This window comes from Chionomys nivalis, chromosome 7 (assembly GCF_950005125.1).
Source record: "Chionomys nivalis chromosome 7, mChiNiv1.1, whole genome shotgun sequence".
NCBI classification, from domain to species: Eukaryota; Metazoa; Chordata; class Mammalia; order Rodentia; family Cricetidae; genus Chionomys; species Chionomys nivalis.
Window position 1 is genome coordinate 77901997 of NC_080092.1, and position 106155 is coordinate 78008151.

Sequence of the window (106155 nt, forward strand, 5' to 3'; positions counted from 1 at the left end):
CTCCTTCCATGACCTTGAAAGAGTGCGAAAGCTTTCCAGTCTGTTTCTTCCCATTATAATACCCATGGGGGTGGGTGGGGGTGGATGGGGGTGGGGGGGTAGGGGGAGTGGGGTGGGGACTGCTCTGACAAGCAGAAGAGACATCAGGCCCACATTCGCTTACCTTATCCACTGGAGCGCCTGTCCTGTGCTGAGTGTCACTGAGGCACTGTGTCAGGCTAATATGATTGTTTGGTTTTGCTTATTTACTGATGCTTGGGATCAAGCCCAAGAGTCTCATAGACTAGGGAAGTCTCTACCACTGAACCACACCCCAGTCTAAATGGTTTCTTTTCAGGGGGAGGGGGAGTTTGAGACAGACTTTCTCTGTGTTGCCATGGCTGTCCTGGAACTCGCTCTATAGATCTAGCTGGCCTCCAAATGGCCTTGAACTCAGAGACCAGCCTCCTTCTGCCTCTTGAGTGTCTAACCTGTTCCTAAAAAGAATTTGTATTGGTTAATGTAAATAAAAAATTAGAAGGGAAGAGGAAAATAAGCTTAGGGCCTTATCTAGTTTACAAAGAGGACATTCTAGGTACTCAGCCCACTCTCCTCCACCCCCAAAGAGAGAGAAAGAGAGAGAGAGAGAGGGAAGGGGAGAGGGAGAAGGAGAGAGAGATTCCAGATATAGAAGCTCACTATTGTCTCTGTGTTGCCTAGGTTAGCCTCGAACTTACTGTCCTCATGCTTCAGCCTTCTAAGTGATTGGATTACGGGTGTGTTGTGTGTGTGTGTTGTGTGTATGTGTGTGTATGTGTGTGTGTGTGTGTGTGTATATATATATATATATATATATATATATATATATATATATGTGAATCAGTGGTGACTAAATGTCCAGATCCGAGAGTCACCTTGAGAGTCACCCGTGCTGAGAAGGAGGTGTCTTTCATAACCCTGGATTAGCAGGTGTCTGAGAGAAAGATGTAGGCAGTCAGCCAAGCAGAACTCTTCCTTCTGGAAGAAGTGGCCAAAAGCACTAGAAAAATCCCTTCTCCACCCTGGGCTAATGGATGAGTGTGGTCAGCCATTAACAAATAATACAAATGACAGTAAGTGCTTGACGAGGGTGCATGGTTTCAAACACCAAGGGTGTTGATCTTCCCAGAAGCCTGATGTGGCGGGCGCTGTCATCCCAGCGTTTCCTCTCAAATGATGTTGACAGCGAGACAGAGATACTGAGGCACCAGAAGTGGGCTCAGGCCCTGTAGTTTCCGAGGCCAAGTGCTCACTGTCCCACCCCCTTGCTCTGGTGCCAGCAGTTACTATTCCCACATACTCTGGGGTCCTGGGCAGGTCACTTTGTCAGGGTTCAGTGTCCCTTGGGTGGAACTACAAGGCTGAGGGACTGGATAGGAAAACCATCCAAATAGCTGGAAAATAACAGGTGTCGCTGTCCTGAGGAGAGTTCATTCATGGAAGGCCAGAGCCTAGCCACACGGAGTCACCCAACGGCGAGAAGGTCAGAGCCTACCACACGGGGTCACCCAATGGCGAAAAGGCCAGAGCCTAGCCAGATAGGGTCATCCAATGGCGAGAAGGCCAGAGCCTAGCCAGACAGGGTCACCCAGCAGTGGGAACCCAAGACTCTTGGAGCTGAGTGGATTCCCCTTCCTGGCTGGGAAGTTAAGCTTCTGTGAAAGAAGGGCCCGCAGAGCCCTTGACTGAGGGAGGGTTGACAGTGAGAGCTTGAGAAGACTCACTCTTTACCACCGAGCCAGCTCTTCAGCCTCCAGAGTGAAGTTTATTCATTTAAGTTGTAGGATCTCAGGTGATGTCTGAGGAAGGCAATGAGGCCTTACCTGAGCCCATTTGTATTCAGACCCAAGACTATTGCTCACCTGAAGTGTTTCTATGTCCAGGGGACATTAATCCCATCAGCAACTTTTGCAGCTTCTCAGTTGGTGAGAAGCTTCAGATCCCAGGGTCAGGTGTTCCTCCCTTTCCTCAGAGCCCCATGATTTCTATATCTTCCTACCCTGCCTCAGGCAAGGGCTGTTGTCTGTAGGCTTCGCCATTGCCCAGAGCTGTTCATTTTGATCCCTCTGGGGCTGGAGGAGGCTGCATGCAACAGGGGAACTTTTCAGACCCTGGCAGGCTTTGGGGAGGAGACCTGAGGGACAGAGGAAGGGTTCAGCAGCTGTGAGCCCTGGGGAAGAAACAGGTCCTGGGGGAAGGCTCTTGGACCTTGAGAAGGGGCTTTCAAATATTCCCTGAGAGAATGGAGTCAAGGGCAAGGCTGGGGGACAGCAGTCTATCTCTGTGAGTGAATCCAAAATGGTAATTAGGCCTAGTGATGTATCTCATTGGGAAAAAACACTCCCTGTTCCCCCGCACACACACATCCTGCTCCCAGGACCTCAGAAAAACAGAAATAAAAATTGAATCTACTGGAACAGACCTAGGGCAGGCTGTTGAGGGAAACCAAATCTGTTGTTGGTTTGAAGATTTTTCTGCCTTTTCTCAGTCTAATTGGGCAGGATGACTCTTGCCTCTTCTGGACACTCCATCAAACCACAGGGTGTTTACAACCATCCAGACCCAAGGACCCGGGGATGACTGATTACATGTATTTATTTTGTGTGTGCCCTCGCTGCAGTGTATGTGTGGAGGCCAGAGATCAATTTGTGAGGATCGGTTTTCTCCTTGCGCCATACGGGTCCCAGGGATCAAACTCAGGTTGTCAGGTTTGGTGGCAAGAGCTTACCTGCACCGAGTCATCTCACAGCCAGGCCTGCTGTCAGAGGCCTCATTTTCGGGGCTTTCAGTTTTGTGGAGAACAGTGGGTATCATCTAGCTGTCCTTTGGGACCTGATATGAAAAATGTTCTGTGAATATCAGAAAAAGAAAACAGCCTCTACTCTCCAAAGAATTCCTCTTTGGTCTTAACAGCTCAAGCAGGGACCCTCTTTCCAGAAGCAGAGCAGCAGACTGAAAAGATGGTTCAGTGGTTAGGCGTGCCGTCTGTTCCCAGCACCCACATGGCAGCTCACGACTTTCTGTAACTCTTGTGGTCTCAGCAGGCACCAGGCATGCACCTGGTGCACAGACTTACATGACGGGCAGGCTTAATACCATACACATAAAGGAAGTCTTAAAGCATTATCGTCATCTTTACTGTCATTGCCATCTTCATCACTGTTGTCATCATTATCTTCATCATCATCATTGCCATCTTTATCACTGTCATCTTCATCATCATTGTCATCATCATCATCGCTGTCATTGTCATCTTCATCATCACTGTCATTGTCATCTTCATCATCACTGTCATCGTCATCATTATCTTCATCATCATCATCATTGCCATCTTCATCACTATCATCGTCATCATTATCTTCATCATCATCATTGCCATCTTTATCACTGTCATCTTCATCATCATTGTCATCGTCATCATTATCTTCATCATCATCATCATTGCCATCTTCATCACTATCATCGTCATCATTATCTTCATCATCATTGCCATCTTCATCACTATCATTGTCATCATTATCTTCATCATCATCATTGCCATCTTTATCACTGTCATCTTCATCATCATTGTCATCGTCATCATTATCTTCATCATCATCATCATTGCCATCTTTATCACTGTCATCTTCATCATCATTGTCATCGTCATCATCATCATCATCACTGTCATTGTCATCTTCATCATTGTCATCATTATCTTCATCATCATCATTGCCATCTTCATCACTGTCGTTATCTTCATCATCATTGTCATCATCATCATTGTCATCATTATCTTCATTATCATCATTGCCACCTTCATCACTGTCATCATCATCGCCATCATCATTGTCATCATCATAGTTATTGCCATTATCATCATTGGTGGCGGCGGCGGCAGCAGTCATGGCTTACTCATCCAGGGTGCTTTCTTCCTGTGGTCCTGTTGCTAAAGCAACAGGATGGAGATGAAGATGGAGATGAAGGAGGCAGCAGCAGCAAGAACATCCGCATAACCTTGGGGTTGTGTAAATGAATGGAAGATGCACATACGGCTTCAGGAGCCAAGGACTGGAAGTCGTGACTGTGCACCTAAGAGAGGGTCTCCGTGGGCCGGGGAGGGGTGTTCTGTCAGAATCTAGAATCTGTTTCTCTGTCACACTGTGACCGTGTGGAGTTGTACTGGTGTGAGGTACACAGAGGATAATCTCCAGTGGGACTTTGAAGGCCTGGGTTTGGGGCTTGTCTTACTAGCTGTGTGAGACCTAGGATGGGTCACTCGGTCCACGACACACATGATGAATAGATAAGTAAGTCATTATCTGAGCCTCAGTTTCTTTGTCTGAAAAATGGGGAAAACAAAGCCTCTCCCATAAGTAGAACTGCTTCCCATGAATCCCTAAGGCTGCTCAAATGCGTGTTCTGACTCAGTGTGTCTGGAGCAGGTGGGCCTGAGTGCTGTGTTTCCACACTGACTCACTCACGCTGCTCACACCGCTGGACCTGTGTGGACCAGCAGGGCTCCTGACTACAGCCCTAACGTCCTTCAGCCAGTGGAGTGGGAGAGTCCCAGGGATAGTATGTCTCCGGTGCCTGGGATCAAAGAGTCTCCTGGGAAGCAGGAGGTTCAGGACTAGAGCCAGGAGAGTCTTGGACCAACTGGAACAATGTGGTCATCCTGTCAGGATGATAAACAAGAAAAGGATGCTTTAGTTCAAATTGCTGTATGAACTGCAAACAACTAGGTAAGGGCGAGCACTACGGCCTCTCCTTGGACCAACTCTACCAGCCCCTCCCACTTCACAGAGGTGGAAACAAGCCCAGAGAAGTTCAGTGATTTGGCTCATGTCACACAGCTCCTCAGGCACTGCTGGGGCTCAGCTCCCACCTTCTGACTCCTTGCAGCTCCTCACCTGCTCCTCACCAACAGCCTCCACTGCTTTTCCCAGCATGCTCCCCTTCATTTGGCGAGCAGGGTATGTTTATTTATAAATTGGCTTGTTTAGAGCCTGAAATCTGGCGTCAGTGGTTTTGGCTGTGAGGAGTTTGAAGATTTTTCTGTTCGTTTGGTCTGATAACTCATGTTTGTGAGGCGGAAAACAGGACTGAGAACATGAGGCTGCTGGAGCTGTGTGAACGTGAGGCATCCAGAAATGTGACGGTGTCAACTCACTCAGGCTTATTCTTCCCTCTAGATAGTGATAAAAAATGCATGAAGTTGGCTTTCAAGGACTTATAAACTCAACAAAAGTCCACCACTGGGGTTGTTCCTGGATGAGGCTGTGGGTGCGGGGCTCCTGCTGGGCCAGTGCCTGGAGCCTTTTCCTCCATAGTCAGGTTTAGGTAAGAGAGGGGCAAGCATTGGACCAAGGGGTGTGGACTCTACATCCTTAATATCATGCTCTGCACGAAGCCAAGGTTGTAAAAGACGTTTAATTTTTTTTAAAGATTTATTTATTAATTATGTATACAGTATTCTCAGTATTCTGTTTGCATGTATGCCTGCAAGCTAGAAGAGGGCACCAGATCTTATTACAGATGGTTGTGAGCCACCATGTGGTTGCTGGGAGTTGAACTTAGGACCTTTGGAAGAGCAAGCGGTGCTCTTAACCACTGAGCCATCTCTCCAGCCCCCAAGACGTTTAATTTTTTATCTTGGTTTTTCGAGATAGGGTTTCTCTGCTTCGCCTTGGAACCTGTCCTAGAACTCACTCTGTAGATAAGGCTGGCCTTGAACTCCCAGAGACCCGCCTGCCTCTGCCTCCCTAGTGTTGAGATTAAAGGCTTGCACCACTGCCTGGTCCTTTTTATTCTTAACACCGCGAATTCATACAAGAAATACAAATACAGTGTTTGTAGGGCAGCCAGAGTCCCCTAAAACCCAGATCCTTCTAGATATATTGAAATTCCAGTAACTTTTTGGAAGAAGACAGACTGTTTTAATTGGTGACATTGATTCTTCTGCTGTGGGTTCTCATGGCCAGGGAGTCCGGGCACAGCCCCTAAGTACTACTTCATGCCAGCCCAAGCCTGTCCCCACGACCAGGAAGACTCAGTCCTGCTCAGAGCCAGCCTGGGTCAGCTCAAGTTGCGAATACTCTGCTTCTGGAAGTGTGTCTGGCTAGCAGCTTTTGCCACCATCCCAATATATTGCGCTAACTGCTGAGTGTAGCTCTGACCTTGTCCAACATATTGTTATTGCTATTTGCTTTATGGAGATAGGAATTATGTAGCCCAGGCTGGCTTCAAACTTGACATGCAGCCAAAGATGACTTCAAATACCTGATCCTGTCACTATCACTATCACTGTCAGACTCCCAAGCATTTGTTCAGTGTTTTTGGCAGTGTGTGTGCATGTGTGTGTGTGTGTGTGTGAGAGAGAGAGAGAGAGAGAGAGAGAGAGAGAGAGAGAGAGATACATGACACAGTGAACCTGATAAAATGTACCAGTTTTAGCTGGGCAATGGTGGGGCTTATCTTTAATCCTAGCACCCAGGAGGCAGAGACAGGCAGATCTCTGTGAGTTCAAGGCCAGCCCACAGAGTGGACCAAAGGACACTTTGAACCTCAGCCTCCGGGTTTGTGGTAGTTTGAATGTAATTGGTCCCATTAGCTCAGAGAGTGACACTATTGGGGTTGTGTGCCTTTGTTGGAATAGCTATGGCCTTGTTGGAGGAAGTGTGTCACTGTGGAGGAGAGCTTTGAGATCTTATGTACGCTCAAGACACTCCCAGTATCTCAGACCACTTCCTGTTGCCCGTGGGAGCCAGATGTAGCCCCTTTTCCATGATCAGTTCCTTCTCCAGCTCCACGTCTGCCTGAGTACTGTCATATCCCACCCAGATGACAACGGACTAAACCTCGGAAACTGTAGGCCACCCAGTTAAATGTTTTCCTTTATAAAGGTTGCCATGGTTATGACGTCTCTTCACAGCTACAGAAACCATAACTAAGACAGGATTGAAAAGTGAGCTCCAGAGTCCCAGGGTCTGCTGGGCTAGGTGGGGTTCATGGCTGGAGAGTGATTTCTTGCTAACCGTGGAAAGTCAGTCTGTGGTACCGAGTGGGGGTCTCCTGGGTGTTGGGGTTCATATGCCTTGTGTTCTAGAATCAGAAACCCCAGGAGACAAACCTACAAATCTAGGAGTGGCTGAATGGAGGAGGCAGCGATGCCCTCTTGTACCCAACCCTTGCATTCTTCCCATATTCCCATTTTTTTGGGGGGGCTATTCCTCCTGTAAAATCGTATTTATTGTTGTATGTGTGTGCACATGCATGTTCGATGGTGCGTGTGTAGAGGTCAGAGGACAACTTGTGGGAGTCAGTTCTCTCTTTCCACTCCACAGGTCTTAGGGATCCAACTCAGGTCTTCAGGTTTGACAGCAAATGCCTTTACCCACTGAGCCATCTTGCTGGCTCTTTGGCTGGTTAAAGGATACAAAACACAGACATCCTAGGACCTGCTGGGCTCTTTGAACAGCCGGGAAAACTCCCCGGTCCAGTTTCACAGATTGAAGCTCCCTACTGTGTGATGGACTTTTGTAGAGCCCCCACCCGCTTTCCCTAGGGTACTCAGAGCCACCATGTGGAGAGGGCACTGGCAGCCACCTGAAGTGCCATGGGGTGGGAAGCCTGGTGCACTATACAGGAGGCACAGCTTAGCCTTGCTGGACTCAGCCAGACATGGAGGGGAGGCCTAAGACCTGAATCCATTTGTATACTCACGCTCCATATCCAGCCCACCAACTTGCTCTAACTCTGGGATCACATTCCCCAGAAGCAGAAATGCTTCTCTGAACAAGGAAGAGGCTTATGCAGTCGAGGACCATAGCTCTGGTGGGGTGTTCGGCTGTTTTGAGGAACGCAAGGCTCTTCAGCTCTTTTTGGTGTAAACAAACAGGTCTTCCTGTTTTTAAATGTCTCTAAGTCCCTTCAAAAGTAACACCTCAGGGCCAGCCAGGCTGGCTTGGCCCAGGCTAACACATCATAACTTTGTTTCCCTACCTGCACTGGAGAGAAGCAAGGTGTCCCTGCCTCCGTCCTGTTTCCCTATTTCAGGAACCCAGAATGGTTACCCAGGTTCAAAGTTGAAGAAGTGCGACAGAATTTGGATGGGGGCAGAGGGGGCTGTGTCCCCCCCCCCCCAACACTAAGTTTACATCATGAGTTTTCCCACTAGCCGACCGTTCTGGTTGGTTTTTATCTTTTTCAACTTGACACAAGCTAGAGTTATTGGGAAAAGAAAGAAACCTCAGCTGAGAAAATGCCTCTATTGCCTCTCGTAGGCAGGTCTACAGGGCATTTTCCTGATTAACGGTTGATGTGGGAGGGCCCAGCTAACTATGCATGGTGCCGCCTCTGGACTGGTGGTTCTGGGTGGCATAATAAAATATGCTGGTTGGGCGATGGCGCACGCCCTTAATCCCAGCACTTGGGAGGCAGAGGCAGTCAGATCTCTGTGAGTCTGAGGCCAGACGGGTCTACAGAGCGAGCTCCAGGACAGGCAGGACTGTTACACAGAGAAACCCTGTGGAGAGGGTCGGGGGAGCAAGGCACAGGAATCAAGCCATTATGTAGCATTCCCCATGATTTCTATACCAGTTCCTGACTCCAGGCTTCTGCCCTGATTACCTTTCATTAGGGTCTGTGAGCCTTTCCAAGTTGCTTTTGGTCATGGTGTTTAATCACAGCAACAGAAACCGAAGTACAGCACCATCTCAGACCCAATGGTGTTTTGCTGGTTGGTCACTGGCAAAGACAGCCACAGGGCGGGTGCCCAGGTCACATGTTTGGCTGTCTCCTGACGGATGCAAGGCGCTCCACTCTGCTTCACTGTCCCTTTCTCAAGCCCCTCCCACAGCCCCTGTCCCCACAGCCTTCTCTCCTTTGGTTTATGAAGCAGAGCGGGCACCAACATATTTCCGGTTCTGTTTGTCACTGGTGTCCTCTCATGGGTCAATTGTGGAGTGGCTCGACTTTTCTGGACCGGATGTATCCAGGTATCTGCAGACAACCTTCCCTCCTCCCACTGACCCACCTGGAGCTCAGACTTTTTTTCCGGGAGCTTCCTTACATGCACAGAAACTGTGACAGAGTGGAGGCTGTGACATATTTATTGGCTGATGGTAGTTATTTGGAGGGAGGGTGAGCGCTGAATTTTCATCGTCCTTTGGAAGCAGATGTGCCCATCACAGGGACAGAAGTACCTTAAAACCAGGCTAAGTAGGAAGGCATCAACTCCATGCCCCCAAAGCTCTTTGCAGAGCTGGAGAGCTGGAGGCCAATTTCCAGGTCAAGGTCCCTCCCTCCCACGCCAGGTTTCTCTGCCCCACCTTCATGGCAACTGTGCTTCAACAGGCTCCAACTGGAGCTCCCTGCTGAGGCAGGGGTGTCTCAAGGAAACCTCTAGCCCCCTGTTTGTTTTTTAATGGCTATAAACCCTCCCTACCCAGGTCAGTCAAGGAGAAATACGAGCCAGGTAAGTTGCTTCTCCCTTTGAAGAAAACTACTGGCGTTGACAACAGGCCAGACCAGCAAGTAAAGCGGGCACCAGGCACATGGTGGAGTAAGCACCCCACTCATTACTGGCAGCCATGCAAGACCGGCTTGCAAGGTGAAGGCTGAGGAACAGGGCAGGGTGCAGCCTGGGCTGCAGGCTGCATGTTCTGATGTCGGCCCTGGGTCTCTGCAGAAAGGATGAAGCAAAGGACCACGGCCAGAAAACAAGAGTTCCACAAGGTTTTTTTTTCTCGCTTCTCATTTGGTTTGTCTCAAGGGATAAGAGCTCTCAGATGGAGGGCACCCCTTCTTCAGGTTTCCAGAGCCACAGGGTTTAGAGTCAAGGGCACTGACTCCATAGCTAGGAAGACCACCCTTGAGTCTACTGACCCTAGAATACAGTAGCCCCAGCAGGGGCTTCAGTGGCCAGGCTGTCTCCAGTGAGGAGGGGCTCTGCTAATAGCTGCAGCGCAGATCATCGAGAGACCCCAAAAAGGAGGCTTCTCCCACCGGAACAGGGAACTCTGAGGTTAATGTTCCTTTGCGTTGCTGTATCCCTTTCTTCTGGGGTGTGAGGACCAAACTATAGTTTGGGCACCATAAGTCGTTGTCTTCCTGGCCCATGGCCAGCTCAGAGGAGGCCAGGAAAAATCACTTCTCTTTGCTGTGACTTGCTTTCATGCCATCCCCAGGTCTCTGGCCTGATGTGCTCAGCACTGCTCAGCCTCCATGAAGCCCTCCTTCTCGTGACCCGACGGCTCGACCTCTGTGTAGGTGGAGTGGCTGGGGTGGTTGCGGAACTTCATGGCTGGCCAGTGGTAAGGTCTCCGCTGAAGAGACACAGAAGCAAAGTCAGCAAATACCACCTCTTCATCGGACTCCCCTCCCCTGAGGGCAAGGTTTCCTCTTTTTTTCTCTTTCTTTCTTTCTTTCTTTCTTTCTTTCTTTCTTTCTTTCTTTCTTTCTTTCTTTCTTTCTTTCTTTCTTTTTTTGAATTTTTGAGACAGGGTTTCTCTGTAGTTTTTGGTACCTGTCCTGGAACTAGCTCTTGTAGACCAGGCTGGTCTTGAACTCTCAGAGATCTGCCTGCCTCTGTCTCCTCCCGAGTACTGGGACTAAAGGTGTGCACCACCACTGCCTGGCAAGGTTTCCTCTTACAAGGGTTTTGAAGAAATGGGGGCTCAGGAATAGGGGCTCACTGTGTAGAGACACCTGGTAGTTAGGGCCACTCTCTCAGCAAGATTCCTCTTAAGTAAACCCACAGCCACTAGAAACCCAATATAGTCCTGGCTGGTCCAGAACTCTCTATGCTTGAACTTGCAGCAATCCTCCTGCTTATACCTCCCAAGTGTTGGGATTATAAGCATGCAACACCTTGCCCGACATTTTGAGAAGCAGGTTTGGAAGGAACACATTTTATCCATCATTGTGTGGTTTGAAAAACTGAGCTAGAAGCTTCAACAGCAGACTGGAGACACGAGACTGTAGGAAGGGATGCAGATGTCCAAATGATCTAGGAGACTCTGAAAATGCCAAGAGGGCCTGCTAGATAGCACGGGTCCTGCATCAGAGTCCATGGGAAACCAAAATGCATAGGCCCTCCCTTGACCCCACCCTTCCAAGTCCTTGTGGCCTAGGAATCACTGGTCCTTGGTGATACCCAGCTAGGCTATAAATTCAGAACGGGAAAGATGCTGTTTCATTTTAAAAGGCTGAGGGAACCTCCTGGGGAATGAGGTCAGTGGGCTTGCAACCCAAGTAGACCCTGGTGTATCAGATGTACCCCTCTGGAACCTTCTCAAATGGTCCTTCTTAATCAGGGTTCTGGGGACATTCACTCTGATATACGATATAAGATGGTTCACTGAGGGGAGCCATCTGCTTGTGACCTCCTAGAGGACAGGGCCAGGGTCACATTCATCTTCACGTCCTCAGACATCATTGTGGGGGGTGTGCATGGGTCTCCAGGAATGTCTTCACCAGTCGGATGGGAGCCAGACATCCTTACTTCCTATGATCTACTTCTGTCCCCTCTGGGTTCTGGACCATCAAACCTGCAGCATCCCCAGCTAAAGCTGCCTAAGAGCACAGCCCTCATGAGCTGGCTTGTCGGCTATCACCTATGAAGCCCACAGAAGTAGGAAAATATGGTAGCTCCTTCATGACTCTGAATACGTTCAAAACCTCAAATTTGGGTACGACAAGCCGCAGATCATTAGGGACAGCCCCCAGCCACTAATAGGACACCTATGGCATTTCTGACTGCCCTCCTCTAGGGGCTTTCCTAACTTCACAAGTGGGAAAGGAGGGAGACCATGCCCTGGGAAGGGAGACCTCCGATGCTGGGTCCCAGGATGATGGGAGCACCAGCCACCGAAGATGGGATGGAGTGGAGGAAAGTTCCTCAGGGAGGTGAGGAATGGCATGGCATGGGATGGGATGGGACAGGACAGGATGGGTTCCGAATGGTGAGGGAAATCCAGATGTGGAAGCTCGCCCGAAGCAGACGCGGGTAAATTCCACACTAACCTCGATGAAGAAGAGCGCAGCATTGGAGTTAGGGTGGCCACTGATGTAAATCCCAGCCAGGATGATGGCCGCTACTAGGAGCACAGCCAGCACGATGCCTACAATGGTGCCCAGGTGCACAGGAGGGCCCTTGGTCTTCGGGGACAAGTTGTCTTGAAGTCCTGTGGAGATAACAAAAAGAAGCTAGGCCTCAAAGCCTTGGGTTCTGACAGGGTCCCCAAGATGAACACCCCGAACACCCACACTTTCAAACCCACAAAGAGGTACGGTGAGAGTTGGTGGAATGAACAACACGAATGTTCTGGCACCTTTGAGGCATTTTCTAGAATCATTTAGAAGCTTCTCTTAAGTTTTAAAGAGGCCACATCAGTCAGCACTTCTGAGGAACTCACAAAGGGCACGTGATAGTTAGAAGACGGCTCGGTGGGTGAAGGCGCTTGCCTCTGAGCCTTGTAACTTGAGTTCGAGCCCTGGGAACCCCATGGTGGAAAGGAGAGAGCTGTGAATTGTTCCCTGATCTCCAGAGGGAGGGTAGCAGGTGTTCACAGACTACGCACATGAAATAAATGTAATTTTAAAAAATTGGAATCTTAGCTCTGAGTGTGGTCTCAAAGGCCCATAATCTCAGAAGTTCGGAGAAGACAAGAGGGTGAAGAGTTCAAGATCGCATCCTCACCTACGTGGTGAAGTCTGAACTCAGCCTGAGTTTGGTGGCGCACGCCTTTAATTCCGGCACTTGGGAGGCAGAGGCAGATGGATCTCTGTGAGTTCAAGGTCTACAGAATGAGTTCCAGGACAGTCAGGACTATTCAGTAAGAACCCTATCTAAATAATAGTAATAATAATAATAGTAACAACAACAATAATGAGTAAAGAGAGATAGGGAATCTAGACTGGCTTCAAACCTATAAGCTATCACTTATTATCTGTGTGACTTTGGGCACATTAGCCTCTGTGAGCCTGTTATCACCTTTGTAGGACAAGGACAATAGCTGTCTAGCTGGGGTTACTGTGCCATGCATAAAATGACAGAACTCATGCCAAGCCCTGAGAACCTCGCCCAGCATCTCGGAAGTCCTGAACTAGTATTAATTGCTTTGATAGCAAGCAACCATAGTTATCTTGTTTCTGTCTGTTGCCAGGTTAAGACCTGTGGGGTGGTAGGATTACTATCTAGCTCTTCAGAACCACTTCACAGTGGGGTCCACTGTGAAGAGGGGGTCCTATTTTGGCTGAAGTCAGTGGGATGAGGCAGACCCTCCTCAGGAACCTACAAACCACTGTTAGAGAATATCCCAGGCATTTGAAATACATCCAAAGGGTCATCCAAATTCACCCTTTCTTTTATGTCTAAGGTAACAGAAACAGAGATGTCACGCCATATGCCCAAGGACACACAGACAGTGTCGGCTGTGGGAAGGCGGGTTCCCTAACGTTACCTGGGGTGGGTATTTCTGCCTTCCCTACCTAGTGTGGAGGAATGAGCTAAAAGACAGAGGTGAATATCAGCAATAGAAACGCCCAATCCTTCTCACGTGGCTCTCGGGTGGGAAGGGGAACTGGAGTGTGAGGCCTTCGACAGGGCGTTGACTGCATCAGGATTCTTGCTCACCCCATTTGTGCCGGGCACTGTGTACACAGAAGAAACCCAGGACAGAGACCATCCGGGCCACTCTAGTGATGCCGTGAAGTGGAAACTTTGAGGGGACACACCCAGGCTAGCCTCTGCTGACTTGGTGGTTGGCCACTGGCCTTTAGCTTGCTGTGATACTCTGATCTGGGTTGTGGTGGATGAGCACGTAGCACAAGCTGGAAGAGTCTGGCCCGGTTCCTTCCCCCTCACACACACCCAGCCTCTCAAACTTATGGAGGGGAACAATGGTGTCATCTCCACTGAGAGGTATGCCAGACTGCGCCTAGGAAAAGGAGGCTCTCCTGCTGGACTCCCAAGGACACCCCCAGCCTGGAGCTAGAAAGGCATTCCCATGTCCATCCTTGTTGGGCCACAGCAAGATGGGGGGCTTTACATGACCAGAGAACATCTCTCTGAGGCTGGTGGTAGCCCCCCTCTGGGACCTCTACAGATAGGCATGGACAACAGCTGTGTGCTCTTTGCCTGGGGAAAAATCTGGATGTTGTGGAAACTGCTCGCCCCATATAGCTGAGGCCCACAGGGCAGCAGGTCCCCCTGTCACAAGTCCCCTTGCCAAGTGGCACCAGATCAGCCATTTCCTCAAATTCTTTTCAGGGCAACAGACACAGGAGGCTCCTGGCTGAGACAAGAGGGGTCTAGAGTAGACGTGTTCCATTGACCCAGGGGTCTGTGGCAGCAGACCCGCCAACCTCCTGTTCAGCCAGAGGCCTGAGACCCTCGTGGTTTGCTCTTCTCCCTTCCCCACTGCTGTGACTCCTCAGGGTGGACCCCCAGCCATTCATCTGGTGAAGAGGGACAGGCAATTCTATACTCACCGTCTCCTCCTGCGTAGGGATTCAGCTTGGTGTCATCTTCAAAGAGGACAGAAGGAGCAAGATTAGTGGATCATTCAGACTTTGTCACCCCAGGTCTAGATGGAACTTTCAGAAGGTGTCCTTTCCAAACTTTCTGTTTAGACAGGGGAGATGTCCTGCCCAAAACTATAAAGCAATGTAAGGGATGATTGGGACAAGCCAGCTTTTCCTATCTGTGTCATTCATTCAACAAAAATGAGTGTTTACTATGGGCTGGGCACGCTGCGGATAGGGTTAGGGAGACTGTAGATAATGGATGGACATGGTCCCCACCTGCACGGGGTAGGAAGCAGAGGGCCAATTAAACACACACAATACCAGGCTGTAGCTCAGTCACTGAGCACATGCCAAGAATGGGACATGTGGGAAGCTCCGGATTTAGGCTCTAACACGAGCTCATGCACACACACACACACACACACAAAAAAAAAAAAAAAAAAAAACCAAAAAAAAAAAAAACAAACCAAAAACTCCCAAAACTATAAATAAATAAACTTCACATGATGAAGCTATCTCTGCAGGCCTCACCCAGATCATGGGAATCAACAGAGTTTCCCAGAGGGAGGAAGTGAGTTGTAAGCTGGGAAGTAAGGAAGACAGGACAGCCCCCAGTCAAAGAATTTGCCAGCTGTGTATACAGGTGGGTGGAGAGATGAACAGGGCCATGCAGCTGGCTGGAATGCTGTATGGAAATCTTGCCTGGCCTTCTAAGGGGCAGCCGGATGCTGTGGAAGGCTTGTAGTGGTCCCCCGGTTTGCTCGCAGACTCCTGGGACTGCAGTAATTTCAGCTCCCTCTCTATTGCTCAAGGTGTACACCAGCGGCTTTCTCAGTCTCTTCCGCGGTCAACCTTCTTCCTGGGGTTTTGCCACATGAGGCAAAGGGAGCCAGAAGTTCTGTGTCTGAGAGTCCCATAGCACTGCAGGCTGTGGCTCTAACCACTTCAGCTTGAAACCGTCTTAATGGCACCACAATTTATAGCTTTTCATCCATCTTCCTGCTGGACCTCCACCGTCCAGGCTGCTGGAGACTCTTAGTGGGTACCGTGTTTGCTCACTGGCGTTTGAGGCCCTAGTAGTCTCTTAAATGTCACAGCTGCACACTGGAGCGGAAGCTGCTGAAAGTGGCTGGAGTGATGCTCAAGGCCCTTCAGGGCCCCGGTCCTTCCCAGGCTGAGCTGTTGAGCCATTGTGGCTTCTGCCTCCATGTCTGTCATCCCCAAACCTCCCCTGACTGCCCCCCACTGTATCATCACAGAAAACCCTGCAGAGCTGACCTGGGAGTCCCATCCTCTGCCAAAAACGTTGGTATTTGGTACATTGTCGAGTTTTTAGATTAATTTTGATCTTTATAAACACCGCATTGAACTATTTATCTCAAATATTATTTTTGGGCATTTAGGAGCCTCCTTTAAGCCCTCACCCAAGCCGAATGCCCTGCCGGCCTCTCACTAGTCCAGGTACTGCCGCTTCTCAGGAGACAGTTTATGTTCTCTGTGCCTCACTGTCCTTGACACCTGCTTGTCTGCAGCACTGGGATCCCCAAGTGCTTCCACATCTACTCTGTCTGCTCTCTCGGGGTTCTGAAGTATCAAAATATAGATAATGGAAGAAAACTATAAGAAAAAAATTAAGTTGGGGGCTGGAGAGATGGCTCAGAAGTTAAGGGTACTTGCTGTCCTTCCAGAGGACCTGAGTTCAGCTCCCAGTTCCAGAAGATCTGACATCTTCTTTTGGCCTCTGTGGGTGCTGCATGCTGCATGTATGTGGTATGCAGCCATACATACTGGGAAAACACACACACACAAAGGTTTTTTTCTGAGATAGGGTTTCTCTGTGTAACAGTCCTGGCTGTCCGGGAACTCACACTGTAGACCAGATTGGCCTTGAAATCACAGAGATCCTCCTGCCTCTGCCTCCCAAGTGCTAGGATTGAAGGTGTGAGCCACCAACATTAGGCTTAAAATTTTTTTTAATTTTTTTTTTTTAAAAAACTTTTTGGTTTTATGGGAGAAAGGAAATAAGCTGAAGGGGTAGAACAAGAAATAAAATCTGTAGAATATGCCTACTTCTGTAGATTTTACTTTGAAATCCTAACAATTATTTTTCAATTTTTAAATGATTATAAAATATAAATATAAAAAGCTGATCCCTTGGGTCAGTGAGATGGCTCGAAGTAGAGGCACTTGGTGCACAAGTCCAGTGACCCGAGTTTGATTCCCTGAGCCTATGTGAAGGTGGAAGAAGGGAAATCCTCTGATCTCCACACATGCACCATGGCGTGTGCTCCTGCCCATATCACGCACACATACTAATTCAGTCTTTAAATGTTGACAGGGCTGGAGAGATGGCCCAGTGATCAAGAGCACAGGCTACTCTTGCAGAGGACCTGAGTCTGAGTCCCAGCACCAATGCCAGACAGATCACAACTTCCTGGAATTCTAACCCAATAGATAGCCCTGGCCTCCTAGGGCATCCCTGTACATATGAACACACATAATTAAAAATAATAAAAATAGTAATTTTTAAGTAAAAAATTAAAGGGTTAATTCCTACAAATTGAAAATAAAGTCACAGATTTATAAATACACTTCCAGCACTTCAATACAGTTATTTAAATGCAACTTGGAACTGATTTTTTAATTGCAAGTTGAAAACAGTTGGTTAACAAAAACTGACCAAAGACTTGGGCATGGTGGTGCATGTCAATAACTCTAGCACTTGAGGGGAGGCTAGATCATCCCAAATTCAAGACCAGCAAGGGCAACATAGTATAGCAAGACCTTATCTCAAGAAACAAAACACAGGAAAAAATTAAAACAAACAAAAAAAAAACTGATCAAAGTAGCCTTAACTATCATTGGACAAATTAGCTTGACTGAGAATATAGACCAATCAATTACTTGAAGAATGTAATGTTAAGTTTGTTTCTTTTGTTTGTTTGTTTGTTTTATGTGTATGGGTGTTTTGCCTGCATGTGTCTGTGTACCACTGCATGTCTGGTTACCATGGAGGTCAGAAGAGGACACTTGATGATGCCTTGGGAAACTGGAGTTTCAGATGGTTGTGAGCCGTGTGTGGGTGCTGGGAATTGAACCTAGGTCTCTGGAGAGCAGCTAATGCTCTTCACCACTGGGCCATCTCTCTGGCCCCAAGAATGGATGGTAGAAGACTCCAGTGTTGCTCACCCCACAATGCCTACGGTAGCCCTCCCTCTCCCACAGACACAAGTGCTCTGCTGAGACACTGGGAGCCTCTGGCTAACAGACTTCGCGTGCCAGTGTTTCTCACCTGGAGAAGAGAGTTCACATCGAAGGAGGCATTGCTGGCCACACACCCTGCCCTGCCCCTTCCCTGACTGCAGGCTTGTGCAGTGGGACCACTCCCATCCTCAGGGAAGGCGTCAGGAGACTTCAGGTTCGGCCATGTGGGCCCTGACTCCTCTCTTCAGAGCTCCCACCATGCTGTTGTCTGTCTGTCCACGGCATCAATAGCTCTTCTAATAAACTCCGTACCCCCAGCCATCATCTCGGCATCTCTTCGAGACCTTTCGCTACAGCCCAGCCCACACCCATCCTGGTGGACACGAGTGCCCCAGTCTGACCTACAGAGCCACTGACGGTGGCCACGCTGTCCCAGGAAGCCATCTTGCCAGGCTCTGTGAAGTCTGAGGTGGCTCTCCAGTCAGTGGAAGGAGGATGCAGCAGCTATTAAACTGATAAGCACAGATACCACAGTTGTTCTTAGGCACAAGGCCAAGATGCAGGTGGCCACCTGATGGACGGACAGGATTGTCCAGTGACTGGAACCATAATCCCAATTAAACTCTTTCTTGTATAAGTTGCCTTGGTCCCAGTGTTTGATCACAGCAATAGAAAAGTAACTAATACACCCTGTCTCAGTAAAATAAGTAAAAGAGGAGGGCTGGGTGTGTAGAATAGTGACGGAGTGTTTGCTTGGGAGCGTGCAAGGCCCTGGGCTTGATCTCAATACCAGAAGAAGGGAAAAGAAATGAAGGTTATAGAAAAATAAAGTCAGACAATCATCCCTCACCACTGACTGCATGGACAGAGATATTGTTCTATAGTTTAAGTAGCCTCACGGGCTCTGCAAGGTTCCTATTAAGATGGGGTGCTCTAATACCCATTTCCCCTCTCTGAGGGGATCTCTATCTCATGGTCCACGGTCGGTCTTCCCAGCAGTCAGAGCTTCTCCTCAATTGACTCCCACTTCTCACCAGCAAGACAGCTATGCTGTCTGAGCCTCAGTGCGCCATCAGCGAAAGACCAGGGCAGACCCTGTCCTGTGACACGGTCCCTGTCAGGAACGGGCAGGCTCTTCCGGGGTGTCTCTGTGCCCCAGGACTTGTGTCTTACCTTCTGTGGTGAGGCTGTCGATGAAGAGGGAGGAAGAGGTGGTGCGGTCACCATCGAAGGGGCCGAAGGAGCTGTCGGGGGAGGCTGAGTAGTGGCCTTCATCCTCAAAGTCCTCGCACGTCCTGTCCTCTGCCTGCAAGAGACCCAGTGCTGCTTCCGGACACAGCCAGTCCTGAATGCATCCAAACCTGACACTTAACTCAGCTACTTGGGCGGTGCAGCGGGGGGGTGGGCTGGGAGCGGGAGTGGGGGTGGGGGGCTGAGTCCAGGAGTTCAAGGCCAGTCTGGTCATCAGAGAATAACTAAGATGGAATCTTCCACTTTAATGTGACTTATCTTACAGGGTAATTTATCTGCCAGCGCCTCAAACCATTCTCTGAGGAGGGATGAGATGCCAATCTTTTTCTCTGTGTCACAGTCCTGGCTGTTCTGGAACTCACTCTGTAGACCAGGCTGGCCTCAAACTCACGGAGACACCTTCCTTTGCCCCCCAAGTGCTGGTATTAAAGGTGTGTACCACCACCACTTGGCAAGAGGTCAATCTTTTTATTTTTTATTTTTTATTTTTTTTTTATTTTTGAGAAAGGGTTTCTCCGTAGCTTTTGGTTCCTGTCCTGGAACTAGCTCTTGTAGACCAGGCTGACCTCGAACTCACAGAGATTCACCTGCCTCTGCCTCCTGAGTGCTGGGATTAAAGGTGTGCGCCACCACCGCCCGGCTAAGAGGTCAATCTTAAATAAATAGATAAAATCTTAACAGTCCCTGGCTGGGTGCCAACACTCAGAGGCAGAGGCAAGGGGATCTCTGTGAGTTTGGGGGCATCTTGGTCTAAACGGTGAGTTCCAGCACAACCAGGACTACATAGACTTTGTCTCAAAAAAAAAAAAAAACAAAATAAATAAACAAATGATAATATTTTAATAGTCACTAATAGCCAATGTCAGATGTGGCTGGCTTCTCCATCCCCATTTATCAATTTAGGGTATGTTATCTATTTAGAGTGTGTGACCGCCACAGCAAGCACATGGAAGTCAGAGAACAAACCGCAGGAGTCTGCTCTTGCCATCTATCATGTGGGTTCCAGGAATTGAACTCAGGTTCTGAGCCTTGGCAGCAGACACCTTTCCTCACTAACCTATTTTGCAGCCCCAATTATTTTTTTTCCTAAATCAGAGAAAGATGAGAACATGGCACAGAAGCCTGAGGTCTCATGTTTAAACTTTGAGCCTGGTACCTATAGTGGTGAAGGTCAGGCCAACTCTTTAAACTTTTCTGTGCCTCAGTTTCCCCTCTCGTCAGTGAGGGCCTTGGTCCCCAGGTTTTTGGGTCATGTTAAATAAGAGCAAGCACAGAGTAATGAAGTGTGCCTGGCTTAGAGCAGGAAGCCGCGTGAGTTCGAGGCTAGCCCAGATCACAAAGGGAGGCCTATCTGAGAGGGCGCGGGAGAGGGGTGGTGCCCATATGACATCACCTGTTCATGCCCATGTGAGGTTTTTCTAGAGTCTAGAGCAGTGGGTCTCAACCCGTGGGTCGCGTCCCCTTAGCAAACCTCTATCTCCAAAAATATTTACAGTTCATTAACAGTAGTAAAATTACAGCTATGAAGAGCAACGAAATAATTTGATGACTGGGGTCACCACAGCACGAGGAACTGTATTAAAGGGTCGCAGCATGAGGAAGGTTGAGAACCACTGGTCTAGAAGGACCTGGAACCTGGATGGGAATCCAAGTAGGAGGCTCCTAGAACAACCCCCTCACTCCCAGAATGACTGCCTCCCTCAAAATCAGAAGGGGTAGTGGCCCCAGAAGAGTCGGTTGTGGCCAAGGCGAGACCCAACACCCCTTCCTCTGCAGTAAGAGCTGCCTGCTCACGGCCACATCACTAGCTCGACTAGACTCGAGGACTCAAGGAGCCCTGGAAAATCCTCCAAAGTGGCTCAGAGCAGAACAGAAAGCCTATCTGGGGTGAAGGGGAGGATGAGGCCGTCACAAACCAAAGCCAGCTTGAGAAGCGTTATCAGGGGCAGAGTCCTCTGGCAGCGTCCCTTCTCCCAGTGGGGACTAGAGCGGATCACACATGCGTCTCACCTCCTGGGCACAGCCGTAGGCCAACCACTCCTGGCGGTAGCGGTCAAAGCCGCTGGAACATCTATAGGGGAAGCAAATACGGAGATGTGAGGGGTTCGGAAGGGAATCCCTCCCCTCTCGTTTACCCCTCTATTTATTAACAGTCCTGCAAGGGTAGTAAGGGGAGGGGTTCAGCTCCAGGCTGGCTGGCTAGGCTCCAGAAGGCCACTGCACAGGTGCCCTGGGCAGGAGATGATTATGAGATTTGCATGTCTTCTACTTCTTTTCATTGTGAGATTTTTATGAGATTTTCATTATGAGATTATGATATTTTTCATTATGAGATTTTCATGTCCTCTACTTCTTCCTTCTGCCCCAGCTCCCCAGATCAAGGCTTTCTCTGCCCAGCAGTGTCTGTGTGTGCAGGACCCTAGACGCTCTCAGGGTCCTTTCCATTCTGTACTGAGAATCTGGGATGTCCATGCCTGTGCTTTCCGTTGGAGAAAACCTTGTTCATCGGGTCTCTCCATCACCACTGAGGCGGCAGAGGCTGGAGGGAGGGTGGCATCAGATCATGTAATATAGCCAACTCCCTCTGTGTGATCACAAGACAGCAATAAGAACGGTGTCAGAGACTGACATGGGTCTCTGGAGAGGACAGGAGACACCAAGGATTTTCCTAGGGAGAGGGTGGGGCACACGCAAGAACCCGAGCTCATTCTTCGCAGCACCCTACTTGAATTTCCATTCTTCGTTATTGGTGCCAGAAGAAGCCACTAAGCCTAACACGACCCAAGCATATCGCCATGGAAGAATAACATCCTAAACCACGAGCGCGGAGAAAGAATTCTCAGCGAGTTAATCCAGTCCAGCAGCCGCCATGTGCCCACACCCCAGGGAGATCAAGGCGATGTTTCCAGAGGGCCATCCAGTGAGGCCTCCAGAGGCTAAGCTGGCCCAGCCACCATCCTCTCACTCTTTAGGGGATGGAGGACAAAGAGCAGTCTGCAGGCTGGAACTCAGGCTTCTTTGATGATGCTGAAGATTCTTTTAAGACTAAGTTGAGCCCAGTGGTGGCAGTGGTACACACCTTTAACCCCAGCTCTCTGGAGGCAGAGGCAGGAAGACCTCTGAGTTCAAGGCCAGTCTGGTCTATAGAGTGAGTTGCAGGACAGTCAGGGCTACACAGAGAAACCTAGTCTCAGAAAACAAAACAAAACCAAAACCAAAATACAAAAGACTGAATCTTCATGCTGGTTGTGGTAGTGTATGCCAAAGAAGCAGCTCAAGGCCAGCCTGGTCTACATAGCAAGTTCCATACAAGAGGACCCAGGTTCCATCCCCAGTCTGTGCCTCCAGTTCCAGGGGATCCCATGCCCTCTTCTGGCCTCCAAGGGCTCCAGGAATGAACATGGTACACAGATGTATGTTCAGGGAAAACACCCATATTCACAAACAAAACAAAACAAAACAAAACAAAAACAACAAAAATCAAAAACTACCCCAACCCTGAGTCTTCCGTTTAGGTTTAATGGCACACGTTAAGTCTCAGGCTAGGCAACGCTGCCTCGGAGAAGAATGTGAGAACGGGCCATTTACTGAGTGTGTCTTGAATATCTGGTGTGGTCTGCCACTGCACCAGGCTCATCTCAAGGGACCCTCACATTTACATGGTAAGGTGAGAATTATGACCATCATCTCCTGGGCAACTCCAGGGCTAAGGCCACCACAGACTCCACTGTGAGTCAAGGGGACAGGTGGGGATCAGAGGAGGACAAAAGGAAACTACCTGCCATGGTCCATGAAGCTGTTCTTTACAGAGCATGGGGGCAGGGAGGCCTTGCGAGGCTAGAGAGGGCAGAGTAAGTGGAGAGGGGGAAGAAAGCCAGTGGTGTCCTCAGGTCACTGGCCCCGCCCTCTGGCTTTTCAGGGAACTGGGATCAGCTCTCATTTGGAGCTGAGGCTCCAGAGAGCTGGCTGCTGGAAGTTTTTGCTGGAGGGAGTCCAGCGCCGTGGGTGTCTGGCTGGGATGGGTGGTTTCAGCTCCCTTGTACCCTCTGCTGAGGCATCCCTGTTCTGTCACAGAGGTAGAGCCCACCACCGAAGCCCCTACATTTCCCAACCTGGCCAGCATCTTCACATTCGGGGGCTCCAGCTCCTATTCCACCATCTTGTCGCTAGGTTTGGGTGTGGCTGCTCACTGGGGGTGGTGAAGGGAGGGTTTGCTTTGTCTGACCCATTTTCCTAGGGCTCAGCACGAGCTGGATACTGAGTCATGCCTGGCAGCAGCCCCCAGATCCCACGGATCATGTGAGGTCATCTCAAGTATCACCCCAAGGCTCAGAAAATGCTGCTCGGCTTTGAAAATGCATGAGATGAACTAAAAAATCAGGCTCCTGGGATCTTGTTCCCTGGGGATCACTACACAACTGAAGGTGACCTTGAACTCCTGCTGGTCCTGCCCCATCCTCTCAAGTTCTGGGATTATAAGCAAGTGCCACCATGCCCAGATAGCTTCTTTTTTTAAAATAAGTATTTTATTTTTATTTTACGTATATGGGTGTTTTGCCTGTGTGTCTGTCTGTGTACCACATGTGTGCAGAGCCTGGAGAAGTTGGAAGAGGGCATCAGATCCATGGAATTGGAAGTGCAGACAGTTGTAAGCTATTGGATGCTGAGACTTGAACCCTGGGTCCCTCTGGAAGAGCAGCCAGTGCTCTTAACAGCTGAGTCATCTCTCCAGCCCTGGGCTGGCTTTTTAAGTTTTGTTTTGGTTTTGTTTTGAAACAGGGCCTTAATATGTAGCCTTGGATATCCTGGAACTCACTATGTAGATCAGGATGGCTTTAAATATCATAGATATCTGCCTGCCTCTGCTTTCTTCTTTTTTTCCTTTTCCTTTCTTTTTTCTCTTTCCTTCCTTTTTTTTTTTTTTTTTTTTTTCTGAGACAGGGTTTCACTGTATAACATCCCTAGCTATCCTGAAACTAGCTCCATAGACCAGGCTGGCCTCAAATTCAGAGATCTGCCTGCCTCTGCCTCCCAATGCTAGGATTAAAGGCGTGCGCCACCACCGCCTGACCCTGCCTCTGCTTTCTAAGTGCTGGGATGAAAAGCCTACACCACCACATCCAGCCCGGTTGCTCTTTTTACCAAGTCTTCTAGGTCGTTCTCACAGCTCACAGGAAGTAAAGCTTTGCTCCCAGAAGACAGTTAGGGGGTCTATGCCACCCACTCCACTGGGGCTCCGTGCCGCTCCTGCTGCTAAGGGCCCTGGATGCATTTGGTAAAGTGCTATCTAACACCACATGAGCTGCGGTGGCAGTGTGCGCCCAACCCACGCCTCCCTGAGCCACACACTCTGGACCATTTCATAGGAAAAAGAATTAAGGGAAAGGGAAGGACACACCTCGGGGGCCCGAGGTCCCTGGGCATCCCATCCCAGCTGCTCTCTGATGGGTGGCTTGGTGTCCCCTGTGACAGGCTGGCAGTCTATAGGATCAAGAGCTTCTATTTCTACCCTGGGATGCCGAAGAGGAGCAAAGGAAATGCTGACCATTGCGCAACCGCTGCTTAGAGACTTAGAGACTATAATTTTTCAATTTTCAAGATGGCCTTAAAGGCTCTTGGAATTTGTGGGGTTTCCCACTCTTAGGAGAGTCAGCGTCCCCAAAGGAGTCCTTTTCCCCATCTCCTGCCACTATTTATCTTGGCTAGAAGAACTGAGGTTGGATTACAAGCCTAATAGGTGAGGGGATGATTCCATAACAAGGACTGGAAGATGCGTTGGGTTTAAGAACTGCATCTCATCCAGAATGTCCTGAGCTTCCGATACCTGCAGCATCCATGCTCCTGGTTTTCAGGAAACCTGTGGCAGCCCAAGAGGACAGTGGCGGGGGGCAGGGAGGGGAGTGGGGGGCATGGAGCTCACCCAGCAGTGACAATCTTTGTGTCATGGCCTGTCACATGCTTATAAATGAGGCTAGGATGCAGGCCTGGGCCTGGCGGTGATGGTACACACCTTTAATCCCAGCACTCGGGAGGCAGAGACAAGTGAACCTCTGTGAGTTTGAGGCCAGCTTGATCTACAGAGTGAATTTCAAGACAGCCAGGGCTACAAAGAGAAGCCTTGTCTCAAAAACAAACAATAACCACAGCAAAAATTCAGACCTGGGGTCTCCCTGGAAATCTTGACACAAGGGGCCAGTGATTCTGGAGTGACCACAGCTCTGAAGCCCTGGCCCAGAATGAGCTGGCTTTCCTGGGAGATCTCTGGAGTCTCCAGATGATCTTCCTGAAGCCTGGCCACCCCAGTCACACAGCCACACAGCCACACAGCCACCTGGAGCAGGTGCAAGCCTTGAGAGAAACTTACCTGTGACATTCTTGTCCTAAAGACCCAGAGCAGCACTGGACAGAGACCCTAATGCCAGCAGACAGTGGGCAGTGTGGCCTGAGGCTGTCAGTGGGCCCTGGCCACCCCTCACAACCCCACCCTCACCTCTGTGTGTAACCCGGACACAAACCTCTGTAAGACATGGCACCAGCTGCAGTTGAAGGTCAGGTTTGAGGACATGCAGGTGTCACAGCTCCGATGCTGGAGGCAGGCTGAAAGAGAGGAAACTGCTGTTGTCAGTGTGACATCACTGCTTCTCCTGAATTCTGTCCTTCCTGAACTGCAGCGCCTCTGACTTGGGTGACCATGGAAGGTCATTATTGCCTCTCTTGCTTTTGTTGTTATGTTTTGAGACAGTGTCTCCCTATGCAGCCCTGGCTGTCCTGGAGTTTGCTATGCAGGCCAGCCTGCCCTTAAACTCACAGAAATCCTCCTGTCTCTGCTTCCTGGATGTGCTTGGATTATTGGAGAGCCATTCCTCTTTCCCTTTCTTTCTTCTCTCCAGCCCTCCTGGTTATTGGTCCCTGGGATGGCTGGTCTTCATTATCTACTTGACTGGATTGTGAATTCCCTAGAAGAAACACTTCTGAGGGTATCTGTGAGGACCCCACGCAGAGAGGCACAACCAAGGACAAAGATCCACCCTGAATATGGGTAGAACAGTTGGTGAGTTGAAGCCCAGTGGGTCGGGGACCCAGGAACCCCGACTGCTGACCCTATGTGAGATGTTCTTACCACATCAGTCTCCACTATGAAGGACTATACCCTACCCTCCCTTTCTTTCTAAATAATCTATTTTTTTTTATTTTTATGTGCATTGGTATTTTGCCTGCATGTATGTTTTCTGTAACTGGGGTTGCAGACAGTTATGAGCCACCATGTGGGATGTGGGTGCTGGGAACTGAACCTGGGTCCTCTGGAAGAGGAGTCAGTGTTGTTAACCACTGAGCCATCTCTCCAGCTCCTACCCTTCCTTTCTTAAGCTGCTTTTATCTGGTATTTTGTCACATCAGCAAGAACAATAGCCAATACAGGACACTCATATGTCCTGGGAGTCAGGAATATATGGAAACCGTGGGCGGGAGTTTTCCTTACCCCATTTCACAGGGGAACTAAGACTTGGCGTCTTGCAGTTAAGAATGGCAGGTCTGGGTTTGAACCAGGGCCTGGCTGAGCCTGGAGTCAGAATGTTCAGTCTGGAGGGCCTACTGCAGATACCCCTGCCCAGCTCCCAGCCTCCCTCCAGTCTCAAGAGACGCATTCCCAGGCTGGCTCAGTACTGCTGGGGCAGCTGAGCCTGGAAATTCTTGCTCCTGATTTCTAGGACTTGAGGTTTGATTCCCCCCAAGGACAGAGTCTCCCTATACAGCCCAAGATAGCCCTGACCTCAATGCCCTCCTGCCTTAGCATCTCAAAGAGAATTACAGGTCTACATCACCACGATCCCAAGGTCTACTCTTACAGTGGTCTTTGGGAAACCCCTGTTCCCAGGCCTTTGGGCTTCTAGCCTCACTGGAGGGTGACTGTGACCTGGGCTGTGTCCTCATCCTCTGATCGCCCTGGGAGAAGACACCTGCCTGAGCTCAGGCTGAGATGGGGCCCGGGACTCATGACAAAACTTTCCTTTTCTTTCTCTGCTATCTGTTCCCAGAACTTCCAGGGAAGAGAAAAGTGCTTGGGGGGGGGGGGGCAGGGGAGGTTGTAGGAGACACACGAAATGTCACAGAAGGCTGGTGAACAGCTACAGCCTCAGTTATCAGCAGGAAGACTCGTGAGACGAGAGAAGGAACAAAATCCTCTAGAAAAATAGGATTCTGGACCCGGGGCAGTAGCACACGCCTGTAGTCCCAATTCTTGGGAGGCAGAGGCAGGAGGATCACCACAAAGGAGAAACCAGCCTTGGCTACATAGCAAGCTCCATCTCAACCAAGGCTTCCCAGTGAGGTAGCCTCCAGGGACATCTCCTCTAGGGAGAAAAGGTGAGTAACCAAAGACTAGATCTATTTCTGGATCCCTGTCCAAGCAGGCTCAGCTCTCTGGGCCTTCAGGTATGTATCCCTAGCAATAGCATTGATTAGACATAAACCTCACCCCAGGCCTGGGTGAGCTGGTTTATGTCAAGGTTGCCGTTTCTGTACTCAACTTGGCCTGTGTGCTCCAGCCCTGATTACAGCTTTGCAGGACGGTAAAATTAGGTCCAGAGAAGTTAGGTGACTGTGTCCCCAGGGATCAGAGATAGGGTCTGAGATCAGAAGCCGGCATTTTTTAGTCTAAAGCGTGTTCCAGAACAGCAGACTGCCCCTCCTCACTTGGCAATGGGGTGAACTCCACGGCCGACGCGTTGGTTATCCTGCTGGAGTCCAGTTCAACACGGTGGTATTCGAAAATGGTCCGTCTCCGAGACTCTAGAAAAGGAGTAGAGTTTGTCATTCATATCAGGAGCATGTCATAGTCAGAGGTCCCCCAAGCCTGTGCCCAGCACCCCAACCGAGGTTAGTATGCAGCCAGCGAGGAGGAAGTGAACCTGGCAGCCTGGGATAATGGTGCGGAAGTGTAGAGAGACTGAGTGTGAGGGGCTGACCATGGGAGGAGAGCCTTCTGTGAAAGGCAGGCTGAACCTGGAGGGAGTCAGGACCTAGGACATCCTCCTCATGCTTGGGTGACGTTCACAGCCGCTGCTTAAAAGCCCACAGGTTGGTCTATGCTCTCTTGGTGTCCAATGCACTCCTGCAGACCTGGCTGACTCCTGCAGACCCAGCTGAAGGACTGTTTCCTCAGGGCAGAGCTCTGCTCCACTCAGGCCCAGTGCCTCCCCCACATTGCCTTACTAACTTCTAACTGGACAAGTGACGTCCTAACTGTGAACTTGACCCCAGGGAATGCTCAACAAAGGTTCACAGACAGACAGGCTGCCCCGTCTGACCACACCCCTGCTCTCCCCTCCTGGTAGAGGTTTAGGCAAGGTTCAGGACCATGGAGAAAGAAAAGCCTTTGCCAGGAGGTGGGCTGTGTAGGGAAAGGAAGTGAGATTGGCCACCTTACCCAGGTGACCTTGGATGAGGGACTTAGGCTCAGTGAGCCACACTGAGAAATGAGACAAGTTAAACTCTACCAATGGGGAGGCTTTGAGGCATTGGGGTTTTGTTTGTTTTAGTTGTTTTGTGGTTTTTCTTGAGACAGAGTCTCACTAGGTAGCTTTGGCTGGTGGACTGAAACTCAATCTGTTGACCAGACCGATCTTGAACTCACAAAGATCCCTCTGCCTCCGCATCCAGAGAGCTGGGATTAAAGGTGTGCACCCCCACTAGCCCTGGCTTGTCTTGAGGTTTACAGAAGACAAACTTGTGAGCTTCTCTTTCCTCTCAGTCCTGACTCATCTGTTTTGTTTTCAGCTGAGATTCTGAGGCCCGTTCAGCCTCCTCAGGCCCTTCAAACCTCGCTCTAACCAATGTTTATAAACGAACATGGAGAGGAAGGGTGCCCCACTTGTTCCCTTCTCCGCTCCCTCCCCTCTGGTCACCCGCCCTCCGCCCCCACTCCCCGTTCCCCCATGGCATATTTCATGTCAGAGAACCTCTGACAACTTTGGCAGTGTCCTCCCACTTTGGAAGTCGCTGCCCTGACCCTTGACTAGCAATCTGAACGTCCTTCCTGCCTTTGCCCTCCAAGCCTCTGCCATCCCCACTGCCGCCTGGCACCCTGTTGGCCCCACCAGAAAGCAAGGCAACAGGAAACACTGCTGTCCATGGTCAGTGGCAGGGGGTCTTGGGGTTCAGGCAAACACTCTCTCAGGGCAATTCAGAGAATGCTGATCCCAGATCTCCCTTCCCACCCCACTTACCCTAAGCTCATACATCCTACTGGCTCTCTGGGGCTGCTGGGGGACCTTGACCTTCCTTTCCCAGCAGGGAAGATGACCACCCCAGGCCTGGGGCACTTTCCTTCCTTGGGGACTCCTGCTTTGGAGGCAGATTTTTTTTTTTTTTTTTTTTTGGCAGATTGTTTATAATAAGATCCAGACTCCTGCTTCTTCCTCCCTTCCCTCCATCCCAGGTTCATCCTCAGGCAAACAGTGGGCAGGAGGAAGGGTCCAGACCTCCAAGGGATTACTGCCCTGTAGGCTCTGACAGAGGTAACATCAGATGCCTCAGTCTGAGCTGCAAGGGAACCAAGACATACTGTCCCATCATTCATTTCACAAGTGGGGAAACTGAGGTGCAGACACGTTAATCCACGGACAGATAAATTTTTTATAACCACTTTTCCAGCCAAGCCTACCCACAGCCTCAAATAGAAAACACCTTCTGCAGTGGAAGGGGAAAATTGCGCAAGAGCCCAGCACCACTGTGAATGCCTTCAGTTACTCATCTGGTATGTAGATATGGGCACCTGCTGAAAATCCTGAGCGCCCAGCAATGTGATAGCCACCCTGGGGGCCAGTCTAGCCAGCTCATGTCAGAGCTCCCGAATCTGGACCGTCTCATTCGCCGTGGCGCCCTTCTGGACTTGATGGGCAGGTGCCACTGCTCACTGCATTTTAGAGGAAGACGTGAGAACAAGGAGATGCTGTGCGTAGTATCTAGCTGTATCATGTATGTGTCCTCTACATGCTATCATCTATGTCTATCATCTGCTCAAAGACAGGTAGGTTTTTTTTTTTTTTTAATCCGAGGGGCAGACTTAAAACACAGGATTCAGCCAGGCGGTGGTGGCACACGCCTTTAATCCCAGCACTTGGGAGGCAGAGGCAGGCGGATCTCTGTGAGTTCGAGGCCAGCCTGGTCTACAGAGCTAGTTCCAGGACAGGAACCAAAAAGCTACAGAGAAACCCTGTCTCGGAAAAAAAAAGAAAAAAAAAAAAACCACAGGATTCAGCTAGGCATCCTGGTACACGCCTGCAATTGCAGCACCAGGGAGCTACACCAGGAAGATTGCTATGAGTGGGAGGAACCTAGACTGCACAGTGAGTACCAGCAAGGGCCACAGAGCAAGACCTTGTCTCAAAAACACACAAACAGCCCCAGGTCCCAGGACTAAGGAAGCTCCAGAAGGTCCCAGAGGTGTGCGAGGTATGTGTGCAGGGGAGTGTTCAGCAGGGGAAGAGTATGTGAGTTCTGGCTGATCCCTGAGGTGTAAATGCTCTGGTACCCACTTTCACCAACCTTACCGGTGTTCCCAAAAGAGACAGAAGGGAACATTTGCGTAACTGTCTTTGAAAGTAAACAATTATACCAGCATCTAAAACTTGGATGATTGCGTGTTTGTTTTCTAGTGTCTGAGAGTCTCCACTGCTGTGATGAAACATCATGACCAAAAGCAACCTGGGGAGGACAGGGGAGGACGGGGGAGGACGGGGGAGGACGGGGGAGGACGGGGGAGGACGGGGGAGGATGGGGGCTGCTTCATCTCACAGCTTTGTGTCACCCTCCTGTCACTGAGGGAAGGCAGGGAAGGAACTTAAGGCAGGAGCCTGGACACAGGAGCTGATGCAGAAGCCATGGAGGGGTGCTGCTTACTGGCTTGCTCCCCCTGGCTTACTCAACCTGCTTTCTTAGAGAACCCAGGACCACCTGCCAAGGGGTGGCCCCACCCACATCAATCAACAATCAAGAAAATGCAGCCAGGCATAGTGGTGCATGGCTTTGGGAAGCAGAGGCAGGCAGATCTCTGTGAGTTTGAGGCCAGCCTTCTCTACATAGTGAGTTCCAGGGCAGCTAGGGCAATGCAGAGAGACCTTGTCTCTAAAAACAAAAACAAAAGCTGGGCGGTGGTGGCGTATGCCTTTAATCCCAGCACTCAGGAGGCAGAGGCAGGCGGATCTCTGTGAGTTCAAGGCCAGCCTGGTCTACAAGAGCTAGTTCCAGGACAGGAACCAAAAACTATGGAGAAACCTTCTCTCGAAAAATCAAAAAACAAAACAAAACAAAAAAAACAAACAAAAACAACAAAACCAAACTCTGGGAATGAGGTCTTGCATGTGGGAATAAACCTCTCACTCCTATCAACCCACAGCACATCCACTTATCACACACACACACACACACACACACACACACACAGACATATAAATAGCCACCTTCAGTTGGGCAGTGGTGGTGCATGCCTTAAACCCAGCACTCAGTAGGCAGAGGCAGGCGGATCTCTGAGTTCGAGGTCAGCCTGGTCTACAGAGCTAGTTCCAGGATAGCTAGGGCTGTTACACAGAGAAATCCTGTCTCAAAACCAAACCAAACCAAACCAAACAAAACAAAACACAAATAGCCACCTTTATAGACAAATATGTTTACATATAATAAATACATGCACACAGATTTAATATTTTTTTTAGTGCAGTGGGCTGAACCTAGGATCTATTCATACTAGGCAAGACTCTGCCACTGGGCCACATCCCCACACCAACACAGACTTATGGTTTTTGGGACAGAGCCTCACATTATACCAGGCTGCCCTTGAACTCAGGATCCTGAGTGGTGAGATTATAGGCCTGTGACACCATGCTCAACTTTCCCCATACAGATCTTTTTGACAAAAGACCCCTAGTCATGGGGAAAGAGATGATATGGGTATCGGGGAGAAGAAGGCAGTTTCCTGTCATTCATGTGTCTGGATGGACACTGAGGCCCAGAAGGTGGCCTGAAGGGCCTGGGAATATCTAAATAGAGGATGGAAAATTCTAGTGAGCTTTTGACAGCTCCGTCCCTGTCCACTCTTCCCAGGAGCCATCTCTCCTCGTTCAGCCACCCCTTTGAGCCATGAGGCCTCAAATCTAATGTCAACCTTCCTTCCCTCTTCCAGCTCCACCCTCAGGGTTCAGCTGACTGAATCCCCCCTCAGGCCGAATCACTGATGTCATCTCGCCTGTCACACTGGTCCGCCAATATCTAGATTCCTGTCTTACCCAACCCTGCCCCTAGATATCAAGATCCCTGAGCACAGCACCAGCCTGGCACGTGTCTTTCCCAGTTCCCTGTCAGAGGCCACCTACTTAACATGGGTTAGGAAATGACTGTGAATGAACAGATTACAGATGGCTCTGCCTGTTCTAACATCAGCCACAGCCCCTAAGAAGCCCCTTCCTGTCCGCTCACCACATCAGGATGGAAAACCTCAGAAGGGGAATCATCAGACGGCCTCAGAAAGTCAGACAGCCCAAAGAAGGCACAGAGCTGAATTTGAGGAACTCCCTACCTACAAAGATGGAGGCCAGAGCTCAGACAGGGTCAGAAGGAAGGTGACATGGGACCCGGGCAGAGATGGAGACTGGTACTTGTCAAGGAAGCCAGGTCCAAGGACAGAGACGTACAATCCGTGACCGGGGAAGACAGAATGCTGCACGGCGCCCACTAGATGATGGGGCGGAGTAGGGTTGAGCCCTGGACCCAGATGCACCTAGGGGATGCTGGATGTCCTAGGGGAGAAAGCACAGCCACACTGGTGCAGTAGGGCAGGGGAATGGTAGTGTTGAGGGGTGTGTGGGGTGCCTAGAAATCTGCCGTGAATGGAAAAGACTGTCCAGTTCAACTGTCACCTTGTACCCGTCTGGTACATTTTCATTTTTATAAACAGGATCCTGAATTTCCATACTGGAGTCATTTACCTTTGGGTTATTACACCAACATGTGGGGTTCAGCCAGTGACAATGACATCCATCTGCCTGGCCAGCTTTCTGGAAGCAGGACGGGGGCAGGTCCTCAAGCCACACTTCCGGCAGTTTGAGATATTCTGTTTTGTCTGCTTCAGCTTTCCAAGACGCAGAAACTCTGAGGTCCACAGAAAGCCTGCTGCCCCATCCAGACCTGGCAATGGCTCAGAGCAGAGGGTCACCTGTCCCTGTGTGTTCCCACACCTGCCACCAGCAGGCCAGGGTTGTTCTGGTTACAGTCAAGAGCAGTAGTGCACACCCATAGTTCTAGGACTGGGGAGGTGGAGGTGGGAGGGCCCAGAGCTCAGGGTCACCTTCCACTATATAAAATTCAAGTTGGGCCTGGTCTACATTCATTCCTGCCTCAGAAGGAGAAAAAGGAAGCTGAAGGGAAGGAGAGAAGAGAGGGAGAGAGAAAAGGAAAAAGGGAGAAGGATGAGGAAGAGGGCCACCACTAGTAGACAATGAAGGGTCCAGCCTTCACTGTCACCCCAGATGTTGTAAGCATTGTTTGGAAACGTGCAATGGTGGGTCTCTCCATCCATCCATCCATCCATCCATCCATCCATCCATCCATCCATCCATCCATCCTTTGCTCATTTGGTTATTTAGTCAATAATCAAAATTAGAACCCAGGCAGAAAACCCTGAGAAACTTTCAGCACAGGGCAGAAAGCAGAACAGGTCTTCATCACTGCAAAGAAAGGGCAGAAAATGAAAACACAAGACTCCAAGGGCCAAGTACTGGGAACACGGGATAAAAGTGGAAGAGAGGACTAAAGGCCCTAAAGGGGGAAAGCTTTCCAAGGAAGAACACTATAAAATTCTTTAAATTCCAGACAGGCCTGGGACTCACAATACAGCTGAGGATAACCCTAAACTGGTCATCCACCTCCTGAGTGCTGGGACTACAGGAGCACAGCATCAAGAGAGGCTCTTGTTTGGTCAGAAGCATCACCTGGCACCCCTTTCTACAAAGAGTCTGGATTGTTTAGTTGGGGGGTTTCACCCCAGCCCCCTGGCTTCCATCATGAAATGTTGGGTGGAAAGTTCCATTTCAAAGCTCCTTTCCCTGGGAGCTGATTTCAGTCCAAACTCCACCTCCAAGAAAGCCTGCCAAATGGTGACCCCTCCCCAGGGAAGGTCAAGACCACTCCCACAGGCTATTTAAACTGCCCCCTAGAGAATGAACGTGTGGTCTCCTGGTTTTCTGTGGTCTTTCGATTCTCTGTTCCCCTCTCCATGTTTCCCCGGGAGGGCACCCAGGGGTCCTAGCAGCCATTAAACATGGGTATCTTTTAATTTGGTCTGATTTGGTCTCATTGGGATTATTTGCGTTGGTGGAGAGGCTTGTCACCCAAGGAAAAAATACTTAACAGCTCTGTCTATAAAGGATCCTTTATCAGAGAGTAAGAAGTCAAAACGGGCCAGATTTGGTGGCTAACCCTCCTCCCACATCCTCTTTGGCTGGTTCCTCTCCCTTCTACAGCCAGCTCTGGGGCCTCCACCTTCTTCATAGCTGCCTGGCACTGAGATATGGCACGTGCTCCCGACACACATCTGGCCTCAAGTCGGCTTTTCTGGGAAAGGAGGACCAGTGTTCTAGGGCCGTCTGAGGCCAGTCAGGTGCCATCCAGAGTTCATATTACAGTCTGGAGCCCTGGATAATCTGGTCGTCAGTGACTTCACACTGATTCACAATCTGTCAGCTTTGACAGTTACATGAAATATTCTTTTTCCAAGATAGGGTTTCTCTGTGTAGCCCTGACTGTCCTGCAAGAACTCACCCTGTAGATCAGGCTAGTCTTGAAACCAGAAATCGGCCTGCGAGGTGCTGGGATTGAGGGTGTGTGCCACCACCACCCGGGCACTTGTCTTAAGACAAGTGACGAGGTTCAAGGTCAGCCTGGTCCACAGAGTGAGTTTCAGGACAGACAGAGAAACCTTGTCTCCAAAAACAAAAACAAATGAAAAACAACAACAATGAAAACCAAGTGAAGGGAATCATGTTTTGGCACTATCTCCAGCCAGATGAAGAACATTGAGGCCACCATGGAGGATTTGAGCCCTTCTGCAAGCAGCTGCTGCTGACATATGCGGCTTTTCTCTGCATCACACAGCTCTGCGGACTCTGATTACAGTGAAAGCGACAGTTTACATAGGGGGTAATGGTAAGAAATCCAGCAAAAAAAAAAAAAAAAAAAAAAAAAAAAAGAAATCCAGCAAAGCTCCCCTGGCCCCTCCTAAGACCTCCCCCAGCCTACTCAGCAGGGCTACATGGCGATCCCCCAGACAGAAGGGTTCAGCGGCTGGCTCAATTGTTGCTGCTGCTGTTTGTTTTGCTTTATTATATTCCATTCTGTGGGGGTGGGGTGGGGAGGTGCACGGGTTTGTGTGTATGTATGAGTGTGGGGGTGGGGTGGGGAGGTGCACAGGTTTGTATGTATGAGTGTGGGGGTGGGGTGGGGCGGTGCACGGGTTTGTGTGTATGTATGAGTGTGGGGGTGGGGTGGGGAGGTGCACGGGTTTGTGTGTATGTATGAGTGTGGGGGTGGGGTGGGGAGGTGCATGGGTTTGTGTGTATGTATGAGTGTGGGGGTGGGGTGGGGAGGTGCACGGGTTTGTGTGTATGTATGAGTGTGGGGGTGGGGTGGGGCGGTGCACGGGTTTGTGTGTATGTATGAGTAGGCCAGAGGCCGATGCCAGCATCTTCCTTTATTGCTCTCCACCTCATTTTTTGAGACATAGTTTCTCACTGAACCTGGAGCTCAGGGCAAGACTAGCTGTCCATCAAGTTCAAAGGTGTCTGCCCCCTAAGTGCTACAACTACAGGCATGCGCCTCCGTGGGGGAGGGGTGGGGGACTTACATGGATGTTGGGCATCTCAACTCAGGTTCTTAGTAAGTACTTACCTACTGCGTCTTCGCCCTACACTACTTGGCTTTTTGTTTGTATGTTAGTTTTGTTTCCTGAGTCAGCATCTCCTGCAACCCAGCCTGTCTTTGAACTCCTTGACCTCCTGCCTGTCACCAGGGTGGTGACACTGCAGACACTGTCACTGCACCCAGATGGCAGGAGAGCTCCACTATCAGAGAAACCAGAGTTCCATTCTGTCGTCTCAGGCAGAAGAGCTGACCCTGGGTGCAGCACAGCAGAGGCTCCCATTCTGGGTTTGAACAGTGGGATGTCCAGGGAAACAGAACTCTGCAGAGCACAGTGCTCTCTGAAGTGGTTCAGCCACAGTCATCCAGGGTTCACTGCTACTCAGCTTAATCCAAGTGAATTCCCTGCTTGCCGAGCAGAGCAGACATAAAGGATCCTGACATTTTAGCATCTGAAGAGTCATCTCCTGAAAGCAGGGGTTGTGACATTATTTTTTTTGTGGTCCAAGAGAGTTAGCCCAAGGCCTTGCCCATGTTATGTGGCCCATTGTAAAATTCAGTGAAGAGCCAGGTGGTGGCAGCGAACACCCGTAATCCTAACACTTGAGAGGCAGTGGCAGGCGGATCTCTATGAGGTTGAAGCCAGCCTGGTCTACAGTTCGAGTTTCAGGACAGCCAGAGCTGTTACACAGAGAAACCCTGTCTCAAAATACCAAACCAAACCTCAATGAAGACAGGCAGGACACTGCCTCCGCAGAAAGAATGCACCGATGTGCCTCTCACTATTATTGCCTTGACAGTGGACGGAACCCGGGGCCTTGCACAGTTCTGCAAGGGCTCTACCACTGAGCCACGTGCCAGGTCCACGTGTTCTGCAAGGGCTCTACCACTGAACCACGTGCCAGGTCCACATGTTCTGCAAGGGCTCTACCACTGAGCCACGTGCCAGGTCCACGTGTTCTGCAAGGGCTCTACCACTGAGCCACGTGCCAGGTCCACGTGTTCTGCAAGGGCTCTACCACTGAGCCACGTGCCAGGTCCATGTGTTCTGCAAGGGCTCTACCACTGAACCACGTGCCAGGTCCACGTGTTCTGCAAGGGCTCTACCACTGAGCCACGTGCCAGGTCCACCTACAACTGTTCTAAGAACAGACACACCACAGAGACTTGAACTCATTGGCCGCCAGCCCTGAATCTAGTATTTAAGATTAGAATTGGGACTTAAATGACAATGGGACCCACTTAGAGCCACACGGCGTGAAGCAAGGGGAGCCACAAACTTCACCTTTAGGAAGGTCAAAGAGAGCTCCTTACACCTTCAGCCAAGACAGGAAACAGTTCTCCATGAAAAAGATCCTAAGATATTATAACATGATAAAGGGGCGGGGCGTGGGAGAAGTGGGTGCTTTTGAGCAGCATGGACACTGGGAGCTCTCAGGAGTCCTAGGACCAATCGTCCATAGATGATAAGGACTTGGGGATTTGTCTCCATCATCAACTTAATTAGATTTAGGATCACCTGGGAGACACATCTTTTCCAGAGAGGTTCAGCTGCGGAAGGGAGAATGGCCTGGGATATGGGATAGTGTCAGACATGGGCTAGGGACCAGGACTGAACACCACCAGCCTTCTGCTCTCTCTACTTTCTGACTATGGATTCCACGTGCCCAGTACCTCACACTTCCACTGCCTCCTCACTGCCCTCACCGCATGGACTGTGTATGTCAGCCAGAATAAACCCACATTCCTTACACTGTCTTCGCTGGGTATTTTGCCACAGGAAAGAGGAAAATAGCTAACATAGAGGTAATGGTATGGGAACTCACCTGGTACATCTGGGGATGAATTGAGAATCATGAAGGCGTCTGACAGGCCTGCCTTTACAGGGTGCTGGGCAGAGCTGATCTCCAGGACAGCCATTGGGATCTGCAGCAGGGAGAAGAGGCACCTGCCACCCCCCTGGAACCATCCGTGGCCTCCAAGTCCCCACTCAGAGCTCCACACCCAGCTGTCCGCTCAGTGCTTGAGGACGAGAACACCTGGAACCAGATTCTGGGACTCTCACGCTGCCTCCCACACGGACCCTCCAGCTCCACACAGGCCGGAAGTAGCCCTCAGTCTCTCTCCTTCTTTCCTCTCTGTTCTGGTGGAAGCTTCACCCCAGCTCCTGGCATCTATATACCCAAAGAGTCTGGAATATTCTGGTGGAAGTCCCACCCCTAGCCCCCACTCCCATGTCTCACCAAACCCTGCCAATCTCAGAAAATCTGCCAAATGATGACTCCTCTTCCGGAGATGCTCAAGACCACTCCCACAAGGTATTTAAACTGCACCCCAGAAAACAGACAGGTGGTTTTCCAGTCTCTCTTTCTTGTCTCCTCTGCGGGGTTGGAAAATCATCCCGGAGTGTTGTATCTATTAAACCTGGGCCTTTCCTAGTTCAGTTTGAGTTGTCCTAATCTGGATTCACCGCGTGGGCAGAGAGGCTTGTGGGGCACAGAAACTTCTCACTCTCTTCCACCCTCTTCTCATTCACCTCCAGACACTGTGAGGTTAGCCCAGGGCTCTTATATCTGTCTGGGGCTCCCCCCTCCCTTCCCTAAGAGTGCCACTTTCCTATGCCATCTCCCAGCATTCCCTTGTTCTCCAAGAGTCTGTTCTCCACTCTGGAGCCAGAGTGTCCTTTCCCAAAGGTGCATCTGGTTGTTCCCCTGTCCCGTCCTGTCCCCCTCCTCTCCACTTCTTCTAGTGCTTTGTGTAAACCCTGCTCTGCCCTGCCACAGGATCTCTGTGCGGGTCATTCTCTCTCCTAGGTGCCCTTGTGAAGCTGAAAGAAAGTGGTCCCCAAAGGGAGTGGCACTATTAGGAGGTGTGGTCTTGTTGGAGGAAGTGTGTCACTGTGGAGGAGGGCTTTGAGGTCTCATATATGCTCAAGCCATGCCCAGTGAGACAGACCACTTCCTGTTGTCTGTGAGTCAAGGTATAAGAACTCTCAGCTACCTCTCCTGCGCTATGTTTGCCTGCATGCCGTCATGCTTCCCACCATGACAATACAGGACTATAAGTGAGCCATCCCAGTGAAATGGTTTCCTTTACAAGAGTTGCTGTGGCCACGATGTCTCTTCACAGCAACAGAACCCTGGGACCGCATTTTCCTTTTTTTCCTTCACTCCTGTTCATCCTGGGGTTCTCAACTCTTTTCCTCGGGGAGGCTTCTCCTGGTCTCTGACAATGTGAAGATCCCCGCAGCGAGCTTTTAGCCTTTATGTAGGGGCACTAATCAATATGGCATTTCCAGTCTGTAATCATCTCTCTCGATGAGATTTGTAGCTGCCTAGCCCCAGGTCCACAGACAAGCCTGGAGCGGTCGTCTTGGCACCAAGCCCTGTGCCTACTACATTGCATATCAGCTATAAAGATTTGCTGGATAAGGGAGAGGCTCACCTCTTTGTAGCCGAAGACAATGCGGCCATCCTGGTGAAGGGCTGCCTGGAATGTGAAGCTGCCCCTGTCCTCCCGGCCCTGGAGGTAAACATGGTCCCATTGAACCACAAAGACCGTCCCTGGGGAGAAGAACAGAGATCTGGCTAGTGCAAGGTGACCCAGCAGACATGGTAGTCAGAGATGGGGGCCATTTGTGAGTTTGAGAAGCTAGAACTGGGCAACCACCGCACCAGCCTGGCTTCCAAGCTACAGAGGTCCCTAACTTGCTCATCTCTTATTGTGTGTGTATCCCTTCTTTCTTGACTATCTTGACCTCCGGAGACAAAAGGAAAAGTGGAAATGTCTGTCTCCTCGGTGGGTGGGGGCTGATGAGAGAAGGAGGGGAGGTTCTAGGAAAGCGTTCAACCATGCTGGGCAACAGTGCTTCTGTCCCCTTCCACCCTTACAGGCGAGAGGACAGCATAGGGCAAAATGGAAAGGTGACTGTCTGCCTAGGGCTCCCCAGAAGGGGCTAGGCCAGGACACCCCAGGATTAGGTGAAACATACCCTAAGATCAGACCTCACCATTGTCAAAGTAGGCGACTGTGGAGTTGTCAGAGTAGCCAGGGTTGAAGTTGGCCATCAGGGGTGCCACGTACTGGGTGGCTGTGAGCATTCGGTGGAGCACGTCACCCGTGAAGATGAAGCCTAAGGGAGAGAGGATTAAGGGAACCACCAGAAATGGCTCGAGGGGCAGCCTCTAGGGTTTTTTGTTTTTGTCTTTGTCTCCCACTGGTGGGAGCTTGAAGTGAACCTTGCGACCTCATCCCCTTCCCCACCCAGCGGGCTCTGGACTTGGTGAGATAGAAAAATGGCTCAGACTAGAGAATGCTTGTCCCTTCTCTCTGGGTCAGAGAAGGAAGGGGAACTGACTCCCATCCTCCCCAGTTTCGGGGAAGTGGGAAACAGAATGAACGTGACAGGAATCAAAGAAACTCCTCATATCAACAGGGACCCTGGTCCTTGCTTCCTCGGGCTCAGACTCAGAAGTAGAGACCACAGAGCTATGTGTACTGACTGTGTTGGTCCAGCGGTATGGATGCATGCATGCACACATACATGCAGGCACACATACACACAGGCACACATACACACAGGCACACATACACGCAGGCACACATACACGCAAGCAAGCACACAGGCACACACAGGCCACCTGATTTGAGCGGGACACTCCCTGACTGCCTCCCTAGCCCACCTATCCTCCTGTCTCCCGTGAGTCCCTCAACAGCCTCTCTAAGTCAGGATGAGACCTCCAAGTCCTCCCCCAGCCTCACTGGTTTTTCCTTACCTCCAGTTGCTATGGTGATCTGCCGCAGAGGATGTCCGTAGAAAGGGAAATCAAAGGACAAGACCACTCTCTGCAGGGACAGGAGAGAATCCCCATGGGTGGAGCTGCCAGCCGAACGCTGGTCACCCTCCATGCTCCAGACTTGTCTGAACAATGTGGACACCAGCATATCCAGGGTCAGACCCCCTAGACTACAGCGGGTGCCCCCACTGAGTGTTCTCTGACTGTACCTACAGACCTCAGGCCATAACCATGTCCACTTCTGGGCAGCCACTGCTGGCCTAGCCCCAGTCTGCCAGCCCAGGCTGTCCTGGTAGGCCTAGGCACTCACCGAAGCTTGCCGGTGAGAACTTGAGAGGATCCTGTGGACCTTCACGTGGCTGCGGTTGGCCACGGCCATGTCCACCCACAGATCCCGACTGCGACGCTCACCGGGGCCATAGACACGGGACACATAGTAGTTGTGATTGTCCTCCTGCGGGGGACAGAGACAGAGCCCAGAGGCGGTGTAACAAGCCAGGTGAACTGGTCCCCACCCTCTGCCCCTCCCTACCCAGAGTTCCCCGGATCCTCTGGCCCAGAGCACTGGAGCCACCGCTTTAGGCCCAGGAGCTCCCAGAACACTTCTGGAAAGCACGGTCCTCAGTCATTCCTCAACAGATCTGGCCTTAGCCAAATCCACACTTGCTCCATTTGGGTTCAGCTCTGTCCTGCCCAGACAAGCCAGAGGCCTCTCTCCTGTAACCCTGAATGTTTCAGAGCGTGACCAAAGCCAAGTTCAGCATTGGAGACATGATGGGGAACCACAGATAAAGCCTTTGCCTAAAAGAAGCGTGCCCAGACCACAAGGGACACATAATCTCTGACCTGCCCTAGGAAGAAAGTGAAAAACAACTACAAAGAGGTCTTAGATGTATGAGGGGGAGGCCGCTGGTCTCGGGGAGTTGCTGGTATGATGGAGGAGACAGGACACAGACAAAGGAACACTCAGACGCAGGCATGAGCAGAGCCGAGAGCGGCAATGCTCTCGCTGCGGTCACCAGATGGAGGGAAAGAAGAAGCCAGGAGTTCCTCAAGGGGTAATTTAGTATCTCCCTATGTGGCTGATGGAGATACCACAGCGGGCTGGGTTCGTTCCACAGTCTCCCTCAGAGGAGCATCTGGGGCCAGGGCTGATAGCAGGCCAGGGAAGTGACTGGCAGAAAGAATGGGAAGCTAGTGAGCTGGGCTGCGTCTCAGCACTTCTGGAGCTGGCCCAAGAACACCTCACAGGAGGCTGAGCGGCAACAGCAGCGAGGTCAGAGGCTCCCAAGGCCACCTCGATACAGTGATGCCCTGCATCACGGATCATTAATCAGGCTGCAGACACAGCAGAGCAAACCATGTTCTTCCTGTCGAGCTGCCAGCTGCCCAGCCAGCCCTTGGCCTGAGCTCAGTGGGAGCAGGAGCTGGGAACCTGGCCACTGAGCGCCTACAGGGCAGCAGACTCATGCTGACAAGCGACACCCTCTGAACACATTTTGGAGACTTAGGGTTGGGGTGGGCTTGGAGAGAAGGAACATGGGAGGTTCTGCGGGGACCACCTGCTATAGCAAGCCTGCAGCTTGTCTCTCTGCATCCCTGTTTCAAACAAAATAACAGAGTTCATTTCCCAGCACCCACATGGCAGGGCTCACAGCCGCCTATCACTCCGGCTCCAAGGAATCTGGTCTCTGTGAAAAAAATGAAATCAAGTTTAGATGCTATTAAGTCTGACATTTTTGTTGTTTTTAACACAGTGCTTCATGTAGCTCATGTTGGTATAGAACTTGCTTTGTAGCCAAGGATGGCCTTGAACTCCAGACATTTACTCCCGCTTCCACCTCGCAAGCACTTGAGATTGCAGGCGTGAGCTGCTGTGCTGGCTTAACAACTGTTACAGCTTCAACTCACGCTCCTAATATGTGAGATCAAGGGAGTCACCTCTGCAGCTGTGGACCAAGGCTTCTCCCTCGCTATTCATCCGTGCTCAATAAGTGTGCAGGACACAGGTGTGGTGGAGCATACACAGAGTACCAGGCTGAGGCAGGAAGGTAACAAGTTCAAGGCCAGCCAGAGGTTTATAGAGTCAGGGTCAGCTCAGGTAACTTATTGAGACTCTGCCTCAAAATAAAAAATAAACACAAACAAAACCAAGTTTGGGACATAGCTCAGTGGTAGAGCATGTGCAAGGCTCAGGGTTTGGTCTCCAGGAGGGCGACAAAAGAAATACCAGCAAACCGTGTTTGGGGTACAGTGGCCCTCCAATGGCTGAGACTAGTGAGGAGTCCGGGTACATGGTGGGTTGAGCGTTTGGAAATAAAGGTGCCTCCCTGAAGGCTAAAGTCCCGGGGACAGTGAAGGGAAGGAATGACAAGCAAGCTCTGATGTCCCGTCCTTGGGTACAGTGGCGGAAGGTGGCCCAGCCTGCCTAATTCCCTAGTACCTAGAGGGTGCCCTCCCTGGAAAGCAGTCTTTGCAGGTAAGTAGAGTCAAGGGGATGCCAGGTCACCCTGGATTAGGGAAGCCCTGATCCAAGAGCTGCTGTCTTTATCATTGGAGAGAGGGGGCCAGGAAAAGAAAATGAGGAGGCACAGGAAGTCATGTGACCATAGAGAGACTGGACAGATGTTCCTAGGTCAGAAAGCAGGGAGAATCTCGGCGAGGATTGTAGGTAGTTCAGACCAGACTCTGCTCAGGCCCCAGCAACACCAGCACAATGGCTTGCCAGAGATTACTACACCAGATGGCACCACACAAAGTCACCCTCAGGCCCCACACAGCCCCTCACCTGCCCTTCTCCCGGCACAGGTGACTCTTCAAAGTCAGGAGCTGCACCTATCCAGCGTCCTGGCTGAGGAATACTAGGTGGTAAGAGGGACCAGATGGAGCTCAGGGGAAGGGGACACTTGGGCATAGCAAAGGACCACGTCAGGGTGAAGCTGGGAAATGGGAGGCAGACAGAGGGGCAGGCAGTATTCGTGGTGTGGGCACAGAAACCAGCTGGTATTTCACAGGCAGCACTGCCAGCCATTCCAGAGGCCCATTTTCTTTCTTCTTTTGTTTTGTTTTTCGAGACAGGGTTTCTCTGTGTAGTCCAAGCTGTCCTGGAATTCACTCTGCAGACCAGATTGGCCTCGAACTCAGAGATCCACCTGACTCTGCCTCCTGAGTACTGTGCCACCACACCTGGCCCTCCATTTTCTAAGCAGGGAAATTAAGGCCTTGGATCACTGTCTATGATTTGACCCCATTTAGGTATGTGATCTGTGCTCTGTCCACTGTCCCTTGGGTCTTTTGGCAGCACTAGGTGACCTGGGACACTTCCCTAATCTCTCATGTCACCGGGTGCTGTGGTACACCCTGGGAACCCCAGATCTTCAGGAGACCGGAGTGAGAGGACCATGTGCTTCAAGACAGCCTTGGCCAACACAGTGAAATCATCTCAAAAAGCTACATCAAATGCCTCTCATGTTGGGGACAGACAGAGTTCAGGGACAGAGTTCCTTGTACCTCACCACCAGTACCTGAAACTGTGGCATGGTTGAGCCATCTTAAAGCCCATGGTCCTGAGTCATGGTGTAGAAGCACAGCATGGCTCCGGCAGGTAAGATCACCTCCCTTCACTCCTGATGGCAGGTGACACAGAAGCCATCAGTGGCTCTGGGAGTCTGAGTCCACGGAGAACGTTCCTCGTGAGGACACCCCAGCCACAGACTGCCACCTTGGTTCCTTAAACTCTTATCTGAGAAAGTGATGCTTTGGGGGAATGAGGAAGAGCTTGTCAGTCAGTGACTGGGAGTCTAGCAGGGGGCAGGGTTCGGGGAGGACAGACACACAGAGCTCTTGGTCATCAAGGTGTCCTCACACCATGATAACCCCAGTGCCGAAGAGGGCTGTACGTCTCCTTGCTCAAGCTCAGGAAGACGACTTGGCCCCAAGGTCCCTCAGGAAGCTTGGAAGACAGAACTCAGCTTCAGTCCGCCTGGACCATCTGAGGGGCCAGGCCTGAGGAAGCAGGGAGGGACGTGAAGAAAGCAGACCCAGGTTTCTTGGTGGCACAACTGATTGGGAATTGCCTCAAGGTCAAGATCTTGGGTCTTTCTTCTCTGTTGTCCTCCTCATAGGTTCTAAGGCTGGGCACCTTGTAAACACGGTATGGCTGACTCGCGTCCTGACTTGTGAATTACAAGATGGTCTCCTCGACGGTTGAGGGGCCATACGTACCTCAGATGGATGGGCCTGGGCAGCCTGAGCCCTTTTTCTTTGATTTTTTTTTTCTTTTTCTTTTCTTTCTTTTTTTTTTTCTTTTTTTGGTTTTTCAAGCTCCTTTTTTTCTTTTCTTGTTCATTTTCTTAAAGCAAGTCTTGCTGTGTATGGGTGGACCACATCCAGGTGCGGATGTGTTTTAGAGTTCTCAGACCCCATTGTTCAAGAACATCTGCTTCATCTCAGGCCACACCTGCCATGTTCTACAACCTGGTGCTTCCTCAATCAGATCGATGTGTGTGTGTGTGTGTGTGTGTGTGTGCGCGCGCGCGTATACACACACACACACACACACACACACACACACACACACCATGCATCCGTTGCTTTTGCAGCCTCAGCCAATCTCATCCTTCCAGAGGGAGAGTAAAACTGAATGGGTGAGAAACTAGTGGCTGAGGAGCTGAGCTAAAACTGCCATCTTGCCTTGGCCACAGGAGCCACTGGTCCCCAGACAGGAGAAGGAACAGCCCCCTGCTTCCTGCTCCACCTCGTGAAGCATGGAAATGAGACGGGAACCGAGGCTGCCTGGGAAGACAGGCCCAACAGCTCTGATTCCCACAGTTGTCTAGGATCCACGGGGTCTAGACCTTCCTGGTAACGCTGCTAAGATGGCTGCCGGAAACGGAAGGGACCTTACACGGAACAGTCTTCTCTGGGCAACTGTTCCCTGGCCACCATGCTTGTTTGCTTCTTATACAAAGTCAGCCACGGCTGGTTTCTTGACTGAACATGAGCGAAGGGTCCCATATCTTGGAATGACCCTCGAGGACACTTCCCAGTTGCTGCTACCTACTCCAGCGGTCCTGATGAGGATGTCCACTGCGGCAGAGGTGGATAACGGTCTTGCAGTCACCACTGTCCCATCTTACTCTAACAGCAGCTGCTCTACTTTAGCTAAGTGCGGGCCATCAGCCTGACCGGATCTCCACCAGTCCTCCCACCCACAGGGCTGTATGACCAATGGGAGAGCAGCAGAACTCTGTGCCCTCACCAGGTCCAAACAGGATGCAGTTGTGATGGCTCGAATGGAAACCGCCATATTAGATTACAAAAATGGGAGGCACGGTTGAAGATTGCAGAGCAGCCGGACAGAGGGAAACTTCCCAGATCACAGAGACTCTTTAACAGCCCTTGTTCATACCATTCCCTGCAAGGGAAGAGAGTTACTGTGTGTCTTAAGGCCCAGTCACTGCGGCATTTGCTACAAGGGCTGAATGTGTGTGTATTCTACTTAATATCAAAGCAGGGAATGGTGATACATGTTTGGGATCCCAGTGCTTGGGAGGAAAAGGCAGGAGGATCAGGAGCTCAAGGCTAGCCTTGGCTACATTGCAAGTCTGAGGCCAGCCTCGCTTGTATGAGACTCTATCTCAAATAAATAAATAAAAAAAGAAAGAAAAGGAGGCAGGGTGGGAAAGCAAGCCCTAGTCAGTCTCCCTGTAATGATTTACAGTTAATACATTCTACAATGTATCAATATTGTGTGTGTGTTATGTAGAAAAAACAGGTCATCACTGTATATAACCTGCTGTTTGCTACCCCAGAGGGTGGTCCCCAGGTGCTGGGACTGGGGCAGTGCTGGTTTGACACCTCAAAGAGGGTCAGGAAGTCTAGTGAAGGAGGCAGCATTCATAGCATGTCACAACGCCCTGGCCAATAATCTTCCTCTTTCACAGGCAGTGGGGTGAGCTCCGACGTTTTCTTTCTTCCGTGGCAGCTCAGCACCTACATCACATCCCAGCGAAGCCACTCCCTACCTTCTGGTGCCTTCTCCAGCACCCTCCATCCCACAGCAGCCCATGGGGGCATCTCCGGGAACTCTTAGGGTTCCGTGGGGGCGTCATTTGAAAAAAACCACTGCTCCACGATCAAGTGTGCGGGCTTTGGTGTCAGCCTGATCCAAGTTCGAAACGCAGACACGACGATGGTTGGTGAAGAAACATCACTCTTCTTCCTGGTTCCAGTCCCTTCTCCAATGTCGCAGTCTTGAAAGCATTCCACGGCACAGGACAAACAGAAAGCTCTTGGCTCAGTGCCCACAGCAGGTGTCCCATAAGCACGAGTTCTTAGATGAGTTTGCTGGGCCTTTCCGTGAAATGTCGTGACAGCACAGACGACCTCCTCAAACACCCCCCCCACCCACCCACACACACACATTGCAGCCCAGGATCTGCATAGCAAGGGCTCCTCTCCCTCGGTGCTCACAGTGACCCGAGACCCTGCAGGCTCTTCACTCTGACAGTGGCACCGGATTGACTTTGGCTGAGCTTAAGGATGTTTCTGGAAAGGAACTCCAGTTAAGCTGTCACAAGCATCCTGTCACCTGCCAGCCAACTGGCTGACAGGGATGCCGGGCAAGCAACCAAGGGCACCCGCAGGGCTGGCAGGAGAGCTTGGCTGGCCAGGCTTGTTAGCACAGCACTTAGGCAGCTGGGGGCAACCGGGGAAGTGATGCTAAGAAGCGGACTCTCAGTCACCCCAGTCCACGAGGGTTTACAAACCCACCGGGAGATCCCAACTACTCAAAAATGTTCCTGGGACAGCGACAGCAGAGTCACTTGGGAGCCCTTTGGAAATGCAGTGTTCTGGGCCAGGTGCACGCCTTGAATCCCAAAACGCAGGGGGTGGAGCCAGGGAGATCTCTGTGAATTCAGAGAAGCCTGGGCTACATATGAAGTCCCATTCCAACCAGGGTGACATAGTGAGACCCTGTCTCAAAATGAAAGAAAAGAAAAAAAAGCCAGATGTGGGGTCTCAATGTGTAATTGTAGTACTTGGGAAACTTAGGCAGGGGGATTGCTACCAGTTGAAGGGCAGCCTAAGCTATAGGGTGAGTTACAGGACAGCCAGAGGCAAAAAGGGAAACCTGTAAATAAACAAGAAAAGGAAGGCAGGCAGACAGGCAGGCCAGAAGGAAGAGGGTTGGAGGGGAGGCAGGAGAGTGAAGTGGCCTTGGTCAGCCCAACCCTGCAGAGTCAGGGCCAGCATCTCCAGAAGATTCCCCAAGCTACTTATGCAGAGAAAAATATAAAAAATTAAAACTGCAGATTTTTAAAAAAATAAAGGTGTTATCCAGACATCATTCATCCCTAAGGAGATGGTGGCTGAGAGCTAGATTGTGGAGCAGAACTGGCATTCTTGCCTGGGTTCTGCCACTCACTGGAAGTGTGACCCTGGGCAGGTAACTTCAGTTGTCCATTCTGGATTAAGAGAAAACAGAACATCTGAAACACCCGTTTTGAGCTGGAAAGACAGTCCAGTGGGTAAAGGCACTTGCCACTGAGCCTGAGATGGGCGTTCTATCTCCGGAACCCACACAGTGGAAGGAGAAAACCAGAAATGCATGTTTGTGACGGCACGCATACTACACAAATGTTAAAAAGAAAGAGATGCTCTGACCGGGCAGTGGTGGTGCACGCCTTTAATTCCAGCACTTGGGAGTCAGAGGCAGGCGGATCTCTGTGAGTTCAAGGCTAACCTGGTCTACAAAGAGAGTTCTAGGACAGCCAGGGCTACACTGAAAAACCCTGTCTTGAAAAACACACAAATAAGACAACAAATCCCACATATCTCGTCGTGTCTGTGCCGTGGTGAGTTTGAGGCAGTCAGGAACAGCTGACAAGAAGGAGTCAGGTCTCTTCTTCCTGTGTGGGTCCTGGGGATTGAACTTGGGTCATCGGGTCGGGCAGAGGGCACCCGTGGTAGCTGGGGTTTCTATTGTAAAACACCACAGCCAAAAGCAACTGAGGGTGGAAAGGGTTTACTTCATCCTCCTTGCAGGTAACAGGCTGCACGAGGGAGTCAGGGCAGGAACCTGGAGGCAGAGACCCCGAGGAGTGCTCCTACTGGCTTGCTCCTCAAGGCTTGCTCTGACTGCTTCCTTAAAGAACCCAGCACCAGCCGCCCAAGGTTGGCCCTGTGCCCACAGTAAATCAGACCCTCCGATACCAGTCATTAATCAAGACAAGAACCCACAGCCTTAGCCGCAGGCCAATCTTATCCTGGCACTTTCTCAGTTAAGATTGACTCTTCCCAGATATGTCTAGGTCTGTGTTGACAAAAAGCACCCATCACGGCCCTTCACCCACTGAGCCGTCTTACCTCCTGTTTCCCTGCCACGTTATGACTCTTGGTGAGGCTTTTGCCAGATGCAGCCCCAAATCTTGGCCTTCCAGAACTGTGAGGTAAATAAACCTTTCTTTTTCTAATTAATTAATTTTTTTTGAGGTCTCAGTTCCAATACCAACATAAATAGTCAGGCATCATGGCATACCCTCAGAATCTCAGCACAGGGAAAGAAGAGACGAGAGAATCCCTGGGGCTCCAGGGCCAGTCAGCCTAGCTTGATGCAATGAGAGTCTCACAAAACAGACAGACAGACAAAGTAGGTTCTGATGGTGAAAGTGGTATCCCAGTCACCATTCATAAAAGCTTCCTGATGGTCCAAATAGAAGAAAACCACTCTTTGCTTTGTTTTTAAGACAGAGTCACTGTATGTACCCAGGCTGGCCTTCAGCTCCCAGTCATCTTCCTGCCTCAGCCTCCTAAGGATTGCAATTCCAAGTGTAAACCACCGCACTCCACCGTGACACTCTCTCTCTCTCTCTCTCTCTCTCTCTCTCTCTCTCTCAGGTTTCATGGTGCTTCCCCACTCTGGGAATCCGAGCTTCCCCACTCTGGGAATCCGAGTCTACATTTCAGGGCTGGGATTCTGCCCCACTGCACATGAGCACCCAAAGAACAGTGTCTCAGGCTGCCAGGCAGGGCGTTCTCTTTGTCCCTGGGATCCTATTTTTGTAGTTTCAGGGAAAGCCTGGGAACAATCTTTCTGCCTAATTTCTCAGCCATTTAACATGTTTGGCTTTATTTATCCCATTTTACAGATGGGGAAACTGATTTAGAGTGATATCTTAGCAAGCATACTCTCTTAGCCTGTTTTGGCTGCTATAACAAAATACCTTAGACTGGGTAATTTGTAAACAAGAAAAAATTATTGCTCAGTGTTCTGGAGGTCAGGCGGTCCTAGATGAAGGCGTGAGTGAATTTAGTCTCCCATGAGAGACTTACGGATGGCATTTTTTTGTTGGATTTTTATTTTATAAGGGCATTAATCTGATAGCCTGAGGGCTCCACCTTTACAACCCCGGTATAGCTCTTACAAGTGGGGTCGTAGGAATCAATTTTAACACACAAAGTCACAGATAATGGAAGACACACACTACCTCACTTGGGACTAGAACACAGTGACCAACTCTCCTATGTGTCTGGAGCATAGAAACATTCCAGGATACTGGAAAGTCCACATTGAGAGTGTCTAGGGGGCTGAAGAGATGGCTCTGAAGTTAAGAGCACCTGAGTTCAGTTCCCAGCACCCTAGTCAGGTGCTCATGACTGTATATAATCCAGCTCCAGGGATCCAACACCTCTGACCTCTTCAGACACCTGTGCTCATAGCTAGTAAGCCTTTCTCTTTGTTTTTGGCAAGGGAGTTGTTTTGTTGTTGTTTGTTTGTTTGTTTTGAGACAGGGCTTCTCTAGGTAACTCTGGCTGTCCTGGAACTTGCTCTGTAGTGCTTGAACTCACAGGGGTCCTCCTTCCTCTCTTTCTCCTCAGAGAGAGGGATTAAAGGCTTGCACCACCATCCATCACCCTCCAGGCAAGTCTCTTTCTTCAAAAGACCATCACAGGAAAACCAGGATGGCTGGCCACTGGGGACCACAGCCCATTTCACACCCACCATGCACCCCTGCAGCCCTGCCAGGGCCAGCCTTCGCGGACCTGACCGGGCATCGTCCTTGCAGTCACCCTGAGCCAACAGCATCTGCAGCACAATGAAACCTGGGCATGAGGCTCAAGGATTTTCCCAAGACAAAACAGACAACCTGATTAAAAAACAGAAAAGTCGGTAGTAGACTCTCCTCCAAGGAAGATACACAAATAGCCAACCAAAACACAGGAAAACTTTCAGTATCATTAGTTGCTGGGGAAACTCAAGTCAAAATAGCAATGTGAGTTGGGAGTCAACATACCTGTAATCCCAGGACTCAGGAGTCTGATGCAGGAGGACAACATGCTTGAGTACAGGCTATAGTAAGCTCCTGTGTTGACTACAGGATGGGATTCTGACTAAGCAAGCAAGCAGACATCCTGCGGGGAGGAGAGCTTGCTATGAAAGCAAGAAGACCTGAGTTCAAATCCCCAGCAACCACATAAAAGCAGGGCAGGGCCATGCCCTGGTAATCAGGGCTGAAGAGCAGAGATAGGTGGATCCTGCTAGCCTAGCCCAACGAGAAGCTTCGGGTTTAGTGAGAGACCTTGTCTCATAGGTGGGCAATCAGCAGCCCTGGGGGAATGCTGCTTAGGGCAGAAACAGGTGAGAAATAGACAGACTCCCTAGAGATCCTGGCACCAGGTAAATGGAGCAGAGGTCCTTTGGGGCTACCTGAGTCCACCCGGGATGGGTTCTCCTCTCTAACACCACTGGAGACCACGAGGGATGGGGAGCCCCTCCTTCCTTTGCTCCCTCAGAGGAGGAGTACCTGCTGCGGGCAGGCAAGGATCACAAGACAGCCTGGCTCTAAGGAGGGAGGAGACAAGCAATACAAAGGGACACAGGTACTGCAGTGTGGGTGCCAAGCAACACGAGGCAAAAATAAGACCGTTCCTTCTGGTCCATCTCAGCTCCACAGCTGCCAGAAAACAGCCATATCCATATTGAGGGCGTTCTCTGCACCCAGAAGCAACCTAAGAGTCTCCCCCCAAGCCTCCAGGGACCAGGACTCAAGTCTCTTCACTGTCCAGTCTATAGTCTCCTGGGCTCCTCTGCATTCTAGAGGGCCACCAGAAAGAGATGCAAGCCAGAAGACAGCCTGCAAGATCCCCAGAGCCCTGGCTCTGGTCCCCGGCTGTCATGGGTTTCCTTTAGTGCAGCTGCTTTCCCGCCTCCATCCTTGGCAGAGGCCCCCTGTGCCTGACTCAGCCCAGCCCACAGCGGGCCCACAGGGCTGGCAGCTGAGCCACTGAGTCACTGGAGCCTTGAGCCCCAGGGTTTATATTTGTCCAGGCAGCTGCACCTAGCGTGGGACAGGTCCCACTCCAGCCCACTAAGAATGCGCTGACTCCTTCCTGATGTAGCATCTGAAACATATTTCAGAGAGATTTCATCCTAAGCCTTCACCTCCCACTTCTTAGACAGAGCAGGGGACAACCCCATAGAGGAGTCTTCTCTCAGATGGCCTTGTTCTTTTTGAAAAATTGATTCATTTGTTTGTTTTTTGAGACAGAGTTCTTTGTGGATCTCTGGCTGTCCTGGAACTCAGTCTGTAGACCAGGCTGGCCCCAAACTCAGACATCTGCCTGCTTCTGCCTCCATAGTGCTGGGACAAAAGGCACATGCCAGCCGGGCAGTGGTGGCACCCGCCTTTAACCCCAGCACTTGGGAGGCAGAGGCAAGCAGATCTCTGTGAGTTCGAGGCCAGCCTGTTCTACAAGAGCTAGTTCCAGGACAGGCTCCAAAACTACAGAGAAACCCTGTCTCCAAAAACAAAACAAAAGCAAAAAAAAAAAAAAAAAGGCATGTAACCACCATGCCTAGCTGCAGTGTGACCTCTTGGTGAGTGGTTGTGAAAGGGGTCATGAAGCCTCGGTTGGACAGTAGAAGTCACGTGCTCAGGTATTTTCACGTGCCACATTTTCCTGGATACCACCCTGGCCACTGTTATCTATTTCTTTCAGGAAGTTTGAGACAAGATCTCACTCTTTGTTCTAGAATTGACTATGTAGTCCAGACTGGCTTTGAACTAGTGGTAATCCTCCTGCCTCAGCCTCCTGAGTGCTGGGATTACATGTGTGAACTATAATATCTCATTTTTTTTAATATTAAGTATTTAACTTTGGGCCTCCCACCCTAGGCAAATGCTATGCTACTAAATCATATCCCTGACTCTTCTTTAACCATTTTATTTTATTTTTTGAGATAAGGTCTCTCTATGCAGCCCTGGTGGCCATGAAACTCAGGCTAGCCTCGAATTCATGGAGATCCTCCTGCCTCTGCCTTCTGAGTGCTAGGATTCAGACATGTGCCACCACACTGTTGCCCAGGCTAGCCTTGAAATCACCCTGTACCCCACTCAGGCCTTGACTCTGTGATCTCCTTATCTCATCATTCCGAGGAACGGGGCCAGCTCTAGTCACCATTATAAAGCTGGCTGGAGAGACTGCAGAGATGGCTGTGAGGTGAAATGCACATGGATTCCTCCAGACCCGAGTGGGGTTCCCAGCACCCACATTCACTGACTCATAACCACCTGTAATTGCAGCTTCAGGGGATCTGACACCTGTTCTGGCCTCTGAGGACACTTGCACACTTATGCCATAGACTCTCAGAGACACACTCACATACACATAAATACAAAATAAATGAAAAACAAATCTCATTTAAAAACTTCAAAATTGGGGCTGGAGGGGCTGGAGAGATGGCTCAGTGGTTAAGAGCATTGCCTGCTCTTCCAAAGGTCCTGAGTTCAATTCCCAGCAACCACATGGTGGCTCACAACCATCTGTAATAAGGTCTGGTGCCCTCTTCTGGCCTTTGGCATACACACAGATAGACTATTGTATACATAATAAATAATAAATAAATATTTAAAAAAAAAATTGGGGCTGGAGAGATGGCTCAGAGGTTAAAAGCATTGCCTGCTCTTCCAACGGTTCTGAGTTCAATTCCCAGCAGCCACATGGTGGCTCACAACCATCTGTAATGGGGTCTGGTGCCCTCTTCTGGCCTGCAGGCATACATGCAGACAGAATATTGTATACATAATAAATTAAAAAAAAACCCAAAAAACTCAAAATCACCTGGACATCTTAGATCCCAGAAGCTTTCATACCCAGACGCCCAGCAGAACCACATGCAGAGTTTTGTTATTTTATCTCCTTTTTCATGGGAGCAAGGATGGAACCCAGGGTCTCACACACATGCTGGGCAAATACTCCCCCATTGAGCTATACCCCTACCCCAAGTGCAGGCTTTTGGTTTTTGAAATTATTTCATTTTATTTATGCATACAGGTACTTTGCCTGCACGTATGTCTGTGTACCACATGTGTGCCTGGTGCCCAAGGAGGCCAGTGGAGCGTCAGATCCCCGGAAACTGGAATTACGGACAGTTGTGAGCTGCTTTGTGGACACTTGCGACAGTACCCAGGTCCTCTGGAAGAGCAGCTGGCGCTCTGATGTTCTCTCCAGCCCCATGTGGGGTACTGAGAGGAATCCCAGGCTTCAGTGCTACTGAACTAACCTTCCTGGAGTGGAGCCGAGGAATGTGAGTTTGTTTTTAAGCCCTGGTGTTACTGAATCCCCCGGGGCTTACTGAATGCCGCTGCTCCTTCCACACACCCACAGATAATTGCTTCCAGAAGTCTTTGTCTCTTGCTTACTTCCTGTGATGTGCAGGCTGGGACATGGCCCCTCTGACCACCACATCCGGCCCCTGAGCAGGTGTCAGTTATTTAATCCAGAGTCCAAAAAAGCAGCAAGGAATGGATTAAGCTAATGGGAGTCCTGTCCTTAGGGACATCTCATGGTCTGACTATCCACTCTACTGCTGTAGGAAGTCTTACAGCCAGAGGTTACCCGCCCAATGGGGTGTGGCCTCTTATACTATATATGCTGATGTAGAACATGTGTCCGGCCTCTCTGTTCTGGTTGCGGGATTTGGTTTCTGGTCTCCGTTCAAGCAGAGGATTCTGATTTGTGAGTCTATCCCTAAATAAATAGCCATCTATGTCTCAATTCTGTACTAATGTGGGATTTCTTTTAAGCACACTGCCATTCTTCCACACCTACCCTACTCCTCAGGGAACCAAAAAGTTCAGGAGTTGAGAAGAACATCTTAATATGGCATTTTAAAAGTCAACGTTCGAGCTGGGCAGTGGTGGCATACACCTTTAACGCCAGCACTTGGGAGGCAGAGGCAGGCGATCTCTGTGAGTTCAAGGCCAACCTGATCTACAGAGTGAGTTCCAGAACAGTCAGGGCTACACAGAGAAACCCTGTGTTGAAAAACAAAACAAACAAACAAAATAATCAACATTAGTGTCAAACGCTGGTGACATTTTGATGAATGAAATTTCAAAATGTTAAATAATGACAGAATCAGTCATGATACCAAAGTATTTCAGAGACTGAGGTAAAAGCAAAACAGAGTCAGAAATGATTCAGGGATACAAACAACAACAAACCCTCAAAGCTTATAAAATACCCCTTTAGAGAGAAAAGATGCTTCATCCTTGACGCAGGAACAAGAACGAGGACTTATGTATTTAGTATTTATTTAATATATATTTAATAAAAAGGCATTAGAAATTTAAAACATGGCCAGGTGTGTGTAATAAGACCCAAGACCTTAGTACAACTGACTCCATGATGGAAGTAACATTCAGGCCATGAAACTCAACACATAAATAGCACCACCTGTCAAAACAAAAACAAAGGCCTAATCCATCAGCGTCCATAGTTCTGGGAAAGTCTCTAAACGTACTGACCTTGGCTTCTGGCTTCTGTGGTTCTGTTTCTGGCTAACTGCTCTTGTTAATGGAAGGATGTCAACCCAGAGTACGGTTTTCGTGCTTAAAAGCTCACCCTGAGAAAGGCTCGGTGCCACACTGGGATCCCATGCATCGAGTGTAGTTGCTGACTGGCTAATGAAGGCTTCCTATGGGCTTAAACCCGGCCTGGTCAGTCTTCTCTGGTGGGCATCCCACATCGTGGTGGCTCCGGTTGGAGGCTAGCTTGTCCTACATTGCAATCCCAGGCCAGCCCGGACAGAATGTGGCAGTGACAGTGACCACTCCAAAAGCCTTCAGAAGTGTATGACCAGGTCAGGGATAAGAGAGACACTAAACCTCAGTTTTCATTTCTGAGACGGGACTTGCTCTGTAGGCTGGACTGGCCTCACACTCTCAGCAATCCTGCCTCAGCCTAAATCCTAGGATTACAGGTGTGAGCCTGTATGTTATAGCAAATCTCTTCTGGGTGGGGACAGGGGTGAATGTATGCTGAAATGCAGGTCTCATTAGGTACCCCAGGCTGGTCTTGATTTCTTAGTTATCTTCCTGCCTCAGCCTCCCAAGTGCTGGGATTGTAGGCACGAGCAGCCATGCTCTGTGGTTACAACATATCCCTTCTCAGTGACATTAGAAGAAAATGGTCAGATGTCCTCAAGCTTTGAAAGGGGGAAAAATAAATAATTTATTTATTAGACTTTTCAAGACACGGTTTCTCCGTGTGACAGCCCTGGCTGCCCCGGAACTTGCTCTGTCGACCAGGCTGGTCTCAAACTCACAGAGATCCTCCAATGATTAAGAGGCAAAGAAGGAGGTGTAGGGTTGCAACCGTGGAGCAGGTGAGCAGCCTGCCAAGTTGAGGCAAATTTTTATATCTATGTGTTTGTTTATTGGTTTACTTTGAAGACAGGGTCTAAGTAGCCTGGGCTTACTACATGGTCGAGGATGACCTTGACCTTCTGACCCTTCTACTTCCACCTCTATCATGCTGGGATTGCCAGCCTGCTCCACCGCACCCAGTTTATGCAGTTTTGGGGATTGAACCCAGGGCTTAATGAATGCTAAATGAGCACTCAACCAACTGGGTCACAGCCCAGCTCCCTTGATGACAACTTTGACCACACCGAAAATTACGTTTGCAGCCAAAGGACGGCATGTAAGAAATCTTCCGGAGCTGGGTGGCAGCGGCGAGCACCTTCAATCCCAGCACTCTAGAGGCAGAGGCTGGTGGATCTCTGTGAGTTCCAGGCCAGCCTGGTCTGCACAGTGAGCTCAAGGCCTGTCAAAACTACAGAGTAAAACCTGTCTCAAAACAAAACAGACAGACACAGCTCGCTCATTAGGGAGCTAGGGAGCGGACTAATTGGAAACAATAGCCTAGAGGCATCCTGCTGGGGAAGAGGTTGGGGACTGTAGGAGGCTGTGGGTCTTCTGTGTTCATTCCTCTACGCTTCTAGGATGATTTTTGGCCTATGTGGCCCAGGCCGGCCCTGAACTCCAGGGCTCTGCTGATTCTTTCACCTCAGCTTGTTACTCGGCTGGGCCCACAGGCACACACAGCCACTTCCCACCATCAGCCCTGCCTGATGCTTAGAAGTTTCTGGAAGTTCTTCAAGACAGGAAATAAAGATGCTGCCATGCGCATCCTCTTGTTGCTACTTCTCATTCTGCAGCCTTTGTGCATCCCGAGCCTCTGCCCTTCCCTTCCCACCGCACACTCTCTCACACTCAACCCAGACACAAGCCGCCCGCAACGGCAGTCTGCAGGCACGTGGACACAGTACGCAGAATTCCTCAGTCCCGGGTGCAGAGCGCCTCCAACTCACACTCACAGGTGGGTGCAGAACTCACACGTGGGCGCAGAGTGCCTCCAACTCACACTCACACGTGGATGCAGAGGCCCTTCAGCTTTCAGAGCTGTATTTCCTCCCCAGAGCGCTCCCCGCCCCCAGGCCCAGAAACCTCTTCCTCCTCCCTGCCAACCACCTCTTGCTGTGGCCCTGGTCCTCAACCTTCAGGGCCCCGCAGTCTACAGATGAGGCAGAGATGCGGCAGAGTGCAGCCTGGACTGGCAGTTGTGTCGTAACTATGCCACCTTCAGAGTTGTCCTCCCTAAGTCACGTCATGCAGACTCAGTGCCAGCCTGACCGTGCATCCCGGAGCAGGTTACTTCGTTTCTCAGGGTTCTGGCAGAAGCCAGCAGCCTACAAAACTCGGAGATGCTTTGATCCTATGGCTTAGGCTAGAGTCAGCATGCCTATTCTTCCCTGGGATCCCGGTCCATTCCAATCTCCACATCAGACACTTAGACCCCAGTTCCACTCTCCCGCCATGTTGGTTGAGCAACTTACCACCACCCTGGTCCTGTTGTCTGGTAGGGTGTCAATGGCCAGGGAGGCCCCACCCAGGTCCTGGCTTAGCTGGGTCCTGCCTGGTTTCAGAACCTGCGCAGGACTCTCTCGGGCTCTCCGACTCCATCCTTGACTGGTCCTCTTGACAGTCCAGCCAGAGCCTTGGCCTTCTCCACGGCCTGCGAGAAGAGACAGAACGCTGAGTGCTGGCGGTCCTGAGGAAGGACTGAGAAGGGGTCCAGACCACCTGTCTTGCAGAAGCCTCAACACTACGCCATCACTGATTCTGGGTACAACTGATGACCAGGACAGAAGGTTCACAACACAGATTGAGAGCCATGTGCCTCATACCATGCCCAGGAACATGTGCAAGCAATGCTAAGCTCCTCAGCACAGTATGTCTGGCAAACAAGAATCTGGTTCAGAAGCTAAAGGTGCTGGGGATTGAACTCAGAGCCTCTCACGTGCCAGGCTCTATCACTGATCTACACAGCCAATGCTATCCTTCCTTCCTTCCTTCCTTCCTTCCTTCCTTCCTTCCTTCCTTCCTTCCTTCCTTCTTTTCTTTCTTATCTTTGTTTTTTTTTTTTTTCAAGACAGTGTTTATCTGTGTAGCTCTGACTGTCCTGGAACTCACTCTGTAGACCAGGTTGGCTTTAAACTCACAGAGACCCACCTGCCTCTGCCTCCCGAGTGCTGGGATGCACCACCACCACCTGGCCTTTACCTTCTATCTCTTGGTTTTTTGAATACTCCCTATGTCTCATATTATGGACTCATACAATACATCTCTTGTTACTGGCTTATTTCACTTAGCACAATAACATCATGGTTCAGCCATGTTCATTTTGAAGACTGAATGGTGTCCCATGCTAAACCACATTTGCTTACCTGGCCATCTGACAGTAGAAACTTGGGTTGTGTTCATGAGTTGGCTGTTGTGAATGATTTTAAGGGGAACAAAGGGCACCAGCATCTCTCTGGGGACCTGTTTTCAATTCTTTGGGTTATGTGCCCAGAAATGGAATTGTTGGCTCCTACAGTAATTGCATTTCCTTCCATACAACATTATGGAACATTCCATGTGAAATGCCTATGCTAGTTCATTTGTTTGTGTATTTTTAAATTGTTTTTATTTCATTTTATTTTACATACATGGGTGTTTTGTTTGCATATAGTGCCCATGGAGGCCAAAAGAAGACTTTGGATCTCCTGGGACCATAGCTACAGATAGTTGTAAGTAGCCTTGTGGGTGCTAGGAACCAGGTCTGGGTTATCTGGACGAGCAGCCAGTGCTCTCAGCCACTGAGCCGTCTCTCCAGACTCAGTAGGCCAGTTTTTCTTCTCAATATTGCCAGAGGTTTCCTATTTCTTCACAGCGTCGTCGTCAAGTCTTGTTATTTCCCAAGGTCTTGGGAGTAGCTATTCTAATCAACGGACAAGAAGTGATATGTACCTGTGGCTTTGATTTGCATTTCTTTAACAATTAATAACGAGGGCTGGAGAGATGGCTCAGTGGTTAAGAGCATTGCCTGCTCTTCCAAAGGTCCTGAGTTCAATTCCCAGCAACCACATGGTGGCTCACAACCATCTGTAAAGAGGTCTGGCACCCTCTTCTGGCCTTCAGTCATACAGACAGAATATTGTATACATAATAAATAATATTAAAAAAAGAGCATATAAAAAATAATTAATAATGACGAGCATCATTCCATGTGATATTGGCTGTTTTTGTACTTTCTTTGGGAAAATGTTTAAGTTTTTGGCCCATTTTTAATCCTGATGACTTGCTGGCCTGGATCATAGTTTTGTAAGCTATTTTATAGCATCCTTTCTCTCTGCCCACTGGCCCCTGTTGCCCCTCCCTCTCCCTCCCTCCTCCACTGGCTTTGACTGCTGAATATGTCTGCAGACATTATCAGACAGTCCTGGGAAACAAAGGGTTCTCCCCTGCCCACTTGATTTGATTGGTTTGTTTTGAAACAGGATCTCAGTAATTAGCCCTGGCTGACCTGCAACTTGCTATGTAGAGATCTGCCTGTATCTGCCTCTGGGATGCTAGAACCAAAGGTATGAGTTACTGCACCTGGCTCCCTTGTCCTACTGGAGGAGCAAAGTCTTAGCTTCATCACTATTTTCAAGCTTTGACCTCCAGCAAATCACTTTCCTAGTGCAACAAAGGGGGGGCGGAGAAACAAGCGGGCGTGGCAAAGAGGTTTAATTGCAAATACCATCTTTCATTAATAAGTGGCAGCCAGAAGCACTCTAGATAGGAATCCCAAAACTTCATTTGTGTTTAGCAGCTGAGAGTGTCATGATCGATTAGTAATGTCTGTCATGAGCATAAGATTGGCAAATGGCCGCCCAGATGCAGTTGTTCCAAGACTCCAGCCGTCATGGGGCTGTTAAACTGATTCAAAATGATACTGAAAAGCATCCCTTTCCACTTCAGAGGGTTAGGTGCCCTCTCCCTGGGAGACTTGTGCTCCCCAGGCCTCTCTCCACTCTCCTCAGAGCGCCTGGCAAAGAGTAAGCCCTTCGTCACTGCATAATTGAGGGCACTCCACTGGGGGATAGCTCTTGGGTAGCAGCAAGGACAGAGGCTGAAACAAGGCTTGGCTGGACCAGGCCTGGGGCCTCGCCAGGATGCTGCTGTGGAGTGCAGATTTGTCGTTAGACATTTTATCCAATTAAGTCATTCTTGGCGGCTGGTGCCTGCTGGACTCTTGCCGGGGCCCCTTTTACGTCTCTGCCCCTAATCATAACCAGATGCCCCTGGAGAATGGACAGAGGGGCAGTTCTGACCTCTCCCCCGAGATACCTACTGGATGGCTGAGAGCCCTGGGCAAGGTGGCTGCTGAAGACCACTGGGCCCCACACAAGCTGCCTGGCCTCTTCAGCAAGGCCACGGGTGTTTGTGACAGGCTGTTTGTGCTAAGTTGGGTGGCCTTCTCCCCAAGTCCTCCTGCAAGTAGCCCCGAGGGGAAGGCAGGAGTCAGAACTAGGAAGGTACACATGCAGGCCAAGTGGAAGGGTTGATGTGTGGACTGGCAGGAAGTACCAAGCCTGGACTGACTATGGAGAGGGATGTCAGATGGGGGACCCACAAGACAGTCCGTTCCAGCCCACCACCCTCAAGCTGGGCACTGGCTTCAGCTTCCCTGTGTGACAACCACATCAAATGCAGGTTGCCCTGAGTATTGAATAAAAGCCAGGAGCAGGAGTGCGGGTTCTGTGCAGGATGGTGGGGGAAGGGCAGAGGATGCCACAAAGAGCTAGGAATCCCCAGATGTGTCTCTCCGCCTTCAGCGTGTCTGTATTTCTCGCCCCTCCCAGTTGGATGGGCCAGGATGTCACCTCTTAGCCCATGCCAGGAGCCAGTGTAGGTGGCTGGTCACACAACCTTGAAGCCTAATGGTTCACATAGGTGGCATGCCTAGACACCCTAGGACACCCGACACCCTTGCCCCTATTGCTTTCTCTCAGCACTCATTCCATCCTTCGCTTCCAGAAGAGAGGCAGAACTCAGGATTTGAACTCAGGCAGGCTGGCTCCAGTCTGGTTAGAACCACAGAACACAGAGTAATAAAGTCAAGCATAGTATCTATCACATGCCCCTTAATCCCAGCTCTCAGGAGGGAAAGGCAGGCAGAACTCTGTGAGTTCAAGGCCAGCCTGGTCACATAGCAAGTTTTGGGTCAGCCAGGTCTACATAATGGGATCTTATCTCAGAAAAAAAAAAAAAGCAGTAGGAAGCTGACAAGATGGAAGGATGGAACACCCTCTACTCCCATCATTCCAGAGGCTGAGGTGGGAGAACCTTTAGTTAAAAAACAGCCTGGACTACAAAAGAAATGACTGGAAACACTCAGGCGGTCTCTTAAGGTGCAGGGCAGCCCCACGGCTGGGTTCCTGGATGTGGGAGCTGTCCTAGGAGACTGGTGACCGGATGTGGTGTGAGTACAAAGGTTCCATCCCATGACCTGGCACAGCCCTTCTAAGGCTGAGGGGGAGCCAGGCTACACCACCCAGGGCTTGACCCACCCACAATCCCATTTGCCTCTCAAGCTGGTCCTTCCAGTCATACCACCGCCATCCTGGGCAGGCTGCTGAGAGTCTCTCTGGGTACTTCTTTCAGCTCCCACTCCATATGCCCTGGAGCCAGCTGCCCACACAACTCTAGCTGGGCAAGCCCTTGGAAGATCCACGATTCCATTCTTCACGCATCCCTCCTGCTGATCTGAGGGCTCTCATGGCCAGGTCCTGCTGTCCCTCACATTCCTTGAGGCTACTCACAGTGGCCTCAGTCAGGACCACTCTGCTCCTAAACAGCCCTCTCCACCTGATGAAGAGTGACAAGATGCCATTGCTTCCCAGAGTCTCCCCCTCCCCCAGATCCCCGGGGCACCACCCAAGCCGGCCTCCAGGACCATCAATCATGCTCTTTACTGCCTTTGCATCTAGAATTCTGGGTACTGCAAGGACTAATGTTCAGGGGGCACCAGTGAGTGAAGGGAGGACACTGGCAGGGGGAAGGGGAAGCCAGCACCCAGTCTCAGAGGACCGAGGAGAGCCTCCCTCGGGCACAGCCCTGCTGGAGACCCTCCACTATTCCATCACAACAGTGGAAGAACACAGGTTTACCACCAAGCTGGAGGCCAGCCTTGAACCACAACACCATAGTTTACAAACTCTGGAAGCTTCCATCTCTAACGGATAAGATGGGGTGCGAACAGCTCGACCACTGCTAGGAGGAATCTTTAACAAAACTGTGTACACAAAGCAGCCAGCAAAACTGACCTTCCCTGGGTCTGGGGATGCAGCTCAGTTAGAACGCTTCCCTAGCATGCAGGGAGTTCTGGGTTCGATTCTCCTGGGCCACATAAATATGACCAGATGGCACTGTGCCTGGAGTCCCAGGATTGTGGGGCGGAGGCAACAAGATCAAAAGCGGAAAGTTATCCTCAGTGACACGGTGAGTTCAGAGCCAACCTGGGCTACATGACACCAGGTCTCAAAGTCCTGTTCTTTGCTTCACACGCGGTCCTTCCAGGCTTAACAAATCCCACTTCCTACTTATAAAGTCCCTCATACAGAGACCCTGCCCCTCACCTCACAGATTAGAAAGGTAGAAACATATACAAGGAAGAGGGACACCAGGCGGCTGTGTGATGGACATGTGCATCACACACACACACACACACACACACACACACACACGACAATGACAATGATGACAAACCCTCTGCTTTCTGGTTACTCAGCAAGGGATCAGTCAGAAGCACCTACACACTCACTGTTCAATGGTTTTGTTTTAAACCATTTCAAGTAGCAGGCTGGCCTCAGACTCACTACGCAGCTCAGGATGACCTTGAACTTCCAATCATTCTGGTCATTCTTCCTCCAAGCGGCCTTGCTCTCAGTGTGGCCCACCGTGCCCAGCTTTCCCACACACATTGATTAAGTAGGTTTCCACACAAGCTGCGGTGAGGGGGTGGAGGAGTTCTCAGTGACAGGCAGGCCTGATCCCGCGCCCAAACCTTCCAGGCCTCTTCCCATAAATCAGCAGCACAGCGAATCAGGTTAGAGAGGGAGGTCTCTCTGAAGAGGGGGTCCTGGAGCTGATGGGAAGCCGCCATTGCGTCACAGGATACCAGGTTATTGGGAGGTCCCTGGTGGGCAAGGCAGAAGCTGGAGGCAGATTATGGCTAGAGAGGTCATGAGACTTCCGTTCGGTCTAGAGACAGGCAGCCTTGACTCAGAGAACAGGACACTTTTGGTGGCCCTGGTAGGTTTGGAAATGGTTGCCTTCTGTGTATGTCCTGGGTGTCTCTGGTTCCCCTGGGACCAGACCTTCAGGGTCCACTCCCCAGATGGCTCTGAGGCCATCTTCCTGTCTGTCATCTGTTTGTCTGTCTTCATGTCTGTCTACTGACTTCTGGTCTCCTTGTCATTAGATTCCTACTTCGGGTCATTGGTGTCTCCTGTTCCCACTCTAAGGATAGATGTGGGGACAAGGCTCTAGGGATGGGGGGACCTTGCTGCTGCCAGGCCTGCCAGCCCTGATGGGGACACCATTGCCTTTGCTGGGGCTGGGCCTCCTTGGAGCCCCTCTATGCTACACTAGCTGGTCACAATGACTCCCTGACAGGACTGACTTCGGTCCCAGTCTTCCCCACTTACACACCTCCTCTAATGGCCTCTATGAACCCCACCACCACCACGAGGCCCAGCTGAAGCCAGAAGAGTCACCAGTCACTCGGATGGCTTTTTACAGCTTCCTTGGGTCTAGCCTCAGTCTTGCTTGCTGCATATATAGTTCACACCTTGTCTCCCAGATGAATCTCAACGCAGAAAAAGCAGAGTAGTCTGTACTTACACAGGTGACACATGCCCTGGACCCCTGATGCAGCCAACTCCCCTTCATCAACCCTCACCATGACCCAAACCTCTCACCAACCCAGCCATGTCTGAGCTCAGAAAACACACCAGCTCGCCATGGCCCAAACCCCTCATCAACCCAGCCATGTCTGAGCCCGGAAAACACACCAGGCTAAGGCTGACAAGAACTCAGGAATCCACCCTCCCAGTACCTTCCTATTTTCTATTTTAAAGCAAATCATCAGTTGCCTGTCCATGTTTGAAAGGGAAGAATATCATGAAAAGTGGAAAGACCTTTCATTGTCACTTCCAAAAGCCGAAGATTTTGCCAGTAACCCCATTTTATAAATCAAGAAACGGGCCCAGAGAAGGCAAGTAACTTGCCCAAGGTCACATAGTAAGTGAGACAGCAGAACTAGAAGCCAAGTGTCTGGCCACCTTCTGTAGGGCCTGCCTGAACAGTCATGGCTCCACACCAGTCTCTGAACACGTGATTCTCTGCCCTCTGCCCCCACTGTCATCACCAGCATCCCCCCCCCTCCGCCATACCATCTCATCCCAACAGAGATTCATTTGAACAACATATTGTGATCATTAAAGTCACACAGTTAGGGCCAATGCTGACACAACAGTCAATAGCTACACCCAATGAACTACCCCTTCCCTGACCCCAAATGAGGGCCACCCAATTCTCTATCCCCAGTCCCAAAGGAAGTCTGTGTACAGAACCTAAATTATGTGTTGAAAAATGGCCTTTCTTGATGAGGGATTCAAGATAGATCTCCGAAAGCATCTCCAAGTGGAAGAAAAGGCTTGAGAAACTGGTCTAGGGGAAAGAGGGGTGTGCAGAATGGAAGCTCCTCCCCCATTTTCCCCTTTCCAGCCCCCATCTCCACCCCCGACGCAGACAGGGCAACTGAGAGCCAAGCAGAACCAAACAGGAGGAGACCCTTGACTCTGGGAGGTTCGGGAACAGCAAGCTGCTTTTTCCTGGGGCCCCTGCCTCTTCACCCGTGCCTAATAGGTAGGGGAAGTAAGTTAGACGACTACGCTGGTGCCCAGAGAGAAAGGTGTCCCCATCCTCCGGCGGCTCCCACGCAGTCTTCAAGCCCAACTGGGACCTAGCCTACAGCAGCTGAGGGTGGCAACAGGAAAGAGCATGGAAAGGCAACTGCCTCACTGGAATGATCGCGGTCCCTATGACTCTTTAGGGGACCCCCAGCTGGGTTCCTCCACGTCCTTCCGACAGAAGCGCACCCTCTGTGCGCACACAGGGAAAGTAGGGTCCCTGTCTCCCTGTCCCCCGGCCTCCCGCGGACGATACCCCGCGTCCTGCTGGTGAGTCTGCACCTGCCCTGCCCGCGCGCCCTACCTGCGGGTGTTGCGGGACTGAGCGCGCGCGCGACCCCGCGGAGCAGCAGCAGCTGCAGCAGCCAGAGCTGAGCCCGCATGGTGGGCGCGGACGGCCTCAGGGTCCCCGCGGTGGCGGCTGAAGAGGAAGCGACCCCGGGCTGGGCGAGTGGGGAACAGGAGCGGAGCTGGCACCGCGAGCAAAGCGCGGCGTTGCGGCCTCGGGGAGCGCGGGCGGGAGGGCCCGGAGGGCGGGGCGCGACGCCGGGGTCCCCGCCTCCCGGAGCTCCGCGCCGCGCCCCGCCGGACCCGGGACCGCGCCGAGACACCTCTGGTCACCGGGAGAACGCGACTGGCCCAGAAGACCATGGGAAAGGCCGCAGTGGAGGACCCCCATGAAGCGCTCCTACTTGGGCCGTTGGCTCCTGCCGCTCATCCCCAGGGCATGTGACTTTCTGAGCTGGTTCTTAGACTTCTGTGGCTTCCTGGTGCTCTGCTTAAGCGTTCACACCGACCCACGCACCAGGACTCGCCCGCAGCCGAGCCCCCCAGCTTCTACCCTAGCAGAGGCGCGACTTGCATCCCCCATTTCATTGCTTCACACCCCATCTCCAACACCGGCTCTCCTCCGACCCCCAGCCCGGTAGGACATGTAGGTGCAGGAATCTGGCACATTCCCACTCTGGAGCAGCACGGATGCCCCCTCCCCAAGGAGGTCAGACCCAATCAAAGCTAGACCCCAGCGCCTGGAAGTGGCGCCCACTGCCACCAACCGTACTCTGGGAATAGGGCACCTTTTTTTTTTTTCCTTCCAGGAGAGAATAAAAATACCCACAATTTAGGAGATTTGATAGACGGCATAGAACCAGGTCAAGGCGCAAAGATGCCTGTGACCTACTTTGTGAAGACGAAGAACTGGGGCCTAGAGAGTGGAGAGGACTGAGGAGCCCTGGCTTCCTCCCTGCTGGAGATCTGAAGAGCGCGGAAGGAAAGGGTGCAGAGGCTGCTTCATGGGGGCACATCCCGAGAAGGAGGGTGCTGGGGCGGGGGTGGGGGGACAGGAGAAGTAGCCTGTGGTATTGAGTAGGTGGGTAGCCTGACACGGAGACCGAAGGAAGGACCCGAGGAAGGAAATGAAAACTAAATTCTCTCTCCTCTTTCAGGATACAGTTCCACTCTCTCTGTTCCAAAAGTCCAGAGGCTGCCCCTCTCCGACCTCAACCCTTTATGGAATACTAGGGGCCAAGGCAAGCGCTGCAGCAAAAGTTTTTGGTTGTCCAGACAGGGAATCACATTTTAGATCAGATTGGCCTCGAACTCTGGACCAAGCTTCCTGAGAGGATTACTGGTGTGAGCCCCACCAAGCGGACCACAGAATCCCTAAATCCTAACCTGAAGAATCCCTCCCCCCCAAAAAAAACAAAAAGAATCTCCAAATCCTAACCTGAATTCTCCCTTGACAGCCTGGGGCGGGGGACGGGAGTACCGAATTGGCTGTCTTTTACAGCTGCGGCCTCCTACCGCCACCCAGTGGACTTGTGATGAGCCAGTGGGTTAGCGTTTTGCAGCTCTCCCGTCTCTTTCCGCCGGCGCAGGCGCGGTGGAGAGCCTCTAGAGTGTCCCATGATGGACCTCCAACCTGGGTCTGGTGTCTTCGTGCACCGCCAGGCTTGGTGCCCGCGCTGCATTTTTAAAAGGTCTTTTATTAGGGGTCAGGCAAAAGCAGCAACTTAGAAGTATTAGAAGAAATGTTGTTTACAAGTTTCTAAACGCAAGCCTCTAGAACTTGGGCGTGCGCCTGGAGCTCTCAGAACACACATTTCTAGCCCCAACCCAGGCTATTTCACAGGAATCTTCATTTCTAGCATGGACCTAAAGTGTTGCTAGTAATCACATTCTGAGAGACACTACCGCCGTCATTGCTTCCCGACTGTCTGGAAGTTGGCGAACGAAACGTCACCATAAATACACGTGGAACGTAAGGAAGCCATCTAAATAAATGTTGGATGTGTAAAAAGAAAAAAACACAGCAGGGGGCACCCGGATTTGAACCGGGGACCTCTTGATCTGCAGTCAAATGCTCTACCACTGAGCTATACCCCCTCTGCCGGCGATGGTGTGCCAGTAACTACTAAATGCGATTCTGGCGCAGGCGCAATAAAGCATCTCTAAAAGTAAGGGTAGAATCGGGTTCGAAGTTCTCAGGAATTATAAGGAACTAACGTGCCGACTGCTACTGCTTGCTTGAAAACAAAGTGTTTCCTGGCGCTCTGAGAGTCCTCCGCCAGTCCGAGAAAACGTAGCCAAAAGATACAGACGATCCCTGGCGGTCCGGGCGCGCCTCTGGGCGGGGTCCCACTCTGCAGCTCCGCCACTATTTCTCCGCGTGCCCTCTCCTCTCCCTCCTACACGTTCACGCGACTTCTCCCGACCTTCTGCCTCCAACCTCAGCCCGACCATAGACACTCAGCTCTCCCTGACGGAGGGACAGCCGTCGAGGTCACCGGCACCTGAGTACCCCCACCCACTCCACGCGGTTCACGAGCGGCTGGCTCGGGGTAGCGGTCGGCCCACCGCGTCAGCAAAATGCGGGGGACTCGGGGAGTACCCCTTTCTAAAGTTTCAGGCTAGGTTAGCAAAAGTGTTACACAGCTAAGCACTGCGAGGGGGCACCCGGATTTGAACCGGGGACCTCTTGATCTGCAGTCAAATGCTCTACCACTGAGCTATACCCCCAATGTGCTAGAGCTGGGTTATCAGAATAGATTTCTATGGAAAAGATTTTTAGGTTCCTGCTGTGTTTTTACAATATTTGTTTTGTCAAGAATAACCTAATGAAAACATAAAGTATGACCGAAATGCCTAGAATTCACAAGTTTTTCTTTCATAACCACACCTCAGGGAAACTACAAAATTGAAGATACTGGGCTCTCTGTTTATCTGCCCGGGTTCCCCTAAAGGTCCACGAAAAGGGACATGCTATCCTGTTTAGATCCCTGAACGGCAGCATGGGCCTCCAATCCATCTTTAGCATCACCTCTAAAGGACAGTGGGGCCTTTTCCTCCCTCTGGGGTGCCCTTCTTAGTGGATCATTATCAAGCCTCTCATCACTACTAACTCTAGGGCCAAGAGCCCCAGTCCTGGTTAGCGGGTACCAATGCCCTTCAACCTGGCCTACCATAGACAAGATCTCGAACCAAAAGGAGCGTTGAAGCAGCCGGCTCCCCAACCCCGTTTCCAAGGTGAATCCCCGCAAACCTTTAGGCAAAAAACAAAAGCCAGTTTTAGGAACGGACGGAAATAAGAGGAGAGACGTTTTCAACGGCACTTACTAAATACCTTCACTTTTAAAATTTTAATGCAATGTTTTTTTTTTAAAAAAAAAAAAATCATGACCCAAAGACAAAAAAGTAGGTCTTGGAGAAAACTTTGACATTTGAGAGGAGTAAGGACTCACACTGGAAGAACACTGGGAGACTCCACGGGTGGTGACTTAGACCCCAAAAGCTGGGATCAGAGTTAGCACCTTAGAGGGAGCAGAAGGGGGGGGGGAGGGCATGGATTCCCGCAGTGTTAAGGATTGCCTCTGTCTGGAAGGTTCTGTCCTCCCATCCTCCACCGATCCATCTCACCACACCAGGCAAGTTTTGGCCCGGTCCTGTTGGCTCCTTTATCAGGATCGCCTTTGTCCAAAGAATATGGCCCAATGTCAAAAATCTCTTGCTTTCTGGGCAGACAGAAGGTGAAGGCTGGGAGGGGGTCCCCCAACACACCCAGCAGGTTCCCCGTGTCTCCTCACACCTCCATTGATGGAGTCGGGGACAGTTTCATCTATGGCTCTGCCTGCACCATCTTGAAGTCTTTGATCCAGCTCCTCGGTGACAAATGAGAGGCCAGTGGCAGTCTCTCTGTCCATAGCCAGACACCCCGCTTCCACCAGCAAATGATGGGGTGTCTCACCGGTGCTAACCATGCGGCTTCTGGTAGGCCTCAGGCGGCAACTTCAGTTGGTCGTGGTCTGAGATTGCATCCACTGAAGCCCAGCTGGCAGCCTGCAGGGAGGAAGGGATGACACGAAGGACCGTCAGCATTTCCCAGAAGATGATGGCTGGAAAGCTCCAAGCCTCAGCCTGGGACGGACTGAGAGGGTAGCCAAGGTTTTATTCAATCACTTAATGGTAGAAGGGAAGTGAGCTGAATTCCAGAGCACAGCAGAATCGCTGTGCTGGGGGCTGGGGCTCCTGGGGAGAAGAAGTCCGAGGAGGTTCACAGTCTAGCAGACAGGAGGGACATTAAATGAATTCCCAAAAATAAGGAGTCAGAGGTCTAGGTAACTCTGGAAGTTCCTCTGAGGCAGCTCGGAGACTCACCTTCCTGAGCCCCTGGGCAGTGTCTCTGGGCCAGACTTCTGTGTCCTGTTTTGTCACTAGGGGCAGTAGCAGTGTGACCTCAAAGGCTTGGGAAGAGCCAAGCTCCTCATGAGGTGAAAAACACCCCAGAGCAGAAGTGGAAACTTGGCCACGTCTGTCATCACCCAGCTTGGCCTGGCCCAGGGAACGGCACGTGGGGCCTAGGGAGTACTGTGAATTAGAATGTAGATGGGAGAAGATGAGAGTCCCTAATGAAGTGAGAAACATATTGCCAGAAATCTGTGGTCCCTTGGGTTCGCTTATTTAAAATTTTCTTTTTTTCAAAAAAGTATCCAGACAGGGGAGATAAAAGGAAATATCCAGGCCTCGTGGAAGGCCCTTTTGGAGAAGCCCAGCCCTTCACACTCTGAGGTGTTTGATCAAGGGAGTGTGCACACCCTTTTCCCCACCCAGCCCCAGTCTTTCTTTGCGCTCTCCACCTTCCTGTGTCTCACTTGGTTTCTCTGTTTTGATTTTTGTGGTGAGGACTTGGTACTTAGCTCAGTCTAGCCTTGCCCTCACTGGATAGCCGAGGATGACCTTGAACTTCTGATCCTCTGGCCTCTACCGCCCAAGTATTACAAGTCTGCAATAAATAGTTCAGGGCTTCGGGCGTGTGCAGCTACGTCGCCAGCCCCAAGGCAGAAAGTTTTGTCTGGTTCATTCACCACTGTTTTGTTTTAACTTTTTCTAATTCCCAGAACAGTACTTGGCACAAAGGCATTCAGAAAAGCTTAATGAAGAAATCATGCCAATCACTCCCTGCAGAACTGAGGAAGAGGGAAGTATGACCCCCTCCTTTGACTAGTAAGAAACAGTCAGAGAGTCGGTGACTTCCGCCTTGAAGGCCGGTCCCCCGAAGTCTTTCTACAGCTTCTCCCTCTTCACTGGGATCTCAGCTGTCCCCACCACCGAGACAAAATCAGTTACCCTGGCCCTTCTGCCATAATATCCACTTCTCTGAAGAGTTTCTCAGTCCCTACCATCCCTGTTGTTTGGGGGGAGTCTTAGTGTTTACCATTAGAGCAAGCCCTTGGAGCACAGGGGCTCCGCAGGCTCCCAGGGCCTGGAGTCAACTGTGGGCCACATCCTGACTGGAAGGAGACAGGAGAGGGGTTTCTGTAACCTGCTGCCCATTGGCTGGGCCAGGACAGAGAAAGGTGGGGAACTGACCCTTCTCCGGTGAGGGCGCAGCAGCCCTGGATATGCCACGGGTGGTCCTTGATGGCACTGAGTGTGAGGCACTGGGAGATCTCTGCTGTGCTCATGGAGTCTTTCACATCCTGCTTGTTGGCAAAGATCAGGACTGAGGCATCTTGAAGTGCCTGTGGGCAGAAGAGCCCCGCCCAGGTCAGCCAGCCAGTCTGCCAGCCAGGCCTCCCTCCCACAGTCTCAAGAGTCCTCTGGGATCCCTGCCCAACTGTCTTAGCAAGAGAGGCCCATGGCCCACCCCGACATTAGCAACCCCATCAGCTCCTGGGATATCTTACAACTGCTTTCAGGGTGGTTACGAGAATCTCAGACATTGTTTTGTTATTGTTGTTGCTTGTTTGTGGCTTACAAAACAGACTCTTACTCTGTAGCCCAGGCTGGCCTGGAACTCTATGTAGAGCCCAGGCTGGCTTCAACCTCATAGCCATCAGCCTCAGCTGTCCAGATTGCATGTAAGAGCCGCCATCCCCATGTAACATGTAAGAGCCGCCATCCCCATCTAACATGTAAGAGCCGCCATCTCCATGTAACATGTAAGAGCCGCCATCCCCATGTAACGGGCCTCCTTATTGGTAGAAGTGAGACAAGTTATTAGAAACCATGCAACCTGCTCAGGGTCTCACAGGGAGTGGTGGCGAGCTGTCTTTGAGCCAGCATCTCCGGTTTCTGGGCTCTGTTGTTCTGAGGGAACTGACCAGCCTGAGAGTACACAGCTAGTCTCTCCGGTGGCTTCCCAGTTCAGGGGGATTACCTCATGGGCCAGCATCTTATACAGCTCTTCCCGGGTGGTGAGCAGCCGGTTCCGGTCTGTACTATCAATCACAAGGATGACAAACTGTCCAGCAGGAGCGAGATGTGAGCTGCAAGCTTTCTCTTTGGTGAAGATGTTTCCTATCGATGGTTAGGCCTCTGCCCTACCCAAGTCCCAGTCCCACGGGAAAGGAACTGTGCACCAAGAGGGACCTATTTTGAATCACCTTATATTTTAATCTTTGGAGACAAGATCTTGGTATGCAACCCAAGGCAGTCTGGAACCTGTCTCTGTCCCCTAAGTGTTGGGATTCTAGGCATGGACCACCACACTCATTTTAGGATTTGAAAATCTTTCTCATATATATTGACTTTTCAAGGCATAATTTCTCTGTGTAGCTTTGGAGCCCATCCTGGAACTTGCTGGGACCAGGCTGGCCTCGACCTCACAGAGATTTGCCTGCCCCTGCTTCCTGAGTGCCGGGATCAAAGGTACACACTGCCAACGCCCTTCTCTCTCTCATATATATATATATATATATATATATATATATATATATATATATATATTTTTTTTTTTTTTTTTTTTGGTTTTTCGAGTCAAGGTTTCTCTGTGGTTTTGGAGCCTGTCCTGGAACTAGCTCTTGTAGACCAGGCTGGTCTTGAACTCACATAGATCCGCCTGCCTCTGCCTCCCTGCCTCCCGAGTGCTGGGATTAAAGGCGTGCGCCACCACCGCCCGGCCTCTCTTTTATATTTTTATTTATATATTTAAATTTTTATTTTTTTAATGGTTTTGCTCCTTAGGATTCAGAAATCTTCACAAATGCTACGCAGTTAAATATCTCACACATTGTTTATTATTCCCTTTCATTCCAGCTTGAGTGGCCATTACTCAGTCACATCCCAGGTGGTAGAAGCTGGGCACAGAGAGTATAGTGTCTAGCAAGCGGATTAATGCAGTCACCTCTTGGACCTCCCAGACCTGGTTTCCTCCTCACCTCCGTACTGGAGTAGTAAGTGTCCCAGGAGGAGCGCAGAGCCTCCTGGCCCCCTAAGTCCCACATGAGAAAGCGGGTCTTCTGAAGAACAATTTCTTCCACGTTGCTACCAATGGTGGAACATGTGTGAACCACCTCATTGGTCAGGCTAGAGAGGCAAAAGAAGGTTCTGAGGTCTCGGCCCAGCTCTAGGCATCGCCCCTCTACTCCCGGAGCAGCTGAGTTCAGTTCGGAACAACTCAGCCCCGGGCTACCAAGCTGTCGCTGGTGGGCGTCCTGTGACTGGTGTCGGAAAAGAAAGGTGTGAGTTGGTCCAAGTGTGGCCTGGTCTGCGACCCCAGACAACAATCTTAGAGGCTTCCGGTCTGTGGACCATACTGGAATTGTGGGAGTTGTGAAGAACCACGTAGATCCCAGTGAGGACCATCAGACCCTTTACTGGTTTAAAGGCGAAAAAAAATTCAAAAAAAAATTTTTGTTTGTTTTCATTTTGTTTTTCCCCCTGGGGTTGTTTTTCTTTCTATTTTTTTCTTTTCTTTCCTTTTCTTTTTTAACGGTCATATCTCTATGACCTCAAATATGAGATGCTCCTGTCTTAACCTCCAGAGGGCCGTGATTGTAGGCAAGGGGCACTATGTCCGGTTTACACGTGTTTTCTGAAAGCTTACCAAGAAGATATAAGGAGGAAGATTGGGAGTGAGGACTTCGTATTGTTTGAATTTTTCTTTTCTAATCTAACGGTGTCAGGAATCTAGAGTCTCCAGAATTCTAGGCAAGCACTCCCCTAAGCGCCATTGACCAACACCGCCAGACCATTCTTTTTTAGATATTAATTAATTAATATTTTATATATATTACTTTCTCAGAGAAGCAAAAACCAGGAGAGATTCCACCCTGAGCAAAGGCCTGGGAAAGCGCGGGTGGCTGGTTGCACAATTTGTCCGATAGACCCGGAGCTGCGGAGCTTTGGGGGAGCTCACGGTCCGCCCAGGGATTTGAAGATGGGGACGCAGTTAACAACTGAGTGATTAAGTGCGAGATGCAAGGGTGAGAAGGGTCCTGCCGCCAGGGGGAGCCAAGAACAGCGAGGCGAGAGACCTCTTGGCGTTCCAAACAAGCCAGAACTGAGGTGCGTGAGATCAAGACTGATTGCGGGAGGCGGTGGAACTGGGGGTCGCCCACAGCTTGCAGAATTCAAATCCAGGCCTACAGCCACTAAGTCCGAAAGGTCACACCAGCGTCCTCCCATCGTTCTTGTCTGCCGCTGCCCAGGAACCCAGGGAAGGGCTCTGGTGATTGGTCCAAATGACTATCAGTCTGGTGTGAGGCCCAGCCCGCTTTGTTCACCCTGCCGTTACTTACAACTGGTAGAGAATGGTGGTCTTTCCTGCATTGTCCAGTCCCACGATGATGACTTTGTGCTCTGGAGGCGTCCAGGAGAAGCCCAAGGTCAGAGCTAACCCCGACAACAATGGGCTTGGGTGTCCCCAGTAGGCTTCTTGTCCTCACCCTCCTCCCTGCCTGGGTGCCCTCTCCTCTCCCGGCTCCACCCCTCTCCTGGCAATCTCCGAACATAACCACTTTGATGTAGAACTCAGTTTCTCAGTTTTCTGTGTCTTGTCGATCCGTCGCTCGGTTCCCCGCCCCCCATCCCGAGGGTGCGCTGGGAAACGCGTCCCCCGCGGACTAGGGACTGTACCACTTCACTTGCCATCGGACCGGACCCCAGAACCTCTCCAGGAATGTGGAAAAGAGAGCTGACCCCATTCCATCTCCCTCCACATTTCTAGAAAGCGATTGTCTGAGGGTCCGAAGCACGGGGGCCTCTAAGTCACCATCGGAGGAAACCGACTTATCCAGGTTGCGCTCAGCACAGCCGGGTGGTGGGGTAGGGCAGGAAGCTCTCCCACCCCCAGGCACTGAGCACACTGAAGGGCAGGGACAGGAAGGGTGCGAGGGGGAGAGCGGAGAGGAGGCCGTGGAGCATATGGGAATGCACACAATGAACTCTAGAACCCAAAGTTCCCAGTCCGTCTTCTCCGACGACCCCCAAATCCCAAGAGCCCCAGAAGACAGCGGAATCAAAGAGGTCACTGGGCTGTCCGATGCACCCCTTACCCTGGCTCCCAAAGATTCGCATCAGTTTGGCTATCAGCTGTCCCATGGCACTCCCGGAACTGGTGGTCTAGGGATGTGGGGGACTCAGTGGCTTCCCGGGCTGGATGTAGCCTCAAGCGTTCAAAGCCCCGCCTGGGGGAGGGCCGGACTTGGGCTCCTATCAGCTGGGGGAAACCCCAAGCGTCATCCCCCCTCCCGCCCCCCAGATCTGGGAATCCCTCGGGAGGCCGGCAACTCACCGGTGCTAAGGAACTAAGAGACGTCATCGTGAAGACCAGGAACCTGACCAGGACCTTGAAAGTGCAAGGAAAATCCCAGAGTCCTCTTCACTCTGAGAAAACTGAGGAGTTTGGAGCATCTGCTCCAGAGCGGCGAGTAGAAGAGTTAGCAACGTGCAAAGCACACGCCTGCTCTTTCCCCAACAGCCACCGCAGGGGCGAAACCCTCCGAGAGCGGTGCAACTTTCTGACATTGCGACACAGCGTTGTCATCTACAAAGTTCCACACTAGAGAGCCCTGTAACTGAGTTACAAAACAAACAACAACAACAACAACAAAAAACCCTCGTAATTTTAAAAAGATTTTTGTCTTGTTTTTCGAGACAGGATTCCTCTGTGTAGCCCTGGCTGTCCTGGAACTCGCTTTGTGCTTTGCAGACCAGACTGAGTCCAGTCTCGAACTCAGAGATCCACGTGCCTTTGCTTCCAGAGTGCTAGGTTTAAAGACAGGTGCCACCAAGACCAGTTCCTTACGATTTATTTTTTCATTTGTGTGTGTGTGTGTGTGCATGCGTGCCACATGTGTGAGTACCTGTGTATATGTACCTTCGGAAGCCAGAAGAGGTACTCAGATTCCCAACTTGGATACTCGGAACCCAACTTAGGTTCTCTGGAAGAGCAGTGAGTGCTTTTAATTGCTGAAGCATCTCTCTAGCTCCTAATTGCATGTTATTAAGTTTCCCCATTTTGTGTTAGGTGACATTCATAGCTATTCTTGGCTACATGAATTGCATGCAGCCTACAGATCACAGGTTGGCCATGCATAAAATCACAATAATGGCTGAAGAGATGACTCAGTAATTAGGGCATTGCTGCTCTTCCAGAGGACCCAAATTCTGTTCCTAGCATCCACATCAGACAGATCACAACTCTCTGTTGACTCCTGGTCCAGGGGGGTTGGCGCTTCTGGCCTCTACTGACACCTGCATATACCCACATGCAGACACACACACATATAAAAATTTTAGATCACAGTGACTAGGTGTGGTGGCGCACGCCTTTAATCCCAGCACTCGGGAGGCAGAGGCAGGCGGATCTCTGTGAGTTCGAGACCAACCTGGTCTACAAGAGCTAGTTCCAGGACAGGCTCCAAAACCACAGAGAAACCCTGTCTCGAAAAAGCAAAAAAAAAAAAAAAAAATCCCAGCACTCAGGAGGTAGAAGCAGGTGGATCTCTGTGAGTTTAGAGGCTAGCCTGGTCTACAGAGCAAGTTCTAGGACAGCCAGGGCTGCACAGAAAACAAACAAGCAAACAAATAAATAAATAAATTCATAGTAATGTCCAGAAGCTTCACGGATCATATTCTAGCCTTCGTCAGGGCTCCAGCTGGTTCAGTAGTAGGGAGTTTCCTGGGCCCAGGCAAAGTGGGCTCCCCTAGGAAAGAACAGGGGTCTCTTCTTCTTGTGGGTACCCCTGGTCAGTTTCTGGAGAAATCAGTTGTTTCTGCGATCCATTGACAAACAGACTTCTCTGGCAGTTGACCAAGGTTGGAAGTCTGAAGACAAGATCATCCCGCCGGTGGCCCTACGGAGGGGAGGAGTTGGGGGTCATGGCATAAATTGTAATTCCAGCACTGGGGAGGCTGAGTGGGGAGGATCTGGAGTCAAAAACCAGCACGGGCTCCTAGTGAGAGTGTCTCAAAAAACACCAACCAACCTCTCTCAGCCGAGGAGAAATGGTCTTTTTATTTGTTGATCTTTTTCGGTTTGTTTTTTCAAAGACCCTCAATATGTAATCTGTCACCTAGGCTGACTGCAGACTCCTGGATTCCAGCAATCCTCCTGCCTCGACCTTTTAAGTGGCTACCCACAGGCTCCAGCAGTCAGCAGTGGGCAGACCCAACAGAGGGTGACATGGGTCACAAGGGAAACATCAGGTCCAGGAGGAGGGGAGGGGATGTGTTGTTTGTAAACTTCACAACTTGGGGAAAACCCAGAAAACCCAAAGAGAAGTGGAAAAGCAAGTTGACCTCATGCTGAGAAACTCAGATTCCTGGACTCCACAGTTTTTCTCTGGCCCTGAGAAAACTGGAGACTTTTGATAGTCTTCTCCCAGACTGTAAATCAAGGCAGACTCCAGGAGAGTGGCTACAGTCATCACCCCCAGCAACACACCTCCAGCCCCGTATAACTGGCTGCTCTCTACTAAGGCAGCCACACTTGGTCTTTCTGTCTCTGCTGTGCTCGGGCCCTCCTCCTCCTCATGCCCTGCCAACCTGTCTTAAGGACACACATGGTCACTGACTGCCATTCCATAAGCTTTCAATGACTCTATGCTGCTCACTGTGGCTCTCAAGGGCTTTCACAAGCAGCCCCTGCCTGCCTTTGCAGCCTGCCCCACCAGGTTCTGCATCTGCTGGTCCTCACTCAGATAGGTCTAGATCTTTTCCAGATCTTCCCAAACGTGCTTAGGCTTTGCTTTCTCTTCTACCTCGAATGCTCTGGAAGGGAAGCATCTGAAAGCCTTCAGCTGCATTGCTCCATCGCCACCACTTTCTGCCTCTGGCTTGGTTCTGCTGCTACATAGACCTCTCCCTCTTTGGGGTCTGTAGATTGAAAGCCTGTTTCCTTTCATTGTCTGTGAGTCCTGTGGAGCTTGAATCCTGTTCACTGGCGTATGTCCCCCTCTTGGCCTCATCCAGTGCCTGGCATATGATTAAGGAAGAGAAGTCACTGGGTTGCATTAGAATGAGATAAACTACAGCCCGGGGAATGCCAGCTAGAGTATTAAAAAGTAACATGGGCTGACAGTGATGGTTCTCACCTTTAATCCCAGCACTCAGGAGGTAGAAGTAGGCAAATCTCTGGAAGTTTGAGATCAGCCTCGCTTACAGGGCAAGCTCCAGGACAGCCCAGGGCTGTTACATAAAAAAGCCCTGTCTTGAAAAAATAAAGTAACAAGGGCACCAGTGTAACAGACCTAAGGAAAGCTGGGACATTTGTAGTGAGCAAAGCAAAACGGACGCAAGCCCTGGAAGCTGGGCACTAACCTCCAGAGGCCCACCCATGCATATATAACAAACTTCATCCCTCTCTACTTGGTGACCAGGGTTAAAATGATACCCAACTGACCACCACAGAGCACAGTCCATCTGGGTTGATCCCATTTCAGCCCTAGGGAGGGAGCTGGTGTTGAGTCTGTGAGACTTGATTGGGGCACAGAGGGTATCTGGGAATCAGTGATGCTGTAAGCATTGCTGCCATCTGGTCCTGGGGGAGAAGGGCTTCCTACTTTGTCACCCAATTGCAGAATTGAAAGTGACCTTCTGCAAGCACATTAAGTAAACAGGTAAGAAGAAGAGCTCCCTTGGGAGCTGCAGAGATGACTCCATTTGGGGTTGAGCATGGCTTGCTGCTCTTCTAGAGGAACAGAGTTTGGTTCCTGGCATCCATGTAGGTCAAAGGATCCGACATCCTCTCCTGGCCTCCACAGCATTTACAGACCTGCCTCTCTGAGGCTTTATTTAGAAGGGAGCCTAGGTAGACTTCACCATGAAATCCGGTACAGGAGCTAAAACAAGACTTAGGATATTAGACTGGAACTATAGTCCCATCCTAGGTCAAAGCGGCCTCAGCTCAGCCCAGTTTGTTTCAGAATAGTGAATGTTAGGGCAAATCTGGGATCCATGGCTTTCCCACTGCAGCTCAACTGGGGCAGAATCCACCAGAGATGGAAGCAGCTAGCCAGAGAAGCAGCGAAGGATAGGTCCGGTTAGGAAGGGCCTCCTGCCTCTGCTTCTGAGTCCTGGAAGTGATGATGGTAGCAACGCTGACTGACGTCATGGCTGTTACAATCCTCATGTGGTGACAACCACCAGCTTGCTGACTGAGCAGCCATACAGGGCCATGGTTACCTAGAAACCACGCTTTCTCTTCATTTCTATTATCTATGCCGCTAGAAATGGCCACCTCTAAGTTCTGAGCAAATGCAACTGTAGGCAAAAGGTACCCAGAGGACGTCAGAGCATGTTGACACCTGCTTCCTCCTCCTCAACCCCCCGGCCCCAACTCTCTCTAAAGCCTGGGCTTCCTCAAACAGAAGAATTAGTTGAACTTGGGGGTCACAGGCACCACAAAATTCAATATCTGTGGGGGCTGGTGAAGTCACACTTGGTGACTCCCAATTTTCTCACCTGTAAGGTTCCTCTAGCCATCAGTGCCTCCCACTGTGGCCTGGGTTAAACCTTCCTTTCAACCTGGAGTGTCAGTACTGTCTGCAGGGAAGGCTATGGGCTCCGTACTGTCTGCAGGGAAGGCTATGGGCTGCGTACTGTCTGCAGGGAAGGCTATGGGCTGCGTACTGTCTGCAGGGAAGGCTATGGGCTCCGTACTGTCTGCAGGGAAGGCTATGGGCTCCGTACTGTCTGCAGGGAAGGCTATGGGCTCCGTACTGTCTGCAGGGAAGGCTATGGGCTCCGTACTGTCTGCAGGGAAGGCTATGGGCTCCGTACTGTCTGCAGGGAAAGCTATGGGCTGCGTACTCTCTGCAGGGAAGGCTTTGAGCTCCGTACTGTCTGCAGGGAAGGCTATGGGCTCCGTACTGTCTGCAGGGAAGGCTTTGAGCTCCGTACTGTCTGCAGGGAAGGCTTTGAGCTCCGTACTGTCTGCAGGGAAGGCTATGGGCTCCGTATTGTCTGCAGGGAAGGCTATGGGCTCCGTACTGTCTGTAGGAAGGCTATGGGCTCCGTACTGTCTGCAGGGAACGCTATGGGCTCCGTACTGTCTGCAGGGAACGCTATGGGCTCCGTACTGTCTGCAGGGAAGACTATAGGCTGCACACCGCACCTCTGTCTTGCCATAGCCACTTACACTCCTTCAATTCTTGCATTAGCTTCAGAACAAAACTCAGTCACCTTAGCAGAACATAAGGCGACTTTCTCCTGCCAGGCCCCCTCTGGCCACTAGCTGTCACCACACTTTGTTAATCAGGTACCAATAGCATGCCATGCCTGTCCCCTCTTCCTCCCACTTCTCTGTCTAAGCTAAGCTAACCTGTTCCCAGATTTCAAACCTTTTCTGACCTCCCCAGCTAAGTAAATGGTACTCCTAGAACTAAATGTTCCCCACAGCAAAAAACTCAGGGTGCTATCTGTGGTTGCCATTTTGATCTGTGCCCGCCATGTAGGAGGTCTTTAATAATAACTGCTGGTTCCATAGCTAAACACAGCATTGAACAATTAGAAAGGTAATGAGAAAGTGGGGGAGAGGGGAGCACAAGGTTCTCAGCAACTCTACTACAAATTCCCCAAGGGACTCTGGCATTGGCCTGCCCCGTTCCTGTCCCTGTGATCTGCTGGAACATCAGGGGTCTGATGTCATTCTGCACACTTAAGCACTCTGGGCAGAAGCACTTAGGTGGAAGACCCAGACATTCAAGTCCTCTAGAGCCATCACCTCAGAAACTGGACCTGGCAGGGTGGGGAAGCTCGCAGGTGCTGTGTGAAGCAGGATATGGGTGACAGCCCACATCCTGCCAGCTGGCGATGGTGGAGGGGCCCGCCACCTGCTTGTGTTCTCACAGGTCTCAGGGGGCTGGTCACTACCACCTCTTCATAGAAGCAGATAGCCTTCTCAGCTCTGAAAATGGTTCTCAGGACCCACATGGTGGCACTTGTGTAACCCTGTGATCCCAGCATTCAGGAGGCTGAGACAGGAGAATTGCTATGAGTCCCCCCTCAACTACTTGATTTCCTGGTCAGTCTGGGTTCCATAGCAAGCTCTGTCACAAAATAAATAAAATATTCTGGCATGGTGGCTCACACACACCTGTGATTCCAGCATCTGGGGAAGCTGAAGTAATTCCAGGCCAACTTGAACTCCAAGTGAGCCTTGTCTACAGTGTGAGACCCTGTCTGAGGGGTTGGGGGTGCGGGGATACAAAACCCAAAAACTGGTTGCTGAGGGCATGATGACACATGCCTTTAAACTTGGCACTCAAAAGCAAGGCAGACAAACCTCTGTTAGTTCCAGTAGGGAAAAAAAAATCCCAGAGGAGCTGAAGGTCACCCCTTCCTGCGTGAGGTAGGTTACTAGGGCACTGGAAGTCAAAGAAGAAAGGAAAAAAGAAAGAAAAGAAAAAGCGCATGTGTCTTTAAGATGTGAACCAGGGGGTCTGGAGCCCACCCACTGAGCCACACACCAATTAGCGTCACCCCCACCCACCTCTACGGGGAAGAAAAGGGTAAGACGTGAGCTTGCACACAATTCAGAACCAGCAAAATGAATACTAGCTCTCTTTTGGCACAGCTTTCTTGCTTCTCCTTCGCGTCCCTTTCAGGTCCTCAGCTCCCACTACCGAGAGCCAGTGAGGCTGCAAGGCTGATTACGTGTGGTGGCAACAAAGAAACAGGCTCAGGAGGTGGCCGCAAAGGACAGGACTGCGGTTTTATATGTGGCAAAATATCTCTCCTAGAGGAGTACAGACAAATAGACAGACAGACGGGCACAGGACAAGACAGGGAGCGAAAGGTTGGGCAGTGGTATCTTCTAACCTGTAAGTGGAAGCTGCACCCCGCCCCCAGGTGGAGGGGTGGGACATTGGCACAGGTGGCGAGACAGGCGTGAGGTGCCCATCCCTGAGGTGGGCAGCTGGGCAGGGCCCAGTCCTCGTTGGCACAATCGGCTCTCTCTGGACCAGCTGTGATGCTGGGGAGGGGTGGGGCTGCTGGACTTTAGGGATGCTGAGGCTAAGTGGTACCCCAAGGGAGAGGGGCTACCAGGACCTCTTAGGGAAAGTGGACACTGGGAAAGGACAGGACCACAAGAGGCAAATACAGAGAAGCAGCAGCAACCAAGGCCCCTAGGGAGACCCAAGGTTCTCAGGCAGCTCCTGGAAGATGGTCACCTCTTGGGCACCAACCCACAGAGCCTCTCCCCTGGGGCCTCAGGGTGAAGGAGCAGTTTTTTTGGTTTAGAATGAGGTGGACCAAAATATTCATGGTCTCCACACCCAGGTGGCACGGAGATGTGGGGCTCAGATGCAGAGGGCCCCTCTCTTCCGATGGCAGCAGGCAGGGGATGCTGTAGACAAAGCTCATTCCTGGGGGAGGCAAGGGCTGGGTGTGGGGGTGGGAGGGCAGCATCTTGATTTGCACATTCCTCAAGGTTCTAGGCCCTGGGCTCCTGCCATGACCATGGAGGGCAGAGTGCACGACTGTCAGCTTCCACCGGGCCCTGCTCCCCAAGGCAAGCTCCACACGAGTTTCCAAGCTGTGTCTCTCTCTCACCCACCAGAGGATGCTGCTAGGAAACCAGGTTATGGGATGGACATGGTGGAGGACCCTGGGTCTGGAGTTTGGGGGAGATTCAGCGGCCTCTCTCTTCAGGAAAAGCACCCAACCTTTCCCAAATACCCCTATGTTGGTAAAAGAAGCCCCACCCCCACCCCTTGTAGGATCTTCACTTACAGCCCCGAGTAGAAAGAGTTGAGGAAGTGCACCTTTTCTCTGGGAGGGAGAGAGCCCCCTAAGATGGGGAAAGGGGGCACTTCGGAAAGTAGGTATTCCCCCATCCACCCACAGCAGTTAGGGAAGGGCCTACAGCTGGGGGTTTAGGGCCTCCCAGGAGTTGGGATGATAACCACCAAAGGCATCTGAAAATGAGGGACACAACGCCCCCTAGAGGCAAGATACATCTCGGGTGGTGCGCCCCTCTTCTCTCCCTTCCCCGGGCTCAGAGCCTTTCCTCTCCCAACGCTGCCCCTGGCTCTCAGCGGATGTAGACGCCTTGTCCCCAACCCTCCAGCTCATTCTTATTGCGCCCCAGAACCGGCCCACCACCCTCCGCACAGTAGCGGGCCTTATTCCGGCCCCGGTTCCGGTTGTCGGTCATCTCCTCCTCATAGTCTTCCTCCTCTTCCCAGGAACCCTGCCGGGCTGGTGGTGTGCCTCCCCCTGCAGGGTCTCCGGGGCCTGGGCCCTCTGAGGGGTCCGTCTCCATGTCCACACACGAGTCTCCGGGCTCCGTGTAGGCAGAGTTTCGGCTGCCGGGGGTGTCAGCATCAAACGTGTCTTGGCGGGACAGTGCCCGCAGGGTGCCTGCCCGGCCAGGTGGGTGGTTGCTGGGGTAATGGCCTGGGGGCTGGCCCAGCTCCCCGGGGTACTCGTGCACGCTGGCGTGCTCCCCAGTGGCCCGGTCCAGCGGTTGGTCCCCGGAAGCAAGGTAGGGTCCCTGGTTAGCAGACAGACGGCACGCACCATGCAGAACAGGCAGGGATGAGAAAAACACAACAAAGCAAGGCAGGTTAGTAATGGTGCCAAGACACCAGCCTGGCTCCTGGAGGCACTGGCTCTAGGGGAGGGGCACCCAGGACCAGGGCGGTTGGCTCTAGAGCTCAGCCTGAGGACAGGCCACAGGACATTTGCTCAGACCATCTGCTCCTCTAGCAGCCCGAGGGCACCCAACTTCATCTGATCGTGAACTCTCCTGGTAACCATGGTTAAGGAGCCCTGAATAATTAGTCACCGGTTCCTCAAAGCATGTTATTAATGCTTTCCTGGGTTAATCATCGTTAACAGCTCATTAGTATTGCCACTCATTAGCAGTTACTTGGGTTAGTCAATCCTCCAATTTTTTAAATACACTGAGATGTCAGCTCCAACGCACTGACCCCAGCTTCCTCTGCCCACACTAGACCTCAGTCACAGGCTTCCAGAACCCCACACTTTTGCCATTCCTCACATAAATGAGTCTCCAAGGTTGATGGGATTCCTCTCCTGCCCCCTATAGCGGACTCGGAGCAGCCTATTAGAAAACAGCTCCCATTCCACGTCTCCATCCCCATCTTCCCATCCACAGCTGGAGATCATGAGGTGGCCCAATGCCCTGTCACCAATGGTGACAGCTCCTGCCATCTCGAGCTGTGTGGCTAAGCAAATGATCCCCTCTCTGCAGCCACCATTTCCTGGGTAGAGCGTGATGGGAAACAGACTACAGCACCGAGTTTCCAAACTGCTTCCTGGAGCTGCTCTATGGCAGAGTGGGGAGAGCAAAGTGCTTCTGAGGTCCCTGAGGCAGGGAAGGGAGACCAGGCCCGCAGGCCCCCAGCTTGCCATGAGTAGATCCAGGATGGCTCAGCTTCACTGAACAAGTGGGCTCTGTTGCTGAAAACGCACTTGAGATGCAGCAGTCTGGAATGACTTCATGGTGTTCTGGCTCTAATCCAGACCATACACTTAATGGTGTGGGCTCAGAGATGGGCTGTGGCTCCGTGGGAGGAGAGCCTTTCCTGGACTCTGTTCCCTGGGAGACGGCAGGAGGCCCAGCTTTGCACATAGATGCTGCAGGACTGAGGGTGCTGGGGAGGGGCAAGTTCTCTGGACTCTGTTAGATCTAAAGTGCTGGGAGCTGTAGTGCTAGCTTGTAATTCCAGCATCCAGGAGGCTGAAGCAGGAGGATTGCCTCAAGTCTGGAACACTGGGAAATTCAGGCCAGCTACTGCCAGAATGAAACTGTTTTCCAAAACCAACAACAACAAAAAAGACAAGAGTGTCGAGTCCAGTAAACAAGCCTATTGGTCTTCCTCAGATTTTCTTCCTAGTTCCTGGACTTATAAGGGTTCCCATCAGGTCTCAGACCCAACAGGCAGTAGATGCAGTCCTAAGGGACCAGTTCCAGGGAGGCAGCACCAGCCAGTCCCCAGTCCCACCAAAAACCACAGACACCAGAAGCTGCCGCTCACCACGTTTTTTACAAAATAAAACTTCCCTTCCTTCCCCATGTTCCCTGCACTCCAGGGTGGGAGGGAAGACCGGAGAGACACCGGCTACATGGCATGCTCCTGCGGCTGGGCCACCGCGTCGCCTCCCTGCGGTGAGGCCTCCAGCCCGCCCCAGAAGCTGAGATTTCTCCTGAGCGAGGTGAGCACCTGTACCTGGAGGTTGGAGACGGGGGCAGGGCTGGCAGCCAGAGCTGCGGTAGCCATGGTGCGATTCAGCAGCGGATTGGGTGGCGTGCTGCTGGGCGGGTGTGTAGCCTTCCAGTAGGCTTCCAAGTACTCGGCCAGGTGCTCGCAGGCATCTTCCAATTGGTTCTCGTCCAGTATTATGTCAAACATTTCCTGTGGAGGTGGGGTTAGGGGCGGGGCTGGGATGAGCGGGGGGCGTGTCCAAGGGTCGAAGGTGTGGCCTGGGTGCAGTGGGTGGAGTCAAGGGGTTGAAGGACAAGGTTAAAAGGCCTCTGGAGTGGCGCAAGGAAAGGACACTCAGTCCTACAAAGGACAGAATTGCAGATCTCAGCCCAAACTCCCTCGAATTCTAGGAATGAGGAAAACACGGCTTGGCTCCGCACTAAGGAGTGTTTGAGCCATTTGCCCACCAGCCAACCCTCTTTATCCAAGGACCAGTCTAAACCCAAAGACCTATCCCAGGCGCTGTCTTCCATGCAGGCTGAAGGAAAGAGGAGAACCCAAATGCACACCCCATCCCACCCCCCAGTCTGAGCACTCACGGGGGGACACTGGGCCAGCTTCTCAGAGGCTGCTATTTGGACATTGAGGTGTTTGGATTGAGACTTCCCTCGGGATTTGATGAGCCTTTGCAGTACCTGGTTGGGGAAAAGAGAGGGAGCTAGAAGGACACAGGCAATGAACCAAGTCTAAAAGGCAGATCCTGGTTGGAGTCAGTGGGAAATTAGAGTCAGATCGGTGGAATGTTCCATGATTCTCTGCCCTGAGCACCTCTGCCAGAATGATCTCACAAGCTCTATGTCCACCACACAAGGCTCAGGCTCAAGGCTACAGGCAACACACACACTCACTCTCATACACACAAACACACTCACTCGCTCACACATACACACTCACACACATACATGCACACTCATATACACACTCACTTTCATACACACTCACATGCACACATACTTTCATACATACACACACCTTGTCTACAGGTTATACACACACACTCACATACACACATACTCTCATACACACACACACACACCTTGTCTACAGGTTATACACACACACTCACATACACACATACTCTCATACACACACACACACACCCTTGTCTACAGGTTATACACACACACTCACATACACACATACTCTCATACACACACACACACACCCTTGTCTACAGGTTATACACACACACTCACATACACACATACTCTCATACACACACACACACCCTTGTCTACAGGTTATACACACACACTCACATACACACATACTCTCATACACACACACACACACACACACCCTTGTCTACAGGTTATACACACACACTCACATACACACATACTCTCATACACACACACACACACACACACCCTTGTCTACAGGTTATACACACACACTCACATACACACATACTCTCATACACACACACACACACACCCTTGTCTACAGGTTTCATTCTCACCCTCTAGTACCCCCTCTTGTCATCCGTCAGGGAGGAACTCCTGTTCGGAGTTTCTTTTCGAGGTGAGGGCTTGCAGTGTCACCCAGGCTGACATCCAACAGGTCCTGGGTACCAGGGATTGGCTGCCTCTTGCCTAGTCTCCTGAGTAGCTGGCACATGCCACACTTTACCTGGTTGTTCCTGTGCTTCTTTACGTGATCTGTTTAGTCCTCCCAATACTAAATCCAGCCACAGAAAAACATCAGATTCAAACTGGGAAGTGGTGCACAACATGGTTAGCCTATACTACTACTGCAAATGTCATTGTCATAAAAATCTAAAGAAAGCGGAAGAGCTACTCCACATTAAAAACACTACCTACACCAGGCAGAGGTGGCGCACGCCTTTAATCCCAGCATGTGGGAGGCAGAGGCAGGCAGATCTCTGAGTTTGAGTTTAGCTTGGTCTACAGAGCAAGTTCCAGGACAGCCAGGGCTACACAGAGAAACCCTGTTTAGGAAAAAAAAAAAAATGTGACCCTGGGTGGCCTCCTGGTTACGGAAAATGGTATCATAAGAGGGAGTATGTGGGCAATTAAGAAAGGCATGATGCTGAAGTAAAGAGAACAAAGGCATAAGATTTTTTTGTTAAGTGTGTGCTGAGACCTGAATCCAGGGTTCATACACACCAAACTTACAATCTATTAAAAAATAAATAAAATTGAAAGGCCAGGGTAGTGGCGAATGCCTTTAGTCCCAGCACTCAAGAGGCAGAGGCAGGGGGATCTCTGTAGTTCAAAGCCAACCTGATCTACATAGTGAGTTCCAGGCCAGTCAGGGCTGCATAGTGTGAAACCCCATCTCAAATAAAACAAAATAAAATTGGAGCTGGGCAGAATGGCACAGCCTATCATCCCAGTACTCTGGGATCAAATGCAGGAGGGTCTGGGGATTGCGGCCAGACATGGCTACATAATGAAAATGAGAATAAAGATTAATTAATTGAAATAAAATAGAATTAGACTAGAGGTATAGCCTGCTGGCACAGCACTTGCTTTGTACTCACAAGACTCTGGGTTTGATTCCTAGCAGTGAAAAAAATGAAATGAAGGCAGGAGGTGGAATCAGGCAGATCGAGTCCAGGAGCAGACTGGTAGCTCAGCTGGTGGAGTGCTTGCCTCCCCAGTCTCAAGACCTGAGTTCCAACCAACCAGCATAAAAGGTTGGGCATGGAGGTGTGGGCTTATAATTCTAGTGCTGGGGGCTGGAGACAAATGGATCCCCAGGGCCAGTCAACCTAGTCTACCAGACCCTGTCTCAAAAAATGACACTGGAGGTTGTCCTCTGGCCTACACACCACACATACACACACACGTGTGCACACATGCACACACACACCAACACACACATGCACACACGCACACATACAGCTGCACTTACACAAGAAGTTCACGTCATCCTTGATACACAATGAGTTCAAGGCTAGCCTGGGAAACAGGAGACACCATCTCAAAACAAGCAAACACAACAGCTGGGTGGTGGCCGCACATGCCTTTAATCCCAGCACTCGGGAGGCAGAGACAGGTGGATCTCTGTGAGTTCGAGGCCAGCCTGGTCTACAAGAGCTAGTTCCAGGATAGTCTCCAAAGCTACAGAGAAATCCTATTTCAAAAAACCAAAAACAAAACACAACGAAGCAAAAAGCCAGAGTATGGTGACGCATGCCAGCATATGCCTGAAATCCTAAGCACTTGGGAAACAGAGAAACAGAGTCAAGCGGATCAGTGGAGGCCAGAACAGACTATATGAGATCCTGTTTCAAAACTAAAAACAAGGCTAACAGAAAGAATATGGTACCTTGGTAGGCAGCAGGCTTTCTGCAGAATCAATCCATTTACCAAGTTTTTACAATAATCACTGAAGCGTGACTAGGTAGAAGGTGGGGAAACCAGGGCACAGAGATGGTGGAAGACTTGTCAGGAGAACACAGTGATGCCAAGCAGGAAGCCCAGGCACTTGGAGTCCACGCCCACAACCCCAGTAGAAGAAATGGAATCTGTTACATTCTAGGCCACGGAATGTTTTGCATCCATCACCTCATTTGATCTTTCCAAACTCTCTGCCCTCAAGTATGTAAATCCCACCATGCCAGTTATTTCATTAGGGATGGAGGACTCAGAAAGGTCAACACAACGGCACAGGGTTTCTTGCTCACAGGACACTGCAAAGGTGACAGTCACTACTGCAGCTGCCATCAGTAACTGAATTGTGCAATGGGCCTCGAAGTTCCTGAGCTTCAGAGAGCCAGGTGTGGTGACCTACACCTAACCCAGCCCTGGAGAGGTTGAGGCAGGAGGATTGTAAAGTCAAGGCCAGCAAGTCAAGGCCAGCCTAGGCTACGTGTGACCCTGCCTCAAAATTGATTAATTAAGTTAAAAATTAAGAACAAGGTGGGCGGTAGTGGTGCACGCCTTTAATCCCAGCACTTGGGAGGAAGAGACAGGCGGTTCTGAGTTTGAGTTCAGCCTGGTCTACAGAGCGAGTTCCAGGACAGCCACAGCTGCACAGAGAGACCCTGCCTCAAAAAAAAAAAAAGAAAAAAAAAAAACCAAACCTTCACCTAAATTCCTCTTCCATGTTTCTCATGTCCCCACTAACATTTAGAAGGGGAAGTTCATGGAGCCATCGTGATATCACATGTTTGAATCTCAGTACCTGGTAGGCAAGAGCAGAGGAGGCAAGTTCAAACTACACAGGGAGACCCTGTCTTGAAAAAGAAAAAGACTGGCGAGATGGCTCAGTGGTTAAGAGCAGTACAGCACCAGGTGGTGGCACACATGCCTTTGAGCTCAGTACTACAGAGGCCTGTAGATCTTTGTGAGTTCAAGGTCAGCCTGGTCTACAGAGCTAGTTATAGAACAGCCAGGGCTTATCAGAGTAACTCTCTTGAAAAATAGAAATAAAACAAAATTTTTTAAATTTTTTAAAAAGATGGTGCACTGCACTTGCAGGGGACTCAGGTTTGATTGATTCCTGGCATCCAGGTGGGACAAGTCTCAGCCACCTAAGACTCCAGTTCCAGAGAGAAGCCTATGCCATGGGCCACCAGGGCATCTGTACTCACGGGCACACACCCACACATAGATACATGATTAAAAAGAAAAAAATTAAAGGAGAAAGGAAAGAAAGAGAAAGCTCACAGAGGACAACGTGACAAAAATGAAACCAGCCTCCCTGCCAGTATCCCCTGTATCAAAGTCCACACGAGCACAGTTACAGCAGAACAGCCTGACATGACTTTCCGATGACCACATAACTGGGTGGCACTGGAACAAACTACACCACATTCTTTCATTTTTAGATCCAATGATGGATCAAAAGAGTGGAGATGGCCGGGCGGTGGTGGCGCACGCCTTTAATCCCAGCACTTGGGAGGCAGAGACAGGCGGATCTCTGTGAGTTCAAGGCCAGCCTGGTCTACAAGAGCTAGTTCCAGGACAGGCTCCAAAACCACAGAGAAACCCTGTCTCGAAAAACCAAAAAAAAAAAAAAAAAAAAAAAAAAGAGTGGAGATGAGACTGGCCTGTGTAATCCTAATAAAATTTATAATATTGAATACACAGAAGGTACAGACACTTTTCTTGACCACGTTCCATCCATATTAGATTGTGTAGTCCCAACAGCCACATGAATGTCACAGAGACGGGAACTAAGGCTGGGCGTGGGGTGGGGTTGGAGATGGTCAGCCTATCAGAATCAGCAGAGAAAACCATGCAGCCCCACTCCAGCACTCCAGAACATTCCTTGTAGACCGTGTCTACCGTTAGAACCGGTCTCCTGCACCCACCTTGGGAGATGTGATCTTGATGTAAACAATGATGGGAGCCAGCGAAGTTTTAGAGAGCTGGGCTGGGTGGTTGATGGTGTCCGCGTCCAGGGCAACCAGCTGCAAGGTCCGGGCCAGCTCGAAGATCCTCTCGATCTCACTCTGTACTTCAGCTGCGCGTGGAGTCAGGGGAGAGAAGCGTAAGGCATCTCCAAGAGGCAGGGGGGAGGGGAAGACATCCCACCCACCCTGCCAGGCCGGGAGGGGAAGAGTAGGGGCAGCTCACCTAGACTGGAGCGCGTGTTGGAGCGCTCTATGATAATGTGTTTGCTGGGGTTGTTGAGGACTGAGCGCTTGGCCAGGGAGATGTCGGCCGTTACCCGAGTGATGGAAATCCTGAAGGACCAGGCAGGGAGGAGGTCAGGGGTTGGGTGGGCAAGAACACACATACTGTCCACACACAGGTTGCGGGCCTGCTGCCACCCTTGTCTCTAAGTGCCTCCAGGCACTGTGTTCATCCCTACGTAGATGGTGGGAATCTCAGAGTCTCACCTGCCATCAAACCGGTGCTTCAGGAAGTCAAACAATGCCTTCTGCATCATGTCTGTTACCTGTCATTGTGGGGGTGGGGTGAGGATTGGAGGGGAAGAGAGAAGTCAGGCTCTGAACCCCCTGAGAGGACACTCACCCTTTCTACCTTCTTTCAAAATTCTTGAGATGTAGGGGCCTTTTTAAGAGAGGTGGGATCCTCCCCTGGGGCCTCCAATGCACCCCGAGCCCCACTGGTCTAATATATGGCATCTCTAAGAAGGCTCTTAAGAACTTCCCTTGGGAGACTGGGCCCTCCCGAGTGGCCTTCCCTATTGTCAGCCCCCTCTGAGGGTTTTCTCTGACGGGATGTGGGCTTTGGGGACACGGGATCTTTGGAGATCTTTTTATGCACTCTGGAGGTCTGGGCCCATATGAAGGAAGGGGACGCGGGATCTCTGGAGATCTTTCTATGCACTTTGGAGGTCTGGGTCCATCTGGTGCACAGTCTTTTAGAGCTCCTACCTCATAGCCCTTGAGCGACGGTCCCACCAGGATGATGGGCCTCATGGAAGGCACCACGTCATAGGGGGGCACATGCTCTGTCTAGGAGGGAAGCAGGGAAGGGAAACCCCAGAGTAGAGATGGCATCAGCCCCTCTCCCCAAGTCTCCAGGCTCCCACATGCAGCTTTTCCTCCCTTTGACCCCAAAACCCAGATGCAGGTGTCATGGGATGGGGAGGAATGGCTGGGAAGGACCAGGAAGGAAGGTAAAGGGAGAAAGATGTGGGAATGGGTGTTAGAAGGTTCCCCAGCTCATCCCGGGGTGGGACAGACACAGAAAGCTGTTATACTCACCGACTTCTGCTTCTGTTTGGCTGGGTCCAGAGATTGCCAGGAGGGGGAAGGGAAGGAGAGAGGGGAAGGCACCAGGCAGGGGTAGAAGGCCAGGATGGAGCCAGGATAGGAAGAGGGAGCAAGAGAGTGGGTAGACGAGGAAAAATAACAGGCATGCGTGTTAGTGACAGACAGAGCCAGAGAAGGGATGGGACCCCGGGGCCAAGGGGAGCCAAAGGTGGCCTTGGAGGCTGGAGGCAGGACTGACAACCATCCCGTGGAATGGAGAATAGTGGCTCATGCCTCCTGCCCCCTTTAGCCTAGCTCTGGGAAGAGCTAGAAAAGATGGAAGCCCCTAACTCAGAGCCCACCCTCTGCTTCGTTGGCTATCTTCCTGGATATTTCAAGGTTCCTCTGAGGACTTGCTCACCTCATACATCCACTCATAGACCAGAAAGGGGCTAATGAAGACCCATCCCATCCTTTGCAATCCTGGGAGTGGGGTTTAATAAAGAGAGGGATGGTCCCATCCCGCCCTGTCCACCCCTTTACACCCAGCTAGGCAGAAAGCCCTGACGCCCGAAGTAAAGACTGGACCACATCTGGGCCATTCCAGCACCCTTCTTTGCCAAGAGTTGGGTCCAGACTCCCCTCACAAGAAATCAGGCAGAATTACCTTCTTAAAGAAGGGGATGCGCTTGCCGTGGGGTGGCGGCGTGGTGACACTGCTCACGCTAGTCTTGGCAGAGCCACTCTGCTCCCCTAGCTCTGCCTCCTCATCCTCTAACTCTAGGGGGTCTAGCTCAAAGGCTAAGTTAGTCATTTCGTTACCTGGACCAGTCGGGAAGGAGGTGGAGGGAGGAGTGAGATGAGCATGAAGATACAGTGCAGGACACAGGATGGGACGGGGGAGAAAGAAAGAAGAGGAGAATGAATGGGGGGATGGAGGGCGGGGAGGGGGGAGGCAGAGAGATGGAGCTACCACAGAGAGGTGACAGGAGAGGCACACCAGGCTCAGCTTGTAGGATATCCTATCCTTGATGGAGAGGTACCACTGTATGTGTATGGGGGACTCAGAATTGGGGTACCTCCTATTGCAGGGAGGAGGGGCCACCCCTGTGGAGAGACCACCCCACCCAGGAAAAACTCCCTCCCTGGGTTGCCGGCAGCTCTTACCACTGGCAGGGGGTGTGGGGCGGCGGGTGCCAGTCACCACGTCTCCCAGACTGGAACTGGAGTTGTCACCTGACTTGCTGTGTGGGCAGGGAAGCAAAGGCGCTGGTGAGCACGGGTGGGCGTGGGGCTGCAGGACTTTAGTTCTGACACAGGGCACATGCCTGGTACTTCTTCAACCCTCCTCTCCCATAAGGCTACAGCAGGCAGCTCCGTGCCCTGCGGACTCCTCTCTGCTGGCCTCTCCCAAGATAGTAATGCCCCACCCCCGGGCAGACACCTGGAGCTGAGACGGTTCTGGCGCAAGGTCTGTTCCTGTAGTAGGCGAAGGCTGTCCAGTTTGACAGGACTGGGGATGAAGCCAACCTCACAGCCTTCCTTCACCAGCCGTCCAATCCACCAGTCATTATTGTATTTCTGAGAACAAGAGACCAAGAGGGAGACCAGGTGGGAAGCTCAGCCACCCTCCAGAGGGACCTCCAGGTGGCCAGCCCTGCCAGTAGATGGTTCCCTCAAACCACCCTCACCCTTGACTTCAGCCTCTGATGAAAGTCTCCCAAGTTCCAAGACAATGCCAAGACCAGGACCCTCCCCGAGCATGGACCACCATCTGCTAGAGGAGGGAAGAACGCTTCCCCATAACGCAGGAGAGTGCAGCAGGAGAGAAAGCAGACACCTACATGCACCAGGTAGTGACACTGTCACCCATCTCAGGACTCAGCAAACCACTCAACATCTCTGCGACCTAGGCACTGCCATCCATTAACCAATGAAAACTCAGGGGCTCAGCGAGGCAAGGGGATTTGCCTGAAGTTGCACAGCAGACTCAGCCCAGCTCGGCTCTGTTCAGCAGCTTTTCCCCACTAGACTTCCAAACACCCCTGGCATCCCTAGCCCATCCACGCCTCCCTCCAGGTGCCGAGTGTTTGGCCCACCTCCTTGATGTGCAGGAAGTCCTTGGGCTCAAAGGTGATGGCCACTCCCTGCACAGGCACCTCATCCCCCGGAGACGGATTGTAGCCAACATTTGTCCGGACAGCAAAAGCCACTGGTTTGGTCTAGAAGAGACACATGAGGTGGACGAAAGCAGAAGGCTGTAGCCAAGCCGTGCCTTGCTTGACTGGAATAGTGACTGTGGCTGTTTGCTTGTGAATTATTCATTAAAATGTATGCTGAATGGATGGTGTGGTTTTATGTAACTTTTTCAATAAAAGGCGGGGGGGGGGGGCACTAAAGAGATGGCTCATCGGGTAATGACGTTTATTGTACAAGCTTGGCAATCTGAGTTTGATCCCCAGAACATAAGTAGGGGTGGAGGAGAGAACAGACTTTACAAATGTGTCTTCTGCCCTCCACATGTGTGCTGCACCGTGCACATCCACACACATACAGCATCATGTCCAAACACAAACAAGAGCACACAAACTAGCTGAGTAAAAAGAAAAGAAAAAAAAAGGGTTGGAGAGATGCTCAGCAGGTAACGGTACCTGCCACCAAGTTTGACAGAGACCTGAGTTCGATCCCCAGGACTAATGTGGTGGGTGGAAGGAGAGCCCCAGCTCCAGCAAGCTGTCTCCTGGACTCCACGTGCAGCACAGGTATAAGGTAATAAGGTATAAGGTAAATTTTAACATCTTTAAAAATGGAATCTAACGCTGTTGCGGTGGAGGGGGCCTTGAGGAAATAACAGAACCCCACAGCTGCCACTTCCGTGGCCAGCAGGACCCCACAGCTGCCACTCGCCGTGGCCAGGCACAGTGCAAGCAGTCTCACTGGGTCACCTCAATTCTTCACAAAACCCTATGCTCTTGTGGAGAATTGTTAGTATCTCCACTTTGTTTATTAATTTCGAGATGCCAGGGCTCACAGCTGTAATCAAGCACTCAGGAGGCTAAAGCAAGAGGATGCCTCTGAATTTAGATCAGTCTCTTCAGGACAGCCTAGATTACAGGAAAAGACTACGCCTCAAAAACAAGTTTTCCAGGGGGCTGGAGAGATGGCTCAGAGGTTAAGAGCATTGCCTGCTCTTTCAAAGGTCCTAAGTTCAGTTCCCAGCAACCATATGGTGGCTCACAACCATCCATAATGGGGTCTGGTGCCCTCTCCTGGCCTGCAGACAGAATATTGTATACACAATGAATAAATAAATACTTAAAAAAAAAAAAAAACAAGTTTTCCATAAAACTTAGAACTGTTTTTAAAGATGTTTGCTGTTATTATTTTGTTTTGCAGGACTGGGATCAAACCAAGGCTTTGTCCACAAGGCAAGTGCCCGACTGCTGAGTCTATTACACCCTCACCACTATCTGGGTTTATTTCTAGTTTTTGTTTTACTTGTTTATTTGTTTGTTTGTTTTTCAAAACAGGGTTTCTGTGTATAGCTTTGGGGCCTGTCCTGGAACTCTCTCTGTAGACTAGGGTGGCTTTGAACTCACAGAGATCCACCTGCCTCTGCCTCCCAAGTGCTGGGATTAAAGGTGTGTGCCATCACCACCAGGCTTGGCTTACTTTTGATTTAGTTTAGTTTTTCTAAATTTGTGTGTGTGAGAGCGAGACAGAGAGGGAGGGAAACAGGGAAAGATGTTTGTGAGCATGAGTGTGCACATGTCATAGCACCTATGTGGTCAGGAATCTCCTTTCACTGTGGGTCCCAGAAATTGTGGTCAGGCTTGACCAGCAAAGCTTTTTACTGACTGAGCAATCTGAGCAGTGCCCCACCCCGTTTTTTCTTTCTTTCTTTTTCTTTTTTTCTTCTTTCTTTCCTTTCTCTCTTTCTAGACAAGGTCTCACGTAGTCAAGGCTAGCCCCGGATGACCTTGAACTTCTGTCCTGGGGCCTCTACCTCCCAAGTGCTGGGATTACAGGCCCGTGCCACCAAATCTGCTCTTATTGATGCTGGGGATTGGGCCTCACATATACTAGGCGAGCACTGTACCAACTAGGCTACAGCCCCAGTCCAGACTGTCATTCATTCTTCTGGAGCTTTGGCCTTCCGACCAAACCTAAGGTGATCACTCATCCATTTTAACTAGCCTGTGATGTTCATAATATTTCTCAGCTCAGTAGTTATCAGAGATTTCAAACACACTGATAGAAGAACCACCTTCACCACCACAGACACAGATGACAGCAGACAGCCCAAGGAGAACGAGGCCTTTAGGAGCTGGAGAGATGGCTTGGTGATGAAAATGATCTGGGTTGTTTCCCAGCACCTACACCAGGCGGCTCACAGTTGACTGTAACTCCAGCTCCAAGGGTCAGCTGCCTTCATCTGGCCTTTGTGAGCATCTGGACTTGCTTGGGATACAGACATATGCATAAGTAAAAATAAATAATATATTTTTTTTTGGCACTCGGGAGGCAGAGGCAGGCGGATCTCTGTGAGTTCGAGACCAGCCTGGTCTACAAGAGCTAGTTCCAGGACAGGCTCCAAAACCACAGAGAAACCCTGTCTTGAAAATCCAAAAAAATAATAATAATAATAATTTTTTTTTGGGTGGGGAAGAGCCGTTTAAGACAGGGTTTCTCTGTATAGTTTTGGAGCCTGTCCTGGAACTTGCTTTGTAGACCAAATTGGCCTCGAACTCAGAGATCCACCTGTCTCTGCCTCCTGAATGCTGGGATTAAAGGTGTGCACCACCACTGCCCGGCTAAAAACAAATAAGTAACTCTTTTTTTTTTTTTTTTTTTTTTTTTCGAGACAGGGTTTCTCTGTGGCTTTGGAGCCTGTCCTGGAACTAGCTCTTGTAGACCAGGCTGGTCTCGAACTCACAGAGATCCACCTGCCTCTGCCTCCCGAGTGCTGGGATTAAAGGCGTGCGCCACCATCGCCCGGCAAATAAGTAACTCTTAAAGCTTGATGTGGTGGTGTACTTGGGCAGCAGAGACAGAGGGTTCTCTATAAGTTTGAGGCCAGCCTGATCCATATAGTGAGTTCCAGGTCAGCCCAAGCTATAAAATAAGATTCTGATTCAAAACAAATAAATAAAGCAATCTTTTAAAAGAACCTAGAATTTGATATTTAACATTGTTGGTGCTTCCAAGAGCATCAGATACAATGTTTTGTCCACAATATGGTGTCATGGAAAGGTGGCAAAAAGTCATCATCATGGCTGTGAGATGGCTCAGTAGGTAAATTACCCTGTGTGTGTGTGTATGTGGGGGCGTATATCACAGACCGGCCCTGAAACTTCTGACTAGCATTCTTTCCTAGGGTGGCAGTGTCCCACCCCTGGACAAACATCCCAGCACTCATATAAAGGCCAGAAACATCAATTCGCATCTGGAACCCCAGCACTGTGGTTTCAGGAGCAAAGCAAGTGAATCCCAAGAAGGTTCACTGGCTAGTCTAGTCAAAATGGCAAGCTTCAGGTTCATTGAGGAACAACTGAGAAAGCTATGTGACCTCTGGTCTCTGTTCCAGCACACATGGGTGAGTGCACCTGTACATACTAGTGCACACACATGCACACACTACAAACACATGTACACCCACACACCATCAGCCATGTGTGGTGGCTCAGTCTGTAATTCCTCCTCTTGGGAGGCTAAGGAAGGAGGGCTGCTATAAATTCTGGGACATCCTGGGCTACGGAATAAGACCCTGTTTCAAACATTAAAGAAGAGAGAGAGCCAGTGAGATGGCTCAGCATGCAAAGGAGCTTGCCGCCAAGCCTGACCCCTGAATTGGGTTCATTGGTAGAAGTAGATAACTGTTGTCCTTTGACTTCCACACGTTCAGTACGGCATAGTTGGATGCCCCCACAAAAAAAATGGTGACTTTAAAACTGCAAAAACCCTCCTAAAAAGGGCTGGGGATATAGCTCAGCGGTAGAGAACTCACCTGGAATGAATAAGGCCTTAGGTTCAATCTCGTGTGTGTGTGTGTGTGTGTGTGTGTGTGTGTGTGTGTACAGGTATGAGTGTGTGGATATGTGTGTAGGTAGGTACAAATGTATAGGTGTGTATGTGTCTAGGTAGGAACAAGCGTGTAGATGTGTGTGTAGGTATGAGTGTGTTGGCAGGGGAATCAGGACTAGGTGCATTCTGAAGCCTGAAACAGAAACATCAGAAGTTCAAGGCAGGTATGGACCACCTAGGGAGACCCGCCTTCCAGAACAAACAACAACCAGGGCTAGAATTCCAACCCAGTATGTTTGATGCTAGAAAATAAGTTTGTTTTCTAGTGTTGAGGATTGAACCTAGGACCTTGCACGAGCTAAGCAAGCACTCTACCATTGAGCTACATTCCTAGCCCGGACAGAAAGAGTTCCCTCACTCATCAAGCTGTGTGGAATAGCAGCAGACACGCTGAATGCTGTCTGAGGAGGATGCTATCACAGTCCATACTTTCTTCAGAGGGGAAAGACACCATGAGGTCTGAGACAGACCTCTGCAAGTAACTGGTCCAAAACTTGACACTGGGTCTGCCCAGGCTCTCTTGGGATGGGGGAGGGGAGGGGAGGACAATGCCCACAAGCTCCCTTCTCTTCATCCGTCTCACCTTGGCTTTCTCGAGCTGGGCTAAAGCTTGGCGCTCTGCCTCCTTCCTTAAGGCTTCCCGGTCCTCCTCCAGAGATACATCAGAGTCTGATGGGCGGCTCGTGTAGGACTCTGCTGAGCCCTGAAAGCAGAAGGGGCCAGCTCAGGACAGGTTCTGGCTCTTGGAAAGGCATGGAGATGCTACCCATCTTAAAGCTCCGAACACCCATTAGTCCAGCACAATGCCACAAGGCCTAGAAAGAGGTATTGTTAGGGAGAGGGGCCCAGGGATCAAGGTTTGCAGGCCTTTGGAATGAGTGTGACCCCAGGAAAGGTGACAAGAGCAAGCAAGGGGGTTAAGGCAGGTCTAATGACAGCTGTTTGGGGCTTGGGAGGGGGTGGGAACCTGATAGGGCACAGCCCAAGGGAGGAGTGCCAGGAGATGAATCTAGCTCCTGGCTCCTCCTTTCTAGCTCTGCCCCCTGAATGGCTGAGTGAGAAGGCTCAGCAGAAGCTCAATGCCACCCTTTCCAGGGACTATAGTCACCTTCTTAGACCTGAATCCTCACTGTTGCCTGTGGGTGGCCTGTTGGAATGACAGGGCCACCAAAAATATTGCTTAAGGATCAGGGGAGCAAGACACATACTTCCCGTACCCCTCTAGCTGGGAATTTCTGAATAGAGCCACTCAGAGACAACCCAGGCTCTATGATTTTCAGGGCAGTACAGCAGGAGATGCAAGTGAAGGGCAGAACATGGAATAGCCTTTGCCCCTAGAATGCCAGGGTAAAGTCAGGTTGAGAAAACTGGGTGTGCCAGGAGCCAGTTTGGACCACAGTCACCACCCCAGAGTGCAAAGGACTCTAGTAGAGACACGTCTATATGTATGAGACACATGGAACATGTACAGATGACATAGCACTGGTCATGAATGTGCAGACATGTGTGTGTGCTTGGGAATATAAAAAGTGTGCTTGAAAAGATGTACTCCATAGTATGTGCCGGGTGTGGACAATCGAGTCACCAAGGGCAACCCTGAGGTCTATGTCCCCAACAGTGGGAGATAAAGGATAGCAGAGAACAGGATGCAGGATTTGTTGTGACTTCTAGGGTGGTGGCAAGTCTGAGAGAGAACATGGGGAAGACTGGGATCACAGGGACATGAGGGATCTCCTGAGGGCAGGAAAGAGTGACCCGGCCAGTACTGCCCATTGGTTTGGCATGGAGAGAAGAGGCCAAGACTTACCCCTCCCCAAGCACCCCTGGCCATCAGTTGGTAATGGCATTACCTTTCTAGGGAAAAACCTGAGAATGGGGATTCACTGGAACAGAGTTGGGTGAGGGATATGGAAAGAGACACAAAGCCTGGGGAGGGGAGAAGCAAAAGAACCTCCATTCTCCCGTTACACAGTCACCCAAAACAAGAATACAGATAGCCAGATAGACAGGGGGACAAGCAGAAGTGGACAAGCAGAGAGGCACCCACTGACCCCAATAAACTTGCATATGCACACACACACACACATACACACACACACACACACACAACCAGAAATGGGAGCTAGGAAAGTCAGGAAGCAAGAAGATGGGCTAAAGAAAGGCCCTCCACAGCAATTTGAGGGTTTGTTTCCCCGCCCACCACCTGCCCCATCCCCAGCTCACCACTACCAGGGTCCGGCTGGGCACCTCCATCCCGGCGCCCTCAGTGCCCGGCCCTGCTGGCCTAGGGGTGGCCCACACAGCCCGTTCCCCCAGGAGCTCAGGTTACAAGTAGAGTTGCTACATGTGCAAACTGCTAGGGTATATTTAGCTCAGAGATGTGGCAAGGTCTGCCCCCCACTCCTGCCACCTACCGGGGGTAGGATTTGGGGAGCTAAGAGGAGGAAGAACAGAAGAACGGGAGGCTGTGGGGGTCTGACGCCCTTAGCTGGCAAAGGGAAACCGAAGGCTCTTCCTGCTTTGAGTAACAATAAAAACACATCATTGTTCTGTCTAGACCTGGCCTTGGCCGCGTTCGGGAGCAGGGGGCAGAAGGAAGGATTACAGAAGGACTTCTGTCTGTCTGTGTGCTTCAGACACACTCAGGCCACCTCCCTTCAGTCTCTAGAGCTAGGCCTGGGCTCGCATGTGCAAATCCTAGAGATAGAAGATTCCAAAAGAAAGTACTCGCTCCAGTCAGAGGTGATTCTGCCTACTACCACCTTCTCTAGCTCTCTCGGGCCCTAGTGGGGCTCACCCCAGGGGGTCCTCCTATCTGGCGTCCTCTGCCCTCTCATGTTCTGCCTAACACACTGCTTTCCTTGTCTGATCCCCAAAACCCTCTTGCCTTTTTCGGGTACTAGGCTTTGTTGAGATGTTCAGTAGTCATAGCAACCACATGCCTCCTCACTGCCTCTCCCCAGTCTAAGATGGCCTGGGGTTGAGGGAAGGGAGGAAAGTGGCAGTTTTCCCAGCTCAGTACGAGGGCCCAGGGAGCTACTGTCAGCACCCACTTCAGCTAGGGCTGCAGACGAGAGCTCTCTAGAGAGAAACACCTCTTTTCCCATACCTCTCTCTCTGCATATTAAGGAGTCATATTTGGAAGTGGGGAGCACGTGTTTCTGACCCACACCTAACCGGGGCTCAGCGGCTCAGCTTATTGCCAAGCACCTGCCTCAGCCCCACCCTGTCACAGATTCTGGGGGAGGACATGGAAGCAGACAGCCGGCAGGGGGAGTGGGTGACAGCCTGAAGCAAGTCAGGAGGAGGCAGGCCAGGCTGTCCCTGAATGAGATGACGCAGGCAGGCAGGCAGGCAGGCAGGCAGGCAGGCAGCAGGGGCTGGTAGCTGGTGCTGGAGGAGGGGCTGGCGGGGGCGGGGGCAGTGGGTGCAGCTGACAGCACATCCAGGAGAGGTCACGGGGTATCAGAGTGTTGTGGTGGTTGCGGGCAGGTGACAAAGGGTGCCTGGAGAAAGTCACAGGCCAGGCTGTACCAACCAGCTGCATCTCCCTCCCAAGCCACCATCCCCTGTTACCTGGCGGACGAAGCTGTTGGATGTTGTATCCGAAGATGTACTCCCATCTGATCTTTTGAACCGCCCTTTCCTCTTGCTGTATTTGCCCTAGAGAGGTGGGGAAGGAACAAGAGGGAAATCAGAAAGACCTTTCCCAGTTCATCTCCTCCCAGGACTGGTGCTACAGCTAAACCCAGCACTCTCTGCTCTGCCCCACCCCTCTCCCAGCTTCTCCTTTTAGAGATGGCCAGCCTGAAAGGAAAGAGGGTCTTCCTTCACACTGACAGCGCCCAAACAACAGCCACCATGAGAACCGTGCAAGAGCACCCAGGATGCACACACAGGGATCCCCAAACCAAGCCGAAGGCTGGGAAGCAGAGGGCCTGCAGAAAGGCAGGTTCGTTAGGCAGCGAAGGTAATTAGATGCTGGCCAGGCTGCACCAGCCTGTGGGGGGGGGGAGAGGCTGCCTGCAGTGCTGGGGGGCGGAGGAAGAGAGGGGGATGTCTTCTCCCCTGCATTTGGAGCTGAGGCGGCAGAGTATGCTGTGCCCCCAGAGAGAGGAGGGAAAGCAACCCAGGGCCAGGCTTGGCTTTTCCCCTGAGCCCACCTCTTGTGCTTTCTGTTTTTCAGAGTAGGAAGGGTAAAGCACTCACTCAGCTCTCAAGAACCCAAAGCCTCATTTCTGGGGAAGGAAAAGAGGGAGGAGGCACACAACCGTGTCTGGAAAGTAAACATCCAACCTGTGGCCTGGCGCCTTGGGAGTAGCATCTTCCCACTCTCCCCGCAGCTTACCAGGCCCTTCTCTCAGCCACTGTCCTCATAATCAGGGCTTACATTCCTCCCAAGGTAGGATCCATCCTATCCCACTCATGCCCCTCTGCAGGGTGCTAACCCTGCTCCATCAATCTAAAGGCCCCTTTGGCCCCACCTCAAGCTGAAACTAGGACATAGTCCTGCCAGTCCCAGGTAAATGGCTAATCAGTTGATCTTGCTGGACTCTTAACTGGGGTAGGGGTTCAGCCTCATCTCTCAGATGCCAAAGGTATAGGCCAAGGCTTCAATTTCTCTGTTTCCTACAAGAGAGATGCTTCTTTGCTCTCTCTTGTTCTCCCCCCACCTCTTTTACACACACACACACACACACACACACACACACACTTGGCCCTTGCCCAGTACAGAATGGGCAGAAAGCCCAAGAGCCCCTGCCCCCAGCCTCTATCCCAGACTTTCTTTGACCAAAGAACCTAGAGAGGAGTCTCAACCACACTGCAGGCTCTGGCTCCTGAGACCTAGTAACAAGGAGGCTGGATAGCCAGGCATAGTAATCACCACACTTCCAAAGTAGAGGTAGGAAGATCAGGAGTTCAAGGCCAGCCTGAACTACATAAGACCCTAATACATACATACATACACACACACACACAAACACACACACACAATGTACACACAAATAACAGGAATCTTCCATGATTCTCTTTCCTTCTTCTTTCAGATTGGACATACAGCTAAACTAGCTGGAGGCTCCCTACAAACCTAAGAGGACCCTGCCAGGAACCTCAGACTCTTTCACATCACTAACCCGACCCAGCTGAGCAAAGGGAGTGGCCTCCGGAGGGACAGGGGACAGCTGAAAGGAAGGCTTCAGTCAGCTGCCTCCCAGGCTCCAAGGGGCCTGGGGTGAGGAGGGAGGTATTTTTAGGCCTGGCCTGACCCCCCACCCCACCCCATACACACCCATAACCACATCATGGGGCTCACAGTTGCTACAGGCTGACCACAGCAATACAAGAGTTAATGCTATCCTTGGAGAAGGACGAGGCCGAGAGAAATACCCTGGCATGGCCACCACATACCCTGCAGATCATTCTTTGGGGAGTTTCTATGCCCAGGAATGCCCCTACCTGAGGGTAATCCAGGGGTACAGAAAAAGTGAGAATGCGAGCAGGCAGAGCCCCTCCCCCAGGTAAAAGAGCTTCCTCCCCTCCAAAGACAGTGAGCTGGCACCCATCCAACTTTCCAAACTTTGGAGGCTCCCACCCCTTAGGGTGGGGGGAGGGGTAAGTCAATGTGGGTGTTGGGGGGAGGGAAACATCCAAGAGAGGGATGGAGACCAGGTGACTAGCGGAGGGCCTCCCAGGGCTGATCCCTTCCCCACCTTCGAAAGCCAGCGGCTGAGCCTTCGAAGGCCTGTTGGCAACGCCCTCTGACCATCGCCTCTGCCGTCTCCCAGTCCTACCCCCACCCCACCCACACCCGCTAGCACCCCCAAACGTGCTCTGCGTCGCCTGATTCGCTCTTCAGCCTCCCTCCAACTCCTCTTCTCAAGGCCTGGATTTCCCCCGCCCCCCATCAGCAACCCCGCTGTCAGCCCGCTGGAGCCTGTACCCCAGCAGCAGGGACCTGGACGCGGGGGAGACCGGGAGGCAAGGCTGACAGGCATCCCGCCCACCCTCTCTCCTCTCCGCAGGACCGCAGCCCAGCTCGGACCAACAGTCCATCAATCATTAAACCTTGAGAATAGGGGGTCGCGCAGACACCCGTCTTTCACCCACGCCGGGCATATAACCCTTTCCTTCCCGGGGCTTCCTGAGCCAACCCAAGCTCCGCAGGAGCGGTTCCTTTCCCTCGAGCCCAACACCTCCCCTCACCTGTGGGCTAGGGTCGAAGACCTCCATGGGGATCTCCTGGGAAGGTGGGTAAGGGCCCCGGGACATGCCGCCCTTCTGGACCATGGAGAGGATACTCCCGTCCGGCCGCCCGCCCGGCCCAGCCGGACGCTCTCAGCGCATAGGAGAGGCCGTCTGAGCCGAAAGCAGCGCGGCGTCGCGCAGCCAGCACCGGGTGCAGTCGCCCAGCAGGACCTGGAGCTGCACGCTCGCCGCCTTGCCGCCCTCCCGGCTCGCGCTCTCGTCTCTGCGGCCGTCGCCGCCGCCTCCGCCCCTGAACGCTCAGCATCTCCCCCCGCCGCCCCTCCCTCGCTCCCGCCCCGCGCCGCGGCCCCGCCCCTCGAGCCCCTCCGCGGGTTGCGCGCAGACAATGGCGGAGCCGCGGAGTCCAGTTGGCCTCCCTATCCCAGAGGGGCTTGACCGCTGTCCTCCGATTAGCCTAGGATGAGGGCAATCTGCAGGGAACCAAGGGGAAACAGGCCTTGAGGCTGAGGTGGAGGTGGGGGGCGTTTACTAGTGAGTGCCAAGCGCTGAAGCGCAGGTTGGCAGGGCTGGCACTGCCTCCCTTTCTGTCCCAAACTATTGTCCCAACGGGTCTCCCTGACCACTCCTGCGTGGGCCACCGGAACTTCCCGGTCCCTGTGATCTTGGGACCTGGCTTTAACTCCTTTCTTTCCAGTCTGGGGCCCAGGCCGCCATGAAACCAACAGAGTAGACCTCCCTCTCCAGCCTGGCTCTAGGGCTGTTGGCTGGGGGCTGAGGATGGCATAAGTGTCCAAAAGGACACGCCAGTAGGAATGCTGTCCAGGGACGCAGGAGTGCGTCTGTCTCATCAGTTACTAAGGTCCCCCAGGCCCTTTCAAAAGCCCAGCGGTCAGGCTAGGCAAAGTCCCTGTTGCTTAGAACAGAAAGAAACAGGAGCAAGTGTGAAGATGAGAGAAGGAGAAAGACTATTCAAGATCAGAAGCCATGAATGTTGACCTGGGATTGTCCTTCCTTTATCCTTGACTGGGGAACAAATGTCCCAGGCCTGTGGGGAGGAGTAGGATCCTAGCAACTCAATGCTAACTAGGCTCGGGCTCTTTCTGGTTGTAGGGTGTATGTAGCCTGTCTTTAATCCCAGCACTGGGGAGACAAAGGCAGAATTTCTGTGAGTTCGAGACCAGCCTGGTCTGCATAGCGAGCTCCAGGACAGCAGGGACTACACAGACAGACTCGTTTCAAACAAACAAGCCAGTCTCTGTGCTTTGGTTTCCTTTCCTAGCAAAGGTGTTGCTGGTACTATGGCGCCTTTGTCTACTGGAGTTATTGGCAAGGTGAGAGAACCAGGAAAAGCCTGGAAGCTGGGTGTGATGTGTGCAGTAGCAATTCCAGCACTCAGCATGGGGCAGGATGATCAGGGCTGGAGGCTAGCCTCAACCACATACTGAGTTTGAGGCCAGCCTCAGCTACATAGAAAGACCCGGTTACAAAATATCAATGAATAAATTGAAAATGCCCCACAGTGAAAAAAGATGATGAGGTTCTGGAGGTGCTTTGAGGAGGAGTGCAGGGGTCCTTGGTGGCAGGAGGACCATTTCCTCCCTTCCCCACCCTGTTCTGTGCTCCACAGACAGCAGAGAGGCCAAATAAAGCCTTGTCGAGGTCAAGTGCTCCTAAAATAAAGCCAGCTTTCTGTGTTCCCCTTGACTGGGGACCGGGGGCGACGTGGACTCCTCCTCACTCTGGATTCTGACAGGTGAACTCTCACGCTCTGGTCACATCATCTTGTGATAAGGATTGAGCAGTAGTGAGAGACTTTGTATCTTTCCACGAACATCCCTACCCCTGGCAGCGTTCCTGCCAGTGCAACAAGGACAACAGAGCCTGACATGGAGGGAAGCAGGGAAGCATGTGCTTCTCAGTGAGGCATGATGGCGGAGGCCCTCA

At 51.2% G+C, this 106155-nt stretch overlaps 3 protein-coding genes and 2 non-coding genes across 8 annotated transcripts; all 5 read right to left on the reverse strand.

The window, feature by feature from the left end:
• Positions 1 to 9102: 9102 nt before the first annotated feature.
• Positions 9103 to 65948, reverse strand: Plxdc1 (plexin domain containing 1). Its single transcript, XM_057776488.1, has 14 exons — positions 65627 to 65948; positions 57874 to 58052; positions 40999 to 41142; positions 40668 to 40737; positions 39902 to 40024; positions 39337 to 39455; positions 37719 to 37818; positions 27679 to 27774; positions 25500 to 25581; positions 20995 to 21055; positions 18907 to 19039; positions 14494 to 14529; positions 12025 to 12185; positions 9103 to 10325 (listed from the first exon to the last, which is right to left on the reverse strand). Exons 1-14 carry the CDS (start codon positions 65703 to 65705, stop codon positions 10206 to 10208), a joined length of 1503 nt encoding a protein of 500 aa, XP_057632471.1. The 5' UTR covers positions 65706 to 65948; the 3' UTR covers positions 9103 to 10205.
• A 1687-nt stretch (positions 65949 to 67635) lies between these two features.
• On the reverse strand, positions 67636 to 67707 carry Trnac-gca (transfer RNA cysteine (anticodon GCA)). The gene has a single exon. It is a non-coding gene; the product is annotated as a tRNA-Cys (tRNA).
• A 561-nt stretch (positions 67708 to 68268) lies between these two features.
• On the reverse strand, positions 68269 to 68340 carry Trnac-gca (transfer RNA cysteine (anticodon GCA)). The gene has a single exon. It is a non-coding gene; the product is annotated as a tRNA-Cys (tRNA).
• Positions 68341 to 69056: 716 nt separating this feature from the next.
• Arl5c (ADP ribosylation factor like GTPase 5C) lies at positions 69057 to 75141 on the reverse strand. Its single transcript, XM_057773961.1, has 7 exons — positions 75096 to 75141; positions 74813 to 74905; positions 74340 to 74472; positions 72978 to 73125; positions 71978 to 72061; positions 71188 to 71339; positions 69057 to 69657 (listed from the first exon to the last, which is right to left on the reverse strand). The coding sequence occupies exons 1-7, from the start codon at positions 75139 to 75141 to the stop codon at positions 69609 to 69611; spliced, it is 705 nt and encodes a 234-aa protein (XP_057629944.1). The 3' UTR covers positions 69057 to 69608.
• Positions 75142 to 81740: 6599 nt separating this feature from the next.
• Cacnb1 (calcium voltage-gated channel auxiliary subunit beta 1) lies at positions 81741 to 104495 on the reverse strand. 4 transcript variants are annotated; one of them, XM_057773824.1, is made up of 14 exons: positions 104209 to 104495; positions 101581 to 101667; positions 98588 to 98707; positions 94020 to 94142; positions 93365 to 93501; positions 93088 to 93164; positions 91933 to 91952; positions 91600 to 91680; positions 91099 to 91157; positions 90833 to 90942; positions 90568 to 90719; positions 85820 to 85915; positions 85245 to 85430; positions 81741 to 83542 (listed from the first exon to the last, which is right to left on the reverse strand). In XM_057773824.1, exons 1-14 carry the CDS (start codon positions 104290 to 104292, stop codon positions 83081 to 83083), a joined length of 1794 nt encoding a protein of 597 aa, XP_057629807.1. In that variant the 5' UTR covers positions 104293 to 104495; the 3' UTR covers positions 81741 to 83080. The 4 variants fall into 4 exon arrangements, with proteins under 4 accessions (XP_057629807.1, XP_057629806.1, XP_057629809.1 ...); XM_057773823.1 differs by lacking the exon at positions 91933 to 91952 and adding an exon at positions 92588 to 92742; XM_057773826.1 differs by lacking the exons at positions 91933 to 91952; positions 101581 to 101667; positions 104209 to 104495 and adding exons at positions 92588 to 92742; positions 100228 to 100322.
• Between the last annotated feature and the right edge of the window lie 1660 nt (positions 104496 to 106155).

What these genes read in the sequence shown, in the direction of transcription:
- Plxdc1 (XM_057776488.1), bottom strand. Translation starts at nt 65,705, where the DNA reads ATGCGGGCTCAGCTCTGGCTGCTGCAGCTGCTGCTGCTCCGCGGGGTC. An exon ending in CAGTCCCGCAACACCCGCAG is followed by an intron (nt 58,053 to 65,626) that starts GTAGGGCGCGCG and finishes CTCTTCTCGCAG; the next exon opens with GCCGTGGAGAAGGCCAAGGC. An exon ending in CTGCGCTCTTCTTCATCGAG is followed by an intron (nt 10,326 to 12,024) that starts GTTAGTGTGGAA and finishes GTGTCTCTTCAG; the next exon opens with CGGAGACCTTACCACTGGCC.
- Arl5c (XM_057773961.1), bottom strand. Translation starts at nt 75,141, where the DNA reads ATGGGACAGCTGATAGCCAAACTGATGCGAATCTTTGGGAGCCAGG. An exon ending in GCGAATCTTTGGGAGCCAGG is followed by an intron (nt 74,906 to 75,095) that starts GTAAGGGGTGCA and finishes CCTGCCCTTCAG; the next exon opens with TGTGCTCAGTGCCTGGGGGT. An exon ending in TGCGCCCTCACCGGAGAAGG is followed by an intron (nt 69,658 to 71,187) that starts GTCAGTTCCCCA and finishes TCCTCCCTGCAG; the next exon opens with GCTGCCAGCTGGGCTTCAGT.
- Cacnb1 (XM_057773823.1), bottom strand. Translation starts at nt 104,292, where the DNA reads ATGGTCCAGAAGGGCGGCATGTCCCGGGGCCCTTACCCACCTTCCCAG. An exon ending in ACTTCCTGCACATCAAGGAG is followed by an intron (nt 93,502 to 94,019) that starts GTGGGCCAAACA and finishes TCTTGTTCTCAG; the next exon opens with AAATACAATAATGACTGGTG. An exon ending in CAGAACCGTCTCAGCTCCAG is followed by an intron (nt 93,165 to 93,364) that starts GTGTCTGCCCGG and finishes CTGCCCACACAG; the next exon opens with CAAGTCAGGTGACAACTCCA.